Raw genomic sequence first — 144,179 nt, forward strand, 5'->3', positions numbered from 1 at the left:
ATCTCTACATATCATCCACTCACAACATACAGTTGATTAGCAGGAAATTGTATCATTTTCATATATTTTTACATAAGCCTCTCATATATAGCAGAACCTGCATGGCAGCATATGGACTTTCTACAACTCAAAGGGATACTATAGAGAAATGGTATCGTTTTCGAAACGTATGCCTCCCCAATATGGCATCAAAAAGAACCAGGCCATTTCAAATAAATTATTAAGGAACTGGGGGGAAGAGAATATAAATTACTTGAAAGTTGCGGAATAAATTGGCGCTATACAAAACAAGATTTATTTATAACTATGGTGATATTAGACCGCTACTCATGGATTTCTACACATGGAAATGAATAGAAAGAGTTCCCAGTGACACTGAACCCTACTGCTAAAATCTAATTTTAAAAAGTGTAAACACAGCTTACCATATATACTTGAGTATGAGCAGAGTTTTTTCAGAACTTTTTTTATGCTGAAAAAGCCCCACTTGGCTTATACTCGAGTGAAGTAAAAAAAAAAAAACAAAAACAAAAAAAAACTGCAATACTCACCTCCCAGTCGGCATCTGTGTCCCCGGAACAATGGTCTCCTCGGCGGTGCGGCAAGCTGCCCGATAATTCTCCCATTTGTCACCTCCCTGCTCGGCTTTGAATTCCCCCGCTGTCAGTGCTGTGTAAGTAAGCGCTGTGGTTGGATCGAGCGCCAGCCAATCACAGCCAGCGCTCGATCATTCACAGCCAGTGAGTGACATCACTGAATGGCTGCGATTGGTTTATCAAGCGCTGGCTGTGATTGGCTGGCGCTCGATCCAATGACAGCACTTCAAGCAGCTTGCTGCACCGCCGGGAAGACCATCGCGCCAAAGACAGTATACATCTAGTATATACTCGAGTATAGCTAGGCTTATACTCGAGTCAATAAGTTTTACAAATTTTTTTGTGGTAAAACGTATTGACTCGGCTTACACTCTGGTCTGCTAATACTCGAGTATATACAGTAATTCCCAATATTTTACTCCTCTCGAAGGCGTTTGAATGATCACATGGATAGTTTTACACGGTTAAAAAATCAGGGATCATGTACAAAATTCTATAATTCGATACTTACACCAACCCTGGTGAAACATAAATAAATTCGACATTAAATCCAAATGCATTTTATTTTGGTAAAGAAGACTCTTTGCTTCTAGCAGACACTACAGATTTAGACATATGCTGTGGCTAGTTATTGATGGAGCTAGTAAACAGAACCAATGTGCCACAGCTTCAGTTAATTTGCATACAAGAAATTACAGTATTTTATTTCCGTCTGTTTATAAGCAGAGTTCAGACGTCAATTCGCAAGGGGGGGGAATAAACATCATTTGTAAGCAATGGGAAAAAAGGAGAGTCAGAAGAGGCTGCCACTGTGGCAAAGCAAACAGAAGTCACATGAAAACTCTAGGAAGAAATGCAGTTTCTCCTGAGCCGACTCTATCCTTCATTCTGCTACCTGAACAAAATAACCAGAAAGGAAAAATGATGAGATAATTAACCTTTAATGCACAATGTGAACAAAAACACCTGCAAGTCAACTCAAGAAATTCATTAAACTGTTTACGCTTTCATTGCCATTTATGATGCTTTCAACACACGCTGCTTTTTTCATACTGCTTCCAGAACAAAGAATTAAATTGACTTTCACAAAATGTTCACGTATCAAATTTGTAGAACCATCCGTGACACTTGAGGGCCCTGTACAATATTTCTCCTAATTGGCACATAAGAGGGGGGGGGGGGGGGGGGAAGGCTGCAGAGTGTTTATGCGGTGCACTTAAATGATGCCGAAGTTACTGTAACAAGTGCTGTTAGTAGAAAGCACTAAGTGGCAGATATCCATAATGAGAGCCCTTGCATGGCAATGCAAATTTACTGAACTGGTCCTAAGATACAAAATTGCACCACTTTATTTAAGGCTTTTAAGTTTACATTTGGCCACCATAAAGCAGTTGTAGCATTAGGTTGGTCAATTGAATTACTGTGGTTCCCTGCTGGATATTTACACAATTTTTACACCCAAATGTTAATGCATACAAAGCAACAAGGCATTGATAAATAAACCAGCCAAAAAAAAAAGTTAATTACTGCAACGCAGGCCTTGTGGCTGATAACACAGGATTAAAAAAATTACGTCCCACATTCACATCCACTGAACTCTTCCACCATTTAACAACGCAACCAAAACAATACACATGGGATACAACCACTGACAGAAAAAAGGTACTAAATCTGTATTATTTGGTATTGCAAATACACATATGCATGAGCAAGCAAGGGGAAAGACAAGGGCTCACAGTGAGAATCTACAGCTGCAGAAGCCTGGAAATGATTTACAAAATATTGATAAATCATTAAAAAAAAACCCTCTTAAAATATACACTTCTTGTTGTAGACCCCCACTGTATACACTTCTATAAACGTTTGTCCCTATGTAAACAGAGTGGGGAAATGGAAACACTTGAGTAACAGAAAGGAACTTATGGAACGTCCCTTTAAAGAGATATCAAAGGCAGAATGTTCAACCAAGACAGACTATGAGAAATAAATTTATTATGACTCCTTTGCCTCCAGAAGGGTGCAATACAAGTCTCCACAGGATTCCCTAAAAACGAAGGAAGAAGAAAGGCAAAAATCATAGTTGTGAGAAGCACTTTGTACAACACAATAGATGTTGCTCTTGTATTTCTTTAAAGGAAGGAGAAAAAAAAAAAATAGTTACAAGAAGCTACAAATACGAAAGATGCAAGGTCATCGGGAGTAGTCTATAGAGGAGCTCTTTGGACTTTCTCGTTTTTAGTAAGCTAAAATAGTGGTGCTTTTCATTGTACACTCCAATAGAAAGGAAGGGCTTGTGAAAGAATACAGTACACGTTTTTTGGACACGTGAAAACATTGCTGTGCGAACAATGTCTCTGTTAACAGTAATACTGGATGTGGGCTCTGTTGTTCCCAGTTGCATACGTGAAGAACTTCTCAAAAAGCAGGCATCTTTCTTGTGACTTTAGGAGGGATTCTGATGGTGCACAATCTGAACTTGCAACTTCCATCCATATTGTAAAGGGTACCACCACAGGAAAGTCCATTGGAGTTGACAGGATAATTTGAGTTGGAATGCTGGCACTGTTAGACAACAGTTCTTCAGACCTGCAATAGGGTACAGAATTAGTGTTAATAAGAGAGTAAAGCTTTTTGAGATGTGTGGTTGATTGATCATGCAGATTCTTTGCCATTAGTCTAAGATGTTTTAAAATACGACAAAATGTGCAATATACTGAAATCAACAAGACAGATTCGCCTCCAAAATAAAACTAGTGTAGACAAATATTTTGAGGGGGTGGCTGACAGCTTGTTCTAATCTGCACTGCAAATATTTAGAACAAAATAGGTTGGTTATTAAAGGGGCTATCCAAGATGACAAAAAGGGCTCACCGTGGAGAAAACTCACCTCTTCGCTCTTGTCCCCAGTCGGCTGCTTTGGTCTGCCTGCAGACATAATGTTTACAGGTTGCACTCAGCCTGTGCACTCCTGTAAATAGGCTGCTGCAGCCAATGACAGGGCTCAGCAATTATTATGGAGCTGTCATTGGCTGCATCAGCAAGGAAACCCAGAGCCGCTGATGAGGAGTATTAAATCTTTGTTACGTTTTACCCCCATGGAAGAGCCCTCTTAAGATAAAACTATCATCTTGGATATCCCCTTTAAAGACAAAACATTAACTTTTTCATTGCCCTAGCTTTGAAACAGACATTTTCATCCACTCGCTGTATAGAAAAAGAAATTATATTTCAGGGAGAGATCTGACCATTTCTAAAAAGGAGTTTAAATTGGCACTGTAGTTTCAAGAAACTCTGCATAATTCATCACAGAAGCTAATGAAGGAGGCATTTCTTCTCTAGGATATATTAAAGCTTCTTCTAAGTAGGAGTCACTTCCTTCCCTTACTCACAATGGCTATTTAGTCAGAGTTCACTGCTAAAATTTAGCTTGAGAGACTTCTCACTGAGAGACCAGGTTACATGGTGCCCATACAAGTCTATGGTAGGAGAAGGAGCTGTAAAGTAAGAGAGATTCACGGTCTGGGCTGCTAAAGGCTGTAGTATTTTCTATCATACCCAGTGCAGAATTCACATCTACATTGCCCAGTGCAGCTACATAACATCTTCAAGCTGCTTTGGTGTACAAAACTGAGAAAAGCAGGACCTCCTACTTGCTGAGGGTTGTGTATGGGAGACGCGGCAGCTAGTTTCCACCCACTAGCTCAGTGAACACTGACAATTACACAAGGTGCATACAGTGGTCACTCTCTCCATTTGAACAGCTGGGTAAATGCTCTTACTTTATCTAGAGTTTGATATTCTGTTTGCATATAAAAGAAAAATATCATCAAATTTAAACAAAGTGTGATACCTGGCTCAGAGCTACAGCACATCTGTGTATTAAAGCAGCCGACATGTTGACTTTTTGCGTGCCTTTCCCGGTACAGGAGTTTTTCTGTTAATTTGTCGCACAAGATCATAAAAAATCTGTGAACAGAAAGATTTCACTAGTAAGTAAAAAGGATAAACTAATATAAAAAAGGAAAAACAAAAAGGATCACCTTCACTATGGTCCTAATGTTAGCAATGGTATAAACCATCTAACGCTGTAAAGCATGGACCAAGCAAGTTTGTTAAAGCATCCTACAAATAAATTCGAGCTGCACCTTATAAATTCTAGAGATTGTATTAAATGTAAGACTTGGGCAGATCTGGGACGCTAACCCCTTTCCAACCACCCCACATTAACATGTTGCCGTGCTGGTCCTTGTGCCTGCAGCAGCCCATTAGTTTGTGTTGTGTTTGATGGCACTGTGCTCTCCTGCACACAGTGCCATCAATGGGATCAGGCTGCTATACCAATAACCTGATCCTGTAGTGTTACAACTAACTAAAAATCAGCTCTGAAACCAGCACTCCTATTGAGTGCAGTGTTCCTGATGCAGAAGTGCTGAATCTGCATTTAGGGGGTCACTAGTGAACCCCGCCGGCTTGAAGGTGTACAGAAAAGATGCAATGTGCTTGGCTGTGTATACAGATCACAAATAAAAGTCATCTGATGGGCTTCTACCATTAGATCACTGTTTATCAGTGATCTTTATGTAGGGACTGTAGGAATGTGTTCCTTACTAAACTGTACTTCTACAGTGAAGAGAAAAAAAAAAAGGAGCTTAGTACTTCCAATAAAAAGTACAGACCGTTTTTGACCCACACACCAATTTTAAATATCCTGCATAAATTGGACTAGTTTTGCATGGATGTCAGATGCATAGACATTAATAAAAGTTCCCGTCATACAGACGGTAGGTTACGCCAAATATACTATAAATCCCTCAAGTCACCAATTTTAAGGCCCATTTAGACAACGATTATTGCTCAAAAGATGGTTTTTGAGCGATAATCGTTGTGTGCATTACATGGCAAGATGATCGCTCAAACGTTGAGTGATCACCTTGCGCTCCAAGCAGGGGATGCAGAAGACAAGCGGAGTTGCTTGTTTTCTGCATCCAGCTGTTCTCTGCTCGGAGCACCCGGCTGTAAATGATAGAGCGCCGCCTGTGATTGGCTAGCGCTTGATCCAATCACAGGGCTTACTTGCTGGAGGCAGGGGAATTCAAAGCCTAGTTTACCAGAGAGATGACAGGAGGGAGGATTACAGAGCAGCCTGTCCAACCGCCGGGGAGACCAACGTAGAGGACACAGACGCTGGCTGCAAGGTGAGTATTGCATTTTTTTTTACCTAGTGTAGCTAGGGTTTATATTTCAATCCCCCACCCCACCCTAAAAATCAGGGTAGGGCTCATTATCGGGGTAGGTCTTATTTGCAGAGAAACTGCATAACATTGTTATGGGCAAAATAATTTTAGTATTAATTTTGGGGATAAATATTAAACTATCTTAAAAACATAGCATGGGAAAATAAGGAATTTTCTTCATTTATCTATATTTTCCTAATTCTGCCCATTTTACCTGAAAAAGATATACAAACTAATTTTAAATCAAGGTTACACAAAAACAAAAACACGCGTAGGATAAACAAAAAAAAAAAAAAAAAAAGCAGCATTCCCAACAGGTGAGCTTTTGTTCTGAACATGAAGGATGGAAACACACTTGATCATAGTTACTGTTTCGAGGACCTTAGGCCCTTTTAGACACAACGAGTATCGCTCAAAAATCACTCAAAGCAGTCTTTTGAACGATTCTCATTCTGCCTAAATGCACTGCCATCGTGCACGAGTCGGTGATTGCTGAATTGTAGCTTGCTAGAATTGAGCAATCAGGCTGTTATCAGCCAGCTGCGCTGATAAGATTCTTTGTGCCCGTGTCCTGCCGTGAATTCACAGTGGGGACACAGGCAGTCAGAGCGGAGAAGAATACAGCTGTCTGTTTATGCAAAACAGCTGTATTCTTCTATTAGCGGCTACGGCTGTGTCCCGCTCCACTTGCATATTCTATAGTAGCTACTTAGCTACTATAAAGTACGCAAAGATGATCGCTCAAAAGTGTCACAAACTATCATTTGAGCGATCATCCATCAGTGTAAGTGGGGCTTCAGTTGTCTCATTTTTAACTTTATTCAAGCAATACAGCTTAAAGACTGTACAAGTGGTGGTCAAACTAGATGTTAATCTGATCACTTATTTGACCAACTGAGCTAAAGGATCTAGCCCAATATGGGTCTAAGCATTAATATGGATAAACATCAACCTTCAGTAAAAGATGCTTTCACTGTAGGGAGTTTTGTCTTGTATAGGAATGGATTACAAGATCTCCATGCTGTATTTAATGGCTAACCATATATGTACATTGCTGATCCATTATAAACTATGCTCATTAGAAATAGTTGACCTCATACTTCAGAATTGTAACATAACTTACACAACTAATGAATAATGTTTACCTCGTTGACATTAATCTTCGACTTGGCAGAAGACTCCAGGAATGCACAATTGTTCCACTGTCTTGCTAGATTCTGCCCCTGTTCCTTGCCAACAACCCGTTCATCTTCCAAGTCACATTTGTTCCCAACCAAAATCATTGGCACCTAGATATTAGAACTCTGGTTAGAAATTCCATCTGATAGATTTACAAGCTCAGGACAATAGCGGATCTACTATCAGCGTTAATACAGTTTCAACGAAAAGCCCAGCTTATGTTTACTGGCTAGCTGTACGCCGATGTACAAAGTTCACATTACATACTGCATACAGATTGTGGTTCTTGCTGAACGGGCGAGTGCATAAAGAGCATATGGAGAAAGCTATGGGCTTGTTTTTAGAACAGACTTTGGGCTCACTTGCACAGGTGATTGTCGTCTGTGTATTAGATGCATATATTAAATCTGCATATCCCACAGTGGTGCATAATAAGCGCCAATATAGGACATGCTGTGTTTTTTTTATTTTACACAAGCATGAAAAAAATAAAAAGGCAGATGTGAGTAGCCCAATAGAAATAAATGGGCTTTTAGCACTGCGTAATACATGCATAACACATGGGCGACATACGCCAATGTGACCGAACCCTTATCTACATCATGAAGCACCATGACTTATTTGCACTACCACTTTATGGAAATATAAAAAGCATCACAATGCCAGAAGGATTTTTCCCACTGATGGATTACATTCCTATGGTCTTAGCAGGGGATCAGCACCTCCGTGCGGAGTAGGCCTACAAAGAGGATAGGACCGCTTTTACACCCTTACATAAAAAGTTATATAAGGAGTAGAAGGTTTTACCAGAAAACAATTGTGTTTTCTGTAGCTGCGAGCTCGCATACACCCCACATATAACAATACGCGATATTCAGTAATGAGGCGTTTCTTTTATAATCCTGTGAGATAACACGTATATCTGACAATACCAGGAAATGAAACTGCATTAAAGAACAGCACTGCGAACACTCACTGAAAGGATGTGGTGGCACTAGTTGAACTGTCCATTTAGAGGTAATGGTCTTTTATAACTTAGTTTTGTTTTGTTAGCAAGGCAACCACAAAACGAACATTTCCCCGCATTTAGTCAGCCATGCAAACTAACTGCAAATGCAGAAGGCTCTCACAGTTAGTAAAGTTAGTGCCAACGAGAGTACTTAGAAAAACTACCGTCAGGAGGGATCCAGCTCTACTATCAGAAATTCTGTTCAAGACAATGCCAAACTCTGTAGACTCTGGAATATGGGACTGGTCCTTGACAGCAAAAAGACTATCGAAAGACTGTACAGTGATACCTCGGGTTAAGAGTGCTTTAGCTTACAAGCTTTTTGACTTGAGAGCAGGCTCTCTCCCAAATTTTTGCTCTGATTTAAGAGCAAAAACTTGGGTTAAGAGCCTTGCTCTCAATGGGGCCGCCGCTGCTGCCAGTGGCCCCATTGAAATCAATGGCCTGCTGGCAACGCCTGCAGTAATTTTCAGGGAAGGGCTTTAAATATAAGCCCTTCCCTGAAAAACCATCCCTAGCTGTAGTAAAAAAAATATATACTCACCTGTCCACCGCTGCCGGGGCTCAGTTGTGTCTAGCCACCGTTTGTTCTCCCTGCATTTTTAATCCCCGTCTGCTGAAAGCTTCATAGCAGTGCAGGGAGAACAAGCGGCGGCTAGACGCGCCTGAGCCTCGGCAGACAGCTGAGTATATATATATATATATATATATATATATATATTTTTTTTTTTTTACTACAGTTAGGGACGATTTTCAGGGAAGGACTTATATTTAAAGCCCTTCCCCAAAAACCACTGCGGGGGTGCCGGCGTCCTATTGCTTTCAATGGGGCAACGCCATCCCCATTGAAATCAGTAGGATAGCTTCGTGATCCGGAACGGAGTAATGGTTTTTCCATTCATTTCAAATGGGGAAAATTGATTTGACATACGAGTGTTTTGGGTTAAGAGCTCTGTCACGGAACAAATTAAACTCTTAACCCAAGGCACCACTGTATATGCAATACGGCTTGTAGAGTATGAGGTGTGACAGACGTGCCGCCTCCTACTTCCTATGACTAGGATTATTTTTGCCGTGTTCTTGTAGTGTGGCTCTCAGATAATCAAGTGTAAGAATGTTATTAAACATGTTGAACACATAATTCTCGTGTGCTAAATGCATATGTGCAGTGAAGTGGAAAATATTTTAATGCTTCACTGTACTAAATAAAGCAACTGCTGAAAAATAAGCTTCGTGACTATGGAGAAAAAGTATGAAAAGGTAGTTTCTTCCACACAACACTTATCTGCATCTGACTGCTGACTATGAAGTACAATACACCGGCCAGTAATGAAATCATCAGTCACGGCAGTTCTGTGACAAATGGGTCACACCCAAAAGTCCTTGTTAAATGTCACAATGTCGGTTTTAATTTGTCTTTATTTGCAAGCTTTCAGTTTGAGGAGTGAAAAACAGCCAAAATGATACTGCGGGGAAAGTTCTATAGCTAGTCGCATGAAAAAACATACATAATCTGCAAGTATACAATAAATGAAGGTCATACTCAAGTGTACTGACTTCTAGTGGTACTTGTACAGCCATGCTTTATCTAGATGAAATGTAATAAGCTGACAAACAATGCAACCAAAGGCAACTAATATGGAAAAATTGATACTCTTCATTTCCTTGGAGATCTTCGATTCTTCCAGAGTAGCCCTTACTAATTCTACAAGCATTGTCCATTACATAGTTACCAACGTATGTACATAAAAGACATAATCTACTTTGTCAGTCACTATAATTTTTCAGATGATAAGAAGCGCTTTTTAGCAAGGAGAAAAAAAAAAAACCTTGCTAAAAAAAAAAAAAAGTTGCTGTTTATGAACACTCCAGAGTCAGGGTGTGGCAGTAATGCCAGACCTCCCTGACTGGTTACCCAATGATCTGGCAGAGCACACTCCTCAGTCACCAGTTTAGCAGGGACTGAGGAGAGATATTGCGCCAGATGTACGCAAGGAGGATACTTGGGGCCAATCAATCACCCTATAGAGTGTGGACAAGTGTTCCTGCTGCACACATGGCCAGAACTAAGGCTGGGGAACTTCGTAGTTTGTAGGTTAGTGAGCGCATTCAACAACCATTGTGCTACAAAAGCACAGTGGTCAGCAAGCACAAATAAACCAGGCCATTGTAAGGCAATGAAAATAGATAAATATATACTAACCCCCTTTTGTACCCTAAAACACAATGAAAAAGAGGCAACATTGAAGACCACTTGTGGTTTAGTCATTAACACCTCCACTTCCTTAGTCCACCAGGCAAATTTTAAATCAGTATATACGTATTTTTCCATTGTCTAACCCTGGAGTGTGTCTTATAGTCTAAAAAAAACGGTACATTTTACTAAAGTGAATTGAATCCAGAGAAAATAGGATCTGCTGGTGCTGGCAAGTTTTATTTTCAATAAAAGACTGAATTGAGCTTGAACTACATTTGCTTGGAGGCCATCTTTTCAAAGTTAACGCAGAAGCCTTACCCACCCCCCACCCCACGTCTCAAAAAAAAACAACAAAACACAACCAAATGCACTATATGAACTTCATGGAGTCTATATCCACATGCACAATATGCAGAAAATAGATAGCTTTGAGGCCAATACACCCCCAAGTGTCAGTAGCACAGAACTTACATCATCAGTGTCTTTGACTCGGAGGATCTGTTCTCTAAGGTCCTGTAAATCATTAAATGTAGACTGTGCAGTTATGGAGTAGACTAGTGCAAAGCCTTGTCCATTCTTCATATAAAGATCCCGCATTGCTGTGAATTGTTCCTATAGAAAAGCAAAATAATGAAAAGAATGCAGGTTATACTAGAGCAGGAGTTGATAAACTTTTTCAGCCATGGAGCCCTTTTTGAAGCAGAAGTTTCTCGTGGAGCCCCAAGGTGTGGTCAGGGGAGTGGTTATGGTGGCCCCAGTAGCAATAGCGGCCCCCCCAGCAATAGCGGCCCCCTCAGTAAGAACGTTTCCTCCCTTGTCCTCTCCTACGGAACTCAGGAGGAGAGGACCCAGGGGAGGAGGATCCCGGCTGCACACTGACGTCAGAGTGTGCACCAGGATCAGCGTTGCAGTGCAATTATAGCGGGGAGCTGCGGTACCCCCCCCCCCCCACCCGTAATCACTACAATGGTAAGCAGCCGCCAGAGAACATCGGTCCGAGCCCCTGACTGTCACTCATGGAGCCCCAAGGGCTCTGGAGCACAGTTTGGGAACTGCTGCACTAGAGTATGCAGTCCAATATTACATAATGCTGGGTTGAATTTTATGAATGTATCTCTTGCATTTTAACAATACTCATCACTTTATACTATTCACTTTGCATTTTGTTAATAGAAGTATTAATATTTTTTCAATTTTTGAGAGCATTTTTATTTTGTTGCATTTTTTCCACATCTGTTTAAAACTTTTGCACAGTACTATGTATAAATATATAGTTTATCTAGTTTGCCATACGAATATCCTTCATCACTGTTAATATCACAAATATGTCAATAATCAATAAAGTATGGCAAGTAAACTTTTGATTGTGGCCAATGGCAGGTATGGTTTAAAGAGGACTGTGAAGTTTTGTTACAATGACCGCCCACATGACTGGACATGAGATACATGCAACACTTACCGTTCCTGCCGTGTCTAAAATTTCGAGCATACATTGTTGACCGTCAACTTCAACTTGCTGTAAAAACAGAAAGAGCAGGTAAAAACGTCTAATCAATAACAAACATAATATACTAAGTCTCTATCTGCAAGTACTGCATGCGGAGATGTACAATACAGATTCATATATATGTGCAATATAAGAATGCTTAAAAGGAGTCAACTCAAAGTAGACTTCTCACAGATCCAGAGGATACGTGATTGAAGTGTGTGGTGGGAGTTTAATCACAGTGACACCCACCGATTCAGAGAATGGGGGTTCTGTGTCCCTTCTAGTCGCCTTTCTGCACCCCTCGCAGTGAGAAAAAGTTGGAATGGAGTGGCGGTCGCGCATGTGTGGTGCTGCTCCATTCATCTTCAATGGGACTGCATGAGATAGCTGAGTGCTTGTACTTCGCCATTTCCATTAATTCCATTGAAGTGAATGAAGAGGCGCCGCGTATGAGCAACCGCCGCTTTAATGAATCTCCTCCTCACAGCGGAGTGAGAGAGGGAGGAAAACTGGACACTAATTCTAGGGATATGAGGGGGTCCCATTATCAGACTTCACAAATCCATAGGATAGATGGGAACGCGGCATAAATCCGTACGTGGACATTAGCCCTTTGGCCTAGTCCACTCTTGGATTAGATTTGCCACTGCAAGTCTGTGATATATCTGTAGCAAAATCCACATTTCACATGCAGTTTTTGTCACAGATTGCACACCATGCATTGCAAAAGTCAAGTCTGCATTCAAAACTTCCAGTTTTTCTGCAATGTAATGGGACTTTCAAATCTGCACCAGCTCAACATGTCCCAGTGGATTCTTTCCCACTACATGCAGATGAGGTTTTGAAGTTTAAGCCTTCATCGCAATTGTGTCTTTGATCATAATGCGATTACTGCTTAAAAGTGGCCAACAAAAAACAGTTGGCAGGAAATTCAATATAGATAGTAACATGGAACTTATGAAATGTGAGCCAAGTTGAAATCAACAAAAGGGTAGTTTTGTTATAAATTCACTTTAAGAACGCCATTCCCTCACATCTCTGCATTATGCATGCAGGAACAAGACCATTCTTCCATTACAATGATAGTAGTGTGGCTATGCAGTCAGATGAATGCATGAAACTATGGCTCTGGCTACTTTTAGCCCCTGGGTATCTTATTTTACAACACTGCAGAAAGTGAGACTTTACCAAATTGGATGTTGTAATCGGCTCAACGGTGAGGTAGGAATTACTGTTTGATATTTCTATGCGGTTTTGTAGATAAAAGCCAACAGTAAAGTGTTATGGAAGATGCGACACCACTGGCAGCTACATACCTCCCAAGAACCAACAGTTAAAATACAAATTGCCCAATCTTTAGCCCCCTGGCATCTGGGAGAGTCAGGAGGCCATCACACCTTTTAGAATCAGCCCATCTCACTGAAGTTGTCTGATTTGGCCAATCTATGTCTAAGGCGTGTGTGGCCATCACCGGACTGAGCATCTGTCCACATCCCAAAAAGAATACAATTATAAGCTTTATAACTCAACATATACAGCCATTGGAATCACTTTTGTCTTTAAGACAGTGTTTGTTCTTACATAAGCCAACTTCTGTCTAGCTGATGTCCAGCAACAGCACATGACACTTCTACTGAGGAAGAATAAAATGTCACTTGCAGTCAGAATGATGTGCAAGCACGGTCCCTCCAAAGCTGCGGGCTATGGAAGACCACTGCAGTACTTTGCTGAATCTGCTGACAGTATCGTTTGCAGTAGACTTTGATTGTGTATCTGTGCAGCAGAGCTTAAATGCAGAAAAGGAACACACGCTCTTAACATGTACATAGTAAAATATTAGCAAAAAACAAAATGTGGAATTTCCCTTCTACCTGTAAATACAGCAGTGTTAGGCTGAATGCCCACGAACGGATTATCGCTGTGGAAATCGCGGTCAGACAGCCGCCGCGATTTCCGCAGAAATGTCCGTCCATAGACATGCTGGGTAAAACAATTCTCCCCTGCCAACGAGTGGAAAATCAGCTGCGAATTTCCATTCGCGGTGGAAGAATCCAAATATGTTTTACTTTGTGCAGAAAAACGCATGGATGGCTTCCATTGCAGTCAATGTAAACTGTCCGTCCCACGATACTCTGCGCTGTGGGCACAGCGGAAATCCGTATCATATCCCAGCACCGGCGCATCATGCGCTGCACTGCACATGTGCGCCGGCTTGCGGGCCAACACTTTGGTGGCAGATCCGGAGAGGCGAGTATAGGGTCTCTGGGGGGTGCTGGGTCTGATTTCGCAGGCGGAATCAGACCCGGCTGTGGGCATGAGCCCTTAGGGTGAATACCCATGGACGGATTTACACCGCGTTTCCTACGGCGGACATCTACGGGTGAATTCTGCAGTGGCAATGTTCTATTGAAGCCAATGACTCTCTGCCTGCCAACGCACACATGCAGATTTCTATCACAGATTTCCGCGAGTGGGAAGAAAAAAATGTGGCATGTTCTATTTTACCGTGGATTTCTGCAGCCGGAGGGCACCATTGCTATCAGGAAATGGAGCCCGTGGAAATGTGTGATCACTCGCTGGCACTTTATTTTGAATCACGGTACTCACAGAGCGGAAATCCACAGGCGTATTCCGCATGAGCCCTTAGAGTGGGACTATGAATGAAGTTGATGGAGTCCTATGACATGGCAAGTCACACCAGCATGAGACTTCATACCATTGTGCAGCTACAACAAAGCACTTGTGGCGATGGCTTCCGAATGTACTTGGGATCATATTACTGATTCAAAATACACCATACTGAAATAGGATATAGGAGTATTATACTCCAACTATTGTGTTTTTATGGACTGAGCATTCAATGGATTAAGCCTGAAAGGTAAATAAGTTCTCTATACAGAAAGCATCAAAAATAAAAATAAATAAAGGAATAGACATGATGCTATAATATAAGCAGGGAGGAATTACAACAGCATTATGAATGAAATGCAATTTCCTTAATTGCACAACATTCATCAAGACTGTACATATGCATTATCTTCCTCCCTTACTACCGATTGCCAATGCAGCCCTTTCGATATAAGAACTGGAGGTCTAACAATTTGAACCCCACCAACGAGACCATGATGACATATCCTACAAGCATGTTAAAATCACTCGATGGTGGGGAAATATGCAACATTTAGGTAAATCTGAAAGTTCCCATGAAGGCAGTATGTAATGGCAGGATGTATGCCTCCCATGAATTAAGAGCTCCCAATGAGACACCATGGAAACTGGCCCTGGCCAAGAAGAATTGTGACCTTCACAACACTTGGCACACTTTATGCAAATGACAGACAACTTGTTGCCTTCATGCAATCAGTCCTTTGTTATACTGTCTCCCTCCACACATCTGCCACTGTACTAGGATGCCTAAATGTGTCAGTCATCTGCATGAAAAGTATTAAAGGTTTTGGGAAAACGGCCAATGTTTTCAGCAGCAAGCCCTTGCCACCACAACAGATCCTCCTCTCCAAGGCACAGTTTCCATTTGGAAAAGTGAAATAAAGACGTTAAAGGAATCTGTCCAGTTTATGAAGTAGGTGCAGTACAAGATGTCATCATAACTAACCTTTCTGTAAGAGTCTTCTATTGTGGGGTCATATTTTTCAACAAAAATTCCTTGGACGAACTGGACAGTCTGTGAGAAGAACAAACAAGATTAATGACATTTATGAAATGTCAAAGGTTTAGAAGTAAACTGTATCAAGAAGAGAGGGAAAAAAAGGGGGTCAGAGATAGTATTATACACTGGAAGCAAATGAACATGCCAGTTTACTAACTTTCATACAAGACCTATTAAAGTAGTGATCACAACTAGAAACATTTGACCTTTCTACAAAGGAATACAGAAAAACACCATAAAATCAACCACTCTCCGGGCTTTTAAGGGGATTGTACAAGATTAGAAAAACATAGCTCCTTTCTTACAGGAAAAGCACTACACCTTTCCACAGGTTCTTCAATACTGCCACTCAACTCCGTTGAGATGAATGGCAATTAGCCGCTATACTACACATGACCAGCAGGGAGGTGGGGCACCATTTCTGAAGGAAAGCAGTCATGTACAATCAAAATCATTTAACATTATGCAGCGTTCCACAAAGCATGATTACTAACACACCATAACCACCCAGGGTTTGTTGCACACCTGAAAACAAAGGCATAAAAATACTGTATGTCGACCCCTCATTCTGTCATATACTATTCTTTGCAGCAGATTGCTGTGCTACGTGCATCTTTGGTGAGTAATAGCTTATCTGCTGCTCTTCCCCTTATAAAGTCTTAGGGTGCTTTTGGATGGAACACTTATAGTTAAAAAAAAAAAAAAAAAAACTAAACATAGCCAACGATTGAATGACTAACGAGAATAGCCCGCCTTTTGTTTGTTAATTTTTTGCAGGCATAAAAACCTTTGCTGGCTTGTTCCCTTATCATTCAGTTTAACCCTTTCCAATCCACTGTCTGACCTCTGAAGACATTATGATTTATGGCTGTACAGCTCCGATGTTGGAAGACGTCCGTCGGGGTTCTCTTGCTGTATATTGCCAGCCTCTCTGCTGTCGGAGCCTATCCAACGTGTCACCTCATGCAGTACTGGCTTTAGCCAGCAGATAGCGCCATGTATAACAGCAGAAAAAGAGTAAGCCGCCTAGGAAAACCAGAATACAAATTGGAGTGGAAGGGGTTAAACAGCAATGTTTTATTCCCTCTCATTTGCTTATACAGGGACTGAACAACTCTCGTTTTAATGAGCCATCTATACATTTGCCTGTCTAAACGAGTTAGCGGTGACGTTATTCGCTCACTCAAAACGAGAAACAGCTCATCTAAAAGGACCCCAAGTCTTGTGCCCTCCAATGGTCTAACTTTCCCGTCCATTGAGCGCACACCAGGAAGCCTTGGAGACTAGTACAAATAGAAAGTACTCAGGAACTCTCTACTCTCCCATTAATGGTGTCACATACTGTTCTACGCTTATCTAAATGTCTGTGGAAAAAGCAGCACAACATCTGCCTGTTCCCATTAGCAGTGCAGACGTAATAGGCAATATGTTATCGATCCATCTAGTCAGAATCAGTCAGTGAGAAACACAGCGGTTATGGAACATAGCACACTATTTAATAAGCTGCACGGATGTGCTTCACTTTATATGGATACACTAGTCACTATACAGACTATTAGATATATTTATGGCCGGCCAGAAACCTATATGCATATGTGTTATCAGTTTTATAGAACCCCTGAATCTAGCTACCGATTTGTGTGTTGGGTCTGGTACAGCAGTTAGGCTCCATGGCAGTGAACGGGGCCCAAGCTGTAATACCACATACAACCTGTAGACAGGTTTGGAAGAAAACTTTTTTTTATATTTCTGTTCAACTTATTTTTAAAAAATTGAATGCGAAGACGTTTCAAGGCGTAAAACCTTTCCCTATGGAGAGCAATCAGATTACAGGTCTAGTTTTCAGCAAGCACAGGATACAAGACAAGCAAGACCAAAAGTACACGGAAAATAAAGTGAAAAAAATGATAGCTCAGCTATCAATCACTTCAATGGAACAGAGCTGAAACATCACACACAACCCTATGGCCAAGGCTGGTGCTGTGTTTGGAAGAAAGCAGCCATGTTTTTCCTCACACTGGACAAACCCTTCAAGAGCTGTTGCCATTAGACAAGTCCTGTAGTTCATTTTGAAGTAGGACAAGCATGACTTCTCTTTGTGAATCCTGATAGCAGGATCTCAAATATTACATTAGAACTACAGATCCATGCAAGAGCAACCTTAAATGGATTATCCAAAATACCAACTTCTCCCCTATCCACAAGATAGGCGAGAAGAATATACTAGTTTGTGGTCCAACCAATTGGATCCTCACCAATCAGAAGAATATGGTCTTGTGTCCTCAAGTTGAAGTGGTGGCCACGATTCTCATCGAGAGGACTCAAAGGCCAGCTGTTATTAAAAACCAATAAAAAAATAGCACACCATATGGTAAACTTTTCTTCCCAGATACAACCGCATGGAAAAGCGTAGTCTACTGTGCTATTCCATGCAGCTCAAAAATACAGCAACCTTGATAGATACCACTCGAATGGAGGCCAAATAGTCCTCCGCTGGTCTATAGAAAAGTTTACCGTTTTCACCGGTCTCTACAGTAGATGTATACGGCAAACACAATGGGAAAAGAAATTCAGTTTTTGAGCATAGGTTTATAGGTTTGGAAAAAAGAACAGAGCACCACAACAGCCACCAAGATCACATTTCCCATTCCTTAGCAGTAGTAACAGCCTCCCCCTCTGTCAGCAATCACCTCACTATGCAAGCCTCAAAACTAATAAATCAGTGCCAGAACAAACAGACATAAGGCATCCGACACAGGAAAGAACAGGAACTGAGCTGCCTACAACAAACAAATGACACCATTCTTTCTCAATGTCATCACCGGCTCGCCAGTATTATAATATTATCGGTTTCTCAAAATGTTTCAGTACTTTTTTCTGTTTTTTTTCTAAGTCTGTCCTAGTTTAGCTGCTCAATTTGAGCTGTTTCACTAAGCGGATAAAAGCAAAATCAGTACAGCAATGAAAGCTGTAAATCAAAGTAAGTAAAATTTCAAGCTGAAGTCAACCCTTTCTAAACCCCATGTTTTCAGTATATTTTTAATGATTAACTGTTTAATACAAAGCCATGATAAACATGTCTAAAGTTTTGATCAATGGGGTCTCAAGTGCTAAGACCCCCCACCGAGCACTTGAACGATCAAATACAAGTGCTCAGCTGAATGCTGGGCTCTTCCAGCAGAATTTTGTGTCTCCTAGTCATTCTGCCCTTTAGCCCTAGCACTCAGTGGGGGCTCCCAAACATCCACTGATGAAAACTTATGACGCGTTTACCAACATAATGTTTCATCATGTAGATTAATTTATAATCCATATGCAGCAAGCTGCTCCTTGTGGTGCTGCAGGCAGCAGATTATTATTTAACGGGGTTTGCCCAGGACTAGGTCTGCTGGCTTTTCCAGAAACCGTGCCGTGTCTGTGCATGGGCTGGGTCCAGTTTTGCAGTTCAGCTGCCTTTACTTGAATGGGGATGATACACTGCAATACCAGATACCGCAGTACCAGACACCTTCCATGCACAGAGGTTTCCGTTTTTAGGGGAGAAAAAAAAAAAAAAAAAGGCATACCTTTTTCTAGCCCTGGACAAACAGCTTTAACTCTATGGCTAAGAAAATTCCTCCTTAAAACCAGTGACACGCGAGAAGCATTTATGGGTCCATATTACGGAGGAGTGTCCTAGCCTGACTGCAAGTATCCTGACCTGAGCGCCAAGCATCAAGTCTGGGTCAGGATATCCTCTACTAGGCCCAGACACTTATGCATATTATGTAAAGTTCCCTGCTGCAAGCACCGAGTCATGACCGACTCCTAGGGTGACGTCATAGTGTGACCTTTTTTTCGGCAGACTGTTTTTGTGGGGTGGTTTGCCATGCGTTTCTCCAGTCATCTTTTTACCCCCCAGCAAGCTGGATACTCATTTTATTGACCTCGGGAGGATGAAAGGCTGAGTCAACCTTGAGCCAGCTACCTGAACCAAGCGGGGATTGAACTTGCAACCTTCATGCATATTACAGAAACATAAATTTGGCTGTAATGTGCTTGTGCACATCAGCTCTTCTGACATGTTTGTCTTAATCACATTTCTGGAGTTCCTCCACATGCTGCCATTCCTGTTATTCCTCTCAGAAGTGTATAATTAAATTGCCACATAGTAAAGCTGGTAATAGATGGAAGATTTTCATTTGCAGATCATCAGCTAAATTTAGTGAAAATTGCTGAGAATGTGAGGTCTCTGGTGGTCATACATCTATTAACAGCAGATGCTACTAAAATAAAACCAGATCTGGCACCGATCTGCAGATCTATTCCATGCCTATGGCCAGCTTTACTAATCTCCTTATCAAAGAGATCCTGTCCAATCAATGCTAACAGAGCCATATGGTAGGGGCACACCATATTGACAAAAAGAATGGTAATGCCTAGTTGCCCATTAATTCATACATTTTGGCCGCCTGCAGACAAGCGGGTCGGATTCGGCGGCGAGAATTCTCGCTGCGGGACCCGACCCGAGCGCCTGCAGAGAGCAGCGCGTACTCACCCGCGCCTGGCGGCCCCGGCTCTTTCATGTGCCGGCGCATGCGCAGACCGGAGCCGGCGGCCGGGTAAGTGACGTATCTGTGCGAGGCTCTGCGAGCCCCGCACAAAAATAGGACATGCCGCGGTTTGTTTGTCGCGCGAGATTTTGCGCGGCCAAACCGCGGCCGTCTGCATAGGAGTGCGTATTGCAATGCACTCCTATGCAGGCTTTGAGCGGCGGAAATCCCGCGGGATTTCTGCCCGTGTGCAGGCGGCCTTTCAGGAGGAATACCATGCATACAGGAAGATGGAACAGTGCCTCTACAGCGCCACCTATTGGAAGGCAGCATTCCTGCAAGTCAATGTCAGATCTTTTAACAGGCCTTGTGACTGGGAATATAAGCCACAGCCTTCTGCAGAAGGAAAAGATAGCCATGTACAGACTGTTTCAGGGTTGTTGCTCCTCATCAGTGTGCAGTAGGCTGCTGGCCTGGCTGGGTGAGAGACATTCTTCTATCTTCCTACAGGTGCATACATGGCCTTATAAAAGTCTCTCCACACTTACCAGTACTCCGTGCTCTCTATAAGGCATGGTGCACACTTGCTAGGTGTGTGATTTGCTCCCAATAGGCTTGAGCACAGCTCTCATCGGACAGCACATACACGCCTGTCCGATTTACACAGACAAGAGCATATAAACATTAATTAGCATGTCCTATTTCTTGCATGTGATACAGGCAAGAATAGTGCATGCAATGATTCTCCCCCCCCCACGGACCATCATTCTGCATGGAGAAAAAAAATTGTTAATCTGCATAGCCACACAAGTTATAAACGAGCCATGTGCTGCCCATGAATTAACACAGGCCCAAACATGCTAATGTGTCAAGGGCTAAGGAGACACTTCTGACCCAGCAGAGGAATACCAAGAGAAAATGGCACAATCCAGAGTTGTAAGGAAACTTATTTTAAGAGGCAGTGCAAGTATTTATGAACGCATACGCTAGCAGAACTGACAGGCCCTCTTTAAAGGATGACAGGGAAAGTATGGAAACCGTTCAAGCTACTCATTAGCGGCTATAAATTCCAAAATGATGAGGTCTCTCAGGTACCCTCCTATTTTTAACGCAGGACCTCTCACACACCTAAAACACATGGGGATTCAGTCAGGTTCTTCACTGCAGCCTTGCAGATCTCACAGCAGACTGCTGCTATTAAGCATTTTTCTGTGAACGGTTACTTGAGAAGAGCCACTGATGAAATCATGTCAATGTTATACTTAGTTTGCTTTGATGTCCCATTTTATAGTTTTACAGTAGATAGGCATACGGTTAAGAGTGGTCAAGTTGTAGTATGGTGCTCCAATTACATCGGGTTTCCAGGACTAGAATATTGAAGGTCTATCCTTATAAGAGGCCATCAATATCGGTCCGACTCCTGGCACCCTCACTAATAAGCTGACTGAAGGGGTTGCGGCTCTGTGGTCCTCTTCATTATTTATCCTTTTCAGTGGATACACTTGGTATCAGATTGCAATAAAACAAAATACACCACTGTGAAACATCCAGGGTGCTTGGAGAACGTTACCAACTCAGATCCATTTGTAGAAATAACTTCACACTCTTCAAAAACTAATGCAAGACTTTATTCACAAGGCATTTAGACAATCCACAGGAGACCCATTTTTAGTCATAAGACCTTCATCAGTCTATTAAGCTTGGATAGTATGTCAGAGTCCAAAGTCTTTCTGGATGACACTTGATAGAAGTTATCCACGGGCTAGACCCTTTCATTTGTATGGAAGTTCTTAAAGGGGTATTCCAGGAGAAGACACATTTTAAAATCTAATCTACATCACCACATTAGGTCATTTTGTAAGAGGCTTCCTGTACCGGGGCTAGCTACTTTCTTCACTTTATCTAGGTAACGTGACCCTCCAACTGAAAAATCTCTTCACTTCCTCTGACATTTTGTACACATTAGCTACTTCCTCCCGTCCATAGCCTCTAACATCCTGTGAGCAGTGCATGATGGGAGGACAGGGCTGGAAGCACTCCGCTGTATTGCTCATGTGCAGTTCATAGTGCCGGATAGTCCTGTCTGTGGGAGGGAGGTTGGTGCTGGTAAGTTGTAGGACACGGAGCTACACTGCCTGCTGGTAAACAAGCTTCTATGCATGCTGGAAGTTGTAGGTAACAGTGTTGTGTTTACTGCGGAGGTGATGCTGATCGCTACACATGAAGGCAGAGATGTCAGCATAGTTCAGCATTGAGCGTCACAGGGACTGGGAGGACAACAAGTATTGGCAGCAAGAGGTGCACAGAGGCGAACCTCTGCATGGATGGGATGTCACATTAGAAGAATAGCACTTAGTGACCCATTCTACTCTGCAAGTGAAATTGGATGTTATATCCCATGCCTAGGGCGGCAAACAGTTTCTACACATCCATCAGAAGGTGCTTGCACAACATTAGGCTACAAACCAGTTGTCAAGCGAAAGTTGCTTCGTTGACCTCATGCCACCACTCTCAAAGGCCATCATGGTGCAGAGCAAGATGGCAATGGAGACAGGAATGAAGGTCTATCCTCTTTAGTCACAAGTTCTGCTTTGGTTTCGGATGCAATGATGGCCAGATTGTTCTGGAAACCGCATGAGCTTAGTGGTCAGTGAGAACAGCAGGAATTTAGCATTTTAAAATATACATTGCAATATCAAAAATAAAAAAACACCAAAAATTCTTTAAGAACGGCACTCATTAATGCCGGTTTCAGATAAATATGCGCCCATAATACGCTTATTATGAAACCAGCCTTAATGGGATTGCACTGCAGTAAGCCATCGTACTAGGCAGAGACACCACTAAAAAAAAACAAAACAAAAAAAAAAAACACAGTTGTACCTGGTAACTGTGAATTGCACCACAGAACTGCCCCACCTTTAGTCAGCGGATTGGCAAGGGTGCTAGAACCTACTTATCTGAAATGGATGGTCTGTCATAGGTCATAACTATTGTTGAAAGCTTTTCTTTCTTTTAATCGGCGGATCATAAGATTTAAAATCAGCAAAAACCCTACTTACCAGTGCAGACTTCCCAACACCACCTGACCCAAGGACAACCAGCTTATATTCACGCATGGTGCAGGCTTTGACTTAGCAACTCCACACCTTGAAAAGGGGAAAAAAGAAAAAAGTATTAAAATGAGGCATACAGCACTTCAAACCGAAATAAAGAAACACCGGCCTGAACGCTCTATACTGTTGGGAATTTGAAATTCCTATCAGATTGCTCCTGTATGTAAAGGAAGGGATTCTGAATTTCTGATATTAGGACCTTGCTAACAAACCTGTCCCCTTAATACAATCTCCAGCAATCCCATAGAAATGAATGGACAGTAGTACAAGTGTGGCCAACGCTCCATTCACTGGAGGACACTCCGGGCCCCTGTTCTTGTGCTCAATGTAGGAGAGCCCCACGATCAAATACTTATTAACCCATCATGTCACCACATCCATTAATCCACATATGGTAAGGAGAGATTGGAAATCTGCATGATCATGAGACAACACATTCTCAACTTAATGGCAGCTACAATTTCCTAAAGCCAACTAGAGCAACTTCTGCAGAAGATTGGAGATATTCTGTTATTACATCAGGAGAACAAATGTGTGTTCAGCAATAAGACACCGAGGTGATGGAAATGAGCATTTCACAGGATGTAGGACGACTCAGTTGGAGAATGCTACATCATCTATGGGGCATATCACCTTCATTTTGGAATACTGTAGGACTTTGTCTTATCAGACAAATCAGGTACTTCCAAATTCAGAAGTTCAACCTAGTATGATGCTAGCAAATGGGCTTTTACAATATAAACATGCCTTATGTCTGAGTGGTAGGCCCTAGAGGTTTGAACCCTGGGACCCCCAACCAAGTCAGTTCTTCAGCAGAGAACTGGCTACATATGCAGTCATTGCCTAATAAAGGAATAGGAGATACAGAAACAGCCGAGAGTGATACACTAAAACGTGAAACGTTTTATCAAATTCATATATTGGTCTTTATTTGATCTTGTGATTGACAGTATAGCATTTTTCTTCAGTCTTCCAAGCCATGCATTTAGTCAAAGGTCACATCTGGTATAGCAGCGTAACATAGCAACATATGATGTATTTTAGCTAGAATTTGTTCCCGCTTGCAGTACAGCTTGATTTTATAAAAATCATTCATAAACATCTGCTCAAACCCATAAAATACCACTGTGGCCAGAAGGTAGAAGATAGAACAGTCCAGTCTATTAACATGTTAAAGATGTAGCCTAGTTTAGTGGTATTGTGTAACTTGGGAGGGGGAGCGGCTGTGGAGAGGGCAGCAATCTTTATTTTTAGGGCATTTACTGTTCTACAAAAGACAGGGGAGCAGGAAAAGGGAATCCCTGCGGCCGAACGATTCCACTTCTGGACCGGACCAGGCAGCGCTGCATGGACCCCATTGAGTATAATATGGTCCACCCACTTTCCACCCAACTACCCGGCTTTAGGGTGGAAGAAAAAGTGCTGCATGCAGGGCTATTACTTCCACCGTTTTCAGCCGGATCTGTGATGGACCGTTCATCCGGGAGGTTCCAACTCAGATGTAAAACCAGCCTTATTCTGTAGTTCGCTACCATTAAAGATACATGTATTTCTAATATTACACTGGACCACCACTATATTTTTGGAGGGGTCTTTCTGGTGTCCCTGCATTCATAGTGCCATAACATTTCTAGATGTCCAGGGACAGGGCTGTATGAAGGCTTGTTTTTTGCAGGATGACTGGGAGACTTCGCTGGTCTTATTTTGGGGTAAGTACCACTTTTTGATCATATTACTTTTTGGGAGGCCTAATGAACATAACTACAGCATTGTGACCATTTTTCTTTAAAGGGGTTGTCCCGCGCCGAAACGGTTTTTTGTTTTTTTTAACCCCCCCCCCCCGTTCGGCGCGAGACAACCCCGATGCAGGGGTTAAAAAAACAAACCAGAGAGTGCTTACCTGAATCCCGGCGTCTTCATACTCACCTGCTGAAGATGGCCGCCGGGGTCTGCTCCCTCCGTGGACCGCAGCTCTTCTGTGCGGTCCATTGCCGATTCCAGCCTCCTGATTGGCTGGAATCGGCACCTGACGGGGCGGAGCTACACGGAGTCGGCATTCTGCACGAGCGGCTGCATTGAAGAGAGCAGAAGACCCGGACTGCGCAAGCGCGGCTAATTTGGCCATCGGAGGCCGAAAATTAGTCGGCACCATGGAGACGAGGACGCCAGCAACGGAGCAGGTAAGTATAAAACTTTTGATAACTTCTGTATGGCTCATAATTAATGCACAATGTACATTACAAAGTGCATTATTATGGCCATACAGAAGTGTATAGACCCACTTGCTGCCTCGGGACAACCCCTTTAACTTTATTTTCTTTACAGTGTTCACCATGCAAGATAAATTAACTGTAATAACATTATACAGGTCATTATGGATGCAATGTTGCCAATTTTGTGTTTATGTTTTAGTTACACAATAAGGGACTGTGTAAAAACTATTTTGATTGCACATAATACACTACAATAATTCAGTATAACAGTGTACTATAACTGTTCCTATACATCGCCAGTTATTGCAGAGGCAACTGTCCGTCCTCCATAAGCTCCTCCCACGATCATCAATCTGATTGAGAGAGCATCCAGTCACCTTCTGTTAATCTCTCAGAAGCTCAATCTACATTGACTGTGGTACTCAAGATGTTAACGGACTGCTACTGGAGTGATCACTAATCATACTCATTAATATTATACCTGTAAGCGATGGTATGGTTACAGCTCCTGGGCTCACACCATCAATGCGCTGTACTACAGGGGCTCTCGGAAACTACCTAACCAAACCGACCTAACAGCACAGTGCAGGATGGGAAGAGGGTTAACGTTATAAAGCATTATATCTGCACCACTTCCATTTTCAGTTTTTTTTATAGGAACAGAAAATGAAAACAGCAGTGCTAAATTTGTCGTATGATGGACACCAATAGTGCTGGGTCCATTGGGTTTCTGTCTTGGTGTTCATCAAAAGGAGAGAAAAGAATGAGCAGAATTCGAATAAATATAAATACGATGCAAGCACAAATTTTCTATCAACTTAAGGCCCATTTACATGCAACAACCGAAAATGAGCGATAATCGTTACAGGTAAACGTGGGCATCGTGCACTTTTCATTTGAACTTTGAACTTAAAGTATCTCAATATACAGCATGCCGTTATCTCCACAGGAGTCGGCAGACAACATTGTAATCTACAGTCAGCCATGAGCAGAACAATTCAGCTGCGTGCACAGCTGGGCATATGATTAAATCACAGGCTGAGCTCTGCAAACAGCTCCTAAAGGCCCTTTCACATGCAGATGAAAATGAAAATGAACATTCGTACTTTAACACTTTATGCAAATAGATTAAAAGATTATCTTTGCCTGTAAATGGGCCTTTAGCCTCTGACCAATAAGCAGACCCATAAAGGGCTCACTCCCAAAACAAAATGATACAAACACTTATTACATATAGATATTTGTACAAAAGGGATTAAAAAAACGTTTAAAAACCAGGAATGAACCTCTTGAACCCCTAAAACAATGGAATTCAATTGAGCAGACACACCAGAGACTATACTGTAAATACAATGGAAACATTACAGGTGACAATACAATTCAAAGCCAGTGACACAAAAGACACTTTGCCCACTAGATTGTTAACCCTTTGCAATCCAATTTTGGATTCAGGGTTTCCTAGGGGGCTCTTTCTGCCATTATACAATGGTGCCATCTGCTTGCTAGAGCCAGTACTGTGGTATGTGACATGCTGGAGAGCCCCCCTCGACAACAGAGCGGCCAGTAATAGTAAGAATACCCTGCCGGACGTGTTCTGGCATTGGAGCTGTACAGCCTTCAATCAGAATGTCTTTAGACGCCAGACAGTGGATTGGAAAGAGTTAATACAAAATGCTAATAATGCAAAGATGAAAATATAAGTCATAGCAAAATAGAGAAACATAGCACAATGCGGCAAACTGATCATACAAAGTAGAAAAGAGGCCAAAGAACCAAGAGAAGGTTGTACTAATCAGTAGCAATACTACCCATCCTTGGTATGACGCACATGAACCCAGATCCCTCGTGTATTGCTACCGCATGGGTCATTTCATTAGGGGACACTACCCATGCAGTAGCGATATCCGTGGGGTCTGGGTATTTATACCATTGTCCCTGCTGATTTAAGTTTACTGTTGGATAGCTGATCATGTGTCTAAGCTCATGACCACCGCGGACAGATATTAGCATTCCACCCATTTGGAAACTTCTGCTGGACCTCCCCTTTAATACATTACTGCAGAGCTTTGAAATCTGATAAGACTTTTGTTCTAGTGACAAGTGGATGTTACAACTAACTTCTGTATGCAGCCAACACCCAATGTTTCAGGAAATGGCCCTGCAGATTATGAAATATATTGCCATATTTAAATATGTTCATTTTTCCGATTTCAGACCTTTAAATGATTGTTTGAAAATATGTTTAATAAAGAATGAGTCCGCTAAGAGCATTTACATCTGAAAATCTGAAAATCCCAGTAGGAGGTCAACGTACCGACTAGTTCAACCTCCATTTCTTAGTAATATCACATTTTAAACACATTTCCAGGTGAATTACATACTGGGATCACTTCACCTCTACAGGTAGCAGTTACAATAAAGGGAATTTATGATCAGAAAGAGGATTCTTTAAATCAAGTTTTAACAACAGATTAAAAAATATAGTCAGGATAGTCTGATACTTCCTGTTCTGTAGAGACCACTTTCAGTAGTCATCTCAGACAGGATTACAATGGGAAGTAGCGCCTACATAATACTATAGATAACATGATTACACTAGGTGATCAGAGCAGCTCACCACCTTCTTCCTACACAGGTCTCACAGCATGTTCACAATCTCGTTTTCCACTCGGTGAATCATATAAAGAATTTAGTTCCAGCATAAGGTCTTCAACGAGCACCAGTGTCTTCATAGGCCTGACGTCATGTTCTTTGGTACCCCTTTTTTGGTCATATGGCCTGGTAACAGCTCAATCCCAATCAAGTGGATAGGACTAAGCTGCTATACCAGGCACAGCCACTATACAATGTATAGCACTGTGCAATGATGTGGCTGGTACAGCTGAACTGAGTACTGTGGCCACTTCTAACAGCTGGTCAGTGGGGGTCTGGGTCTGAGAAAAGTCATCAATATCTTAAGTCTTGGAAAACCCCTTTAACTATAAAAGTTATCAATGGTCAATTAGGATTGAGTTGCTCTGACTAGGACAACTAAAAAAAATATATTTTAACCCAGCATTGACGTGTACCAGATTACCAAATGGTCATAAGAGTACTTAAAGGGGTTGTCTCGCGCCGAAACATTTTTTTTTTTTTTTCCATAGGCCCCCCGTTCGGCGCAGGACAACCACAAGGGATGTGTTAAAAGAAAAAAAAAAGAAATACATATTACTTACTCTATATCCCCGCTCTGCGACGTCTTCCTTCTTCCTTCACCAAGATGGCCGCCGGGATCTTCACCCACGATGCACCGCGGGCTCTGTGCGGTCCATTGCCGATTCCAGCCTCCTGATTGGCTGGAATCGGCACACGTGACGGGGCGGAGCTACGATGACCAGCTCTCCGGCACGAGCGGCCCCATTCACCAGGAAGAAGACCGCACAGCGCAAGCGCGTCTAAAAACGCCAGAAGAAAGCGAAATTAGACGGATCCATGGCGACGGGGACGCTAGCAACGGAGCAGGTAAGTGAATAACTTCTGTATGGCTCATATTTAATGCACAATGTACATTACAAAGTGCATTAATATGGCCATACAGAAGTGTATGACCCCACTTGCTGCCGTGAGACAACCCCTTTAACATTTTTTACATAAAAAGGTAGACAAGCTTAAGAAAAAAAAAAGCTTAAAAGGAACTTTAAAATGAGCCGTCACTTTGTTTTTAGTACTAAGGGCCCTTTATAGGTTCTCTCTGCTTAGTGTTCTGCTTAAAATCTGACAGGCTTTGGCTCCTTCACATCTGCATTAGGACTTTCCAGAAATGGAACAGAGACCGAGCAGATAGCCAGAATTAAAAGTTTCCGTTTTTTCCCCTATCAATTTCAATGGTGGAAAGAAGAATGCTTTCAGTTATTTTATTTTTATTTTTTTTTAACTGAGCAAATGGCGCAGCCTGCAGCATCTATTCTGGCGAATTTCAGTGTCCCTATATTAGAAGACAGGCATTCTTACATTCTTCTGAATAGCCATAATATAAAACTACATTTCCCCAGCAGAGACTATTGCAGGGGGAGGAAAAGAAAAAAAAATTAGGTGGCCTTGGCTACACCCAGCAAAAACTAGCCGTTTGCCAGTGATGCCACTCTATAATATAATACTGAGATGTGTTGCCCATCTCTCTGTAGTCTTTGCAAAACAAAGTAGTTCATACTTGCCTTACTCTGTTGTGCATCCACCAGGGCTCCGACAGCCCTTTCTCATACACCTGCTAAAAGGTGATGTCACTGGTGGGACAACCAAGGTGTGGGGGGTTTTATCTGCATTGTATGAATAAAGTTTTGTAAAATTTCATTGCCTCGTATTGTAATGTACATATGTAGCAGGATCTATATGATAATCCACCGCATGTGAACACAGCCTTAAACCAGCAATATACAGCAAGCATTCTCTCAGGGCTCCACCATAAACATGTACTTTTTCCATGTTACTATGCACATTAAATATTACGCTAAAACTTTCCATAGGCCAGTTTTCATACTGGCCTCTAGAGCTGACACTTTATTCTACAGCTCACTTGTTAGTCTAGCTGTATATACTGAGAAAGGCAAAACAAAATAAATGGCTTGGAAACCGTATAAAATGACCCTTAGGCTGGGTTCACACAGGGCGGATTCCCGTCGGAAATCTCGCGGTTTGGCCGCAGCAAAAACCTCGAGATTTCCGCCGGGAGAACCGCTGCTTGCTTTTCCGTTGCGGCCAGCGCTCCCATAGAGGAGAGCACGGCCGCGACGAAAATAAACAAAAAAGAAAAGGTAAATAGACATGCTGCATCTCCTGAAACCGCGGCGGCCGCAGCCGCGGTTTCAGCCGGACTTACCGCAGCGGATTTGCCGTCCCGTGTGGACGAGGTTTCTGAGAAATCTCGCCCACATGGATGGCTAATCCCGAGATTAGCGGCCGCGGGCTGATTTGCCGCGGCCACATGCCGCGCAGCAAAGCCGCGGCAAATCCGCCCTGTGTGAACCCAGCCTTAGGCTGCCTGCACACAAATGGGTCGGATTCCACATCGGGGAGCTTGCAGCAAAATCAGACCTTGTGCCCAGCTGGCGTCCGCATGTACCTGTACTGCGGAGGGTCCAGAGGGCTGGCTGCCAGACAGACGCAGTACAGAATTTTTTCTAAACTTTTTGTTCCCGTACGGCACTGGGTGATGACGCGGAATCCGCAGGTCAGGCGGATTCCATTGACTTCAATGGAAACCATCCATGCGGTATCCGCACTAAAATAGAACATGCTGCAAATTGTTCCTCAGCTCGCGGAAATCAGTTTGATTCCATGAGTGTGCAGGAAGAAGCGCTTCTCCATAGAATGTAACAAATTGTATTTGCTGTGGATCTGCAATGCAGACGCCGACTGCAGATTTCACAATGCAAATTGGTTCATGTGCAGGGTGCCAGACTCATTTGCTAAGGGCAGCTGCACACGACAGGGTCAGAGTCCAGATGTGGGATCCTGCACCGGAATCGGACCCTGTGCGCGGCGGGTGACCCCGCATACCTGTAGTTTTCTTCTGTACTGTCGATGGTCCGGCCGGCGAGCCATGAGACATGCACAGTACCGATTTTCCCACACTGTCGCCTAGCAATGACGTGGAATGCGCGACCTTTCCGCAATGTTAATTGCGGAAGGGCCGAGGGTCAACCGGCTTCCATTGACTTCACTGCAATCTGCTCAAAAACATAGCATGCTGCGATTTTTTCTCCACAAGAGGAAAAACGCAATTGATTTAAACTCCTGTGCATGAAAAAGCGCTTTTCCATTGCATGCTATGAGCGGCATTTGCTGCGGAACTCAGAGGCAGATGCTTGCCCCGGATTCGACAATGCAAATATGTCCATGTGCAGCCAGCTTAAATGTCCCACCATTCTAGTTCCGCAAAAATGACATGTCATACATCATTCATGTGACTGCGGGAGCCAATCACTGGCCAGCAACAGCAGTAGGACATTTAACAGGTATGGAATGGTTATTTTATACCCTTTCCTACTTCTAAGCCCATTTTAAAAAATTCCTGCAAAATCCCATTAATAAGAGAAGTATCTGACTGCTGAAAGCCAAGAAAGTAGAAAACCCACAAAAAGGCTTTGTATGCATCTCCGCTGTCACTTCCTGGAGACTGTAATAATCTTTGACATTTCTGTCAATTGACTCCTATTATTTTCAGCTGCCACAAAGCAGACACATCCTGCTATACTGTACACATATACAATACAGGAAGAAACTGTGTCAGACTACAGAAGCATACGGCTCTGCACACTTTGCAGTGGCCTGGAATGGTATTCCAGCACAGCTCCCATTCACTTCAGCAGGAGTTGTACCTGCAATACCATGCTGGGCCACTGCAGAGTGTACAGTGCCGTATGCTTCTAGCTCTATACATCGACACAGCAGCCTGGTGAACAGCTGATCAGTGTTGCGCCTTGGTGATGAAACCCAATGAGCACTACTGAGGACCTATCTAGTAAATAGGCCAGTCTTCAGAGATGGACAACCTTTCTAAAGAAATCTGACAGTTTTTTTTTTGTTTTAATTAAGGACAGCGAAAAACAGAATCATGTAGCGTCTATCTTTCAAACAATTTTTTGCCATGACCATGGGTGCAAGCATACCTGAGAATTTTAACTTTGAAAAAGCCCCAGACATCAGGCAGAGCGGTATGATTGGCAGGTCAGACCGTCTCTGCTAGCTGCAGGTAAAACCTGACCCTCTAGCCTCCTCTAACATTGATGACAAAAGCGCGAGCCACACAGCGTTGTGAAATCTCGTCTGCAAAAACTGACACGTGTGCAGATAATCTCCGTGATTCTGCCCACAGAGGAGAGTTCATCCACGCATGCACTGGCATCCGACCTCACGGCGCAGGTACGAGATTTCACAACGGTGTGTGGATGATGCTGTCAGAGGAGTCTAGAGGGGCGAGATTTTCTGCTTTACATGTAGCTAGCAGCGACGGTCCAGCCCGCCCACCGGACCACTCTGCCAGACTTACATGTTGAGAAGCACATTTTTCAAAGTTCAAATCCTCCAGTATGATTACCTCCATAGTCATAGCAAGAATACGGTTAGAAAGATAAATGCTACATTAATCTACCGCCAACCCATGGACAGGGGTGGCACCGTTTTTTGGAAGAAAGTAGCCATGTTTTCCAGCACAGCTCCTTTAACCCCTTTAGGGCTTTTACCCACTTGCAGTTTTTTGGTTTTTTCTTTTTAACTCTGTGATATCGCTGCGATTTTATCACTGGGACTTTCTAATTTTAAAAATCGCATCACACAAAAATCGCACGTTTGTGCGATGCGATTTTTGTGCAATGCGATTTTAACATTAGAAAGTCCAATTGACATTTGCATTAAAAAATGCAGCGATATCGCAGTGTTAAAAAAAACGCTACTGGGTAAAAGCCTTTAGTGGAACGCCCGGAAAATCTCCAAATAAAAATAAAAAAATTGTAATAAATCAGTGTTGAAGTGTGCTGAAGACCACCTACACCTGCCACTGAAGGGGTTAACCCTTGTGTTTGCAGGATTTCTACAAGTCCGGGAAAAGCTACAAACAGCAGGGAAACCTATATTTGTTACGTATTTAGTGTAGCATTCATTTCTAGGTTTCCTGCTCCTTTAAATCCAATTTAAAAAACACTAAACTAAATGAAGCACTCCCTTTAAGCAGAGGATTCAGTGACACTACAAAAATGCATTGACAGCCAAAAAGGAGCTGACACAAGAAATGCTAAGCCCCACTGCACATATCTTGTGCCTTCCCAGCCAGGTAGAATCTGCAAGAATGACAGTCAAAGCTCAGAGTTAGTTTGCTTCCTTTCCACTTCCCGACCCTCCAGCCTAAAGCATATTACCTCATTAACCTTCTATATATAGAAGCTCAGGGACTGCGAATAACTGAACCCCTGGACTGTTCACAATGCCTCTGGATGCAGATGTGGCTCAGGATTTACAGCTCTTTAATCTGCCTATTAGAAAACCTAATCAGAGCAGAATTAAAGGAGAAGCAAAGCCTCAGTGCTGCGTACTACACCGAACCATCGACACGCTACGGAGCCAATCAGCAAGCCAAACTAGGAAGTATAACCCCTATGTGACCATCGTCCTGTACAATCACTTCCTAAGGACCTACTACCATCTAAGCCCCACCTCTAGACCCCAAACAATGCAGGTTGTGTGCCTCATTTTATCCCAGGCTACAAGGAGATAAGGGAACCTGGCAACAGTAGTGAACACGGCTGCAGAAGAAGTGAAAACTGCAGTGAAAGGTGCAACACTAGTGTATCATGCGTTCCTTGGATAGATCAGACCATTGAGATCGCCTCCATTCACACTATTTCATCACAGTTTAAAAAGTATGGAAAATTTTTTTTTTTTAAATGGCAAATTAATTTATTTTTCAATGCAACATCTTTTAGGCCACTCAATATTTTTTTTTTAACAGCATTTAGCAGGTGTTTCAAACACCCGCTAGGTCAGGAGAGGTGTCATCTCTACTTAAGGCCATCTTCACATGGCCAAGAAAACCGCCTGAGATTTGTGCATTGAGATGCACAAATATGAACCCCATTCTTTTGAATGGAGTCATACAAACATTAGGGATATTTATTCCTGCATCGCGGGAAACAAATCGCGGTACGTTTTATCTTTGGGCGTATCCTCGCATCTCATTACCCGTTTTCAGTGGGTTGGCAGCAGCATCGCATGCTAGGTGCACAAGGGTGCGATGTCTCCCCATTGAAAACATTGGGCTCTTTGAGGGCACACCCAAAGTTAGGATGTACCGCGATCACTACATCCCCGAAGTGATGTGAGGCGGTTTTTATATACCACCACCTCGCATCTGCGGGGATAGTGCAATATTGGGCCATGCTTCACAGCCCAATATCGCACTCCCCCATGTGAAGTAAGCCTAAGGGGCGCATCTAGGTGAGTGACGTGTTCCGGAAGTAGTTTTTGGGTTTTTTTAATAGTTTTATTCATTTATGGTTTAAAAAAAAAAAAAAAAAAAACCCGCATCCAGGTTTTTGTTGAAGGTCAGTAGCAAAATATGTAATGGCCCATAGAAGAAAAATTGCACTTTTTTTTACTTGCAAAAAAAAAAAAAAGAAAAGAAAATACAACACAAAATGTATGCGTTTTTCACAAGCTTTTGGTTGAGTTTTTGGCCACACTTTTTTTTGCCATTCTTCACTCTAAAAAAGCCCATGGGAAAGCGCCAGAAAAAAAAAAAATGCGACACACCCAGAGCATACTGCAACTTTGCAAACAAAATGTCATGAATCCAAAAAAAAAAAAAAAAAAAAAAGTCAAAAAACTTAGGAAAAATAAAAGGGTCAAAAAATATGTACCATTTGCAACATGTCATAATTTCCAAATGACCTACAACTAACATCTGAACGCAGAGGTTTTTAAACACAAAAACGCAGCAATTCTAGCCATGAAGCACGCTGCAATTTTGAAAAAAAAATTTAAAAAAATTACCATGAATTTAAAGACGCAGCAAAAGTAATAAAATGCTTGCAGGGCTTTTTATATTTTACTACGGGCCTGTAGAAAACATCTGGTCGCAGTAATTTTTGGAAGAAAGCAGCCCTGTGTCACTTCTGAGTTTCCCTGATGCAACGCTCTCGTGATATATGGGCTAAAATAACGTATGCAGGACTACATGCAAAGTGACTAACAGGAGCCAGGATGTCATTGCAGAGCAAGAAACTCTGCCCTCTGCATAAATGAAGCAGGGTAACCAGCGAGGAGCGTGCTGCATAATCCCACCATTATATAGTCAGGCGGCCGCAGCTCCCATGTTAGGAATAGACGGACCCTGCCATATATGGTCATGTACAGCCAAATCCTGAATTCCTCCTCTGTAGAGGCCTCTATCTGCTCTCCCCAAGCGCGTGCACGCTTCTTCTAGATCATGCTCACGCCCCAGAAATGCTAAGCATTTCCCTACTTGACGGAGAAGATATGCATCACTGGCCATTTACAGAAGTTTCATATGAAAAAAATTCTAAATTCCAAACTAAAAAGCATGTGAAAAATAGTAAATATTCTATAGTCTGTCACAGAGAGACTGCAGCCGATAGGAGCGGCACCGAGTATCACCCCGCCGATTGTGGTTGGGGATTGGTCATCTGTCCTCTCCACACAGGTTGCCAATCCCCAACCACAAACGGTGGAGTGATGCACTCCATGCTGCCACATTCTCTTCCTTCAGGAAACATTGACTACACTATCACCAAGGCTGTAATGCTTCATGTGGGTGTCCCAACACACAGGACTTGTGAATTTTCATTCTGCACACATTGAATGGATTTCTAAAATAGTGCCCATAGTCCGCTATGAGCCTTTGCTGCGATTCCATAATTCTCAAGGACTGACCATACGGCAGTGCCTATAGGTCCATAATAGATAGGGAATCTGTTCTACAATAGCAGACACATAGCAAAGCCCTACAGTCCAATTTACGCAAGTTTTGCATGCCATTTTTAATCTGCAAAAAAAGAAAAAAAGGTTCAACTGAGTTCGATGACTCAAGAAAAGCGCTAAAGAGAAGCCTGGGAACTCCCCACACTAAACCTACAAGTGCACTGTGAAATCAAACAAATGGGGTTTCACAAAACCTGATCCACATAGGGGGAAATTCACCAAGCCAGCATTTCCAGTGCTAGGCTTAGTAAGATTTTCACTGGCGCACAGAGTACTTGAAGAGGAGCTGGCCTCTTCAAGCATTGAGCACATCCCCGACACCTCTGTGCACTTTTTTTTTTTTTTTAAATGTACTCCAGATCCGACCTAGCGTACATTTCTGGTATAATTTACACCAGTTTCTGTCAATCCGGGATAGCCACAACTACCCTCAGAATAAATCATCAATAGTAGATTAGCAGGGCTCTGCTGCCTGGGATGTTGGCTGATCAACTGTTTGCCAGGCTGGTATGCTTGTGCACTGAGACGATTTTTGCTGGAAGCAGAAACCTCTGTTCCAACTTGTGTGGCCAAGCTCCGTATTGCAAGGAAACTTCCCGTTCATATCAATGGAAACTTGGCCTGTCATACCAAGCCTGGCCACTGCAGTAAGAACTGAGCCATCCGCTTCCTGCAACATTCAGTTCGGTAGACAAGTGCACTAACCCTACAAACAGCTGACTGGTGGCGGTTCCCCAGCCAATCTACTACTGATTATTCATCCTGAGGATAGGCCATCAATAGTTTACAACCAGACAACCCCTTTAAGTACATCTTGTAGTTGGAAAAAATACAGTAAAAGGCTGCAATGATTTTATTAAGTTTCCTCTTTCACATATAGAACATCGCTAGTCAAGTCTAAGGCTGCCCATACACAGATAGCCGTCTGCCAAATGCTCATTTGATCAACAGCTATGTCCTACATTCCCATACACAGGCATAGTAGGCCAAGTGTGCATATGTTCTGTATATAATGAGGGAGGACAATTCAAAAAATGACCGAGTAGTTAAAATCCAGCTGTCCAATGCTTATCTCCTTTAACATCTGATATTGGGGCTGAGCAGGGACGCCCCCATACAAATTAGATGGTCTGAGCGGGTTCAGCCAATTTCAACCTAATGTGTATAGCTACCTTAAGAAAAGAGATGAGCCCTTCCAGTATATGTCCTGTTTTGAACCAAGATGTGCATTACCTTGATAGGCCCAGAAGAGACAAGCATGTGCAGTAGTCCATAGAGAAGTGTACGGTCTGGTAATCCATACTGTTACATGTCCACAGACCAGAGATCTTCTCCCTACACGGCACAGATTGGTTACCAGTTCTCAGGAAATGCCAACTGAGCCGTGGTGGTTGGAGTTTCTTGTCATTTGGTCATTCTCACATCACTCCCTTAAAAGAGGACACATTTGGGAACTGAAGACATCCTGTGCTAAGGCTGTGTTCAAACACAGCAGTAAGTTATATTTTGAGCCTTTACTATCAGGGTTCCACCTAAATAGCCCAAAATGGTATTTAAACCAAACCACTAAATTTAATGACATGAACAGAGACCAAAGATACAAAAAGGTTGTTCTCCATTTCACCGGGTTTATGTTCATTGTTATCTTTATTGGAGGGCACAATAGTATAGCGCATCTTTTTTGGAAGACCGTACCATAGTTGACTACACTATTGGGTGCTCCGTAAAAGAAAAAAAAAAAAAAACAGATCCATTTGATTTCAAGGGTGCAAATGTTTGTCCTCATCAAAATCAGTGACTCCATTAGAGTACCATTTTCAGGTACTCACATGGAACCCCGGGACGAACAGGCTCAAGGGACAGCTTTCAACGATGTGTGAACAGAGCCTAATATTAGAGTGCATTATTTAAGGGGATTGAATTGCAGTTGGAAACCTGTATACCATTAACTTAATGCTGATGCATTCTGTAGGTTTGAATTAGGCAATTCCCACAGCGTTGTTACTGAGGACACGCACTAGTGATGCGTAGATAAAAAGCATCCCATTCTACGCCAGTGCACTTGATTGTATACTGGAAGTGTTGTATAGCTGATCCCTAACAGCGAGGAGCCATTATGACCTTACTGTACATATTACAATCCCATAATACACAGTACTAAAGAACATTCCAATACTTTATGTAATATCACAGGTAAACAAAGCACAACACAATCTGTCACCTACTTGTAGCCCTATAAGCTTAAGGTCCATTTAGACGGGACGAATGTCAAGCAAACAATGCCCTACACTCGTCCCTGTGTGTCCTCGCTCCCATGCTATTCCATGGGAGCTAATAGCGCTGACTTGATCAGAGCAGCCAGCAGGGGGGCTGCAGGAGATTTCTCTCCTCTTGTTCCCCAGCCCCACCCTATTGACATAACACAACAGCCGTTCAGTAGTGAGCGGCTGCTATTTACACTGAATGATCATCGTTCAGCTCATCATCCATCATTTATGCAGCATAATCGATGGTTGATGAGCTGATCACTGATCACTCAGTGTAAACAGCAGCTGTTCAGTAATGAACAGCCGCTATGTTATGTCAATGGAGAGGGGCGGGGGAGTGAGAAGAGAAATCTCCTCTAGCTTCCCCGCTGTGAGTTGGCGATACTAGCTCCCCCATGCAGCGTTATGAGAGAGAATGTACGGGGACGAGTGTCGGGCATCATTTGCCCGACATTTGTCCAGTCTAAATGGGCCTTATAAATTATAAGCTCTCCTACCCCAGTGTGAGAGTTGGAAGCCACAGCTGAGTGCATTAAGCGGCGCCACCAAGTGGTCCACCCATTGTAAAATTAGAACAGTCGGACTACTTAGCACGACGCTCAATGCATTCAGCATTAAAAACACCGTTGAACCGGTGACATATTTGTGTGTCTCAGCCTGGCCACGGGTATTCCGACCCAAACATCATTGATTCCTAGAACGCTCTAAGTTTCGTCAGGGCAGGCAACACGGCCATAAACACGCCTGTGTGTCACTGGCCTTAGGCTTATTAAAATATACTCACACTCAATGAAGTCAATGGGGTCCTGATGTGACTCCCAAGTTGTTCTGACCCACAGGTTGCAAGAGGTCCACCTTATTGACCTCAAGAACATAGTGTGTGGTTGCAGAGCCCTCTTTGGTCACACGACTTATGTTGTAGTTACAGTCACTGTGTAGCCCTAGCCTAAACTGACAACTGGATGTCACCATTAACTACAAGTGTCAGCATTAAGAGGATAAATGTCAATATGTATAGGGAAATTCCCCAATTATAGACGCAACACCCAGTTATGCAAGCATTTACTAAACCACATCGGAGATGCTGAGCAGGCGATGAGTCACACAGCGACACGCCGCATTGACAGCCGTGTGCAAGTTGCGCCAGAGATTCTACGGTGCAACTCACAAGGGCCAGTAACAGACACCCCATCCACATTGCTCCTCTCCTCCTGGCCCGGATGTCACATCCAGTCCTGACCCGGAGAGGAGCAGTATGGCTCTCCCATTGATTTCAATGGGAGTGAACCTAGCACCAGTACCTCCTCTGCTATTGACAACATGCAACCCGCTGCACTGACAGCTGGCCGGATGGTCAGCTGACGGACAGGAGTCCTGAGTGGCAGACCCCATCCATCAGCTACTGATAGCCAATCTGGAGGACAGGTCGTCCATGGAAAAGAGGGAAGAAAACCCCTTTAAGCATCAATTGAGAAAGCCGTAGAAAAGAGGGGCAGAACTGCTAAGAGATTCTCAAACACCCAAAAACTTCCCTGTTCTTGGTCACGAGTCAGTTTATAGCCTGGTGGTAAACTACAGTAGACAGAAATTCAATGAGAACTTGGTGGATCTGAAATTCCCCTGGCATCCTCAGTCTATTTTTAGGTTATTTCTGTAGCAAGCAGGAACAATTCTCTTGGTAAGTACTATATTAGGGAACTGTTCATTAAAGAGGCTATTCCAAGTGAATGGAACAGAGCCACAATGCAAAGTACCGCCGCCATGTAAAATAGCATTCTTAGTACGATCCAGCATACATTTCGATGTGAACATGGAAAAGGCTGCAGCCTCTTCTAACTGCTGATGGGTAGGGTACTGAGAGCCAGACCACCACCGATCGGATAGTGGCGGTCTATCCTAAGGATTGGTCATCACTGTACAGGCCCAGATAACCCCTCCAAAATGAAACTTGGTGAAAACTAAAAATTCAGTGCTACAACTCCCAAAAGCTTTTAAAGTACATGTATGCTGGCCTTCTGGAGATGCGCATTTGTCCCTACTAGGCCACAGACTTCGTGACCACTAGACTACGAAGAAGTACTTCGCAAATACTCAGAAAGGTGGGGAAACATTTAAGCTTATAGTAAATAGCCAATCCTAGCAAAAAATGATCGTTACCAACAATCTAGTGTTTACAGTGACAGAACAAGTGTCCCCAAGATAATATCCAATGAGAGAATCAGCAGACTAGCGCTCCAAACTACAGGATTCCTTCAGGGAGGTGGCTAGAAGATAAGTGCGAGTGAAAAGGAAAAGGGACTTACCTGGTGTGGAACACTGTCAGAGGACAGGCATCCACAAATTCAGTCTAGAGAAGCTTGATAATATATCCAGAAGGGCAAGATCCCTAGTCCATAGGGAGAACGTCTGGGGAGGAGCCCGTAGGTGGGGGAAACTTGGTCAAGAACAGTGGATAAAATGGAAAAAACCCTGTGCTACTATGCACTTCGGATAGTATGGATGATACAAGTCTGGTGAAGAATATGAGTTACCTCGTTGAGGAGCCCCATATGCATACGGGACTCCAACAAAGTTATATTTTTCGCCAGATTCGTATCATCCACACTATCCAAAGCGCCTAGTAGCGTGGGGTTCTTTTTCCATTTTGTCCACCAAGATAATATATCTTATGGGAAGCATGATGACTGATTCACAGGCAAATGCTGTAGGTTCCCATATACATGAATGAGGGAACAGTGAGCAACTGTTAGCTCATTGCTCCTTTTTAAAGGGAGTGTGCCCATAATTTTGGGTGGTGGAAAGCATACAGAGCAAGTTGTGTACCACCAGAGCAATTCAAACCGAGAGGCTCCTGCATATTCTGTTATGGTCCAAAGAAATCATACCCCATTCCGTGTATTTATACAGAAAACTAAGTGTATATTACCTCCTATCCTGTCAATTTAAAAATATATTCAGTTCCATTTTAATTTCATTTATTTCTCGGTAAACTGGCTGAGAACCAATATGGTCACAAATAGAGCTCCAAAAAAGGTATCAACTGGCATTCCCAAGCTTCCTAATGGCAAATGTACCTTCTTGTGAGCCGCTACACCCCCAACTCCCATAGCAATGCATTAGTAAGCAAGTAGACTGTGGGGTTGAGGACGCTCAGTGCCAGGCCCGTAGAATATGTAATGGCAGCCGCAATGGTTGTCAGCCAACCTGAACAGTAATTTAAACAGAAGAGGACAACACAAAAACCTATATTTACTCATGATTTGCATTTTAGGACTAATACTGAATTCCTAAAACTACCAATATCACCTACTTCCATAATAAAAGTTTTAGGTCAGTGGGTTCATCCCCCAAGTTGTTTTAAGGCCCAGTTAGAGGAGAGTCAGGCAACCAATGCCCAACACTCGTCCCCACACATACTAGCTCCCGTGCTGCTGCAAGCTAGCAAGTATCGGTGGCTCACAGCGGGGCAGCTAGAGATTTCACTCCCCTGCCCCTCTCCATTGACATAACACAGCGGCCGTTCAGTATTGAATGGCTGCCATTTACATTGAATGCTCATCGTCCATGCTGCATGGACAATAAGCAGATCGCTGATCTTTAGTGTAAATAGCAGCCGTTCAGTATTGCGTGGCCGCTTTGTTATGTCAATGGAGAGGGGCGGGGAGCGAGAGGAGAGAAAACTCCTGCAGCCGCCCCACTGAGAGCCAGCGATACTAGCTCCTGTGCAGCAGCACGAGAACGAGCATGTGCGGGGACGAATGTCGGGCATCGTTTGCCCAACGCTCGTCCCTTCTAAATGGAGCTTTATTTTGCGAGGACTGGTGCTGTGAAGATATTGGTATTGGTAAGCAGGAAGCCATGGCAAAGGCATGCAGGGAAGTAGCTACCTGCGAAGGATAAGGTAGCTCAACCACAGAAAGGACACCATGTGGACGTCAACCATTTACTATATGTACATGCAGTCCAGCAAACTACCTGAAGGGAGACAGCATTATGCACAAAGCAAACTAAATGCCCTTTTATGCGGGCCGACAAGACGTTTGGACGACTGTGCGAGCACTGAGGTCACCGCTAAGGCAAACTGAAAGTTGATTGTGATAGCACAGCTCAGAAAGTTATCTTAACTCATTAAAAAGTTATTGTTCTCTTATCTTAATACAACAAAACCCCTTGTAAACTAATTCACAGTGTAAATAAACCACCAAGGTAGCGAGACACACTTACAACACACTTACACACTTGCATGGCAGAAAGACCCATCTGTACTTCAATGACACCAGGCGACAGACAAACAATCTTTCTGGGAACATTCTTCCAAGGAAAGTTTGTTCTTGGAATACAGACCTTTCGTTTGTTTAACCCTTTCACGCCCCATAACATTTATGTGCATCCTAGGTGTGAGGGATCACACTCTCTCCCTCTCCCCGCTGCAACCCCCCACTCACCCACGGCGCCCCCCCCGAATCTTTTTGCCCGAGTACGGAAGTACTCGAAAATCGTGGCGCTCGGGCGAAAAAGGGGCGTGGCCGAGTAGGTTCGCTCATCTCTAGTTATAACTTAGGAGACTAAGGAAATAAGAATATGTGAAAAAGTTTATTGTAAAAAACAAGATATTGAAAAAACAAAAACTATTTATAATTTAAAGCAAAAAACAAGGCCTCAGATAGCTATGTTGATCAAAAAAAAACAAAAACCTAAACCAAAAACTTATGTTTTAAAAGTGGGGAGGAGAAACCAAAAAATAGGGGGGAAAAAATGGCCCAATCATTAAAGTGGGTTGTCACATTTCTAGCTGTTTTGATGCAGCTCTATACATTGTGCAGTGGCCTGGGTTGGTAATGCAGGCAGAGTTCCATTCAAGAATCACTTCCAACTGTGATATAAACAGCTCAAGAACAATCATTTGTATTTGACTGTATTAAGATAGTAACATTAGTGTTATTATTTACGGTAATACTTTTATTTTGAAGCTGAAGTTGGCGTATGAACACTTCTACCGACTCCACCCAAAACTGATTTCAACACCACAGCTCTGACCCGAAACCTCTCATTCTGGACACTACTTTATCATGACATGCAAGATTTAAAAAAAAACCTCTTTACTAAGAAAAATGTACAGAATAGGCCGTTAATACCTACTGCAAAAATCCTTAGAATCGCCCATTCTGCACATTAAAAAAAGTGCGGTATTCTAAGCATTGGTGAGATTTCAGTGTGAACTCTGCACCAAGATACTCATTAAATTTGCTAACATTTGACAATATATCTCTAAAATGATATAGCTGCCTAAACTGCTATACTTCTATCGGCAGCTCCCAACATTTTACCTAAGGTTCATTTCACCGCTCTAGCTAAGAATTTAACTCCTTTTCTGTGAAATAATCAAATACGCTGAAGGCACCTTTCATATGTAAGATTAGCGAGGGCAATAATACACATCTTTATTATGTAGCAACACAGTTGTCATACGTGGTGTGGTAGATTAACCCTTTCCAATCCACTGTCTGACGTCTAAAGACATTATGATTTAAGGCTGTACAGCTCCGATGTTGGAAGACGTTCGGCGGGGTTCTCTTACTGTATATTGCCAGCCTCTCTGCTGTCGGAGCCTATTCAATGTGTCACCTCATGCAGTACCGGCTTTAGCCAGCAGATAGCGCCGTTGTATAACAGCAGAAAAAGAGTAAGCCCCCTAGGAAAACCAGGATGCAAATTGGATTGGAAAGGGTTAAGGCTGGCTGTCCATGGGCAAGTTTTCATTGCGAGATCCATGGCGATAAATCGCCCTCAGAGCTCACATGACACGCTTTCCATAGGAGAACTATGAAAAACACAGCCCAACGCCGACGAGCGGAGAATCATAGCAATTCTCCACTCGCGTGATTCAAATTGCGGCTTTCTGCAGTAAGATCATTTAGATAGGCTCATCGCGGAGATCTTGTAGTGCTCCCCATACTCTCGCGCTCGCGATATTCCGTCCAGGCTGCAATAAGCAGACTAATAACCCCGCAGTAGTGCTGGATGCACTATTGTTGGGCACCTGAAAGTCCCACGCAAATTTAGTATAGGGACGTATAGTACAGAGTCAGTGGTCCACTCTAATATGGCGGCTACTGTGGCAATTTATATCTCATGCTGACATATGGAAACAGAGGTGGGGAAACATGTTCCCTGTATGAACCTCTTAGGACTAAAGCCCACGGATGGATTTCTGCCGCTTTCCCTGTGGCGGAATAACGCAGCAATTAGGTTCTATGTGACTTATGGCTAACAAAAATATATACAACTTCTACCTGAAGAATCGTGTAGCCATTAACCCCTCCTCCCCGTTTGTATTTTCCTCCCCACGTTCAAAAAAATCCTAGCTCTTCGTGTGCCTTCACACTCGCGAAAAAAATCGTGCAAGATCTGTGCGTTATGAGACGCACAAATAAGAAACCTATTCTTTCGAATGGGTTCATTCACATTAGCGATGTTTTCTTGCGTGGCACCACATTGCGATGCAGGAAAGAAATTGTAACAGGTCTTAACTTTGTGAGATTGCCTATTGTTTTCAATAGCAGCGGCCCCAGTGAGAGCAATGGAGAAATCCGCGATACTCTGCCAAGGCTGTGACAGCAGCGGCCGGGATTCCCTTCATCCCTGCAGCGATGGAAGGCTGTTTTCATGTGAAAACACCTCGCATATACGCATTTCACATGGATGGCGAAGGCGAGATTGGGCCATGATTCACTGCCCAATATTTACCTCACCAGTGTGAAGGAGCCCTCGTTTATCCATTGACATTGCTGTGTGAGGGCTTGTTTTCTTACCATTTAATGTACTAAATAATGTACTGAAAAAAAAAAATTTTAAATTCTAAGTGACATAAAATGGAAAAAAAATCCACCATCTTTTGACAGCATTTGCACTGTGGCAAAAATGACTAATTTAATCTATGGATGAGTATAGCTATGAGAATACCAAATTTAGAGAGTTTTTTTTCCCCCTCTTTACTGCTATAAAAAAGTCGGCATGGCTTGATAGGCAATCACTTATGGCAGCCTTGTGGGCTTTTGTGTGGGCGGATGGGGTGTGGCCTTCAGTACCCCAGAATACCAATCTGGGCATTTACAGGATCAATAGCCACGCTCAGTGTTCACACTGATCACGGCTGTTGCAGGTAGGTATCAGCTGTAGACTGTGCTGTATGGAGCGGGATCGGCTCCCGTTAACTATACGTTGTGGGGCATTAAGGGGCTAAGAATCAATTGAAAACCATGCTGACTGCTAACCAGCGTTTTGGACTGCATGTCACATCTTGGTTGTCTGTCCTTTAGGTCCTTTTACAAGACTAGACAGCTTCCCCATAAGCACTTATCAATGAGATTAGCACTAACTTAAAGGGGTTGTCACACGGCAGCAAGTGGGGTATACCATTCTGTATGGCCATATTAATGCACTTTGTAATATACATCGTGCATTAAATAGGAGCCATACAGAAGTTATTCACTTACCTGCTCCGTTGCTGGCGTCCCCGTCTCCATCTAATTTCGCTGGCTTCTTGCTTTTTTAGACGTGCTTGCGCTGTGCGGTCTTCTGCCTGGTGAATGGGGCCGCTCATGCCGGAGAGCTGGTCACCGCGTCGTCATCGTAGCTCCGCCCCATCACATGTGCTGATTCCAGCCAATCAGAAGGCTGGAATCGGCAATGGAACGCAAGGAAGGAGAAGAAAATCCACGGTGCACCATGAGAGAAGACCCGCGGTGGACCGTGGGAGAAGACCCGCGGCGCCATCTTTAAAAGAAGAATAGAAGAAGCTGCAGAACGCTGATGCAGGTAAGCGCAATGTGCTTTTTAAAAACTAACCAATGCTTTCTTTTTAACAGGGCAGAATGCGGGGGTAAGTGAAAAACAAAATTTCCGCTTTCGCCGTGAGACAACCCCTTTAACTGGACTTCACATGCAGATTTAGAGCATATGGGCACTAATCATACATATAAATGTTCGTCCACCATACAGTTTCATCATCGCTTAGCGGTACTGGTGAGCAGAGCACCATCTTGGAAGATACCAATCAAAGAAAAATTATAGGGATTGCTCTGGAAATAAGTTATCTGCAGGATAGATAATGAGTGTCTGATGGCTCAGGGTTCCACTGATGGGTTTGCCACCAATCACAAGATCTGCGGTCCCATGCCCACTGTTTGAAGGAAGCAGTGGTCTAGCTTGTGCACTACTACCCCATTCAAAGTCTATGAGACTATCAGATAACAGAATGCTGTCCTCAGTTATCTCCAGTCCCATAGACTTTGAATGGAGCAGCAGTGTGCATGCTCGAACACTGCTTCCTTCAAGCGGGGTACATGGTGTGGACGGACCCCAGTAACCAGACACATTACTTAACATGTGGCTTGGTGAGAAGTATTGAATTTGGCACTACTCTAAATTTAAAAAAAAACACAGTACCACCCATGCCAAATATAAAGGATCTGAATTTCAATGAGTAAAAACCCCAAGAGGTTAAAAACCTAACTTTAGAATAAGTTGCTATGATCAACAGACGAACGATAGATGTATTATAAGTTGACTATTCCAGAGGGTAAATGCTTGCCTGTGACTAAGCTTTCAATGACAATTATTATCTCTGTGTGTTAAACGGGTTTTCTAGTTGTAACCTATTGATGGCCTATCCTCAGAATCTAATAGATTGTTTGCTGGGCAACGTACTTGTGCACAGAGTTAATTTCAGCAGGAAGCAGACAGCTCTGTTCCCACTGCAGTGGCCAGCCTTGGTATTACAGGCCAAGTTCCCATTCATTTCAGTAGAAACTTGGCCTATAATATCAAGGCTGGCCACTGCAGTGGGAACAGAGCCATCTGTTTTCTATAAAAAAAAATAAAAAAATCTGCATTTATTAGTTGAGGACTTTCACAAATCGCATCTACATAAAACCAACCTAACTCAACTAGTAGATCAATGAACACCAATACAGACACCAGACAGCCATGTGTTGCTCATTGTTTTACCATGTAAGTTTTGCTCGTTAACAAAAAAGGCAAGAATCCGATTAGTTTTTCCTATTTCAAAAAACGAATAAAATCCTGCATGGCCCTCCGTCAGAGGAGAAACCTCAACGAGACCTGGCAAGTGAGACCCATCATCTGTTCTAATACAATGTGGCATTAATCAGCTTCCCTCCCTTCCTTTCTGCAAGCTAGCCCTATGGAGCCATCCGCTGCCACTGTCACAATTTCTTCGCAACAAAAGCCAGCAAGTTACAGATCTGCTGCAGTCATTACACACTGATCACAGCTGGAAAAACAAAATGATACATTTATTACTAAATACTAAAGCAGCCCCCCCCCCCCAAAAAAAACCCCCAGCAGGAACCTAAATTCTTTCCCAGGCGCTGATCTTCCTTCCTTTACAGGCCACAAAGGGGAGGAGATCCTGCGCTCAGTAACCTCTTTCCGTTCACAGTTTAGGTGGGGCTCAGTTCTCTTTAATTTGGTATGTCCCTACAAGAGACATGATACTGCATTAACCCCTCTCTCCCTGCAGGTCACCTGGCACAAGTGCATGAATTAGTCCCTGCCACCTGACCTCAGCTGCCCTGCTGTGATGCCTGCCCACCTGGGCACTCCAGTGAAGTGGTGCCAAGCATTGGCTGCATAGGCCGGGTGGTCCATCACCGCCGCCTGCATCACTGACTTCCTGCAGCAGAAGACATTTTACAATACAGCAACTTTGTGACAGCAGCTGCCCGCCAGTGCCAACCTAAAAAGTCATCAGCCAGGTTCCATGCCAAGCCATTCTATAGCTGGTGATCTAAAGAAAAAAAGGGGGTGATGCCACCTATGCTGTGTGGCCAGGGAGGACAGCTGGCACCATGTAGGCACACATAAAGGAGTGCCATGACAAACATTACAAGTATGCAGAAAATGGCAAGCATCGGCAGCAGTCCCAGGGGCTGCCACATCTGCTGTCACGTCTATTGTCTGACCACGGCTATGCGCTGCCCACACCCTGGGCACAAAGAGTTGCCCTTTAACTCCCCGCTGCAGGCATCCCAGCAGCGGACCGCAGCTGCCCACTAGGACAGTCCCTGGGCCCAGCCCTCACTCCACTACCCCGTCCTGCTGCTGCAGCACACAGCTGCCCCGTCCATGCCGGACACACGTGAGACCGACGCCCGGCACACTCACCCCGCTGTCCTCCCTCTCCTGGATGGGCCCGGGCGCTGCCTGGGATCCCCGCCGCCGCCTCCTCCCGCTTGTCCTCCTCCGCTCGGGACACACAGCGCCACCAACCCAGCCTGGGTGAGGCTCCCAGCTCTCCCCCTCCCGTGACGTCACCGCGCCAGTCTCCCTCAGCCCGTGCGCGCCCCCACTGGTGAGAGGTGACTCGCTGCGCGCTACTGTATAATGAGGAGGGAGCGCGGCGCGGGCACGAGTCCCCTCACTGTTAACCCCTTCACTACGAGGGGTGGGGCACGTTGCAGCCTTTACTGGTGTACAATAACACGCGAATGAGCGGACAGAATTGTGTGAAATGTCATTCCAGGACGCAGAGAGGGAACATGACAGCGAGCCGTTCCAGAGACCGGCTGGTAGAACAGACACATTCAGAGGAATGTATAAAGTCGCACTTATGGGGCAGACTTAGAAGGAAAAAAAAGACTTTGTTGCCCATAGCAACCAATCAGAGAGCAGCTTTAATTTCTTCAAGAGGGACTCTAATGAAATGCAAACTGCCCTCTGGTTGCTATGGGCAACAAAGACAGGTTCTCTTATACGGGGTATTATAAATGGTCGGTCTGGTTTGGAACACTCATAACTCCCGTTTAATGACATTCAGATACATAAATTTGATATCCATGGAAACAGAAACTCAAAAAGTTTGTTGCACAACATCAAAAAAGTTTTCCATATTGCCTCCTGCACACGGGCGGAAATTCCGCGGCGGGATTTCCCGCAGAATTTCCACCCTTGCCCGCTGCATAGGATTGCATTACAAAACACAATCCTATGCAGACGGCCGCGATTTGTCTGCGTGAAAATAAATGTGGAAAACAAATCGTGGCATGTTGTATTCCTGTGCAGGTCTCGCAGAGGCCCACACAGAAATGTAACTCCCGACGCGCCAGCTCCGCTCTGCGCATGCATCGGCTGGGCGGCAGCTTGCACATAACAGAGCCGGAGCCCCAGGAGCGAGTAAGAGCCGCACTGGTCCCTGCAGGGACGCTAGTCGGATCCCGCTGCAAGAATTCTCGCCATGGGATCCGACCCGGCCGTCTGCAGGCGGCCTATCAGAGATGTCACTATGAGCCCCCTCTGTCACTCAACACACATGGAGCCTGTAGACAAGTTTCTGCCATACATGTTGTAGCGTATCATGACTGACTGATGCAATGGCTTCTGGGATGTGTACTGGCAGATCATGTATGGTGAGGGGTAAGGGGGGAATGTAGGCTCTATCTTTAATACTCCCACAGGCGTAAAGCTCGGGGAACATGGAGGCCATGAAAGAATGGGCGTGGGGGTGCTGGAGGGAGGTGTCCCACCCTGTTGGATGGTGAAACCTAGGATTTCCTGTTCCAGCTGCGGCAGAAGCCATTTCTGTAGCGTCCAAGTACGAAATCTCTGTGTGTTTCTTCATGGAAAAAGAAGGGTCCGTAGACTCTCCTACAGGTTATAGCGCAAAACGCTTCACGTAGACCGGTGGGTTTCCCCTCCCCAGATTCTGACATTATGTTTGGTAACTGTTCCTGAAAGGTGGAAGGCGGCTTCATCACTAAATACTAAAGACTCCATGAAGCCATCGGTTCCCATTAAACTAATTTCACACAGACGAGTGCGATATCGGGCCGTGAAAAACACGGCCCGATATCGCGCTCGCCAATGTGTGATGTCCCCGGGGTTGCGAGGTGTTTTTGTTTTGAAAGCCGCGGCGGAGGATCGCTGAGTGTTTCCCATTGTTTTCCACAGTGAAACATTACATCAGACTTGTGTGCACCTCGCACGCTGTGTGATGCTGTGTCGGTCGCATTGAAAACAATGAGTGATACGAGGTGTTCCAATGGAACACCCAAAGATAGGATATGCCGCCATTTCTTTCCGCACCGCTATGTGAGAAAAAAAAATCTAGATGGGTTTTGTGTTTGTCTGAGATTTGTTTACGTTTTTCTCTGCCGTGTGAAAACGGTCTTAGAGTTTGCATTAAGAACTCAGAAAGAACGTCGCCTCACTTTATCGCCCAGTTTCAGGGCCTGCAACAACTGCAATCCGTAGGGATAACATCACAAACATTTGCGCAGAATCTTCCACACAGTCGGCTGCGGGACATCCAATTCTCTGCTTGTTCTGCCAATGGATTTCTGAGGACTTTGTGTGAAACTTGCACAGACGTGCTTCGCTGTTTCCTCGCTTACTGGTGGTCGGCGGATGATTTTCACTTACGGATGCAACCTTTTTCCTTAAAATATGGGTCACCACTTACGAATTGTGTGCCCGCTGGGCAGAGTTTCACAAAACTTTCTTAGAAGATGACATTGCACACTAATAACAGACTAGTAGATGTAACCTGCGCGGCGGATTCGGAGAGGTGAGTATGGGTTATTTGGGGGGCGCCGTGTCAGACTCCCCTGCGATATTCCGCTGGCGGAGTGCAACACGGCCGTGGGAATGAGGCCTTAGACAGTTTTGCTAAAACAAACTTTTGGAGTTTCTGTTTCCATTAATAACACATTTCTATATCTGAGTGTCATTCAGGGCTTATTCAGACGAACGTATATCGGCTGGGTTTTCACGCCTAGCCGATATACGGTGTCCTTGTCTGCAGGGGGGGTAGGATGGAAGAGCCAGGAGCAGGAACTGAGCTCCCGCCCCCTCTCCGCCCCTTACACTATTTGCAATAGGAGGGGGTGAGGTGGGGGCGGGGCTAAGTAAACCTGATTAGTTGCACCCTCATCCCGCCCTCCCATTGCAAATAGTGGCGAGGGGCGGGGAAGGGGTGGGAGCTGAGTTCCTGCTCCTGGCTCTTCCATCCCCCCACCCCCCTTCCCTGCAGACAAGGACACCGTATATCGGCTCGGCGTGAAAACGCAGCCGATATATGGTCGTCTGAATAAGCCCTCAATGTGAGTTATGAGTGTTCCAAATCGGGAAGATCATTTGTATTAACCTTGTGCATTGTTTTTGCTCCTAAGGATATGTTCACATGGGTAAAATCCTGATTAGATATTTTCGTGCTGATTTCACCTAAAAAGCTTCAGCAGAAATTAGTGGCTGATCTGCAGCAGATGTGCAGTTGTATCCCCATTGAACCTCATGCGGGAGGTGCAAGATGGGTTAGTATGGCAGCACAGGGCCTAATGAAGGCTTCCAAGGATGCCATACATGGATGCCCACTAAGTCCTGCCTGTGGCAGAGGTTAAAGGGGTTTTCCAGGACTTTACTGTTGATGGCCAATCCTTGGGATCGGTCATTAATACTTGATCAGCATGGGTCTACCACTTGGGATTCCTGCCGATCAGCTGTTCGCCAGGTTAATGCAGACAGAACCGGACAGTTCTGTCCACGTTGCATCAATCAAGGTTGGTATTGTAGTTAATGTAGTTCTGTGGGTTAAATCATGTGGTCATAATCAGCCAGCAAACCAGTTGTCAGCCACGTGCAGCCACTACTGCGCAGTTTATAGCTACAAGCGGCTATTATCTTTTCCTTTGGCCCTTTTTGGCTTCAGAATTCAGAATCAACTCGGAAAAAAACCGATGTCTTCTACATGTGTCCTTGGCATCATTGCTTTTGTTCCCCTTCCTTCTTACAAACCACAGAGCAGACCACTCTTTGCTACAGCAGGAACCTTAGCTTGACTACTAGATAAGCTCAAACAATCACCCCATTACATAAGTCCTCAGCCCTTCAAAAACAGCTGAAATAGAGGGGACTAGCTGTGTTCACATATGCATTGTGGCTTCCCTTCATAACAAAAGCCACAACACTCTGCCTTTCAGTCATTTTGCCAGTTAGAACATAGTTGCATGCTGCACTATACTTGCTATTAAATCTTGCCAACACAGGCTCAGAACAAAGTGTGAACATAGTCTTAACAAGGTTGTTCTAAGACTCTTTCAGGAGTTTGCAGAAAGTCTTTCAGACGAACACAGCACCTTGTGAAATATTTCACCCCCTTGGTGGTTTTCCTGTTTTGGTGCATAATTTAGATTTTATGTACAGTGAAATGGAAAAAACATGTTTAAAAAAAAAATTAAAACTGAAAAGTTGTGAGTGTGTATGGATTAACCCCTTTCCTATGAAACCTATAAGGCTGCCTGTCCACAGGCGTTGTGGTATCCCGCGGCGGATCTCCGCCATGGGAGCCGCCGCCCAGGAGCAGGAGCCTGCAGATGGATCTCCATGGTCAGCCTATCTGACAGATAAGCTGACCGTGTAGAATCAGGGCAATTCGCTATGATTGTCCACTTGTGGACAGGGGGGCTGCGCTTTCCATAGCAACGCTATGTAAAGTGTGCATTGCGTTCCCCGCCCTGTTTCACATGAGCATTATTTAGCGGCTAAGTTAGCTGCGCAAAAAAATTGCGACTATCAGAACCAATGGTTTTCTATGGATTCACTCAGACGAACGATTATTTGGCATGCAAAAAATATAGCACATAAGGGTGGATTCACACGACCGTATGTCGGCTGGGTTTTCACGCCGAGCCGATATACGTTGTCTCTCTCTTCAGGGGGGGAGCCTGGAAGAGCCAGGAGCAGTGCTCTGAGCTCCCGTCCCCTCTCTGCCTCCTCTCCGCCCCTCTGCACTATTTGCAATGAGGAGAGGCGGGGCAGGGGCGGGGCTAATTCTCAAAACTTAGCCCTACCCCCGTCCCGCCTCCTTTCACTGCAAATAGTGCAGAGGGGCGGAGAGGAGGCAGAGAGGGGGAGGGAGCTCAGTTTCTGCTCCTGGCTCTTCTATCCTCCCCCTCCCTGCAGATGAGGACGACGTATATCGGCTCGGCATGAAAACCGAGCCGATATACGTTCGTGTGAATCCAGCCTAAGCATGTGATTTCAACCACCAAAACTCCACATTGTCGAATCTTTGGACCGAAAAACGCTGGAGGCTCCATAGACTCCCATGGGAATCTATGGGAGCCGTCAGAAAAAAGGGAGGGGGAGAGAGTTTAGCAGTGGCCAGCGCTGCTAAACACTGACAGGTGCCTCTAGTTAGGCCTTTAAAAGTGATTACTAGTATTTCTGCTGACCGAGGGATTAAGGGGCTGCGACGTAATTTCCCTGCATTACGCCACTGCCAGCCTTGTGAATGGATGGAAAAATCATGAATAATAGCTGTGACCTGGTCACGGCTATTCTTCGTTCATATGATTTTTGGCAGAGATAGTCGCGAAATAATCCTCGTCTAAAAGAGGCCTAAAAAAGGTGTGGTCTATCCAGTTCATTTCAGAGGTCCCATAATAAATTGAATAAGGTCCCCCTGTATGCAATCAGAGTGTCACATGATCTATCACAGGAAGTCAGTATAAATACATCTCTTCGGAAAGGCCTCACAAGGACTCCTGTGGGCTGCATTCACATGAACGTATATCGGCTCGGTTTTCATGCCGAGCCAATATATGTCGTCCTCATCTGCAGGGGGGGGGGATGGAAGAGCCAGGAGCAGGAACTGAGCTCCCGCCCCCTCTCTGCCTCCTCTCCACCCCTCTGCACTATTTGCAATGGGGAGAGGCGGGACGGGGGCAGGGCTAATTCTCGAAACTTAGCCCCACCCACGTCTCACCTCCTTTCATTGCAAATAGTGCAGAGGGGCGGAGAGGAGGAAAAAGGGGGCGGGAGCTCAGTTCCTGCTCCTGGCTCTTCCATCCTCCCCCTCCCCCCTGCAGATGAGGACACCGTATATCGGCTCGGCGTGAAAACCGAGCCAATATACGTTCGTGGGAATGCAGCCTTACACAGACGTATTTGCACATGCAATACGCAGAGAATAAAGCCCATTGATTTCAATAAGTTTGGTCACATTTTCGTATTTTGAGCACACATTTCGGTTGCCAAAAATATAGAACATGCTCTATCTATATGCATATTTGCACACCAAAGATCCCCATAGAAGTCAATGGGGGGTACGCAAATGCGCACAATATGTAAGGAGATGCATGAAATGCTGCATAATTTCACTGGAAAAAGAACAAACCTGGAACTAATTAACCATTTCAATCGGTGCATTTGCTTGCTGCACGCAAACATGTCCTGTGTGCAAAAAAAAGTACAATAAAATATGCCAATATACAAAAAAAAAGTCTCGTTCAGTACACAAAAATGCAGCACTGAGGCGTGCGCAATTGCGCTTATGCTCGGGTAAAGGGGTCTTACATAGGTGTATGCGTATTTGCACGTGGATGAGCACAGTGTTTTTGTGGAACAAAGAATGCTTTTTTTGCGCGCACATTGACGTATTTTACTGTACTTTTTCCGCATGCAAGACATGTACATTTGTGCGCTGCATAAAATTACGCACTAATTGAAATGGCTAATTAGTCTAATGTATTCCAGATGTGTTCTTTTTCCTGTACAATTATGCAGTGTTTCAGGTATTTCCTTGCATATTTTACGAGCATTTGCGCATCTCCATCGCGTTCTATCGGGACTTTTGGTGCACAAATGTGCGAGACAATAGGATGTACTCCGCTTTTTTTTTTTTACGACCGAAATGCCCAGGAAAAATACATGCATATGAACGAACCCATTGAAATCAATGGGTTCCATTCTCCCCATATTGCGCACGGAACAATTGAAGGGGGGTGAGTGCTTTTGCAAGGCCTTCTAATGCAGTTGATTTTTAATTTGGCAAACAAAAAATATAATTAAGGCTGGATTCACACGAACGTATATTGGCTCGGTTTTCACACCGAGCCGATATACGTCGTCCTCATCTGCAGGGGGGGAGGCTGGAAGAGCCAGGAGCAGTGTTGTGAGCTCCCGCCCCCTCTCTGCCTCCTCTCCGCCACTCTGCACTATATGCAATGGGGAGAGGCGGGATGGGGGGGGCCTAATTCTCGGAACTTAGCCCCGCCCCCGTCATCCTTTAACTGCAAATAGTGCAGAGGGGCAGAGAGGGGGCGGAGAGGAGGCAGAGAGGGGGCGGGAGCTCAGTTCCTGCTCCTGGCTCTTCCATCCTCCCCCCCTGCAGATGAGGACGACGTATATCGGGTCGGCGTGAAAACCAAGCCGATCTACGTTCATGTGAATCCAGCCTTAGCTCCAGATTTGTAGCCTTTTAGCCTGAAGCTCTGCAAAATCCTTCAGACTGTCTAGTCAACAATTTAATTAGCAAAAGCTGAATTATCTTTGATCTATTCCTTAGGCCATAGTCACACAAATTTATGTTGTAGCTATGAAAAACAGGCATAAAACACATCATCTGTGTGCTTTCTAATGTTCACAGACGCCTGCATATCCCATGTTTTTGTTGTGAAAATAGAAAATAATAGGACAGCGCACGGTTTTTCATACTGTTGGTCCATTTGAAAAATCCACCATGTGAATAGCCTCAGAGGCAATAATGAAACTGTGGAATAGACAGACAAGACACGGCCCAAAAACAGGGTCGTTTGAATGAGCCCTTAGCAATTCAATCTGTGATATACAGATGACACATGAAGATTTCAATTCTCATGTGTGGCTAGAAATATCACCAACATTTAAATGATGCGCTGGTTAGGCCTCGTTCACACGGGTGACACGGCATAGCCACGAGAAAATCGCAGCGATATCACATCGCTGATGTTGCTGCGGTTTCTCGTGGTGATACCACAACTTTGCAGCACTATATGAGAAGATTTTCAGGGTCTTGAAATATAAGCCCTTTCCCGAAAATAAGCTGTAGCTGAAGAAGAAGAAAATAAAAAAAAAATACACATACATCACCTTAGAAGCGCTGTCAGCCCGGCCACATCTTCTCCCCGGGTCTCAGCACTGATCTTCTTCTTCTCTTCTGGCCAGAGATTGAAAAATCCCAGCCTCCTGGAAGCAGTGGCTGTGATTGGCTGACGCTTAGCCAATCAGAGCCAGCACTCGATAAAGGGCTGTGATTGGTTCATTGAGTGCTGGCTGTGATTGGCTAAGCATCAGCCAATCATAGCTAGCGCTTCTAGGAGGCGGGGATTTTTTAATCCCCGGCCAGAAGAGAAGAAGAAGATCAGTGCCACGACCTGGGGAGAAGACGCAGCTGGGCTGACAGCGCTTCTAAGGTGATGTATGTGTATTTTTTTTTTATTTTTTCCTGTAGCTAAGGCTTAGATTAGGCTTTGATAGTAGGATTTCCTACTGTCAAAGTTGCATCGCACCGCACAAGAATCACGTTTTTGTGTGATGCGATGCAACAGAGATGAAGGCTCCATAGCAAAACATGGGCTACAAAACCTCATGAGTTGCGTGCATATCGCCGGATTCGCAAGGTTTCTGTGTCGGGTTGTTGCATGCTACAAAACATGGCAGGTGTGAAGTAACCCAAAAGCATGGGCTTCACATACATGCAATTTGTAGCAACACAACAAAATCGCACGACTTTGTCGCCCGTGTGAACAAAGCCTTAGGTAGCTCATATCAATTCATGCCACCAGCTACTCTACTCCAGTGCCAGAGAAGGGAGCAAGATGGCTTCCAATCCCCTAATCCAGAACAAATATCTTTTTGCAAGTACATGTTCATTTTTCAATGCCCACTTGGAGGGGGTAGACTGTAGTTATGGAAAGGAACTCTATGTCTCAATGCTAGGGTTCTTCATGATGGGGTTCTTCTTTCAGTTGTTGTGATCATGAAGCTTATCCTATAAAACAACACGACTTACATATCAGATTAAAACTCAGGGCAGGCTAGTCAAGAATCCCTAAAATATAGTGCTGATGGAGAAAATGTAAGGTAGCTCAGATAACTAAGGAAACATTAGCTAAGGTTAGGGTAAAGGTAGGCACTGACAGTCAAGTCAAACACAACCAGGCCTCTTGACCCAAATGACTTTGGATGTTACATATTCAATGCTAACCACCACTTGCCTCCAAAAAAGTTTAAGATGGTGGCAGCTTTTTGGCACAGATCCGCATGCAGAATTTGCTCTATCAATGAACAAAATCCACATGCGGAATTCCGACGTGGAGCATACCCTAAAGTTCCCAAACTGTGCTCTGCAGATGTAGTAAAAGGACAACCTGCGTTTGCCAGAACAGGAACCTTTACTACAGAACAGCTCTGCTTCCTGGCCCATAGAAGAAGAGTCCAACATACGGACTAGGGTTGTCTTCATGACACAAGTCCTTTAACTATTAACCCTTAGAAAACAGTGCTTGGCTCTGTACAGAGCTTATAGCTGGCAAACTTAAAAGAAATAAAAACAAATGTGATTAATTAGTTTAGAAACATCACAAAGAATAGTGCTCAGCTGACTACAAAAATGGTCATTAACCAGGCGATCGTTAACTGAACAAGATGATGAAAAAAGATTTAGACTGTAAAATGCCACAAATCATAGACGTCACTAAATAATCAAAACGTAGAAAAGCCTGAGATGTTTGTCAAGCCCAATTAACTAATGATGCTCACATGAAACGAATCACAATCAACTCTACAGAGGCTAATCACATGACATACAATCTGTTTTATGTACATTGTTCCACGATTTGTTAGAGAATTTCCAAACTGCTAAAGCAGAATGTAGACATTAAAATTTTCTTATTTACCATCACTGAGTAAAACGTTAAAATATTTTGTTTCTACTAGTATAAAAAATAGTGGTATAGTCATTACTGACCGAACATAATATCACATATATGTCTTATGAATCAGCTTTGTGTTCGGAGTCTTACGGCATTAGCAGCCCATAATTTCCCCTGATTAAATATCAATGTTCGAGCACCTTTTCTTAGTTCTCTGCGTTGTACTGTTCTGTTTCACCCCAAAATGTATGAATAAACTGACAACAGGGTGTTACTATTTAACTTGTCGCCAGTGCATGCTCACGTACTCTGACATTATATCAATACGTCCAATCAGTCTTAAAGGGGTTGTCTCGCACCGAAACGGTTTTTATTTTTTTTCCATAGGCCCCCGTTCGGCGCAGGACAACCCCAAAGGATGTGTTAAAAAAAAATGTTTTATCACTTACCCGAATCCCCGCTCTGCGACGTCTTCCTTCTTCCTTCTTCTTCCTTCACCAAGATGGCCGCCGGGATCTTCACCCACGATGCACCGCGGGTCTTCTCCCATGGTGCACCGTGGGCTCTGTGCGGTCCATTGCCGATTCCAGTCTCCTGATTGGCTGGAATTGGCACACGTGACGGGGCGGAGCTACGAGGACCAGCTCTCCGGCACGAGCGGCCCCATTCACCAGGAAGAAGACCGCACAGCGCAAGCGTGTCTAAAAAAGCAAGAAGACATCAGAATGAGACGGATCCATGGCGACGGGGACGCCAGCAACGGAGCAGGTAAGTGAATAACTTCTGTATGGCTCATATTTAATGCACGATGTATATTACAAAGTGCATTAATATGGCCATACAGAAGTGTATAACCCCAATGCTGCCACGAGACAACCCCTTTAAGGCTCATTAACACTAGGGACCTAATCACGCAAAAATTATGCGCACAAAAAACCCTGTGGCTATCTGCACAAAAAATTGTGTGAACAGACGATTTTTCCACGCAGAAATCCCGAGATGTATCAGCGTTGAGACAACGCTGATGAGCAACAGAAGGTATGCACTGCTTTTCGGGAGTTTGGGAACGAGAGAGAGTGATTGTCACAGCAGCCCCGAAGTCCCTTATTCGGCTGAACAGCAAGTTTTAAATATCCCGCTGTAAGCTCCTGTTAGTCATCGGTGTGGATAAAGGGAACCCCTGGGGAATCCCCTCATCTCCCCGGGGCTTAATCTCAATGGGGCAGGAGGGATTCCCCTACTGCCTCCTTTGCATGGTACTCCAGACTGACTACAGCCCGCTGCAGGGGAATTCCGAAGGAATGGGGCAGAAGGGATTCCCCAGCAGCGAAGCTTGAGGGATTCACTGCTGTGTGGCAATTCCCAAGCAGCTGGGCTGGAGGAATTCCCCAACGACAGCAATCCGTTTATATTAACTCACAGCACACTTCTGGATATTTAAACCCGTCAGCCAGAGACTACCAAGTGTGCGGAATGCACGCCACAATGAAGGGGTCAGAGCCGTCAGAGCCCCAAATGGTATATCCAATTCACCGCAAATAGAGAGGCAGCATCCCAGGCGTCTTTAGCAAAAAGTGACAATTTATTCCTCCATATAACTGCTACGTTTCGACCCTCTTGGGGTCTTTATCAAGCATAAAAGTATACAGTTTATCACACCCACATATAACACAAATGCACAGGAACCACCACCAATCACAATTACAGCTACACATGTGTATGTAATGTTCATTACCTCAAGGCTCAACCTTCTAGTCCGGTAAATTTCCATCCGGAACACAGGACTCGTTCCTCCGGCTGTCCCCATATCTCATCTGAGCTCAGCTCATGTCCGGCGTTCATCCCGCTCTACTGCGCATGCGCGGGATGTCAGAAGCGCTGCGAGAATCTTTCTTCTGCCCTCTGTGTGCTGGGACTGCTCTGGGCTGCTGATTCTGCGCGAGACTAGCCCCAGCTCTCGCGATATCTCGCTCCCCAGGGCAATTACCTCTTCTGCAACAATCCACCTCACTCCTATCACTTCACACAAGACCTCCATCAGCGCAATCGTCCATGAGGGAGGGGGGAGAAGTTAATACTCCCTATTAATAATTAATTATCCATAGTAAAGGAGTTATAGGTTAATTTATTATATATATATATATATATGTCTAGAAGTCAAGGATATATTTGTCCCGAATAGTCCAGCTCCTAAGCAGGAGAGCACCTTGTTACAACCAAATGTTCAAAGTACTCTGTTAACCAATATTTTCATCAGAAAAGACAGCAATCATATGCTCTCTGCTCATTTAGATTTATTGCTTACAGGGATCTTCACACTTTATATCACATCATTATATCTTATTAAGCAAGGTATATCACCATATAGCTTATTATATTATTTAAAGGGGCACCAAGATCAGAGATACGTAAAATCAAGAGCCGTCGGGAAAATGATAGAATCCCTTTAATTTCCACCTTCGGCCCTAAAAGTGAGAATGTCAGAAAAATAATTCAAAAACATTGGCCAATGGTTGAGAGAGGATGTGACATCAAAGAATTCTCATCACCTCCAATTATGGCCTATCGTAGAGGCCATAATTTGAGGGACCATTTAGTGAAACCTTTTATACCACAAAAAGAAAATCAGACTCAACAACTGTTAGCGCCAACGAAAAAAGGCAACTTTCCATGCTTGTCATGTGCATGCTGTGGAAACTTGGTAAAAGGTGATGAATTTTCACATCCTCAGACAGGAAAGAAATTTAAAATCAAGGGGAGATTTTCCTGTCGGTCAACATACGTAGTGTACCTGATTACCTGCCCATGCGGGTTGGGTTACGTGGGGCATACCACCAGAGAGGTCCGGGAAAGGATTAATGAACATAAAAGTACGATTCGGACAAATAATAAGGAACTTCCCGTGCCAAAACATTTCTTCGAATACAAACACTCGGTAAGCCAATTGAGGTTTAGGGTGATTGACTCAGTCCCACCTCTTGATAGAGGTGGTGATAGAATACGTCTGCTGCAGAAATGTGAACTTCGTTGGATTTTTTTATTGGACACAATGACACCAAAAGGCTTGAACCTGGATTATGATTATATGCCACATATTTAATCTCTGTTATGTCACTGATTAGGAATATGGGACAGTGGATACCTATATAACATCTACCACTCTACCATTTGGTTTTCCTGAATTTTCTCTGTATTATTTTTAATTGATATTTTTTATTTATTACAGACTACTAGAGATGAGCGAGCACCAAAATGCTCGGGTGCTCGTTACTCGAGACAAATTTTTCGCGATGCTCGAGGGTTCGTTTCGAGTAACGAACCCCACTGAAGTCAATGGGCGACTAAGGTTTTCATTTGTGAAAATCGGGGCAATTCAAGAAAGTGATGGGAACGACACAGAAACGGATAGGGCAGGCGGGGGGCTACATGTTGGGCTGCATATGAAGTTCCCAGGTCCCACTATTAAGCCACAATAGCAGCAAGAGTGGGCCCCCCCCCCCAACAACTTTTACATCTGAAAAGCCCTCATTAGCAATGCATACCTTAGCTAAGCACCACACTACCTTCAACAAAGCACAATCACTGCCTGCATGACACTCCGCTGCCACTTCTCCTGGGTTACATGCTGCCAAATCCCCCCCCCCCACGACCCACTGTCCACAGCTCACACCAAACTGTCCCTGCCCAGCCTTCAGCTGCCCTCATGCCACGCCACCCTCATGTCTATTTATAAGTGCGTCTGCCACAGGAAAAGCAGGCACACACTGCAGAAGGTTGGCACGACTAGGCAGCGACCCTCTTTAAAAGGGGCGGGGCGATAGCCCACAATGCTGTACAGAAGCAATGAGAAATCCAATCCTGTGCCACCTCCATCTGGAGCTGGACACGTGGGCATAGCAATGGGGAACCTATGTGCCACACACTATTCATTCTGTCAAGGTGTCTGCATGCCCCAGTCAGACCGCGTTTTTTATATATAGTCACAGGCAGGTACAACTCCGCAATGGGAATTCCATGTGCACCCACAGCATGGGTGGCTCCCTGGAACCCACCGGCGGTACATAAATATATCCCATTGCAGTGCCCATCACAGCTGAGGTAGTAATGTCATGTTTAATGCAGGTGGGCTTCGGCCCACACTGCATGCCCCAGTCAGACTGGGGTTCTTTAGAAGTGGAAACAGATGCATTTACAACTCCCTGTGGACCCACAGCATGGGTGGCTCCCTGGAACCCACCGGCGGTACATAAATATATCCCATTGCAGTGCCCAACACAGCTGATGTAACGTCAGCTGTAATGCAGGTGGGCTAAAAATTAATTGGATTACACTGTAGGCGAGGGCCCACAAAAATTGCTGTATCAACAGTACTAATGTACATCAGAAAAATTGCCCATGCCCAACCAAGAGGGCAGGTGAAACCCATTAATCGCTTTGGTTAATGTGGCTTAATTGGTAACTAGGCCAGGAGGCAGCCCAGTTAAAATAAAAATTGGTTGAGGTGAAAGTTTCAACGCTTTAATGAGCATTGAAACGTATAAAAATTGTTTAGAAAAATTATATGACTGAGCCTTGTGGGCCTAAGAAAAATTGCCCGTTCGGCGTGATTATGTGAGGTTTCAGGAGGAGGAGCAGGAGGAGGAGGAGGAATATTATACACAGATTGATGAAGCGAAAAGGTCCCCGTTTTTGATGGGGATACAGAACGATGCTTCCATCCGCGGGTGCAGCCTACGTATTGCTTAGGTATCGCTGCTGTCCGCTGGTGGAGAAGAGAAGTCTGGGGAAATCCAGGCTTTGTTCATCTTGATGAGTGTAAGCCTGTCGGCACTGTCGGTTGACAGGCGGGTACGCTTATCTGTGATGATTCCCCCAGCCGCACTAAACACCCTCTCTGACAAGACGCTAGCCGCAGGACTAGCAAGCACCTCCAGGGCATACAGCGCGAGTTCAGGCCATGTGTCCAGCTTCGACACCCAGTAGTTGTAGGGGGCAGAGGCGTCACGGAGGACGGTCGTGCGATCGGCTACGTACTCCCTCACCATCCTTTTACAGTGCTCCCGCCGACTCAGCCGTGACTGGGGAGCAGTGACAGTCTTGCTGGGGAGCCATAAAGCAGTCAAGGGCCTTAAAGAGTGTTGCCCTGCCTGTGCTGTACATGCTGCCTGATCTCCGCGCCTCCCCTGCTACCTGGCCCTCGGAACTGCGCCTTCGGCCACTACCGCTGTCGTATGGGAATTTTACCATCAGTTTGTCCGCCAGGGTCCTGTGGTATAGCATCACTCTCGAACCCCTTTCCTCTTCGGGTATGAGAGTGGAAAGGTTCTCCTTATACCGTGGGTCAAGCAGTGTGTACACCCAGTAATCCGTAGTGGCCAGAATGCGTGTAACGCGAGGGTCACGAGAAAGGCATCCTAACATGAAGTCAGCCATGTGTGCCAGGGTACCTGTACGCAACACATGACTGTCCTCACTAGGAAGATCACTTTCAGGATCCTCCTCCTCCTCCTCCTCCTCAGGCCATACACGCTGAAAGGATGACAGGCCAGCAGCATGTGTACCCTCACCAGTGGGCCAAGCTGTCTCTTCCCCCTCCTCCTCATCTTCCTCCTCCTCCTCCTCCTCACCGCGCTGAGATATAGACAGGAGGGTGCTCTGACTATCCAGCGACATACTGTCTTCCCCCGGCTCTGTTTCCGAGCGCAAAGCGTCTGCCTTTATGCTTTGCAGGGAACTTCTCAACAGGCATAGCAGAGGAATGGTGACGGTAAGGATTGCAGCATCCCCGCTCACCACCTGGGTAGACTCCTCAAACTTTCCAAGGACCTGGCAGATGTCTGCGAACCAGGCCCACTCTTCTGAAAATAATTGAGGAGGCTGACTCCCACTGCGCTGCCCATGTTGGAGTTGGTATTCCACTATAGCTCTACGCTGCTCATACAGCCTGGCCAACATGTGGAGCGTAGAGTTCCACCGTGTGGGCACGTCGCACAGCAATCGGTGCACTGGCAGATTAAACCGATGTTGCAGGGTGCGCAGGGTGGCAGCGTCCGTGTGGGACTTGCGGAAATGTGCGCAGAGCCGGCGCACCTTTCCGAGCAGGTCTGACAAGCGTGGTTAGCTTTTCAGAAAGCGCTGAACCACCAAATTAAAGACGTGGGCCAGGCATGGCACGTGCGTGAGGCTGCCGAGCTGCAGAGCCGCCACCAGGTTACGGCCGTTGTCACACACGACCATGCCCGGTTGGAGGCTCAGCGGCGCAAGCCAGCGGTCGTTCTGCTCTGTCAGACCCTGCAACAGTTCGTGGGCCGTGTGCCTCTTATCTCCTAAGCTGAGTAGTTTCAGCACGGCCTGCTGACGCTTGCCCACCGCTGTGCTGCCACGATGCGCGACACCGACTGCTGGCGTCGTGCTGCTGCTGACACATCTTGATTGCGAGACAGAGGTTGCGTTGGAGGAGGAGGAGGGTGGTTTACTGGAGGAAGCATACACCGCCGCAGATACCACCACCGAGCTGGGGCCCGCAATTCTGGGGGTGGGTAGGACGTGAGCGGTCCCAGGCTCTGACTCTGTCCCAGCCTCCACTAAATTCACCCAATGTGCCGTCAGGGAGATGTAGTGGCCCTGCCCGCCTGTGCTTGTCCACGTGTCCGTTGTTAAGTGGACCTTGCCAGTAACCGCGTTGGTGAGGGCGCGTACAATGTTGCGGGAGACGTGGTCGTGCAGGGCTGGGACGGCACATCGGGCAAAATAGTGGCGACTGGGAACTGAGTAGCGCGGGGCCGCCGCCGCCATCATACTTTTGAAGGACTCCGTTTCCACAACCCTATACGGCAGCATCTCCAGGCTGATAAATTTGGCTACGTGCACGTTTAACGCTTGAGCGTGCGGGTGCGTGGCGTCGTACTTGCGCTTGCGCTCAAACACTTGCGCTAGCAACGGCTGGACGGTGCGCTGAGAGACATTGGTGGATGGGGCCGAGGACAGCAGAGATGAGGGTGTGGGTGCAGGCCAGGAGACGGTAGTGCCTGTGTCCTCAGAGCGGGGTTGGATCTCAGTGGCAGGTTGGGGCACAGGGGGAGAGGCAGCGGTGCAAACCGGAGGCGGTGAACAGCCTTCGTCCCACCTTGTGGGGTGCTTGGCCATCATATGTCTGTGCATGCTGGTGGTGGTGAGGCTGGTGGTGGTGGCTCCCCGGCTGATCTTGGCGCGACAAAGGTTGTACACCACTGTTCGTCGGTCGTCTGCACTCTCAGTGAAAAACTGCCAGACCTTTGAGCACCTCGGCCTCTGCAGGGTGGCATGGCGCGAGGGGGCGCTTTGGGAAACAGTTGGTGGATTATTCGGTCTGGCCCTGCCTCTACCCCTGGCCACCGCACTGCCTCTTGCAACCTGCCCTGCTGCTGCCCTTGCCTCCCCCTCTGAAGACCTGTCCTCAGTAGGCGTAGCAAACCAGGTGGGGTCAGTCACCTCATTGTCCTGCTGCTCTTCCTCAGAATCCTCAGTGCGCTCCTCCCTCGGACTTAATGCCCTTACTACTACCTCACTGATAGACAACTGTGTCTCATCGTCATCGGCCTCCTCACCCACTGAAAGGTCTTGAGACAGTTGCCGGAAGTCCCCAGCCTCATCCCCCGGACCCCGGGAACTTTCCAATGGTTGGGCATCAGTCAGGATAAACTCCTCTGGTGGGAGAGGAACCACTGCTGCCCAATCTGAGCAGGGGCCCGGGAACAGTTCCTGGGAGTCTGCCCGCTCCTCAGAATGTCTCATTTTCATGGAGTGAGGAGGCTGGGAGGAAGGAGGAGCAGCAGCCAGAGGATTCTGAGTTGCAGCAGTGGACGGCGCAGAACTGTGGGTGGACGATAGGTTGCTGGAAGCACTTTCTGCCATCCACGACAGGACCTGCTCACACTGCTCATTTTCTAATAAAGGTCTACCGCGTGGACCCATTAAATGTGCTATGAATGTGGGGACGCCAGAAACGTGCCTCTCTCCTAATCCCGCAGCAGTCGGCTGCGATACACCTGGATCAGGAGCTCGGCCTGTGCCCACACCCGGACTAGGGCCTCCGCGTCCTCGGCCGCGCCCACGTCCTCTAGGCCTACCCCTACCCCTCTGCATGCTGTATTACCAGTAATGCAGAAACAGAACGCCGTAATTAAATGTGCCGCTTATTGGCCTGTGGTTGGAGGCTGACTTCGCTTACGGAACGCCAGGAAATAATTTGGCGCACGCCTGCTGTAACACTTAGCTGCCAGCGTATTTATTTGTAGAACTACTACACCCAGCACACACGGACCCAGAACACTGAGCACAGTGACAGGCAGGCCAAATAGATTTTTTGCCCAATATTTTTTTGAAAAGGCCAACTGCGTATATTCAGTCAATAATATATGTCTTCTGGCCCTGAAGTGTGTGACAGAACTAAAGAGTGTCGCACTGTTATTAACTGCAACAAAGCGGTGATTTCTGAGCCAGGAAATAATTTGGCGCACGCCTGCTGTAACACTTAGCTGCCTGCGTATTTATTTGTAGAACTACTACACCCAGCATACACGGACCCAGAACACTGAGCAGCACAGTGACAGGCAGGCCAAATAGATTTTTTGCCCAATATTTTTTTGAAAAGGACCACTGCGTATATTCAGTCAATAATATATGTCTTCTGGCCCTGCCTACACAATTCTGTCCCTGGAGTGTGTGACAGAACTGCAGAGTGCTGCACTGTTATTAACTGCAACAGAGCGGTGATTTCAGAGCCAGGAAATAATTTGGCGCACGCCTGCTGTAACACTTAGCTGCCTGCGTATTTATTTGTAGAACTACTACACCCAGCACACATGGACCCAGAACACTGAGCAGCACAGTGACAGGCAGGCCAAATAGATTTTTTGCCCAATATTTTTTTGAAAAGGACCACTGCGTATATTCAGTCAATAATATATGTCTTCTGGCCCTGCCTACACAATTCTGTCCCTGGAGTATTACTGCAGGGTGCAATGCTCTGCACGGCCGATATACCAAAAAAAAAAAAAAGTGCAACACTGCAAAAAGCAACCTCCACACTACTGCACACGGTTAGATGTGGCCCTAAGAAGGACCGTTGGGGTTCTTGAAGCCTACACTAACTCCTAACACTCTCCCTATAGCAGCTCCGGCACCAACAGCACTGTCCCTCAGCTATGTCACAACGCATCTGAGGCGAGCCGCGGGAGGGGCCGATTTTTATACTCGGGTGACACCTGATCTCGCCAGCCACTCACTGCAGGGGGGTGCTATAGGGCTTGAACGTCGCAGGGGGAAGTTGTAATGCCTTCCCTGTCTTTCAATTGGCCAGAAAAGCGCGCTAACGTCTCAGAGATGAAAGTGAAAGTAACCCGAACATCGCGTGGTACTCGTCACGAGTAACGAGCATCTCGAACACGCTAATACTCGAACGAGTATCAAGCTCGGACGAGTACGTTCGCTCATCTCTAGTAATGAACATTACATACACATGTGTAGCTGTAATTGTGATTGGTGGTGGTTCCTGTGCATTTGTGTTATATGTGGGTGTGATAAACTGTATACTTTTATGCTTGATAAAGACCCCAAGAGGGTCGAAACGTAGCAGTTATATGGAGGAATAAATTGTCGCTTTTTGCTAAAGACGCCTGGGATGCTGCCTCTCTATTTGCGGTGAACTGGAGGAATTCCCCTGCAGCGAGGCTGGATGGATTCCCCAAATGCCTCCAGCCCCGCTGCTGGGGAATCACTCCAGCCCAGCTGTTGGGGAGTCCCTCCAGCCTCGCTGCTGGGGAATCCCTTCACTGCTCATTTAAAGGGATATTGCATCCTCTTATAGGCGCTGACTAGAGTGGATAAGGCAATAAAGGGTTAAATATACAACAGCACTCGCGCTTGGCAAACCAAAGATAGGTCAAGACCTATATATTGTCATACAGCGGGGAATTTCAGTTGCTGAATTTCAGGCCGATGATGTCCTATCTTTTTAGGTGCAATTTTTTTGCTTGGCTAAAATACCCTTATCTGAATACTTCCATAGAAAACCATTGGTTCTAGTAGTCACGTTTTTTTGCACGTGTAAGTTAGCTGTGCAAATTCCCTTGTGTGAATCAGCACTTAACCCTTTCCAATCCACTGTCTGCCGTCTTCTTACATTCTGATTGAAGTTTGTACAGCTACAATGTCAGAATACATCCGACAAGGTATTCTTACCGTTTCTTTGCCAGCCACTGTCAGAGTCTCTCTGGCGCACACACACTAGCTTTAGCCAGCAGATGGCATCGTTGTATAACAGCAAAAATAGAAAGCCTTTTAGGAAACCCCAAATCCAAAGTTGGATTGGAAAGGGTTAAGGTCCCAATGCACTTTTGACATCAGTCATCTGAAATCGTCAATTTCAGTGGGAATGGCCGACAGTTGAATGTGTATGAAAGCCTCCCAACTCTTCCCCAACAGATGATTGAGTGTTCATCTGACAGCTATTGAATGTAAATGGTTACCTCTAGGCTTTGTGGAAACACACCCTATTGACAAGGGGAATGTTAATGCCCAGTTTATTCATGCATTTCCTTTAACCCCTTAAAGGCTATGTACAGCTTCACCAACTTTTTTGTTTTTGTGTATTTTTACATAAAAATCATTTTTCCAATTAGATGTTAAAGATTTTCAACTGATAATTCCTACACTTGCAGAGTACTCCATTAAACTGCAAGCTAGTTGACTAAGATATTTAGGGATCTGCACAAGGTATCCCTGAAGGCCATTGTTAGACCCCTGACTGCTATAGCAAATTATTGGCACCCAATGATCGCCTTGCAGGGAGCCAATGGATGACAGAAGGAGACCCTTTCCTCTGTTTAACCACTTAGATGCCACAGTCAGCATTGACCACATCATCTAAGGGGTTAAAATCCGAGACCAGAATTATCTCCAATCCTTGCTGCTAGCTAATAATAGCTGCCACTTATAAATGATGCCGTGGCCACTGCTACATCACACTGTAATAGCATGGTGGCTTGCAGGAACTATATAATTCACATGTTGCACTATTATGGCATGGCGTAGGAAGAGGTTAAAGTACTGGTTTTACTTTACATGTTGATTGCTATTACTTTATACAAATAGGTCTCTGTTTGGGGCCTCTTTTGGCTAAATAGAAAAGACACATCCATTGAAGACCTCTGGAGAATCACAAGACATTTCAAAAATAGATTTGCATGCCACTGAAATTGTAATTCTATATTGCGCTGTAAACAACAAACAATACATTTTAAGTGTATGTTAAAAGGGGTTCTTCAGCAGTAGACTATTGATGACCTATTATCAGGATAGGTCATCAATAGTTAATCAGCTGAAGTTCACCACTCGGGATACCCGCCAATCAGCTGATTGAAGAGGCTGTGGCGCTCAGGTGAGCACTGTGGCCTCTTCTCAGGCATCTGTCATCACGTTTATAGGTCAAATGGCCTGAAAGCAGCTTGGTATTAGGCACAGTACCAGTACCAAGCTGCACACGGTACTGAGCTGCAGTACCAAGCACAACCACTATACGATGTACAGCACTGTACCTGGTATGGACTGAAGTGACAGGCACACTGCTGTCACTTCTATCAGCTAATGAACAGAGATCTCAAGTGGCAGGCCCCCACCAATCAAACATTGATGACCTACCCTGAGGATAGTCATCAATAGTTTAGTGCTGGAAAAAACCTCATACTTGTCTATCACCCCTAGCTAGTGAAGGGATTAGATAGATAGTTTTCCCATAGCCTAGGATTGGTTGAGGTAGAAGGTATAAAAGGTAGAGAGTGGGCAGGGTTAGTTAGTCTAGTCCAGGCCTGGAGAGAGCCTAGACCAGGGAAGCCTGAGATAGAGACTGGGGAGGAACCAGGAGAATATCTTTACTCAGATGTCAGTGCGGTGGGAAGAAGAACATCTAAAGTGTGAGTACCAAGCCAAGTTATTCAGAAGACTTGAATAAGAAACATCAGCAAGGAGTCAGTACCCAAAAGAAAGTAACAAGTTGACCCGTTCCAGTCCAGTCAGATAACTAAATCTATAGTGAATAATGCATGTGATAGGGAATAGGGGAGAGCAAATCTTAAATCCTCAAACCTAAAAAAGCTTTTCTTTTATATGTCTCAATCATCATCAACTGTGCAAGTAAATGTAATTCATGTCCATCATCTGCCTTAAGTAAAAGTAATGCAAGTAATGTAACTGCTGCAAAGTGCAAAAACTCTCTCCCTGCCAATAAAAGTGTTAAATTGTTTGCACCAATGAAGTCTGCTGTCTTGAGTAACTTCCCGCCATCTGCACTGAGGTACCACACTATACACTCCAGAGGGCAGGACTACTACCCCCATTTTTGTTTACTTCTCCAAATTTTTACATTTTATTGTTTTGCTCGGAACAGGTCCCTACAAATACACGAGCTGGCGTCACAGCAAACAACATCTTACCCTACCCAACTCCACGGGCAGCCCGCAGTGAAAACTGCCAAGATATTTGCAACTGCAGTAGTTTCAGTGTAAACGTTTATTCAGATTGCAGTATATTAAAAAAAATGAGAAGAAATATATTTTCTAGCTTTCTAAGTATTTTAGTCAGGTATACCTAGTAAGCTTCGATCACACTGGCACTTTGGAGATCTGTTCTCACTCTCAGCACCACTCATTAACAAGTGGAATGGGCCAAAGACAAGAAAATTTCCACAGTTATTGATCTAAAAATCGCTTTCCATGTCTACAGACATGTTTCATGAAGTACAGCTCCTCCTCTTTCTGTAAAGTAGATCTTTAAATTTTTCACATGGTGGATCATCTGCCTGGAGAAATGCAGCAGAAATCCGCAGCGACTTTGCCACAAATAAACACGTGGATTTAATCCTGTTATTGGGCTAAAGATAAACCACACACAGTATCACTGTAATCATCACAGCCCATATAATTTCCTCTATACTGTCACTCAACAAAACCCACATTACCATTGCTAACATTATATAGGGGCCAAATAATACCGCCACACCATGATAAAATGTTACCAACACATAGTGATTCATACCAACATACTGTCACTTAATAAAGACCATTACAATGATCAATAATACTAATATTATTGTTTGGAGCTTGGTGGAGAGTGAAGGTGTTGTGAGAGCTACTAAGTGGGATTTGCTAGATGGACAAAATCTGGAAAAGCAGGGATATCTGTATAGCAACTAGATGCAGAATAGTGCAAACCATCATTTTCCCCATAGCCATGTATGGATGTGACAGCTGGACTGCGAAAAAAGCTGATAGAAGGAGGATTGATGCGTTTGAGCTGTGGTGCTAGTGAAAGCTGCTGCGTATACTCTGGACGGCTAGAGCAACAACAGAGAAGTCCTGAATCGTATAAGACCCGATATATCACTGGAGGGTAAGATGACCGGGCTCAGACTCACGGATTTTGGCCATGTAATGCGAGCAGAGTCGCTAGAAAAATCTATAATGCTTGGACAGATCCATGGCAAAAGAAGACCAGGCCGCCAAAGGACACGATGGCTGATACTGTCAAAGCTGATATTGGTATGGATATCACACAACTGAAAGCAGCGCAAAACCGAAAAACATGGAGGGAGCTCGCCTTTAGGATCACCGAGGGTAGCTGGGTAGTCAAATTGGGGATCACAATACATAGCTGCCCATAATGATAGAATTCAAAATATACAAGGGGTGTACATTAAAGATTTCCCATGACCCACTTCTATTTATCGCAGGATGCTGAAACTGCACTTGTGTAATGATATAAGTCTCTATAGGTTGCGTGCCAATTTGCAGCTCTGAACTGATAACGGTCTCTTTAGAGGTGCTGAAGCGGTGCGAGGTCTGATAATGGACAGAGCAGTCATCAAGTTCCTTTATTTGAAAAGCCGCACACCAAGGGAGACGTTCAATAAGATGAAAGAGGTTTATGGGGAGGATTCTCCATCATATGGTGTAGTCAAGAACTGACATTGTTAATTCAAATGTGGTCGTACTTCGTTGGAAACGTCTCCAATTCCAGGGTGACTCCACTCCGCTATCGATGAACACACCATTCCAGCAAGCGCCCTAGCCCAAAATCTCAAGATTAGTGTGGGGTCCATGGAAAAAATCATCCAAGACCATCTTAAAGGGGTTGTCTCACGAAAGCAAGTGGGGTTAAGCACTTCTGTATGGCCATATTAATGCACTTTGTAATATACATCGTGCATTAAATATGAGCCATACAGAAGTTATTCACTTACCTGCTCCGTTGCTGGCGTCCCCGTCTCCATGGCTCCGTCTAATTCTGATGTCTTCTGGCGTTTTTAGACGCGCTTGCGCTGTGCGGTCTTCTGCCTCTGGTCGGTCCGGACACGAGCGGCGTTCTGGCTCCGCCCCCTTCTACGCGTCATCGCGTAGCTCCGCCCCATCACGTGTGCCAATTCCAGCCAATCAGGAGGCTGGAATCGGCAATGGAACGCACAGAGCCCATGGTGCACCATGGGAGAAGACCCGCGGTGCACCATGGGAGAAAACTGCAGTGCATCCCTGGGAAAGGACTGGCGGCCATCTTGGGAGAAGAATTTTATAGGTTCATCTTTCATCACATCGGTGAGTAGCAAGCGGTTTAAAAACTGCTTTAAAATGCTATTTTATGCCAGGGGGGTGACAGGGGGAATGGGCTAATGTAAAATTTTGATGTTTGCCGCGAGACAACCCCTTTAATATGCATAAGGTATCTGCTTGCTGGGTTCCCCAGCTGCTCACACCTTTCCAGAAGCAGGAATGAGTCGAATGCTTCCAGACTCTTATGACAATGCACCATGGAAACCAGAAGGACTTTTTCAACACATTGATCACACAGGATGAACGCTGGGTCCATCACTATGATGAAGAGACTAAAGTCCAGTCAATGCAATGGAAGCATCTGGACTCACTGCCTTCAAAGAAAGCATGCCCAACCCTTGGCAGGCAAGGTCATGCTCACAGTCTTTTGGGATCAGCACAGAGTAGTCTTGATGGATTTCCTAGCAAGGGGTACCACGATTAATGGGGAATATGCTTCACTGCTGCGGAAATTGAGGGAGGCCATCAAAACGAAGAGATGTGCCACTTTCTGCAAGACAATGCCCCAGTTCACAGCTCACATGTTGCCCAGATGGAAGCACGCTGCTGCGGGTATGAAATTCTACCGCATCCCCCTTATTCATCTGACCTCGTACCATTGGACTTCTCTTTCCAACAATGAAGTCAATTTTGAATGGCAAGCATTTTCCAGATGATGAGACTCTGATTTCCAAAGTCAAAACATGGCTTTTGGAGCAACCTGTTGAATCCTACAAGAGAGGTATTTACAGTTGCACACACTTCCCTAGGAGTCACCTATGAGACACACACTTCCCATAGGTGCCACCTAGGGAAGTTTTATTTCCCTAGGTGGCACCGAAGTAGACTAATAACTGTGCAAAGTTTCATTGCTCTCAGTCCACAGAAGGTGGGTCAGGGGAAATTTTTATTCAACGCCCCTCGTAGGTATGAAATTAGCCTGAAATGTAACAATTTACACAGCTATAGTATTGGAGGAAAATGGTGGTAAAGTAGCACTCTATATACAAAAAAATTGCAGGACTGCTTCTTAAAACTTTCAACATGAGTCGCATACATTAATAGAACTTATGTCTACATAACTGCTGGGTTGGGATAGAAGTATAATCACAGGTACTGCTATGAGAAGGTGGTTGTGGGTTTGTACAATATCCGCTACTACCTGGTTAATTTTCAACTGACAGAAAAGAAAATGGATATTTGCAATTATTTTCTGGTTTAATGCCATACTAAAAGGATAAGTTTAATATTGCATTCCAATGATCTTAGATAGTATAAAGATAAAAGGGGTAATATTTCTACAGTGGCTTGGGCGTTAATAGAATATCCCTGGCAGGCTTGGACTGGCCCACTACCAGTGGGTCCCTGAACCAAGCACTGTGCCTCCCTTTGTGCCCCTTCCCCTCAATCTGCTCACACACCTGACAACTGCCACCTAGTCAGGATGGTCCACACAGCGATACCTGTGTACTCCCTGGATGGGCCCTGTCTCCTGATCATCACTCAGCACAGCCGCCTGCAGCTGCTTCCTGCCTGCTGCTGTGTGAGTAAGGCTGACAGTGGAATCACATATAATGTAGGCATGTACTGTATACATAGTTATTTCTGTGTGTATTTCCAGATTTGTTTGCACCTGTATATATAAAAGCGTGCTATTGTGTGTATGTAGTGTATATGCAAAAGCATACTCCCATATGTGCCGATGGTTAAAAGTGTACTGTTGTATGTGTATATATGTATGTGAAAGGGGGATGTTGTGTTCATGTCTGTGAGGGCTTCTTTAAAGACTGCATTTGCGTGCGTCGTTTCCTTCTCATGAACGTATTTTGCGCAAAAATAGGACCTGCTCTATCTTTCTGCGCAGCAAAGGTCCCTATAATAGTCTATGGAAGATGCGCAAATCCGTGTGCAAATACGCCATACGCTGTGCAACTTTGTGAAAAACACATCTGGACCTCATTAGACTAAGGCTGGATTCAGACAAACGTATATCGGCTGGGTTTTCAAGCCGGGCCGATATACATTGTCTCTCTCTGCAGGGGGAAAGCCTGGAAGAGCCAGGAGCAGTGCTCTGAGCTCCCGCCCCCTCTCTGCCTCCTCTCCGGCCCTCTGCACTATTTGCAATGAGGAGAGGCGGGACGGGGGTGGAGCTAATTCTCAGAACTTAGCCCTGCCCCCATCCCACCTCCTTTCATTGCAAATAGTGCAGAGGGGCGGAGAGGGGGTGGAGAGGAGGCGGAGAGGTGGAGAGGGGGCTGGAGTTCAGTTCCTGCTCCTGGCTCTTCCATCCTCCCCCCCTGCAGATGAGGACACCGTATATCGGCTCGGCGTGAAAACCCAGCCGATATACGGTCGTCTGAATCCATCCTAAATAATCTTTTAAATCAGGGGGGTGTTTTTTTTGCACGCGCATGTAAAGAGGCCCTGCAAAAAGTACAGTACTATGCGCCGAAGCGGTGCAGAAATCTACCTCATTCACGGCAGAAATGCATTGCGCTCAAGCATTCACAATTGCGCATACGGTCATCTAAATACAGCCTAAAAGAGCGCCTCTGTGCATGTATTTAAAGCGTATCATTGCGTTATGTGAGTAAAAACATACTGCTGTGGATATAAAAGTGTACGATTGTGTCAGTGTAAATGTGTTTCAAATATATATTTGCATAGTGGTGTACAAAGAGCCTAAGGGTGAATGCACAGGGGCGGATTTGAATTGCGTAATCGATAGCAGGCGACCGCCTCTGGATTCCGCAGCAAATACCACCCATAGCATGTAATGCAAAAATGATTCTTCATGCACACGAGCGGAAATTAATTGCAGTTTCCGCTTGTGGATGAAAAAACGTAGCATGCTCCATTTTTCTGCGTATTCCGCATGGACGGCTTGTATTGAAGTAAATGGAAGCCGTCTAACCCGCTTCTCGTCCGCAATGTCATGGATTTTGCGGGGAAAACGGGAGTTTAAAAAACAGAAACTGTACTGAGCATTTCCAATGGCGAGCCGTACGGGGCATCCACAGTACAGAGAGAAGAAAAAGAAAGCAGGTACAGGTGGACACCGCTGCTGCCAGGGCCGGATTCCGCTGCTGGATTCCACATGCGTAATCCAACCCGGCCCGTGTGCATGTGGCCTTACTGTGGAACTAGTGTAGGGTTCTCAGTATTAATCAACACAACACACAATATTTGATAAATATGACTATGGCACAACTATTAAGCTATATCACAATATACTTTGCTCACCATTGTTTTTGCATCAGGAGAGCAACCTCCAGTTACACGCCTTTTTTCAGATTGTAGTAAGCTTGGTTCTGCTATTAGGTATCCTATCTATGCAGTAAACTTGGTTCTGGTATTGTATCTATGCAGTAAGCTTGGTGCTGGTATCAAATCTATGCAGTAAGCTTGGTGCTGCTACTGTATCCTAGTAGTAAGCTTGTTTCTATTACCCTAATGTATAATTCTACTGACATAGTGTGTATGCGGCATAAGAGAAACTGGTAATATTTGCATGTATATGTAGGATGGTCCTTCAGCATCCCTGGTGGTCTAGGGAAGTTAAAGGTTAACTCATACATATACATGTGTCCTCTTTTCATTTGGCCCCTAACTCAACACATGCCAACTCTAAAAATAAAAACATATATGTCCAAAAGATGCCTACGATGGAAGCCATCTATCGTCTATGTGTAACTATAGGTTTATGTGTTAAAGAAAATGTATACATTTAATGTTTACGTTTTTTGACTGATGCCTCTGACGGTTGCCTCTGATGGTTGCTGTCTGTCAGCCATCTGTCAACCATAGGCTCTGGTGCTAAAAAATGTATATCTTTAAAATAAATGTTTTTTTGCTGGATGGCATGAGAATGTGTCGTTTTTGTAGCATGAGAAATTGGAGTCATTAAAGGGGTTGTGTCAAGTTTAAAACCTATCTACCTCATTGTTGTCTGGTCTTCCCTGAAAAATATTATAGAACGGAGACCATTTAGACCTGAAGATAGTGATGTATGCAAGTTGTCAACTGGATACATTTGGATCAAATGGTCTTGATGCCATAGGAAGAACAGGAGTGCCAAAAACAGTCCTTCCAACTCCCCCTTCCGCAATTAGAACAATAGTTCAGTTCTCGGTTCAATAGGGGCCCTTTTTGTCATATGTGCTTCCTGTTTGTGCTGGTGCCGCTGCAGCAGCTGTTTCTGTTATTGCAGATGGAGCTAACACTAGTGTTCGATGACAGAGGGGAATGCTACATTGGCCGTAAGCAGTAAGGAGTCATAAGTATGGCATAAGTTACATCCTGTGGATAGCGCGAGGCCTCCCGCTGTAACAGCGGGAGTGCATCGGGACAGCTAACTTCTTACATGCCGCAGCATGTAAAGGGCTCACAAAGGGAGCAAAGAGCTTTCATTGCGTAAATTTTGGTATCATTGTAATCATACTGACCTGAAGAAAAGATGTATTGTGTCATTTACACTGCATGATTAACGCTGTAAAAAAAAAACAAAAAAACAAATGGCAGAATTGATGTGTTTTCTCCCCCTGCTATCATTAAAAAATGAATAAAAGTTTTACAATATAGTCTATGTACCCAGAGACGGCGCCAATAAAAACTATAGTTCACCATGCAAAAAAACAAGACTTCATACGCCCATCTCGATGGAAAAATAAAAAGTTATGGCTTTTGAAAAGTGGAGATAAAAATCCCCCAAAAATCGTTGCGTTCTTATGCCTAAAATAGGCCATATCCTTAAGGCGTTAAAGTCCTACAGGTCCCAGTGCAAATTGTGGACCTGGGTTTCCTTCTTTTGTGTCAAAACACAGTAATAGTGCCCCTTTTGTGCCCCCATACAGTAATAGTGCCTCCTTTGTGCTAATTAAAATGAGAAAAACTGAAACTCAACTCTCCTTATTCCCACGATGAGCAGTTAGATCCTCCTTCTGCTACCTGTAACCCAACACAGGCGGTGTGATGCAATGAAGTCATTACACTGCCTGAACCACCCGGGACCCTGACAGCTTTGTGTCCCATTCCTGACTAAACTAAATGTAGGGGCATTGAGTCAATGACCCTGCACAGCCTTAAGCCTCCCTCACATAGGCGTTGTGGTAAGCGCCACGATTTAAATCGCGGTGCTTTGCCGTGTTTCACTTTCGTTTTTGGCCGCAGATGTCTGAGCAGTCCTGTTGAAAACAATGGGAGCGTTGTACCGCGATTAGCGCAGTGCTGGAAGCGATGCACTAATCGCGGTAAAAAAAACGTCTGTGTGAAGGAGGCCGTAGATTTCATCTGGATCTATGCCTTGAGGATGTACATCTAGTTGAAATTGGTGGTTACCTTTTAATCTCAGCAGGCCCCATTTCCTGCAGTTGCACCCTTTGTGACTGTGATCATTATACCACTTCTTGATATATCTGTTTTTGCTTCAATTGGTTCTCTGGGTTATGCTTTCTGTCAGAACCCATCCAGTCTACATATATACTCCACGAAAACATTGTGGTATGGCCAAAATCCTAAAGTCAGTTTCACACACAGCGTTTAATAGCGTATTCCACAGTGGGGTCTTTTTGCATTTAGGACCAAAATGACCCTTTGTTTGTGGTGTTTTAGTAGTGCTTTTTTAATGCAGCATGGTGATGGTATGGTACCTTTTCACCCATTTTTTCTACATAAGTATCTTAAGTAGACATGAGCGAGCACCCAAATGCTCGGATCCGCGTTATTTGAGTCGAGCTTTTCGTAAAATTCGAGATCTCTACTCGAGTAACGAACCCCATTGACTTGGTTCCTCTCTCTATTTCTCTCTCTCTCTCTCTCTCTCTCTCTCTCTCTCTCTCCCCTGCCTGCCAGGCAAAAAATTTGCCATAGACGTACGCTGCATCGCGGAGGGGGGGGGGGGCAAAACAGGCACGTCACAGCGGGGAGGAGCCAAAAACTGGGGCGGGGTCGAACACGGCTTGATGCTCGTTTGAGTAACGAGCACCATCGAGTACGCTAATACTCGAATGAGCATCAGGCTCGGCAGAGTATGTTTGCTCAACTCTAATCTTAATAGAACTTCAAAAATGTATATTCAAAAGGACACTATTGAAAAAATTGCCCCAAAACACATGTAATATATATGTATATATATATATATATATATATATATATATATATATATATATATATATATATATAAATAAAAAATCAGCAAATCTACAAACTGTATACTCTGTAGTAGACAAGTTGGGTGGAGAATCTATCTATATGCATATGCAGTCAAATTTTTCTGTGAAGCAGATTCTGGTATTTTCAGGCGAATGCATAATTAAAGTACAGCTGTAATTAAAAATGCTACCTTACACCTACACAGCCGTCTATAAATAACTCTTCCTCAGCAAACATACTTAAGGGCGTTAGTATTTACCTATAATATATACTTTTCTGGCAACATCTCAGTAGCGCCGTAAGTCAGTCAAAATGATTGGTCATGGTTGATTCTTACTATTTACACAATGCTGTTGAAATTTGTAAAACTTTTGGGCACAAATAACATTGCCAAGGCTTACAGTGCCTTAATTTAAAGGATACATTCATTACAGGATAATTCTGTTAGCACAATTCGATAATGCTGCAACCCCCTGCAACAAATTAAGCTGTTAACTTAAAAATTGTAGTTCAGTCTTTGATATTGCAGAAATCATACTTGTGCCGATGACATGACTCTTCCCTGCTGCTCCCCTCTTATCAACTTGGTCCTCAACACTGATTCCTGCAGCTACTGAGATCAATGTTTCTTGCAAGTCTGTTTTGTAAATTAATAAAACTTTGCCTCCTTGCATAGTGATGGTCAGGCATGATACTTGACCATTGTGTACCCAATCACTTGACTTTTTGTGTAGAGTGGCCAATATGGAAAACCCACAGAACATTAACAAAGCTGTCAGCATCAGGGTTTGTATAGGTAATACTAAGTTACTATTTATTTGGATACTGTTCACATTATTCATATGGACTCTGCATGTACTAGTTATATAGATATTGTATATTCTATTAATCTGGACACTGAAAGACTCTATTTATCTGAATGCAGGCTAAACCTATTCATCCGGACACAGCATGCATGACTTATCTAGACACCACTATATGCAATATTCTTAGAAAGCTGTATGTGCTAATTATCAGAACACTATATGAACTATTTATCCAATAAAGCTCCCTAATAATGACGTAGTGTAATTTGCCATGTGTTGTTAATGTGAGGTCGTATTTGCCTAATTTTAAGACCTTCTAAGGATCAGCTGGTTATTTATTATGTCTTGATACGTGAAGACCATAGAATTCAAATAGGGTGCACAGATACCCCTAGGGAAAGCCACTTATTCTTCCCTTTATGGATCCATTCCATGCTTTGGCTAGAAAAAGTAATCCATGTAAATAAGAAATCCAAGCAAAAAGAAAAACATTTACAATGCAATCATGTGGGATTTTTACTTCTATAATACAAATATATGATATGATGCTTCAAGTGGTGTAAAAATATTATCAAATGAAACATTACTCCAAATCAGTCAGTATTATAGCACAATATCAAAAATAGTTTTGCTACTAATGGAGCTTAGCAAATTAATCAAAGACAGATAAGTGAAAATTCTGTAAATATGGGCCATTATTCCAAGCATTATGCTTAGAGAAGTAATGAGATTTAATATTTCTTGCTTATATTTTACAACATCTCAGAATTAAAATGTCACTCTTTGTTAGCTTATCTAAAGTAATGCCATTATAATAAGTAGGATAAAAACTTACAGTTTTTATGGAAATAGCATAAACCGAAATAAGAAAAAATAGGAAAACATTGAGAGCAAATGACTAAAACTGTAAATTGTTCTGCTAGGCTTAACCCTAAATCTGTTGGAGTAAGAAATGACAAATTCATGTAGGCTCATGCCTTTTATTGAGTTTGGTGCATCTTTCCTGTCCATGGGTCATCATAAACTAAAATCTGTACCTGCTATGAGTAGTGTGACAATTTGGAGGATGTCAGCTCGCTGGATTCGCCATCTCTTTAGGTAAGATGGATGGTACATGAAGGAATTCACTCCTACGCAGAAGATTCTCTTTCCAGTCTGGCCTCAGCTAGCTTCATGCAGCATACTTTACACACACAGTGCATCTCCCCCCCCCCCCCCAAAAAAAAAGCCTAGGCCTGTCTGGCCTCTAACTAAAGCAACCCAGCACAAGGCAGGGGGCTGTGGGAGGCTTGTGTTAGTGCACTGTGTGTGGGTGATTTGAAAACCACATGGGGGCTATAGGATGGTTTTGGGGTGCACTTTATTCCTCGCCTTTCTAGACCCGACCGTTCTTGCTGGTCTCTGGTCACTTCCTGGAACTGAGCATGTGACCAGCTATGTGGAAGACAGCAGAGACTGGTGGAATGGTGACAAGAGTAGCCAAAATGTGGAGCCAAGAGGTGAGTATAGTATTGTTTTTTTTATTTTACTGCATTGGGGCTTCAACGGGGGATACCAAAATACTGAGGAAGCCACATGGAGACCCCCTAATTACTGTGGGGGATATCATTTCTGGGGGCACGGTGTGTAAGTAATTTCTATGGGCACAGTGTGTGGCATAAGTAATTTCTATATAATAAAGTTCATTTTTAGGGCATGACGTGTAGTCTAATTTAATAAAGGGGGCACAGCTTCTAGTACAGTTAATTTCTGGTGGTACACAGTGTAGTATAATTTATTTTTGGGGGCATAGTGCATAGTATAACTTATTATGAGGGGGGGGCAGGGTAGATTACTATTTAAATCTGAGGTCACAGTGTGGTATAATTTATTTTATGCCAGTCGCTGCACTGGCTGCCCATCCGCTGCAGAACTAAATTTAAACTCCTCACCCTCACCCAGAAAGCTATTCATGGTGCCGCGCCACCATACATTGCTTCCCTCCTGTCCCTACACCACCCAGCCCACACACTCCCATCTGCTAACACACTCAGACTAAACACCCCTCTAATATGAACCTCACATGCTCGCCTACAGGACTTCACCAGAGCAGCACCCATCCTCTGGAACACTCTACCCGAAGGCATCCGGACAATTCCTGATGCATGGAACTTCAGATGCGCCTTAAAAACGCACCTCTTCAGGGAGGCATACCAAATCTCCTGACGTAGTCCCCCTGCTCCTCCCTATGGCTCCCCACACCTTCCACCCTACTTACCTTTAATAACTGATTTCTACAAGTAATTCCTGTACTGCCTGTGTTCCTCCAATGCTTTATCTCTTCCTCCCCTTGTACCTCCTGTATCACCCCAACCCCATTTGTTTAAAACTGATTGTATATCACATGTAATTGTTGTATTGTATGTGTTCTCCCATGCTTGAAAGTGCTGTGGAATAAGTTGGGGCTATACAAATAGATTATTATTTCTGGGGCACAGCGAGAGGCACTATTTTCAGGTGACACAGTGTGTGGTGTTAAAATTTTCAGAGGAGCCAAAGACGTCCGGGGCAGAAACTCCGCAGAGGCAAGAATTTGCTGGAGAAGCCATGAAAGTTTGGAGCAGATGGTGAAGAGTAGGAAGGAGTCCAGAGGATGTCACCTGTGAGTCACTCAATGTCATTGTGTATTCTGTCTCTGACTTCTTCACATCAGTAGTGCATTCACATGTAAGGTCCGCTGCATTCTGGTTTGATGTACTAAACCTCTCAGCATGTCTTAATCCATTGTTAAGGTCACACTGGGAGCTGAAGTTTGAAATGGTAAAATCCTTTTATGACATGATGGGCTGCCAATAATGCCTTGGGGTACTAAGTATACCAAAGCTTGATTGGCAACCCAAGTATACAACACAACTTGACCACATTGTCTTTTGTTCTCTCACTCTCCATCTTTTATTTTCTCCCCCCTCTCTCTTTCTCGTTTGCTCCTCCTCTGTCTTATTCTCTAATTTAATTTCCTGCTGTAAGTTAGCTCCTCCCTATAGGTTAGCCTCACCCTCTACATTAGCCACACCCTCAAATGGCCCCTCCCATTGCCCTGTGAATTGCTTTTCCAGGTTGACATCTCTGTAGTTATACTCTCAGGGAATTCAACTGGAGCTTGTCGAAGGACTCCATGATTCAGATTATTGAGGCTACCACCACTTTCCATTTAGCGTTCGAGTTACCAGCAACTGTCAGCCAGCAGTGACATGATTTCAGGAATAAGTTAATCAGATGGATCCCATTCCCCCACTTGTTGAATCGTGACTGCACAAACAGCTGCCGTGCCTCTTTCTGGTCTGTGCCACAATGTGCCTGCTCCAAAGTCCACCCTAATATTTCTGTATTTACATATAGAGATAACAGGGCTTTAGACCAAGCACAGTGTGAAAGTCCTGATAAAGGCTTTGTTGTATTAGTCTCAGCAGCCATATGCTGAGAGGATTTGATTAAGACAGTTCTTAGGCTACTGTGCATGTTCAAACAGGGCCATGGTTGCTATCCCGGGCCCAGATAGAGGCCCAGCACTGCAGCAGCAAACAGTTCTTTACTCAAAACACATGATGTTGTTGGATAGCAGGCTTCTCATTGGGGGATTCTACAGTATCAACGATACAAGAATGTATACTTAGCAAGCAGTTTGGCAGTGATGGTTCTTGTTTATATACTCTTCAATTACCAGTTCCAATATACGAATATTTCCTGCACACGGTGGTATCTCAATTTGGGTATCACTCTCTCCTGCAGTCTTAAATGAGTATTCACCTGCCGCTCACCTGCTTCTGGGCTTGCGGTTAGACGCTGCTGTTTTTTAAAGGGCCAGTGCATGCTCCCTAATCCTGTCCCCCTCCAGTCACCAGCCATTACCTGCTGCCATTGCCTAAGCAATTAGTCTCATAGACACAAGTGCTTTGGTATTTCTGACAGCTGCAATGAAAGGAATAGAGCTCTTGGAAGGCCATTCTGAAATCAACTTAGGGGGAGAAGCGAACGTTGCAATAACAGGCAGAAGGGGAAATACGACCCTTATTCTCCTGTGCATAGGGGATAACATGTAATCTTGGTACAACCCATTTTAATAATCAAAAAGTAGGTACACATATGACATAAGAGTAATACAAAGGGTAGCTGAGAATGCTCAGAAATGCAAAATACCTATAAAATAAAAATGAGCACTATATATTAGTAAACATTTTGCAAGCTTATTGGTATACTAAACCTGTAATGAGTACCAATACGTGATTTTACAGTGGTCACTAAAAAACCTTATGCTAGGCCACTTCCTTTTTACCGCCTACTGTAAGTTCTACACAAGTGTCCGTGCAAGAGCGGGTACTCAGCTGTTCAATGATATTTGGGCCTCTGTTCTAATGGCTGGGATCAGGAAAACCTTCAATCCTTGCCGTCTAGCCATTTAGATGTCATGGTCAATGGCAACCACAGCATCTAAGTGGTTTCAGCGGGCTCCCTCTGTTAATCATCCCCACTTCTCCCCACAATGTGATCATTGTGATCACTCCTGGTTTTCCATGTACAGAAGCCTATTAGGCCATACCAGAATTCAATAAACTGTTATTAAAAAAATTTCAAGCAAAAAAAATAATAAATCCACATTTTCCTCTTTTTGGAGGAAAATGTGGATTTATTTTTGGAATGACAAAAAATGCTTTTTGGAATGAAACAGCAAAAGAAACATAAATATAATAAAATCAATCAATTAGTATCATGTACCCCAAAATAATACCAATGATACAACTCATCCCACTAAAAACAAGCCCTGTCCAGTGTAAAAATAAAAGTGTATTTGCATCGCCAAAACAATTGTTTTTTACAAGATTGTTTTTTTGTACAAAATTAGTAAAGCTTAAAAATATATATAAATTTGCCATTGCTGTAATTGTACCGACCCCCAGAATAAAGTCAATATGTCAGTTATACCACATAGTGAACTGCATTAAAAAAATGGTGCATTTTACCCATCTTTATCCGTAGACATGTAGGAAGGATCGCTGCTACATATTAATAAAGCAAGGTGACCAATAGAAGGTCATTTGTACATAAGGCATAGCAAGTATGGAAGTAAGTAAGCAATAATTCTGCATGTGTTGATTGAAACCTTTCCACAGACTGATTGACAGCTGCAGTAGACAGTGCTTACATGAGGCTGATACTATGGAGACGCAGCTCCGAAGGTAACTTGAAGCTCCTGCACCCCAATGCAAAACCTGTACCAGGGCCCCCAACTATAATGCTTTATTCATAGTACTAGGCTCCCTATATGGAGAAGAGAGGCCTTATGGGCCCCCTAAGGCTCCTGGGCCCGGGTGCAACTGCATCCCCTGCATCCCCTATAGTTACGCCCCTGCTTGCAGCATTCCATGGAGCTGACCAGTCAAAATCAGCGTAGGGCTCACAAACTGTACATGCGTACCGGCACAGAGGTTACTCCCTAACAGAAGAAGTAGAAATAAAAAGAACTAAGAGAATCATGCGTTGGTGAAATTCACTTGGTTTGGGATCCAGGGATGGTAATATAAGTAAGCCTGAGAGTTTGGGTTTCAGTACTTTTTTCTATGGGTTGGCCTGTTTTTCAGTAAGTGCTCTACGTTTCTCTGTTAGATTTTAATTAGGTGTATCTTTCTGATCACTGTATATACTTTCTTCGAAGTGAGTTATGGTGTTATTCTACAGGCAAATTGGATTAAAGGAAGATGAAAAGGAGGATCTTTCTTACATTACAGTTTATGCATTCAGAGTATGTGTTGTATTTACTAGTACAGGCAGTTTACATTAATATTCCATGTTCTAATTACAGTTTGCACTTGCACTTTCAATCACTATCTTGGACTTTTTAATTGTTTTTTTTTTCTTTGTCACTAATTGAAATGTCATTTTACTAATGTAATTTTTAGGAAATGTCTTATTCAGAATTCACCCAATGAATTGTTTCTACTTTCATTATTTAAACCCTAGTTCACTAATGTATTTGTTATGTTTCAAACACTGTTTTAAAAATTTTGCACTGCAGCACTTTTAGCAACATTAAGCACATTACTATATTACCCCTTTCCTGAACCCTTTCCAATCCACTGTCTGACGTCTTAAGACATGCTGATTAAAGCCTGTACAGCTCCGCTGTCGGAAGACATCCGGCAGGGTATTCTTACTGTATACTACTGGCCACTCTATGGTCGGGGGCCTCTTCGGCATGTCACATACTGCAGTACTGGCTCTTGCCAGCAGATGGCGACATTGTAAAATGGCAGAAATAGAAAGCCCCCTAGGAAACTCTGAATCCAAAATTGGATTGCAAAGGGTTAATAGTCCAACCATTGTCTGTTTTGAATACATGCATTTTTGTAAAATCGTCATAAATTTTTGATCGTGTTCGTCAGTTATCCAAACTTTGCTTTCTTAAACTATTATTCCCGCTGTATTGTAGAATGCAAGTTTCAGAATTCAAACAATATGATTTACATAAAAGTTACACAAGTTTTTCAACACCAACCTATGTTGCATAATAGTCCATATACTTCCCTGAAACGATCATATTAGCAGAACTATTGTTTTGAATAACCGCCTTTTCACTTCTTGTTTAACCCCTTACTGACGAAACTTGTTTGAGCGTTAATGACCAACTAATTTTTTTGGTTTGTTTCCAACGTCACATTCCAGGAGCCATCAATTTTTAATTCTTCCTTCGACATAGCCATGAGGGCTTATTTTTTGCAGGACAAGTTGTATTTTTTAATGGCATCATTTTTGGGTACATATAATATGTTGTATAACTTTTTTATTACATTTTTGGATTGGAGTTAAAAAAGAAATTCTTGCATTTGTTATTTGGATTTTATTTTTACAGCGTTCGGTGTGTAAAATAAATAATATGATAACATTATTATATTTTTATATCGATAGCAAGTTTATACAGATTTTTTATTTTACTATTTTTGTACACGAAAAACAATTATTTTTTTTTAAACATTTGCTTTTGGTGTTGCTGTATTCCAAGAGCTGTAGCATTTTTATATTTCCGCTGATGGAGCTCTGCAAGGCCTTGCTTTTGCAGGATGAAGTCTCGTCTTCATTTATATAATGTTTGGGAACATAAAACATTTTGATTTCTTTTTATTCATTTTTTTTAGTGGCAAGAGTAACAAAATCTGCATTTCTGGAAAAAAAATTTTCAACGGCGTTCACCGTGCAGTATAAATAATATGTTAAATTAATTCTGCAGGCCAGTATGATTTACACCAATACCAAATAATTTTTTTGGCACATTTAAAAAATATATATATAATTTTAATTGCTACATTCAAAGACTACTAGCATTTTTCTTTTTTTTTTTTAATGGTGCTATGAAAGGGGTTTTTTTTTTTTTTTTTTTTTTGCAGGATGAGTTGTACTTTTTAATAGTACCATTTTTTGATCCATGTGGCATTTTGACCACTTTCTTTTCCATTTTTTGTAAGGCAAGATAGGCCAAATTAGCGATTTTTGCCATGTTTTTTTTTTTTTTTTAATGACGTGCACTGTGCGGGTTAAATAATACAATAACCTTTTTCTCTGGATTATTATGAATGCAGCGATACCACATGTGGGGTTTTGAAGTTTTTATTTTTTTCATTATTTTTTTTACACTTTTTAACAGTTCTAATCCTAAGTGGCTATAGTGAATTCATATATATAACCTCCTGACAGGTTCCCTTTATACAGTATATTGCTTTATTGGTAAAGCATTTGTTTAGAGGGATGTTTTACTTAAAAGTTGTTTCATATCATTATATTTGTAATATACGAATTGCTTACTACTAGAAAATTCATTCATCTTTCCAAAATATGAGAGAGCACATTTTCATTGGTAATCGTCCAAAAAATATCACTTGTGTCTGTGGCAACTGAATGCAGTTCATTTCAGAAGTACTGTACTGTATTTGCTTATTAAAAAATTGGAATGGCATCAACAACAGATCTGTAGCTTGGCATGAAGATAACTAATTTTTTCACTATACACTAGGTGAGCCTATAATTGTTTTGACAGTAAAAGGCTTTGAGCCAAAAGTAATAGAATGGATTGTAAATCAAGAATGTCGGAAATAAGAAAAACTAATGTAGGGGAAAGTTTGTCCAAAAGCAAGGAATTAGCTTTTTTTGTTGTCAAAGTATCGGAAAGCTCTTATATGTAGGGATTTAATTGGTTAAGTAATTTATATACAACTCAACGTAATTCTCATTATGAATTGGCACAATTAGCAGCCTATTGCAGTCTCTTGACTAGAAGGGGGCCTGTTAGATTTCCGTCATGCTGCCTAACATTTTCCCAGACAAAATAGTGCAGCATGCGGTCTGGGATTTTGTGCCAGATCTGCGCTAGAGGCTCCAACACAGGTGTAAAGCAAAGCCTTATAGGAGTTGTCTGCTTTTTCTTGCTTGTTCATGCAGATAATGCTTCAGAATGACAAACAGTTGGGGCAACTATATTTCTTTTCTACTTTTATCCTTCATTTCTAGATTTTATGTTCCTTTATTAAAAATAGGACATCAACTATATAGTCAGTCATGTGCTTACAAAGAATAAGGGCCCTTATACATGGGATGATTGCGGGTCACTTAAGCGCCGACAGTCATCCCAGCGATATCGCTCCTGTTTTTTCACACAGGAGTGATGATCGCTTAGTGAATGCAGGTGGAGCATGCCAGAGATCGCTCCTGCCACCCACCACCATTCACAATAAACAGGCAGTCCTTCATAGATGAACGACTACCTGTTTACAAAGGCCAATCATCGTTTGATTTTTATGCCTACAGAAACTGAACAACGATCATTCCGCTTCCCGCGATCCAATGAGAATCTAATCGATTATTGCTCCATGTAAAATGGCCCTAAGCAGTTTGTTATCACGTATACATCCATTCTATAGTTTTCCACATATGTGCACATAGTAGGGACTTAATAATTGTAAGTTTCTGTAACAATGTACTTGAGAAGTCTATAAGACCACAGAGCACATAAGAATGAATTGTTCCATGCTTGTCCATTATAAAGCATAATTTACCTGTAAATCCAAAAATTATTACAAAAACACAAGACAAGTGCCCATAAAATGTAGTTGAGCTTTAGTGGATGTCATGCTGATTATGAGCGCTATGAGAAGATTCTGATGAGCTCATTGAGTGGTATGGCCGATAACTCCACAGCCATACTGTACCTATGGACCCCCCAGATGAGCCCACTGATGTTCCTTTTATAGGGATCATGTTGCTTCATTAATAGTGCTGAGTTTAGACATTTTTTGATATATTAAGCCAGCTTCATTTAATAGTGATAAAAATAAAATTCAGTCTGCTAGCCATCTCCTATCCACCACTCCTGCCAACGTCCCTGTGATTGATAGATCTCTCCACATGATAGAGAAAAAGTGTCAATCATCAGAAGCCTGGGGGAAGGAATATAAAAAACATCTATCCTAAGCTCAGTGCCCTGCTACTAACTCATGTTACCATCAGATAGGACAAAGTGTTACTGCTCTCTGTAAAAGGAACAAAATAATCTACATTTTCTACAAGATGATTTTGTTTCTCTGAATGCGATCACATTTTGTTCCACTGGCTATTACTAACATGGAACCAAACATATTTCTTTTCATCAGATAAGACGGTATGAACATAGTGGCAGGTTCCTGTTAAGAAGCAGCCTCTCTGAAACTTGACAGGTGGAACAGATTGCTTATGCGAGCCTCAGGAGAAAACTTTGGTTCTGATACTGGAGCACAGATTCCTTCAGCAAGGTGGAGGAGATGACAGTTTGTCTTATATGTTCTTTAGGCTGCAAAATTGCAAACTTCTCTCAGATCCAGATATATGGTCATGAGAAAGGCAAAAGATCCTACAGACCGTTACGGCCAAATTTGCCTCATGTGGAGAGGAGGGATTCCTTTTTCCTTCTCTAAGTGGACAGAAAAATTGCTTGCATCAATTCATGTCAGTATTTTACTTTCTTGCAGCAGTGGAGTCTGTCAATGCTGCTATAAGGTACTAGTGGTTCAACATCAGTCGGGTACTTCTATTTTGGGATTGTACTATTTGTCCAGAGTATAAAATAAACCCGCGCTGTTTAAGATAATTCTAGACCTGATCAGCACTCGTTAAGATTTTCATCGGACATTCCTACTTACACTACAGTATCAGGCCAGGCACACACAAAAGGGTCGGATTCTGCTTGCGGATATACATAGTGGAAGACCTGGAAATGATCGTGGAAACTAACTGTGAATTGTCGCATATGCGTCCAGTTTTCTGTGCAGATGTACACGTATGAAAACAACATGTCGTCTGCCCGGAAGAAAGTTTGCAAGCAGGGAATGACATCGGAACATCGCACAGTACACCGCTCGCTGTCTCTCTCTTCCATCCCAACCAGAATTCTGGCTTTTCTATCTGGTCTCCAGGCTAGTTGCGAGCGATTCCGCAGCTTACACACAATGTTAATTGTGTATATACTGCGGTTTGCACACATCCGTAGACATAAATGAAAACCATATGCTTGTAATCCGCATTAAAAAAGAGCATGCTGCGATTCCCACTTGTATGTGTGAGTTAACTGGCGAAAGTCCATGCCTTTTAATTCCGGTGTATTACCATGAGTCATCCGCTCAGGCAGTGTTCGCGAAATCTGCAATTCAAATCCGGTCGTGTGACACTGGGCTCAGTTATTATATTTACAAAAGTCAGACCCTAATTTCACTTTATTAAAAACTGTCAGAAGGGTAAATTAATGAAGTATGTTCCTTAGGATTAACCATCATATATTATGGTAAATTCAGGCCTTTATCAGACTCTTCCAACTGCATCATAAATACAAATAAGTGTTCATTGGACAAGAGAAAGTAGGTCTCTAAATCATCAAATTTATGTACATATGACTGCAAAACATTTATCCAGAGAATTAACTTCCAGCACCGAACTGTTGAAAACCTATTCTCCGTTTTGCAGCATAGTTGATGGGGTGCACCGCCCAAAACCTTAGCCAATCAATTGTTGTCTGTTGGGTGCACAGTTTAGATACAATCCTCTGTCTCTGCATTCAGCTGATGCGGGCGTCGGCCTGCTTTTTCTGTTCCAAGTTTATACTATTCACTTCCTGGACTCCTATGGTTAATTGCTTCTGGGTCTCCTGTTCAGCTGATGCACCTTTTCCAATCACCACCCTATATAGCAGACCTGGGCCTTCCAGACAGTGCTTCAGTGTTGTTGTGAGATTTGCTCCATAGCTTAATGCTTAGCCAATACTCCTGCAATCATTTGCTATTTTCCCTTGCTCTGTGTTTTATTGTTCCTCCATTCGTATATCCTGCTGTCTGTCATCTTTTGTGTCTGCTTCTCTGTTTATTCTTGTCAGCTTGTTCCTCCTTTGTTTTTGTATGCCCCAGTATTGATCTGTCTTAGTGTTATAGGTGTTCTGTCCTATCCAGGTCAGTCAGCGCCTAGAGGAAGACCGCAGGGTCGTTCTTATCAGGATGCCAGCCCTGCTTTTAGGTAGGCTCTTCTCTCTCCCTGTTACCAGCTCAGGGCAAGATACTTTCCCCAGCTCTCATCTTCATACGGGGTTGTACATCAGGTATCTTACCTCCAACGCCGGGGTCAACTGTCAGCCGTGCTGGATTGGGTCATCACCGGCCCGGTAGATTAACACAGTGGTTCCACATCCACAGTCATTACATTGTCCCAGCCACTGACAGCAAATACAGAGCAGAAAGCAGGTAGCTCCATACAAATTGTAGCGGCTGATAATGCAGGCACAGCTCCCAATGTATTTACAGACCATGTGAAAAAAAACATTTCCTTTACTTTAGTAGTTGAAAAGTGACAAGTCCTGTTTACCTTGAGCTAAGTCAATTCATAAAATAATGAATATTGTTCTATGTAATCATGTGAGCACTAAGCATAACAACAACTTATATGGGAGTGTGTATGACCCAAATAAATACAAGACTGGATAAAAGTTGCATAACCAGTTAAACTAGTTGTATCGGCAAAAAGTAATATTCATAGTTAATTACAATGAACCATATTGTAACTGAGGCTTATTCAGGTAAACATGGGTTCACTATGTGAAGACTGAAGGCAAATCAGACATTATGGCTATTTTGTTCTGATATAAAATTAGTCATCTAAATTTTCATGATGAATAGGAGCTCTGTTCAAAACATGCAAGCCCAATACCAGAAGCGCAATTTCCATAAAATTTAAATAAAGTGAGGTTTTTATTCTGGATTCACGGAAGTGCCGGAGTTTTGTCTCTCGCTTTTTACGGTGTACCTGCATCCAACAGGAAATGTACCCATGCGGAGAGCTGGCATTTGGAGTTGCATCTAGTAAGAGGCGTTACAGTGTTTAACATTTTCTGCTGCAGTACTTGAAGAAACTTTCAGTTTTCCATATTTGTCTCACCTGCTTTTGTTAGAGTAATAATGCTTTTTTTTCTTTTTAATTAGCTTAATGTAATTATGCTCTTCTATCTGAATTGTGGATTACTAAAAACAGAATGATGCCAACAGGGCTATTTAAGACCTAATTTACCTAGTTCGCAATGCTGTATGGCACTGGGCATGAAGAGGAAGGGTATGCAATCACAGTCGACATTAACAATAACAATAATTGGTTAAAATATATTCCTTATATAAAGACAATAGACACATTATTGGATGAATAAAATACCCCAATATTTAGGAGTTATACAGTAATAAAAACTTAAATAAATAGTTCATAAAATTTAACAATAACCTCAACAACAGGTGTTAGACCTAAAGAATGAAGCCTAAAAAGGCCAATAAAAAGTGACACCATCAACAACCATGTCTGTCCATGTTAAATCGGCAGCAACCCTACTAAACAAATACTGTGATGGCTGTCTCAAGGGAGTGATGGAGGGAGCACTGCTCAGGTTTTACCACAGAAGTACATTGGGCTCAGGCTTTAACTTGGGCCCTATAGCATATGCTACGGCTGCTACGGTGGTTGGCTCTTTGAATGCAGGAAAGCAAAAAATATATATATATATATATATATTTTTTTTAATGACCTGCAGAATTAAATTATTGAAACATGTGATATATGTCAATGGTAAACACACTAAATAAAGAATTTTAAAAACAATGTCAGAATTTTCTTTTCAATTTTGCCTCTGAAAAATGGAAGAAAAATTAATCAAAGTGTCATATTCACAAAAATGTTATCAGTCCAAATTACAAAAACGAATGCTTCCGCCAATACCACAACTTTATTAATGAATAGATCAAAGCAAAAGTGACATAGATTATAGGCTGTGTTACAGATAGCGAGTGCGGATCCACTGGACCAGGCAACTGGTTTGGCTTTTGGGCTCCTCCCGGTGTGACTGGCAGCTGACTCCTGGTGGTTAGATGGGAAATCTAGCCCTTTGTTATTAAGGAAGATGGGGGAATCCCTGCCTATAAGCGGGGGAAGAAGTCCTGATTGTTATGATCGTGTTGGCGAACTAGGCACGGGGCCCACACGATCGTGACCAAGAGAGGACTAGGTATGCACACGGGTTTCAAGCAACTGACCCTGTGCTACAAGGGGGATGACAGTGCCCTACCTAAGCAGGGACATTGCCCCAATAAGGGCAGCCCAGCGGTCTTCGGATCTGGGCCCTAGCTGATCCTAGGAGCCACACACCAGAACAGGACGCATTCACATGCCACATGACAGGGACAGGACAACAGGATACACAGAGCCAGAATACACAGCATACAAAATGCAACCACTAGTGACAAATGATAAGCTGAATATAAATGCAAAGAACCTACAGAATAAACAGATACAGGTACAGGATAAAAGAGACCTGAGCCAGGTGACCTAAAAATGCTGCGTGTCAGAGACAAACACACATCAATTCTCAGGCAAGGAGTAAGTGCCTCAGACCAGCTTAAATAGGAAAGTAATACCTTTTAACCCCACAGCTGGGCTGAGAGCCAGAGAACTAGTTAACTTTTTCAGTACTGGAAGAAAACAGACAAATAGAGTCTATACACACAGGGGGAGCAGAGCGATGCTCACATGTGCCCGTAACTGCAAGAGGGCGGCAAACACAAGTAGTAGACCTAACAGACTGAAGTCTCTTGTACACTGATCTATTTTTCAAGATAGTCACAATTACATGCAACACATTTACGTCATTGTTGAACTCAATTATGAAATCCCGTTTGGAAAAATTGAGAAGTAGGATATCCCAAGTCAGTAATCATCACTTGTGCAAGAACCAAGTGACACGTGCAATGCATCAGCAACATCTTGGACTGTACTGCGTTTGTTGCCTCCAATCGACTCATCAGCACATTGTTAGTTGTCATTGGTGACTGATGTTGACGAACAGCTACTCTTTATCTGCAATTTCGGTCTCTCCTGCTTGATACTTCCTCACCCAACACCGTACATTGGTAATGTCTATTACAACATCCCCATAAACATACTTAAGCTGTGTACTTTGCTGTTTTTTCCACCCACATGGCTTGTGCATTTGCGCGCACACCAAAAACAAATATGATCCTCCCAGCCATTGCAATGGCTAATTACTCTAATAAATCCAAGATGTGTTCTTTTTCCTGCGCAATTAAGTAGTATATCATGCATCTCCTACCGTATTGTACTCGCCTTTGTGTGTTCTAATTGACTTCTATGGGACTTTTGGTGCGCAAAAGCACGGGAAAATAGAGCATGCTGTGTTTGGGGTCTTTGCGCAACCGAAATGTGCCGTAAAAATATGCGCATGTGAACGAGCCGATTGAAATCAATGTGTATTGCGCAAAACTTGTCCGGCCTAAGGACAGCTATATAACTTTGCTCATAGCCATTCACAGTTACTCGCATAGATAAAAAGTTACAGTCACGGAGGCATTACTTTTTGATTCGCCCATGTATAAAGAACTCCAAGAGGTAATCTATGTAGACATTTTTGGGTGTATGCACCAAGCCCATAACAGTCAAAAAATACTGTGCACTAAACTGAATGGTTGGCATTTTAACAGCCTGACTAGTAGCGTGTGCTATAGAAAGTGACATAAATGGCATTGGTGATACAACAGCAGCATTGTGCTATGAATCGGGATTTCACAAAGATGAATAGCTAACATATAAATGAGCCCTGCTGCTCAGCTAGCTTATAAAATAGATAACAATATAATTAAATGGTTCTGATACTGTGGAAGACAATAGCATCTTGGGTGATGTTGCATGAAAGGAGGAAACTATTAAGACTTTTGTGTCTCTGCAGGAGGAGATGGACTGTGGAGCATTTGAGGTAACCTCCAAAGCTGCAGGTAGCCCTTGCCTATTACACTGAAATACTATATAAGTAAGTAAAAAAAAACAATATGCAGAAGAAAATCCTCTCTCTCTCTGAGTCTAGGTTAAAGCTGGTTTCACCCATACTGTTTTAAGGAAAAACATCATGTTTTTTCATAAACGCTTTCTAGCATTCTCAACGCATTTTTTTTGCCGAAAGAACAATGGCCAGATGTTAGCTGTAGGTCAATAGGAAGTTATAAAATGCACTACAAATATTGTGGGCTTTTGAGGTTTTTTTGTGGTGTTTTTCCATAACATTTCATTGTTTTTTTGCCTATTGCACTTATTTTCAGAACACAGCTTGTTCAAAGTGTAGTGTTTTTTCAGGCATGTTTCCATAGACTTTTCTATAGGTAAAAAAACATATCTGTATAAAAATGCCAACAGCACAGCTTGTAAAAAATGCAGAACATGGCATTTTCATAGACAGTACATAGTAATATAGTTTGTAAGGCTGAAAAAGATATCCATCTTATTCAGCCTATTATCTTGCAATGTTGATCCAGACAATGGCAAAAACACCACATGAAGTAGAAGCTAACTTTCCTCATAGCAGGAAAAAAATTCCTTACCGACCTCAGATCTGCAATGAGCAATAACTTCCTGGATCAGCAACCCTTTTGAAAAGATCATTGACTATTTAGAAGGGTTAAAAGCCCCATTTAAGGCCCATTTAGACACAATGATTATCGTTCAAAATTCGCTCAAAAGCTGTCTTTTGAGTGATAAGCGTTGTGTCTAACTGCACTAACATTGTGCAGTTTTCATTAACGACTCGCTGTTGGTTCTCTTTCAGCATGCTGAAAGACAAGGATGAGCCTTATCAGGAGTTCACAGCAGGATACAGCTGATACTATTGTTTCAGCTGTATCCTGCTCCCTGAACACAGGCAGAGTATGAAGAACACAGTAGTCCAGCTGTGTTCTTCATATTCCACATGGAGCGGACAGCTGTATACCAGCTGAGCGCTCCATGAACACCCGGGGTATGAAGAACACAGCAGTCCAGCTATGCCCTGCATTCCCTGCTCGGAGCACTCAGCTGTATAACAGCCAGATGCTCCGAGCAGAGAACAGCTGGATGCAGAAGACAAGCGGTCCTGCTCAGAGAGCTCAGCTATATAGCAGACGGGCGCTCCAAGCAGAGAACAGCTGGATGCAGAAGACAAGCGACCCCACTTGTCTTCCGTATACCTTGCTCAGAGCACAAAGTGATCACTCAACGTTTGAGCGATCACCTTGTGCTGTAAAGGCACACAATGGTTATCACTCAAAAGTCGCTTAAAAGCCGTATTTTGAGCAATAATCTTTATGTCTAAATGTGCCCATCTTTCAGTTTTCTGCTTGAAAACCATCCTTCAGCAGAACAGCTGATAAGCAGGACCACAGGCTGTGTTCTGCCCCAGATAGCTGATTACAGCTGATAACAGTGTTACAGCTGTTCTCAGCCATCAGCCCCACTGACAGAACAGCTGATAAGCAGGACCACAAGCTGTATCTGCTGTCCATTGTGCTGAATTTTCCAAGGGGAGCCTGGGGCTGAACAATGCAGCTAATTACAGAGCTCAGACCTCCTGTTGAGTTCTGTAACAGCTCCCAGAAGCTCATTTGCATGCAAATGAAGCTGATAAGTACTAATAGCAATTAGTGCCTATTAGTGCTTTTTTGAAAAATTATTGCTGATCTTTCAATCTTTTGAGAGATATCTGTGTCTAAATGGACCTTAAAGGCTGGTTTACAGGGGCAGATGATCACTCAAAGGACAGTTTGAGTGACAGCTTTGAGTGATCATTTTGCATAAAAATTAATTGGTATTTAAGTAGCTACTCAGCTACTTAAATACCAATTAGGTATGCAAATGAAGCCTTCACTCAGATCCTTTGTTTTCCATGGGAAACAATGCTATCAGCACTCAACACTGGAGAACTACTGATAAAAGTGAGTGAAGATTTTTATGTTGGACTGAATTTAACGATCAGCCAGCAGTGCCCGAAAAGCCGACGATGGGCGCACATTTACACGCAACGATTATCGCTAAAATGATCGCTGATTAGCGATTTCTTTAGCGATCATCAGCTGGTGTAAATGGGCCTTTACATGTAATATTATTACACTGAAGAAAGACGTCCACGACACTCTTACACTCTTCTTAGCGAGTTCGCCATCAGGCAGAGAGTTCCATAGTCACACTCCTCTTACAGTAATGAACCCCCTTCTATGTTTGGTATAGAAGCCTTTATTATAGACGTAGAGGATTCTCCTTTGTTACACTTAGAGTCTTGGATATAAGTGGATCGCAGTAGATATCTCTGTATTGACCCTTGATTTATTTTTATGTATTTAGTGTATTAGGTCACCCCCTCAGATGTAGTTTTCCTAGACTAAAAAACCCTAATTTAATTAGATGTGAAAAAATGCTTGAAACTGCTGACAGTCTCAATTTCCAATCACCCTATGGCTTTCATATTCCGCTCTGCAACATTAAGTTTATTTTGTTAATTAATTGCATTTCTTATCTGTTTGTCATTTGTACTCTTATATAATTTGTTATGTTCGCTTTGCTTTTTGACCCTTTGGACATATAGCTCTGCATTATGTACTGGAGAACATTTTGTAAAATAAATAAATAAATAAATTTTGTGTTGGAACAAATCCAATAAAATAATTCTTCAAGAAAATGTAGAACAGCAGCATCTTACACAATCTTTGAACAAGTGTGGCGGTGTTTTGGGAAGAAATCAGTCATTATTTTTCTAAGTCTCTAAAACCTGTTTAACCCCTTAGTGACGGCCCAATTGTCTTTTTATATCCTAGGTACGTGGGCTTTAATCCCCAGGGACGTAAAAACATGCATTCCCTGAGGATTAAAGCCAAGTGGGTTGTGGGCATGACAGCTACATGCTGTCGGTTACTGGAGGTAGCCGAAAAGATGGAGCTGTCATGGGGGGCTGCAGAGAGCTTCCCCTGGCAATGCAAACGCAAAAAAGTCAATAAAAAGTCTAAAAAAGTTAACGATTTAGCTGCCCTGATGATTCAGATCCATTGGGCAAGGTGAGCATACTCACCCTCGTCCTCCGTGATGTTCCGCGGCAAACTGGTCCTCCAGGACACAACAGCGGTCTTCTGTGCATGCGCACCAGACATATGATACCACACGCACACGCAGAAGGCCTGGATCGCCTGGGAGATTTGAAATGTGGAGATATCACCGGAGACCGCGATGACCAGTTCCTGGGCCTGTGATCGCTGATATCCAATGGATATCGGCGATCACGGAAATGTAAAAAAAAAAGTTTTAAAAAGTTAAAGTTTCAGCTGCGCTCATGGATTAGATCCATGAGAGCAGCTAAAAATAATCACCCCCGTCCTCCGTGATGTCGCACGGTGATCTGGACCTACCGTGGGCTTCTGTGCATGTGCTGATGTGGCGCGCATGAGCAGAAGCCCCAGAGAGCCCGGCAAATTTAAAATCTGCCTGCACCTGGCTGTCAAAGATAGCCGAGTGCAGAGAGATGTGACTGGGAACTGCTGTATGTGGTTCCTGGTCACACGATCACCGCTATCCATCGGATAACAGTGATCATGGAAAGTTAAAAAAAAAGTAAAAATAAAAAGTTTAAAATGTTAAAGTTTCATCTGCCCTTATGGATTGTATCCATGAGGGGAGATGAAATTGCTTAACTCCAGGAGCCTGGAGATGTCACGGGGGCCATGGTGTGCGGTCTCTCATGGCCTCTCACGTGATCACCATTATCCAATGGATAATGACGATCATGTAAAAGTAAAAAGAAGTTGAAGTTTCATCTCCATCACCAATGCAATCGGTGAGAGGAGATGAAACTTTTTATCGGAGGCCTCCGTATTTGAACCTCCAACGCGATCCTCCTCCACAGACCTTACCCGAATTCTGCGCATGCGCCCATCGGGCAAAATGCTGGACACATGCGCAGGAGCCAAGGAGTCCGGGAAATTTAAAATCTCCTTATTCTTGGCTATTAAAGGTCACCGGGAGCCTGGAGCAGGGACCAGTGGCCTCATTGTGCGGTTCCCCGGTCACATGATAAAAAGGTAGCTATCTACCTTAGACCGGTCCCACACAACTGGATAGGAATTACGTATTCTGCATGCGTTTGATTTGCGGTAATACGCAGATCAATCAAATGCATTGTATAACACAATTCTGCTCACATTAGCGGGTTGGAATTATGTAATCCACTTGCAGAAAACAGAATGCAGCATGTTCTATTTTACCGTGGATATCCACGACATAGAACCCATTGTGCTCCATGGTAGCAGATATACCCGCAGCTGTGGCAGACGTACAGGATGCTATCCCATTGCTTTCAATTGGGTCGGGGCTGCTTCGGCCCCATTAAAAGTAGTGGATTGCAGACAACCCCCGCAGCGATGATTTTCGGGGAAGGGCTTGAAATATAAGCCCTTCCCTGAAAATCATCCCTAGCCAGCATTGAGAGCAATGGGATAACATCCTGGACTTCTGCCACAGCTGTTACAGCTGTGGCAGAGGATTCCTTCATCCCTGTAGTCCCTGCGGGATGAAGGAAACCCCTGCCACAGCTGTCATAGCTGTAGCAGAAGTCCGCGATACACTCCCTATGTTTTCAATGGGGCTGGTGCTGCTGCTGCCAGCCCTGTTGAAAGCATTTAGCAATATCGCACACGTGCATACACTCGCAGGTTTCTCCCTATCCCTATACAGGTGCGGCCTCCAGACGTCTGATCTCTTATGTGTGTGTCAGATAGGTGATGCCTGACAATTCCCTTTATGTCAGCACGGTGGCTGACTTTCTTTTCCCTTGGTGTGAGGGCATTTAGACTAGCTATAGTTTTCTATCTGTATGCATGTGAGTGCTGGGTGGGATTTCTGTTCTATGTGGTATGCATAACCCTGTGTGTTGGTGTGAACAGCGACGTGTTTTGTAGTCTGTGCAGGTGGCCAGACATTTGCTGTATGTGCTGTCTTGTTCTATATGGTATGCATAACCCTGTGTGTTGGTGTGAACAGTGACGTGTTCTGTATGTCTGTGCAGGTGACCAGACATGTGGTGTTAACTGTCGAGTTCTGTGTTCAGTGTGTAAACAGTGTCGTGTCCTGTGTTTTGTACATATCTCCAGGTTCCTAATCAGGGATAGTCAGGTCCCAGATAAAGTCAGTGGGGCTGTCCTTAGCAGGACAATTGCCCCGCTTTTAGGCAGGAGTTCCCAATTTCCCTGATTAGTAAGGGACAGGTGTCCTTCCATCTTTACCTGGAGAGGTGTAATTTGTCTATGCAACATCATGAGAGTGGTTTTATTAGGACACCTTCTTGCATCTGTGCTGACTAGAGATGAGCGAGCACCAAAATGCTTGGGTGCTCGTTGCTCGAGTCGAACTTTTCGCGATGCTCGAGAGCTCGTTTCGAGTAACGAACCCCATTGAAGTCAATGGGCGACTCAAGCATTTTTGTATATGACCGATGCTCCGCATAGGTCTTCACTTGTGAAACTCTGGAAAACATCAGAAAATCATGGAAACACCACAGAAACGGATAGGGAAGGGCAGGGGCAGCATGCATGGCTGCATCTCAGGCTCCCAGGTCCCACTATTAAGCCACAATAGGGGCTAGAGTCTGCCCCCCCCCTAACAATTTTTACTTCGGACAAACCCTCATTAGCAAGGCACAACTTAGCTAAGCACCATACTACCTGCAACCAAGGACAATCACTGCCTGCAGGTGACACCGCTGCCTCTTCTCCTGGGTTACATGCTGCCCAACCCCACCCCCCCCGCACGACCCTGTGTCCACAGCGCACACAAAAGTTTCCCTGCGCAGCCTTCAGCTGCCCTCATGCCACATGCTCGCTTCATACTACACCACCCTCATGTCTATTTCTAAGTGCATCTGCGATGAGGAGGAACCGGAGGCACACATTGCAAAGGGTTGGCAGGGCCAGGCAATGACCCTTTTTGAAAGGGGGTGCGATAGCCCACAATGCTGTTGAGAATTGATGATAAATTGACATACGATCATCATTCCAATCCCATGGCACCTCCGTCGCAAAATTGTCAGGAGCCGCAAACGTGGGCATAAAGGGGACTCAGGTGCCAGCCCAGCACTTCTACACATCTCCACAATGCAGCAATACTCTGTGTGGGAAGCACGTGAGCGGGCCCAGGGTCAGGCTCGGTCCCAGCCCCCATCTTGTGTGACCCAAGGTGCTTCGAGTCACATAGCAATGGGGAATCCATGTGTCCACACACTACTCATTCTGTTTGGGTGCCGGATACCTCATCATCAACGCAAGGGGAAAGACATCTGCACTCTGCACCCTACCCAAGTCAGTCAGTGACTTTGTGCCAGGCAGGTAAAACACCGCTATGGGAAGTCTGTGTGCACCCACAGCATAGGTGGGTCCTAGGCAACCCAAGACATGAACCATGAAGAAATCAGAGTGCCCAAACATGGCAGACTTTCACTGCGCCGAGGACATAGGCCTCTGCACAAACCCTCAGCAATCGCGGGCATAGAGCGGACTCCGATGCTAGTGCAGCTGTGAATGTCTCATTTGTGCAGTATCGCTTCTCTTGTTTGGCCCAAACCAGTGCCCCAGATAACTGTGGTAACGCGAGAGAAAATACATGTTGGCCTCGGCCCACAATTCATGCCCTAGTCAGTCAGTGTTTTTGGCCCAGATAGGTAAAACACCGCAATGGGAAGTCTGTGTGCACCCACAGCATAGGTGGGTCCTAGGCAACCCAAGACATGAACCATGAAGAAATCAGAGCGCCCCAACAGGGCAGACTTTCACTGCACCGAGGACATAGGCCTCTGCACAAACCCTCAGCAATCGCGGGCATAGAGCGGACTCCGATGCTAGTGCAGCTGTGAACGTCTTATTTGTGCAGTATCGCTCCACTTGTTTGGCCCAAACCACTGCCCTGGATAACTGTGGTAACGCGAGAGAAAATAGATATTGGCCTTGGCCCACAATTCATGCCCTAGTCAGTCAGTGTTTTTGGGCCAGATAGGTAAAACACCGTGATGGGAAGTCTGTGTGCACCCATAGTATAAACAGACCCCTGTAACATTCCAGTAGCAAAGGTATAAGCAGACCCCTGTAACATTTCTGTAGCAGCAGTAGAGGCAGACCCCAGTACCATTTCTATAGTAGAAATATAAGCAGACCCCTGTAACATTTCTGTAGCAGAAGTATAGGCAGACCCCTGTAACATTTCTGTAGTAGAAGTATAGGCAGACCCCTGTAACATTTCTGTAGCAGAAGTATGGGCAGACCCCTGTAACATTTCTGTAGCAGCAGTATAGGCAGACCCCTGTAACATATCTGTAGCAGCAGTATAGGCAGACCCCTGTAACATTGCTGTAGTAGCAGTATAGGCAGACCCCAGTACCATTTCTGTAGTAGAAGTATAGGCAGACCCCAGTACCATTTCTGTAGTAGAAGTATAGGCAGACCCCTGTAACATTTATGTAGTAGAAGTATAGGCAGACCCCTGTAACATTTCTGTAGTAGAAGTATAGGCAGATCCCAGTACCATTTCTGTAGCAGCAGTATAGGCAGACCCCTGTAACATTGCTGTAGCAGAACTATAGGCAGACCGCAGTACCATTTCTATAGTAGACGTATAGGCAGACCCCTGTAACATTTCTGTAGCAGAAGTACAGGTAGACCCCTGTAACATTTCTGTAGCAGCAGTATAGGTAGACCCCTGTAACATTTCTGTAGCAGAAGTATAGGCAGACCCCAGTACCATTTCTGTAGTAGAAGTATAGGCAGACCCCTGTAACATTTCTGTAGCAGCAGTATAGGCAGACTACAGTACCATTTCTGTAGTAGAAATATAGGCAGACCCCTGTAACATTTCTGTAGCAGAAGTATAGGCAGACCCCTGTAACATTTCTGTAGCAGCAGTATAGGCAGACCCCTGTAACATATCTGTAGCAGCAGTATAGGCAGACCCCTGTAACATTGCTGCAGTAGCAGTGTAGGCAGACCCCAGTACCATTTCTGTAGTAGAAGTATAGGCAGACCCCTGTAACATTTATGTAGCAGCAGTATAGGCAGACCCCTGTAACATTTATGTAGCAGAAGTATAGGCAGACCCTAGTACCATTTTTGTAGTAGAAGTATAGGCAGACCCCTGTAACATTTCTGTAATAGAAGTATAGGCAGACCCCTGTAACATTTCTGTAGCAGAAGTATAGGCAGACCCCAGTACCATTTCTGTAGCAGCAGTATAGGCAGACCCCTGTAACATTTCTGTAGTAGAAGTATAGGCAGACCCCTGTAACATTTCTGTAGTAGAAGTATAGGCAGACCCCTGTAACATTTCTGTAGCAGAAGTACAGGTAGACCCCTGTAACATTTCTGTAGCAGCAGTATAGGTAGACTCCTGTAACATTTCTGTAGCAGAAGTATAGGCAGACCCCTGTAACATTTCTGTAGCAGCAGTATAGGCAGACTGCAGTACCATTTCTGTAGTAGAAGTATAGGCAGACCCCTGTAACATTTCTGTAGCAGCAGTATAGGCAGACCCCTGTAACATTTCTGTAGCAGCAGTATAGGCAGACCCCTGTAACATTTCTGTAGCAGAAGTATAGGCAGACCCCTGTACCATTTCTGTAGTAGAAGTATAGGTAGACCCCTGTAACATTTCTGTAGCAGAACTATAGGCAGACCCCAGTACCATTTCTGTAGTAGAAGTATAGGCAGACCCCTGTAACATTTCTGTAACAGCAGTATAGGCAGACCGCAGTACCATTTCTGTAGTAGAAGTATAGGCAGACCCCTGTAACATTTCTGTAGCAGCAGTATAGGCAGACCCCAGTACCATTTCTGTAGTAGAAGTATAGGCAGACCCCTGTAAAATTTCTGTAGCAGCAGTATAGGCAGACCCCTGTAACATTTCTGTAGCAGCAGTATAGGCAGACCCCTGTAACATTTCTGTAGCAGCAGTATAGGCAGACCCCTGTAACATTTCTGTGGCAGAAATATAGGTAGACCCCTGTAACATTTCTGTAGCAGCAGTATAGGTAGACCCCTGTAACATTTCTGTAGCAGAAGTATAGGCAGACCCCAGTACCATTTCTGTAGTAGACGTATAGGCAGACCCCTGTAACATTTCTGTAACAGCAGTATAGGCAGACCGCAGTACCATTTCTGTAGTAGAAGTATAGGCAGACCCCTGTAACATTTCTGTAGCAGCAGTATAGGCAGACCCCAGTACCATTTCTGTAGTAGAAGTATAGGCAGACCCCTGTAAAATTTCTGTAGCAGCAGTATAGGCAGACCCCTGTAACATATCTGTAGCAGCAGTATAGGCAGACCCCTGTAACATTGCTGTAGTAGCAGTATGGGCAGACTGCAGTACCATTTCTGTAGTAGAAGTATAGGCAGACCCCTGTAACATTTCTGTAGCAGCAGTATAGGCAGACCCCTGTAACATTTCTGTAGCAGCAGTATAGGCAGACCCCTGTAACATTTCTGTAGCAGAAATATAGGTAGACCCCTGTAACATTTCTGTAGCAGCAGTATAGGAAGACCCCTGTAACATTTCTGTAGCAGAAGTATAGGCAGACCCCAGTACCATTTCAGTAGTAGAAGTATAGGCAGACCCCTGTAACATTTCTGTAGCAGCAGTATAGGCAGACTGCAGTACCATTTCTGTAGTAGAAGTATAGGCAGACCCCTGTAACATTTCTGTAGCAGCAGTATAGGCAGACCCCTGTAACATTTCTGTAGCAGCAGTATAGGCAGACCCCTGTAACATTTCTGTGGCAGAAATATAGGCAGACCCCTGTAACATTTCTGTAGCAGCAGTATAGGCAGACCCCTGTAACATTTCTGTAGCAGCAGTATAGGCAGACCCCTGTAACATTTCTGTGGCAGAAATATAGGTAGACCCCTGTAACATTTCTGTAGCAGCAGTATAGGTAGACCCCTGTAACATTTCTGTAGCAGAAGTATAGGCAGACCCCAGTACCATTTCTGTAGTAGACGTATAGGCAGACCCCTGTAACATTTCTGTAACAGCAGTATAGGCAGACCGCAGTACCATTTCTGTAGTAGAAGTATAGGCAGACCCCTGTAACATTTCTGTAGCAGCAGTATAGGCAGACCCCTGTAACATTTCTGTAGCAGAAATATAGGTAGACCCCTGTAACATTTCTGTAGCAGCAGTATAGGAAGACCCCTGTAACATTTCTGTAGCAGAAGTATAGGCAGACCCCAGTACCATTTCTGTAGTAGAAGTATAGGCAGACCCCTGTAACATTTCTGTAGCAGCAGTATAGGCAGACTGCAGTACCATTTCTGTAGTAGAAGTATAGGCAGACCCCTGTAACATTTCTGTAGCAGCAGTATAGGCAGACTGCAGTACCATTTCTGTAGTAGAAGTATAGGCAGACCCCTGTAACATTTCTGTAGCAGAAATATAGGTAGACCCCTGTAACATTTCTGTAGCAGCAGTATAGGAAGACCCCTGTAACATTTCTGTAGCAGAAGTATAGGCAGACCCCAGTACCATTTCAGTAGTAGAAGTATAGGCAGACCCCTGTAACATTTCTGTAGCAGCAGTATAGGCAGACTGCAGTACCATTTCTGTAGTAGAAGTATAGGCAGACCCCTGTAACATTTCTGTAGCAGCAGTATAGGCAGACCCCTGTAACATTTCTGTGGCAGAAATATAGGCAGACCCCTGTAACATTTCTGTAGCAGCAGTATAGGCAGACCCCTGTAACATTTCTGTAGCAGCAGTATAGGCAGACCCCTGTAACATTTCTGTGGCAGAAATATAGGTAGACCCCTGTAACATTTCTGTAGCAGCAGTATAGGTAGACCCCTGTAACATTTCTGTAGCAGAAGTATAGGCAGACCCCAGTACCATTTCTGTAGTAGACGTATAGGCAGACCCCTGTAACATTTCTGTAACAGCAGTATAGGCAGACCGCAGTACCATTTCTGTAGTAGAAGTATAGGCAGACCCCTGTAACATTTCTGTAGCAGCAGTATAGGCAGACCCCTGTAACATTTCTGTAGCAGAAATATAGGTAGACCCCTGTAACATTTCTGTAGCAGCAGTATAGGAAGACCCCTGTAACATTTCTGTAGCAGAAGTATAGGCAGACCCCAGTACCATTTCTGTAGTAGAAGTATAGGCAGACCCCTGTAACATTTCTGTAGCAGCAGTATAGGCAGACTGCAGTACCATTTCTGTAGTAGAAGTATAGGCAGACCCCTGTAACATTTCTGTAGCAGCAGTATAGGCAGACCCCTGTAACATTTCTGTAGCAGCAGTATAGGCAGACCCCTGTAACATTTCTGTGGCAGAAATATAGGTAGACCCCTGTAACATTTCTATAGCAGCAGTATAGGTAGACCCCTGTAACATTTCTGTAGCAGAAGTATAGGCAGACCCCAGTACCATTTCTGTAGTAGACGTATAGGCAGACCCCTGTAACATTTCTGTAACAGCAGTAAAGGCAGACCGCAGTACCATTTCTGTAGTAGAAGTATAGGCAGACCCCTGTAACATTTCTGTAGCAGCAGTATAGGCAGACCCCAGTACCATTTCTGTAGTAGAAGTATAGGCAGACCCCTGTAAAATTTCTGTAGCAGCAGTATAGGCAGACCCCTGTAACATTTCTGTGGCAGAAATATAGGTAGACCCCTGTAACATTTCTGTAGCAGCAGTATAGGTAGACCCCTGTAACATTTCTGTAGCAGAAGTATAGGCAGACCCCAGTACCATTTCTGTAGTAGACGTATAGGCAGACCCCTGTAACATTTCTGTAACAACAGTATAGGCAGACAGCAGTACCATTTCTGTAGTTGAAGTATAGGCAGACCCCTGTAACATTTCTGTAGCAGCAGTATAGGCAGACCCCAGTACCATTTCTGTAGTAGAAGTATAGGCAGACCCCTGTAAAATTTCTGTAGCAGCAGTATAGGCAGACCCCTGTAACATATCTGTAGCAGCAGTATAGGCAGACCCCTGTAACATTGCTGTAGTAGCAGTATGGGCAGACTGCAGTACCATTTCTGTAGTAGAAGTATAGGCAGACCCCTGTAACATTTCTGTAGCAGCAGTATAGGCAGACCCCTGTAACATTTCTGTAGCAGCAGTATAGGCAGACCCCTGTAACATTTCTGTAGCAGAAATATAGGTAGAGTCCTGTAAAATTTCTGTAGCAGCAGTATAGGAAGACCCCTGTAACATTTCTGTAGCAGAAGTATAGGCAGAAGCCAGTACCATTTCTGTAGTCGAAGTATAGGCAGACCCCTGTAACATTTCTGTAGCAGCAGTATAGGCAGACCCCTGTAACATTTCTGTGGCAGAAATATAGGTAGACCCCTGTAACATTTCTGTAGCAGCAGTATAGGTAGACCCCTGTAACATTTCTGTAGCAGAAGTATAGGCAGACCCCAGTACCATTTCTGTAGTAGACGTATAGGCAGACCCCTGTAACATTTCTGTAACAGCAGTATAGGCAGACCGCAGTACCATTTCTGTAGTAGAAGTATAGGCAGACCCCTGTAACATTTCTGTAGCAGCAGTGTAGGCAGACCCCAGTACCATTTCTGTAGTAGAAGTATAGGCAGACCCCTGTAAAATTTCTGTAGCAGCAGTATAGGCAGACCCCTGTAACATATCTGTAGCAGCAGTATAGGCAGACCCCTGTAACATTGCTGTAGTAGCAGTATGGGCAGACTGCAGTACCATTTCTGTAGTAGAAGTATAGGCAGACCCCTGTAACATTTCTGTAGCAGCAGTATAGGCAGACCCCTGTAACATTTCTGTAGCAGCAGTATAGGCAGACCCCTGTAACATTTCTGTAGCAGAAATATAGGTAGACCCCTGTAAAATTTCTGTAGCAGCAGTATAGGAAGACCCCTGTAACATTTCTGTAGCAGAAGTATATGCAGACCCCAGTACCATTTCTGTAGTAGAAGTATAGGCAGACCCCTGTAACATTTCTGTAGCAGCAGTATAGGCAGACCCCTGTAACATTTCTGTAGTAGAAGTATAGGCAGACCCCTGTAACATTTCTGTAGCAGCAGTAGAGGCAGACCCCAGTACCATTTCTGTAGTAGAAGTATAGGCAGACCACTGTAACATTTCTGTAGCAGCAGTATAGGCAGACCCCAGTACCATTTCTGTAGTAGAAGTATAGGCAGACCCCTGTAAAATTTCTGTAGCAGCAGTATAGGCAGACCCCTGTAACATTTCTGTAGCAGCAGTATAGGCAGACCCCTGTAACATTTCTGTAGCAGCAGTATAGGCAGACCCCTGTAACATTTCTGTGGCAGAAATATAGGTAGACCCCTGTAACATTTCTGTAGCAGCAGTATAGGTAGACCCCTGTAACATTTCTGTAGCAGAAGTATAGGCAGACCCCAGTACCATTTCTGTAGTAGACGTATAGGCAGACCCCTGTAACATTTCTGTAACAGCAGTATAGGCAGACCGCAGTACCATTTCTGTAGTAGAAGTATAGGCAGACCCCTGTAACATTTCTGTAGCAGCAGTATAGGCAGACCCCAGTACCATTTCTGTAGTAGAGGTATAGGCAGACCCCTGTAAAGTTTCTGTAGCAGCAGTATAGGCAGACCCCTGTAACATATCTGTAGCAGCAGTACAGGCAGACCCCTGTAACATTTCTGTAGCAGCAGTATAGGCAGACTGCAGTACCATTTCTGTAGTAGAAGTATAGGCAGACCCCTGTAACATTTCTGTAGCAGCAGTATAGGCAGACCCCTGTAACATTTCTGTAGCAGCAGTATAGGCAGACCCCTGTAACATTTCTGTGGCAGAAATATAGGTAGACCCCTGTAACATTTCTGTTGCAGCAGTATAGGTAGACCCCTGTAACATTTCTGTAGCAGAAGTATAGGCAGACCCCAGTACCATTTCTGTAGTAGACGTATAGGCAGACCCCTGTAACATTTCTGTAACAGCAGTATAGGCAGACCGCAGTACCATTTCTGTAGTAGAAGTATAGGCAGACCCCTGTAACATTTCTGTAGCAGCAGTATAGGCAGACCCCAGTACCATTTCTGTAGTAGAAGTATAGGCAGACCCCTGTAAAATTTCTGTAGCAGCAGTATAGGCAGACCCCTGTAACATTTCTGTAGCAGCAGTATAGGCAGACCCCTGTAACATTTCTGTGGCAGAAATATAGGTAGACCCCTGTAACATTTCTGTAGCAGCAGTATAGGTAGACCGCTGTAACATTTCTGTAGTAGAAGTATAGGCAGACCCCAGTACCATTTCTGTAGTAGACGTATAGGCACACCCCTGTAACATTTCTGTAACAGCAGTATAGGCAGACCGCAGTACCATTTCTGTAGTAGAAGTATAGGCAGACCCCTGTAACATTTCTGTAGCAGCAGTATAGGCAGACCCCAGTACCATTTCTGTAGTAGAAGTATAGGCAGACCCCTGTAACATTTCTGTAGCAGCAGTATAGGCAGACTGCAGTATCATTTCTGTAGTAGAAGTATAGGCAGACCCCTGTAACATTTCTGTAGCAGCAGTATAGGCAGACCCCTGTAACATTTCTGTAGCAGCAGTATAGGCAGACCCCTGTAACATTTCTGTGGCAGAAATATAGGTAGACCTCTGTAACATTTCTGTAGGAGCAGTATAGGTAGACCCCTGTAACATTTCTGTAGCAGAAGTATAGGCAGACCCCAGTACCATTTCTGTAGTAGACGTATAGGCAGACCCCTGTAACATTTCTGTAACAGCAGTATAGGCAGACAGCAGTACCATTTCTGTAGTAGAAGTATAGGCAGACCCCTGTAAAATTTCTGTAGCAGCAATATAGGCAGACCCCTGTAACATATCTGTAGCAGCAGTATAGGCAGACCCCTGTAACATTGCTGTAGTAGCAGTATGGGCAGACTGCAGTACCATTTCTGTAGTAGAAGTATAGGCAGACCCCTGTAACATTTCTGTAGCAGCAGTATAGGCAGACCCCTGTAACATTTCTGTAGCAGCAGTATAGGCAGACCCCTGTAACATTTCTGTAGCAGAAATATAGGTAGAGTCCTGTAAAATTTCTGTAGCAGCAGTATAGGAAGACCCCTGTAACATTTCTGTAGCAGAAGTATAGGCAGAAGCCAGTACCATTTCTGTAGTCGAAGTATAGGCAGACCCCTGTAACATTTCTGTAGCAGCAGTATAGGCAGACCCCTGTAACATTTCTGTGGCAGAAATATAGGTAGACCCCTGTAACATTTCTGTAGCAGCAATATAGGTAGACCCCTGTAACATTTCTGTAGCAGAAGTATAGGCAGACCCCAGTACCATTTCTGTAGTAGACGTATAGGCAGACCCCTGTAACATTTCTGTAACAGCAGTATAGGCAGACCGCAGTACCATTTCTGTAGTAGAAGTATAGGCAGACCCCTGTAACACTTCTGTAGCAGCAGTGTAGGCAGACCCCAGTACCATTTCTGTAGTAGAAGTATTGGCAGACCCCTGTAAAATTTCTGTAGCAGCAGTATAGGCAGACCCCTGTAACATATCTGTAGCAGCAGTATAGGCAGACCCCTGTAACATTGCTGTAGTAGCAGTATGGGCAGACTGCAGTACCATTTCTGTAGTAGAAGTATAGGCAGACCCCTGTAACATTTCTGTAGCAGCAGTATAGGCAGACCCCTGTAATATTTCTGTAGCAGCAGTATAGGCAGACCCCTGTAACATTTCTGTAGCAGAAATATAGGTAGACCCCTGTAAAATTTCTGTAGCAGCAGTATAGGAAGACCCCTGTAACATTTCTGTAGCAGAAGTATAGGCAGACCCCAGTACCATTTCTGTAGTAGAAGTATAGGCAGACCCCTGTAACATTTCTGTAGCAGCAGTATAGGCAGACCCCTGTAACATTTCTGTAGTAGAAGTATAGGCAGACCCCTGTAACATTTCTGTAGCAGCAGTAGAGGCAGACCCCAGTACCATTTCTGTAGTAGAAGTATAGGCAGACCACTGTAACATTTCTGTAGCAGCAGTATAGGCAGACCCCAGTACCATTTCTGTAGTAGAAGTATAGGCAGACACCTGTAACATTTATGTAGCAGCAGCATAGGCAGACCCCTGTAACATTTATGTAGCAGAAGTATAGGCAGACCCTTGTACCATTTTTGTAGTAGAAGTATAGGCAGACCCCTGTAACATTTCTGTAGCAGAAGTATAGGCAGACCCCTGTAACATTTCTGTAGCAGAAGTATAGGCAGACCCCAGTACCATTTCTATAGTAGACGTATAGGCAGACCCCTGTAACATTTCTGTGGCAGAAATATAGGTAGACCCCTGTAACATTTCTGTAGCAGCAGTATAGGTAGACCCCTGTAACATTTCTGTAGCAGAAGTATAGGCAGACCCCTGTACCATTTCTGTAGTAGAAGTATAGGCAGACCCCTGTAACATTTCTGTAGCAGCAGTATAGGCAGACCGCAGTACCATTTCTGTAGTAGAAGTATAGGCAGACCCCTGTAACATTTCTGTAGCAGCAGTATAGGCAGACCCCAGTACCATTTCTGTAGTAGAAGTATAGGCAGACCCCTGTAAAATTTATGTAGCAGCAGTATAGGCAGACCCCTGTAACATATCTGTAGCAGCAGTATAGGCAGACCCCTGTAACATTGCTGTAGTAGCAGTATGGGCAGACTGCAGTTCCATTTCTGTAGTAGAAGTATAGGCAGACCCCTGTAACATTTCTGTAGCAGCAGTACAGGCAGACCCCTGTAACATTTCTGTAGCAGCAGTATAGGCAGACCCCTGTAACATTTCTGTAGCAGCAGTATAGGCAGACCCCTGTAACATTTCTGTGGCAGAAATATAGGTAGACCCCTGTAACATTTCTGCAGCAGAAGTATAGGCAGACCCCAGTACCATTTCTGTAGTAGAAGTATAGGCAGACCCCTGTAACATTTCTGTAGCAGCAGTATAGGCAGACCGTAGTACCATTTCTGTAGTAGACGTATAGACAGACCCCTGTAACATTTCTGTAGCAGCAGTATAGGCAGACCCCAGTACCATTTCTGTAGTAGAAGTATAGGCAGACCCCTGTAACATTTCTGTAGCAGCAGTATAGGCAGACCCCTGTAACATTTCTGTAGTAGAAGTATAGGCAGACCCCTGTAACATTTCGGTAGCAGCAGTAGAGGCAGACCCCAGTACCATTTCTGTAGTAGAAGTATAGGCAGACCACTGTAACATTTATGTAGCAGCAGTATAGGCAGACCCCTGTAACATTTATATAGCAGAAGTATAGGTAGACCCTAGTACCATTTTTGTAGTAGAAGTATAGGCAAACCCCTGTAACATTTCTGTAGCAGAAGTATAGGCAGACCCCAGTACCATTTCTATAGTAGACGTATAGGCAGACCCCTGTAACATTTCTGTAGCAGAAGTATAGGTAGACCCCTGTAGCATTTCTGTAGCAGCAGTATAGGTAGACCCCTGTAACATTTCTGTAGCAGAAGTATAGGCAGACCCCTGTAACATTTCTGTAGCAGCAGTATAGGCAGACTGCAGTACCATTTCTGTAGTAGCAGTATAGGCAGACCCCTGTAACATTTCTGTAGCAGCAGTATAGGCAGACCCCTGTAACATTTCTGTAGCAGCAGTATAGTCAGACCCCTGTAACATTTCTGTAGCAGCAGTATAGGCAGACCGCAGTGCCATTTCTGTAGTAGAAGTATAAGCAGACCCCTGTAACATTTCTGTAGCAGCAGTATAGGCAGACCCCTGTAACATTTCTGTAGCAGCAGTATAGGCAGACCCCTGTAACATTTCTGTAGTAGAAGTATAGGCAGACCCCTGTACCATTTCTGTAGCAAGAGTATAGGCGTACCCCTGAAACATTGGTGTACCATTAGTGTAGGTGAAGTCCGGAAACATTTGTTAGATAACAGTGTAGGCGAGGGCCAGAAAAATTAGTCTACCAAGAGTACAAGTGTACCTCTGAAAAATTTATTAACCGAGAGGGCAGGTGAAACCCAGAAATATTTTTTAAAGATACAGCTCGCTGTAGCTTAATTTGCAAAACAGCCTGGAGGCAGCTCAGTGAAAAAAATTGGTTTCTGGTAAAGTATCAATACTTTTGAAATTTTGAAAAATTGTAAAAAAAATTTTGTAAGCAGAGCCTTTTGGGCTGAAGAAAAATTGGCAGTGCAGCGTGATGACATGTAGTTTTAGGAGGAGGAGTAGGAGTAGGAGGACTAATATCCGAGAGTGATTGACAAAGGTAATTCCCACTATTTTGCCGGTGATAGAGAATGCTTATTTATCTGGTTGCAGCGAAAAGAATCTTTAGGTACCGCTGCTTTCCGCCGGTGGAGAAGAGAAGTCTGGGAAAATCCAGGCTTTGTTCATCTATATGAGTGTAAGCATGTCGGCACTGGCAGTTGACAGGCGGGTATGCTTATCCGTGATGATTCCCCCAGCTGCACTAAACACCCTCTCTGACAAGACGCTAGCGGCAGGGCAAGCCAGCATCTCCAGGGCATACGGCGCAAGTTCGTGCCACGTGTCCAGCTTTGACACCCAATAGTTGTATGGAGCAGAGGCATCACGGAGGACGATGGTACGATTGGCTATGTACTCCCTCACCATCTTTTTACAGTGCTCCCTCCGACTTAGCCTTGATTGGGGAGTGGTGACACAGTCTTGCTGGGGAACCATAAAGCTGGCAAAGGCCTTGGAGAGTGTTCCCCTGCCTGTGCTGTACATGCTGCCTGATCTCCGCACCTCCTCTGCTACTTGGCCCTCGGAACTGCACTTTCTGCCGCTAGCGCTGTCAGATGGGAGGTTTAGCATCACTTTTTCCACCAGAACCCTGTGGTATTGCATCACTCTCGTACCCCTTTCATCTTCGGGAATGAGAGTGGAAAGGTTTTCCTTGTACCCGGGGTCGAGAAGGGTGTACACCCAGTAATCTGTGTTGGCCAGAATGCATCTAACACGAGGGTCACGAGAAAGGCAGCCTAACATGAAGTCAGCCATGTGTGCCAGGGTGCCAGTACATAAGACATGGCCGTCCTCACTAGGAAGAGGACTTTCAGGATCTTCCTCCTCCTCCTCCAGATGAGAGGCAAGCAGCATGGGTACCCTCTGCAGTGTGCCCAGCTGTCTCCTCCCCCTCCTCCTGCTCCTCCCCTTCCTCCTCCAAAACGCGTTGAGATATAGACATGAGGGTGGTCTGGCTATCAAGCGACATACTGTCATCCCCCGTCTCCTGTTCCAACCGCAAAGCATCGGCCTTTATGCTTTGCAGCGAACTTCTCAGCAGGCATAGCAGCGGGATGGTAACACTAATGATTGCAGCATCGCCGCTCATCATCTGAGTAGACTTCTCAAAGTTTCCAAGGACAAGGCAGATGTCTGCCATCCAGGCCCACTTCTCAGTAAAGAATTAGGGAGGCTGACTACCAGTATGCCGCCCATGCTGGAGTTGGTATTCCACTATTGCTCTACGCTGCTCATAGAGCCTGGCCAACATGTGCAGCGTAGAATTCCACCGTATGGGCACGTCGCACAGCAGTCGGTGCTCTGGCAGATTAAACCGCTGTTGCAGGGTCCTCAAGGTGGCAGCGTCCGTGGTGGACTTGCGGAAATGTGCACAGATGCGGCGCACCTTGCAGAGCAGGTCAGACAAGTGTGGGTAGTTTTTTAGAAACCGCTGAACCACCAAATTAAAGACGTGGACCAGGCATGGCACGTGTGTGAGGCTGCGGAGCTGCAGGGCCGCCACTAGGTTACGGCCGTTGTCACACACGACCATGCCCGGTTGGAGGCTCAGCGGCGAAAGCCAGAGGTCGGTCTGCTCTGTCAGGCCCTGCAACAGTTCGGGGGCCGTGTGTCTCTTGTCACCTAAGCTGATTAGTTTCAGCAAGGCCTGCTGACGCTTGCCCACCACTGTGCTGCCGCGCCGTGCCGCGCCACACCGACTGCTGGCAATGTTCTGCTCACACTTCTTAATTGAGAGGTAGAGGTTGTGTAGGGGGAGGAGGGTTTAGAGGAGGTGGCATAGACCGCCGCAGATACCAGCACTGAGGTAGGACCCGCTATTCTTGGTGTGGGTAGGACATGAGCGGTCCCAGGCTCTGACTCGGTCCCAGCCTCCACCAAATTCACCCAATGTGCCGTCAGGGAGATATAGTGGCCCTGCCCACCAGTACTTGTCCACGTGTCCGTGGTTAAGTGGACCTTCCCAGTAACCGCTTTGGTGAGGGCACGATTTATGTTGCGGGAGATGTGCTGGTGTAGGGCTGGGACGGCACACCAGGAAAAATAGTGGCGACTGGGGACCGAGTAGCGTGGGACCGCCGCCGCCATCATGTTTTTGAAAACCTCAGTTTCCACAAGCCTGTATGGCAGCATCTCCAGGCTGATTAATTTGGCAATGTGCACGTTTAAAGCTTGTGCGTGCGGGTGCGTGGTGGCGTATTTGCGCTTTCGCTCCAACACTTGTTCTAGTGACAGCTGAACGCTGCGCTGAGAGACATTGCTGGATGGGGTCGAGGACAGTGGAAGTGAGGGTGCGGGTGCCGGCCGTGAGGCGCTCGTGCCTGTGTCCTGAGAGGGGGGGTTGGATCTGAGTGGCAGGTTGGGGCACAGGGGAAGAGGCAGTGGTGTGACCCGGAGAACGGCCTTCGTCCCAGCTTGCGGGGTGCTTGGCCATCATATGCCTGTGCATGCTGGTGGTGGTGAGGCTGGTAGTGGTGGCTCCCCGGCTGATCTTGGTGCGACACAGGTTGCACACCACTGTCCGTCGGATGAAAAACATCCACACCTTTGAACACCTAGCCCTCTGCATGGTGGCATGGCGCGAGGGTGTGCTTGGGGAAACAGTTGGGGGATTCTTGACTCTGGTCCTGCCTCTACGCCTGGCCACCCCACTGCCTCTTCCAACCTGTCCTGCTGCTGCACTTGCCTCCCCCTCTAAAGACCTGTCCTCAGTAGGCTTAGCAAACCAGGTGGGGTCAGTCACCTCATCGTCCATCTGCTCTTCTTCCGAATCCTCTGTGCGCTCCTCCCTCGGACTTACTGCCCTTACTACTACCTCACTGATAAACAACTGTGTCTCATCATCATCACCCTCCTCACCCACTGAAAGCTCTTGAGACAGTTGCCTTAAGTCCCCAGCCTCATCACCCGGACCCCGGGAACTTTCCAAAGGATGGGCATCGGTCACAACAAACTCCTCAGGTGAGAGAGGAACCATTTTTTCCCACTTAAGGGCGCCCACCCACTGGCGTTTGCGATTTCCGTGCCTGAAAAACGCAGCGTTTTCGGCGCGTTTTCCGCGCGTTTTTCGCGGCGTTTTTTGCGGCGTTTTCGTGGCTTTTTCGCGCCATTTCCATTGACATTCATGGGTGCATTATGAGAAAAATAAGGACACATATGCAACTGACAGTTCCTATGTTAAAAAACGCAACGGACCGAAAAAAAAAAACGCCAGTGGACAGGAACACATTCAAAACTAATTGCTCTTGAGAAAAAACGCAAAACGCAAAGGAAAAAAAAACGCCAGTGGGTGGGCGCCCTAAGGCAGGGACCCGAGAACAGTTCCTGGGAGTCTGCCTGCTCATCAAAATATGTCATTTTCATGGAGTAAGGAGGCTTGGAGGAAGGAGGAGCAGCAGCCAGAGGATTCGGAGTTGCAGTCCCTAAGCCGGGAGTAGTGGGCTGCGTAGACGACTGGGTGGCCGATACATTGCTGGATGCATTTTCTGCCATTCCCGACAGGACCTGCTCACACTGCTCTGTTTGTAATAAAGGTCTACCACATGGACCCATAAATGGTGGTATGAAGCTGGGGACCCCAGAAACTTGCCTCTCTCCTAATCCCGCAGCAGCCAGCTGTGATTCACCTGGACCAGGAACTAGGCCTGTGCCCACACCCTCACTTGGACGTCCGCGTCCACGTCCTCGACCCTTACCCCTACTCCTTTATCATGGTGGATTACGAATAGAGCAGGGGCCAAATAAATTACCCCAATGTACAGCACTGACAACTGGGCCTTAATTCACCGCACACAGAGACTTGTAGATAGCGGAGGGTCTATGCTGTGACTAGGAAAAAAGTAACCCGCTGTCTTGCGCTGATACCTTGGGGTAATTTACTGCTCGCAGAGACTTGTAGATTATAGAGGCTGTGTGGAGTGGGAGAAGACTGGAAAGCCAGTGGATAGTGCTGGTAACTGTGGCGATCTCAACCCCACCAACGGAAATGGTATTGTGAGACGGTCTGCACAGCGGCTGAGCTGAAATACTTTGCAGTGGCCCCGGTAATATTACAGTACTGTTTAGCGGTAAGACCGCTGTCTAATTCACTGCAGACAGAGAACGGTATAAATAAGTATGGAATTATTTGCGTCCACTTTCACTCTGAGAGCGGTATTTTAACGCAAACTTCAGCCAGAAAAAAAAATTACAGAAGGCTGCAAACAGGCATAATGCTTGTAGTGCTTCCAGTATAATGGAAGGACTACAACTCCCTGCAGCCAGCCAGTAAAATGCACACGGTCAGATGTAGCCCAGCGAAGGAGCTTTTGGTTTTTTTGGACAGAGGCTGTATAGTGTATATTACTGTCACCTGTAGAAGTGGCTCTGGCCCTACGCTGTTGGTCTAATTCTCTGCAGACACAGACCGGTATAAATAAGTATGGAATTATTTGCGTACACTTTCACGCTGAGAGCGGTATTTTAACGCACACTCCAGCCAGAAAAAAATATTACGGAAGGCTGCAAACAGGCCTAGCTGCATAATACTATAATGGAAGCACTACAACTCCCAGCAGCCACCCAGTAAAATGCACGCGGTCAGATGTAGCCCAACAAAGGAGCTTTTGTTTTTTTTGGACAGAGGACAGAGGCTGTATAGTGTATATCACTTTCACCTGTATAAGTGGCTCTAGCCCTACGCTGTGCGTCTAATTCTCTGCAGACACAGACCGGTATAAATAAGTATAGAATTATTTGCGTACACTTTCACGCTGAGAGTGGTATTTTAACGCAAACTCCAGCCAGAAAAAAAAAATTACAGAAGGCTGCAAACAGGCCTAGCTGAGCAGTAGTATAATGGAAGCACTACAACTCCCAGCAGCCACCCAGTAAAATGCACACGGTCAGATGTAGCCCTAAGAAGGACCGTTGGGGTTCTTGAGGACAGGATCCTACACTAACACTTTCCCTATCTCAGCAGCACTTTCCCTAATCTCTGCCAGCGTGTGTCTGAGGCGAGCCGCGGGCGGGACCGCTTTAAGTACTCAGCGGTCACTTGATCTTGCCAGCCACTCACTGCAGGGGAGTGGGATAGGGCTGGCACGTCACAGGAGGAAGTGGTAATGCCTTCCCTGCATGTCTATTGGCTAGAAAATGGCGCTAAACATGCGGGGAAGGAAATGGAATAGACTCGAGTACCGCGTGGTGCTCGTCTCGAGTAACGAGCATCTCGAGCACCCTAATGCTCGAACGAGAATCAAGCTCGGATGAGTGTGCTCGCTCATCTCTAGTGCTGACGCGTGGCGCTTTAGTGCACTGCATGGACGTAACACTACTCTGGTCACTCCCTGTAATGTGCTTGAACAACTTCTTAGGTGTAGTTGCTTTAAGAAACTTTTCTAGTCAAAATTGTGTTTTCTTCTTGGTACTGTGGGCACTGTTCATCAACCTTTTACCTTGGAGCCATCGGTCTCCAAGCATAGTTTGGAGCACAAACAACCTCAAAGGATCTGCTATGTTAAAATTTGAAAGCTCGTCATGTCACTTACGTAAAACATTAGCCTAGTTTTCAAGTCAAATTTATGCTGTAGGCATAAAACATTCTACAGATGTATATGATGTACACAGAGCTATATTGAAATGGTAACTTGTATAACAGCAATTTATTGAAGGGTCCTTATGACAAATGCTGTAATCATAGCCTGTTCTCATCAAATGAATACTAGTGTGAAGAAATCGTTCTGAAGGTGTATGTAGTACTGATATATATGAATTCCGTTCAAAATATTAAAGGGGTTTCCTAATTGAGAAATTACTGGTGACTTATCCTTAGGATTGATCATCCACAGTTTATTGAGGGGGTCTGCCTCTTGGGTCACCATCCCCTAGAGTGTCCTGAGGTCCCCCATTGATCTGCTATTAGTCACCCATCCCAAGGATAAGTATCCACTAGCTTTTCTCATGGAAAACTCCTTTAAGGGCTCAGTCAGATGAGCATGGTTACCATGCTGCTATAGGAATCAATTGGTTTCTATGGAAGTGCTCACATGGACCCCCTTTTTAGAAGCGCAGAATCTGCGCTTTTAAAAAAGAACGAACAGCGAGTGCCGACTCGCCTGTCAGCTCCGTGGTGCTTTACATAGGCTCCTATAGGAGCCGTGGAAGCACGCAGTCCACACCACGAATGTGCGACCGGGCTGCTTCACGGAGCTAGAAGCAGCCCGGTCATGCGATCTTTTTCAGGATGACAGCAGCATAGTTTACACATTGCTTAGCAGCGTGTAAACCGTGCTCATCTGACTGTGCCCTAAAAATGGGCTTTAAAAATTGCAACCACACTACCACATGAGCAATTTCTACCATCACCTACTGTCTCCTTCCTGCTTCCCATGTAGGTTTCAAGCCCATGTAGGCAGGGATTTATCTTCCTTTGTACTACTTTGCAATGCATTTAGTTCATCGTTTTTTCTTATGTAAGGTATTTAAACCCCTGTTCTCATATGTACATCACATTGCTTTATAATAGATAATGACAATGTTTTATAATTATTACATAATAACTTTAGTTACTGATTTTGTGTTCTGTTTGCTTAAAATGTGGAACTGATATATGTATGAAATGAAAGCTCGCAATGTCTAACTAGCAGTTAATGTCCCGACAGTGATAAAGATACATACACCAAGTTATCCTAACCTTAAAGAGAACCTGTCATGTATTTTAGACTGTCTTCACTGAGGGCAACATAAAGTAGTGACAGCTGTGGTGTTTAAGAACTTACAGCTTATTTATGCAGCTCCCAGCACAAGATGAGTCTACTTTTTTCATGAGAACCTAGTAGCCCAACCCATCCACCTTGATTGGAAGTTTTCTCAGTAAGTAGTTTGATTGCTAGAGAATAGAGATGATTGAGCATGCTCGGTTAAGGCAGTTACTTGAGCGAGCATCGCTCTTCTCATGTAACTGCATACTGGTCCGAGCAGATTCGGGGGGTGGCAGGGGGCAGTGGGGCGAGAGTGAGAGAGATCAGGCAGGGTGGGTCAGCAGGACTAGTGCACCTCATGAATATACTGAATTTAACTTTTGCTTGGAGCTGCAGAAACATAAAGAAACAAGCTGTAAGTTCTTAAAATTCACTTCACAATTACCCTATGAGTAACGGCCATTTACACGCAATGATTGTCATTTGAACAAATGACTCAACAACTTTTTTGCTTTCGAATGATGAGTGTTTACATGTAAAGATAATTGTTTGAAAGTTTTGCCATTTCGTTATTTGCTGGGTCATTTGGTACTGTTTACATGTGAAGATAAGTGGAGGATTGTTTGCTCAGGTGGGCGTGTGTATAGGGAAAAAACGTTGGTATTGTTTAAATATATGGATTGTTTTTTGTTTCAAAATTTGTTTATTGATTTTCAATCTGCATAACTTTTCAACATATGGTTAACTAAGTCGAGTGCAGAACATACTTTTTGCATAGCAATAATAAAAGACAAAACAACAGCAACTTAAAGTCAAGTCTGAGAAAAGGGAAAAAGGGGGGAGGGGAAAGAAGGAGATGGGAATGTTGGGCTTTCACCTGTGTCTGATCGAGGAATTGTTGGGTGGGACGGGGGAGGGCAGGGGTGCAGGCGGCAGCCCCGCTCGACTCCCGTGAGGGATTCCCATCCCCTTCTATGTGGATCCATCAGTAAGCCACCTAAAGAGAGATGGCGAGTTCCTAAAGTCCACCCAGGGCGCCCATATGTCACGTGTAACGTCTGATGCCCTGTTGGGCTCGGACTCGGAGCTCCGTAGATCCTCCATGTATTTAATGTGATCTACTGCCTCCACCCATGCCGTCCTCGGGATCGTCCCCCTCTGTCTCCAATGCTGCGAGATGATGTGGCGCATAGCCATGATGAAGTGTCTAAGGAGTCCTTTCTTGACCCTGGAAATAGGGCCTGGCACCATGGAGAGGAGGGCGATCTCAGGAGTCAAGGCGACAGGAGTCAAGCTCACTTTTCCATGTACCCTGGCGACGTCCTCCCAAAGAGGGGCAATTAACGGGCATGACCACCAGACATGTAACATGGTTCCCACCTCTGCGCAGCATCTCCAGCATTCGTCAGTGATTTCAGGGAAGATTTTATGGAGTGTGTCTGGGGTTCTGTACCATTGTGTGATAATTTTGTAGTTGAGTTCTTGTGCCCTGGTAGAAATGGACATCTTGTGGGCTAATAGGTAGGACCTGTTCCAGAGCTCCCCGGAGAACCGCCCGTCGAGTAACTCCTCCCACCTCACCTCCCATGGCAAGCGAGTCTCCCCCGTCCGCTTGTCGAGCAGCAATTCATACAGCAGAGATGTCGTGTGGGGCGGGGCAGAGGAAGCAACGCACAACTTCTCGAATGGGGTGAGAGCTGCACTAAGCGACCTCGCATCCCTGAACGAGCCTAGGTAGTTTCTCACCTGGAGATATTGCAACCAAGCTCCTGGTTTCAGTCTGTGTCCCATGGATTGTTTTTTGAAATAATCTCTAGGTATAACTAAATGGAGGTCATAAGGGGCATTATGGTTGTATGGGAGGCATAATGGGCATTATGACTAAGTTGGGGTATAAAAGGGGGAATTATTACTGTGTGGGGGAAATAAAGAAGCCATTTTACTGTGTGAGGGACAATAAATTCCAGGAACTTTACCAATACCCTTAAAGCTTGGTGTATAACAATTTCTAAGAGCCGTAAAAGTTTTCTTCTTGCTCTACATATTCTTTTCCTAGCGCTGTAAGTCAGCAGTGCTAACTAGAGATGAGAGAGCATACTCGTCCGAGCTTGATGCTCGTTCGAGTATTAGGGTGCTCGAGATGCTCGTTACTCGAGACGAGCACCACGCGGTACTCGTCTCGATTAAACGAGCACTGACCATTGAATTCAATGGAGCCGGCAATACAGCCGGCTCCATTGAAAGCAATGGGCTGCCGGCGATCTCAGGATGGATTTTCGGGAAGGGCTTAAAAATATAAGCCCTTCCCTGAAAATCATCCAAAACTGTGTAGAAATTTAAAAAATATATATACTCACCTTGTCCCGGCAGACGGAGTTCAGCCAGCAGTTCTCCTGAACTGCTCTGAGTAGTATTCAGCAGCCGGGGATTTAAAATCCCCGCCTGCTGAATGAGCTGCCTCTGATTGGTCACAGCCTCACCAATCAGAGGCAGCTCTCACTTACACCCATTCATGAATTCAGCTGAATGACAGCTGAGAGCTGCCCCTGATTGGTCCCTGTGCTGAGCTAATCAGAGGCAGCACTCACTCACCCATTCATGAATTCATGAATGGGTGAGTGAGAGCTGCCTCTGATTGGTGAGGCTGTGACCAATCAGAGGCAGCTCATTCAGCAGGTGGGGATTTTAAATCCCCGGCTGCTGAATACTACTCAGAGCAGTTCAGGAGAACTGTCGGCCGGCCGCGGCTGAACTCCGTCTGCCGGGACAAGGTGAGTATATATTTTTTTAAAATTTTTACACAGTTTTGGATGATTTTCCGGGAAGGGCTTATATTTTTAAGCCCTTCCCGAAAATTCATCCCGCGCTCGCCGGCAGCCCATTGCTTTCAATGGAGCCGGCTGTATTGCCGGCTCCATTGAATTCAATGGGCTAACATCGTTCTTCTCTGCCACAGCTGGTACAGCTGTGGCAGAGGAGAATGATCTTTATGCTGACAGTGCGGGGGGGTGGGTGTCTCACTCTTGCCACTATTGTGGCTTAATAGTGAGACCTCGGAGCCCGAAATGCAGCCCTGCATGTTGGTCCTTGCCTGCCCTATCCATTTCTGTGTTTTTTACATGACTTTGGTGATTTGCTAAGATTTTCACAAATGAAAACCTTAGCGGAGCACCAGCCATATACAAAAATGCTCGAGTCGCCCATTGACTTCAATGGGGTTCGTTACTCGAAACAAACTCTCGAGCATCACTGAAAGTTCGACTCGAGTAACGAGCACTCGAGCATTTTGGTGCTCACTCATCTCTAGTGCTAACTACTGAGTCTCCAAGCTTTTTCCTTCTTCTTCCTCCTCCTTTTTTCTCTGGAGAAGAAATAGAAGATCTTCATGAATGTGGCTCAGTGGCTAGCACTGTTGCTTGGCAATGCTGGAGACTTCTAGGTTCAAATCTGACAAAGGACAGTATCTGCTTTGTCAAATTGGAATCTAGTACCCTAATTTTGCAAGGCAACTATACTAACCACTGATCCACTGTGCTCCTTCTGCAATCTTCTTCTTTCATCTAGAGGAGGAGAAGAAGAAGAAGAAGAAGAAGAAGCTGTTGTCCTTGGTCAGATTTGAACCTAGGACCCCAGGGCTGCAAGGCAACATTGATAACCCTTCTTTCTGTTCCTCCAGAGGAAGAAAGGTAGAGGAAGGAAGAGAAAATTTTCTACTGCTCGTTCTCATTCTTCTTCTTTTCCTTCTCCTTTTCCTCCTTTAGAGGAATAAGGAGGCAAAAGAAGCATGGTGGCTCAGTGGTTAGTATTGTTGCTTTGCAGCGCTGGGGTCCTAGGTTCACACTAGACCAAACACATGTTGTCCTTGGTCAGATTTGAATCTAGGAGGCTAGGATCCCAGCGCTGAAGGGCAAAAGTGCTAAGCACTAGGAGTGGGAGGTATTTTAGTGGGTTTGGCTGAGATTCGGGTTTGCACTAAACCGAACTTTTAGCAAGGTTTAACCCAAAACAGGGTTCAACTATTTCAGCTCACTTAGCACTAGTCATCAATATGTTAGTGTCGGAAATCACTTTGATGACACATAATCCTTGACTGTTTTGGTCGATAGTTATGACAATTGATGATCATGAATAATGGTGAAAACTGTTGTAGAACCTGCTGATCTTTTTGTGTATGGTTATGGTGGAATCAGTCTGAAATACAGTTGGCTATAATGTCTGTATGGGCTTTCTGATATTTTCTAGGGCACATTTTTAAAGAACTGCAAAAATGTATGGGAAATGGGCAAAAAAAAAATCTTAAATTTTACAGCAGTCAGTACTTCAGCTTTGAAAAGTGATATTTTTATTCTCTAGTGATTTGCATTACTCCCACTGAGTATCCAGCGCTATCATGATCACAGAGCCGAGCAGTTAAACTGTCTCTTATTTAACCGTCTGCATGACAATGCTTTCTTCCCCATCTGTTGGCCTTATAAATAATTAATTTGCTTTGCATTAAAGGTCATCAAAGATTGTAAAGATTTCTATTAATTTGCTTGGGTTGTGCTTTAACCAGCCTCCCCTATTCGCTGTAGGATTTAATTAAGCTAACCATAAAACAATAAGTTTTAAGACAAGCTGTCTTTCTGCAGAATTTTTAAGATAAAAGATAGTTGTTTTATGTTATACCTCTTTTGCCTTGGCGGAGATTAGTAGAACAAGTCATTGATTATTCCTTTGTTGTGCAGTGTGTTGTTGTATATATTAAGGGCCCTTTTACACGGCCGATAAATTGTTCAGTGTAAAAACGTGCCCCGACTAAAAGACGAACGAGAATTTGTTTGCTTCTCGTTCAGTGATTTGTTTCAGCATGCAGAAAAATAAATGATGAATCGGCCCGTGAAAGCAGGCAGTCATTCACTTATGAACAACTGCCTGCTTCCTGTGAATGGAGGCAGGTGGGCCAGAACAATCCCCAACGCGTCTATTCGCTGAGCGATAATCGTTCTTGTGTTAAGAAAAAAAAATTACAGGAACGATTATCACTTGGACGTCCTGTCAGGCATCTGTTGCCTAACTGGTCACCCCATGTAAAAGGGTCCTTAGTTACAGCGCTGTGAATTTAGAGAAATATTGAAGTTGAACCGCAAATATTTTTTTAACAATTATTTTGTCCATTATTTGCTTTCCTTTGTCTTTTTATCATTTCAAATATCCCTACCTAGACCAAAAATGTAAATGAATATCTAGTATGATGGCTGTATGTTTGTCCTCTTTATCAATATAAAAATTCTGGGAGGGGTTCAGGCAGGACCTCTTTAAGTATCTCCACTACTTAAAAGACCACTCAAGTGGAAACACATTTTTCCATCCCTACACCCCTCTCCTGATTGTCTCCCACACTGTAGACTCCTGTGTACCATATTTTTCTGACACAGTTTTCATCTAGAAAAAATCTTGCTGAAAATCATCTGCACTTTATCGTCCAGAGGCAGGGGGGGTCTGATAGATCCAGAGACCCCTGACCACTGCCTTAATGATCCAGCACTGCGCTAATCGATCATTTGGGGAACTTTGCAGCCATGTATACTGCTGCTGCACAGTACTCCCTGCCTAATCGGTCCCATCCAGCAGACAATACTGGAGATCACTCACACTTGTATCTTCCTGGGGTGCAGGTCTCTTCTGTACACACAAGGGCAGGCAACAACAAAGATCAAATGTCTTGCAGTAGCAGCAGGACGTTTGATGATGTCATAACCATGTGATCAGGAGCTTTGTGACCAGGCAGTGGGACAGGCAAGGACTTCTAAAGCTGGCCACATATCCAGCTTAGGCACTCAGAAATCAAAGGGGCCAATGCCATGTTTGAGTACATCCATGTGGGTGCTGACATCCCATTGTACCATCATGGATTAGTGCTGCCTGTGACTGTGAGTCCTACCCTCTGCTTTTGCTGCAAGCTGAAACAGTCTGAAAAAAACTATGCCACACCTCTATTAGACTTCCCTTGCCACCAGTGGAAGTGCTGTTGTGGCGGCATCCTATTGCCCGCCATGAGCTGCAGAGCTCATGCATCCCTGCGGCCATGGAGAAATGGTCTGAACAATCTGCTTAACAGTCTGTCCTGATAGTGCTACATTTTGATGTCACTCTACCCTGTCCGAATGAGATTTGTCATTTTGGCCTTGTAGTGGGGATCACAGAGGGTTGCCACCCAGTAATGATCTGATGTTTGGATGTGGGCTATGTGACGGTCCTTCTACAAGCACTGCAACACAAAAGTACCCATATGCTTCAAAGTGCCTAAGCGTGATAGCCCACATTCCTCAAAGTCAGGCCTAAGAGTATCCTCCAGCTTATTTCGCCATCCATATAGAATAACTGAGGTTAGTGATAGATGGAGTGAATGTTGCGTAACTCCCTCTCTTGTCTCTGGATCTATTTTATCTCCCCTACTTTTCTTCCTTCTCCTGTGCTTGCTCCTCTATACTTCTCCGATAGGTGGGGAAACATGTTGAAGAAGATGTCCCCCCCTCTCTTGCCCAACGCTACCCTCCCTGTGGTGTTTAGTAATGGCGGACTGGTCTGACAGTTGAGAGATTGGTATCCCTTCCTCCTGTGACAACAACACCTTATTGTACCTAAGACTCTGTAGTATCAGTTCCAGGAAGGCAGAAAACAGGGATGGTCATACTGATGAGTGCGTCATCACAACTGACCATTTTGGTCGCTTCCTCAAAGTAGGATAAAATGGCACAAATGTTTTTCATCTGTAGCCACTCCCCAGGTGATAAGTGACCGATCATCATACAGCATCTGGTAACGGCATACATCATGTAGTACTCTGTAATCGCTCTCTGCTGCTGGCTTAGCCTCTGCAACATACTGTATGCAACGTAGAATTCCAATATTTAGGCTCATCACAGATGAGACAGTTGGGTGGTAGCCCAAACTGTTAATGCACCGTTGCCAGATGAGAAGTGGCTGGGTCTGAATTGCTGAAGTGTGAGCAGTTTCCTGGCCTTTTTCAGCACTGGATGTAAACCTGGATAATTGTTTAGGAAGCACAACACTATCAGGTTCATCACATGGACCAGGCAAGGTACGTGTATGAGATTGTCAAGGCATAAGGGTGCCAGCATGTTGGCCCCACTGTCACAAATTACTTTGCTTGCCTTCAGATTGTGCGGGGTCAGCCATGTGTCAGCCTGGGCCTGCAGAGCCATCAACAAACAGCTATTTGGATGTGTAGCTGCAGTCCCCTAGACATATTAGTTTTAGGACAGCATTCTGGCATTTACCACATGCACCGCTGTATAGAGACCAGATTTTGTTGTATACAGATATCTATACCGATGTAGGGGGTGTTGAAAGGTGGTATGAAGAGATTAAGGAAAAAAAGGAGGATGAGGAGGAGACAAACAAGGATGAATGTCTCACAACTCTTGGGCGTACTGTAAAACGTGGACTATCACTTTCGGCTTCATGCCCCACCTCCAGGACATTGACCCAGTGTGCTGTTAAAGATATGTAATGCCTCTAGCCATGCTTGCTGGACCAAGTGTCCATGCTCACATGCACTCTTGTGATGCAGAACAGGGACAGATTTTTGGGTAAAGAAATGGCAGCTGGGGAGTTGGTACTGTGGGTTAGCATGGAGCATCACGTTGCAGAAGGTGGCTGCATATTCATTGCAAGCAGAAGTACAATGCTTTCGTTCATTCTCTGTGCTTGTGGATGGTTGGGGTGATATTTTTATTTACGTTCCCATAGCTGAGGGACGGAGGACTAGATGTTGATCTGGGACACACTGGAATATGTGGTAGATGTCAATGTTGGTGAAGGTGGTGGTGATGGTGGAGGCTCAACTCCTGGCTCTAAAACCTGCAGCCCAATCATCAATTGCAGAGGAGAGGCCTGAAGTAGTTATGCTACTGCCCCTACATAAAACTACCTCTCTGTGCTCAGAGGCTACTGTATGAACAGGGAGGAGGATGAAGGAAGAGACAGCTACAGAAGGGGAACAGGCAGCAGGATGAGGCTGACTCTTTGCCCTCTTGCCAAGGTGGGTCTGGAAGACAGCGGGTGGTGGGAGTTCATGTGACTGGTCATACACATGATGTTGAAGTTGTTTACACTCTAGGTGAGTTTTAAATGCTGACCACAGATTTTACAGATGACTGCTCTTTCGTCGTTACCTGCTGTTTCAAACTATGCCCAGGCTGCACAAGTCTTGTGAGCAGACCTAGCTGTGGGCCTAATGTTGGTGCTGCTGAGGCTAGTAGTAGCTGATGGTGACGGTACAGCTCTTATGTTTGTCTGCGGCACCCTATTCCCTGTCTTAGCATAGTAGTGCCCCGCAACGCCCGCCTCTTCTTCTCACCCCTGCGAGCTGCTGTCATGATTCTTCCTGTCTGTCCACGTTGGGTAAAGGACCTCATCATTTTCCGCCTCCTCTTTATCAACCTTTTCCTCCTGAGTGGACTTTATGGCTGCCTGTCCACGGACGCTGTGATATCCTGTGGCGGATCTACGCAGCAGGAGCCACCGCCGAGGAGCAGGAGCCAGCTGATGGATCTTCGCGGTGAGCCTATCTGACAGATAGGCTCACCGTGGAGAATCGCGGCAATTCGCTACGATTCTCCACTCGTGGACAGGGGGGCTATGCTTTCTATAGCTACGCTATGGAAAGCGTTCACTGCGTTCCCAGTGACTGGATTATCGCTGCAGGGAACGCAGTGAAAATTCGCCAGTGGACAAGCAGCCTTAGTCACAGTGAGCACTAGCAGCTGGCACCTTCGTTTCCGCATCCCACTGAGTACATATTGCCTGTGGGGGGCCGACCACATACGCTGACTCACCCTCTTCTTCCTATTCAAAAGAAAAAAAATAGTTGGGCATCAGTGCATTCAATGTCTTGGTCTTCTCACTCTGGTTGTTTGAAATGCCCAGTTGATATCCATGACAATGAATGATCAAACAGCTCCTCATACTGATCCATGCGGACTGCTTAGGAGTGTGCAGGGGATTTTGCACTAGGTGAAGTAAAGGGAGGGATTCTCATGGCTGATTAGTGCAGACTGACTGCTGTTTGCCTGCGATTGGGAGGAAAAGGAGGTGGTGATACTTGAGGCATGTTGTTGTGTCATCCACTCTACAACCTGTTCTGTGTACTGCAGATTTAATGCATGGGCAGAGCCACTTCTAAAGAATGGCAGCGGGCTTGCCTCGCTGTTAGGTTGTGCTGCTGGGATCTGTAATACTATGGGTTTACAGGAGCACACCTTCTCAGCTGTGGGATAATTGAGCTGGCTGGGTGTAGAATTTCTCAAGCCAGTCAATCCCCTCTGGTCTGCTGCACATAAATACCAGCTCCTCTGACTAGAGGATGCTGGTCATTTTACTCAGTTTTACTCATTCTGTTCTATTCCCACTCTGAGCTGGTTGCTATGCATGTTAGTCTTTAGTGTCTCTCTCACCTTCCCTGAGGACAGTCTGGACACCTGTAGTGCCTGTGGGCATCTTATTGCAGACCCCCTCTACCTTCCCCTTTTACAGCCGTAGCCTCTAGATGTCTGATGTCACATGTGGTCAGATGGGTGATTCCTGACACCGTTCCCTTTATGTCAGCGTGGTGGCTGACTCTGTTTCCCCTAGGTGTGAGGACACTTGGACAATCTATGGTTTACTATCTGTTTGCATGTGAGTTTGTGTGAATGGCGTGTTCAGTGTGTGTGAACAGTGTCGTGTCCTGTGTTTTGTGCATCTCTCCAGGTACCTAATCAGGGATAGCCAGGTCACAGATGAAAATAGTGGGGCTGTCCTTATAGGGGCACCTAACCGGATTTTAGGCAGGGGTGCCCCACTTCCCCTGATTAGTAAGGGACAGGTTTCCTTCCATCTTTTAAAAATGGTGTAATTGGTCCTTGCAAATACTATGTGAGTGTGTTTCCGGTTTTATTAGGACACCATCTTGTGTCCGTGCTGAGACATTGTCCTTTAGTGCGCCCAGCAGACGTAACACTCGCCTCTTGCAGAATGTGCAGCTGTTGCTTCAGTGGGAGCTGATTGGCTGCAAGCTGACCATTACAGTAGGCATTATGGGTAATTCAATTTTCCCGCGATTTTGGACAAAAATCGGTTTGAACTTGCCCAATTCAATTTAGCTAAAATCAGGGCAATTTTATCACCTGGCCAATCAAGGCGAGCAACACTATTCTCAACTTGCCTTGGTCACAGCATCAGTGAGTAGCTATGCACAGTACATAGGTTACTTTATCATATACCATGCCCTACTATCTCGTACTGTCCCACTGATTTTTACAAGTTCTGCTTAGCAGCAATAGATGAATGTATAATATGTAGATCTGCGTTCCATGTCTTTTTTCTATAATTGTGACAGTGCCCCAGTGACCCTGGCCTTGGAGGAACAAACAATAAATGTAAGCTGCAATCAGAGCATGCTGTATGCTACATTCTAAAATATTTCAGACAATAGGATATTCTAAATATTTGACCTAAAACCTGTAGCTAGTACTAGCTAATGTGTAGATTAAAAACGTACAAAATCTTCAAAGTAACGATGCCAAGCATGCAGTAGTCAGAGGGAAGCACCTGAAGTAAGTGGTGACATCTTTACCTCCCTTTATAATATAGCTGTCTGTCTTGATTAATCTTTATGGATTATGTTAGAATTAAACTTGCTTCTAACCTCCAAACTCTGTAGCAATGCAGAAAATGGTAATTTAAAATATGCATGATCATATGTAAATCCATTTAAAAAGTATACTCAGAAACTTCTAATTACCTCACTCCCTAAAACTTGTTTTGGTATAAATCCAGTACTACTCAGTAATTATTAAAATACATGAAAGTTGCAGCCACAGCAGTACTTAGTGTTTCTCCTGCACATTAATTTCCGAGATTCATAGGACAAGTGATGAGAGGTGTGAATGGCCAAGCTAGTACATTATTTCTAAATGTCCTAGATATGAAACTATAATATGGATTTTATTAACTTTAATTCTGGCCTTGGTGTCACTGGCTAAAATGCTGCAAGTCATCAATGCCTGATTAGTGACCAGTTAACATTTTCCATAGGTGCGAGCTGAAGAGGACCATTAGCACTTCTGACATGTTCGTTTTGGTAAATAATTGTATTCCCTATGCTATAACAATTCTGGAGCATATTTTCTTTGAACTCTGCATTGTGATGTTCCTCTGTTATTCCTCCTGGAAATGTATGAATAAGAGGGGTGTCGCTAGGCCATTAGATCTGGGGTTTATGCCCCGGATTAAAAACCCATTTCCCCAATCCTCCAATCTGAGGCTTCATGATAGTGCAGCTGCAGAGTGCATACCAATGGCTGTGGACCTCACTGTAATTGAAGGTAACATAGATGAGTGCAGTGACATTATTAAGTGAACTCCACAGCCACTGGTACACACTGTGCAGGATGTGAATCCAACTGCACTGTAGATAGTTGATTAATGCTTTCTCTTCGACTCCTTATATCTACTATGTTCTTCCCCTGACCCACATTCTCCAAAGATAGAAGATGCACATGTTATAACTAGAGATGAGCGAGTATACTCGCTAAAGGCAATTGCTCGAGCGAGCATTGCCTTTAGCGAGTATCTCCCCAGCTCGAGACTGCAGGTTCGGGTGCCGGCGCGGGGGAGCGGTGAGTAGCGGCTGTCAGCAGGAGGGAGCGGGCGGGGGGGGGGGGGAGAGGGAGAGAGGGTGAATTGCCGGCTCCATTGAATTCAATGGGCGAACATCATTCTTCTCTGCCACAGCTGTTAGAGCTGTGGCAGAGGAGAATGATCTTTATAGTATATGTTCTCAATGGGGTCGGTGCTGCTGCCGCCGGTCCCATTGAGCGCATATATAGAACACAAGGAATCGCAGAACGCAGATAGGCACGATCTGCGATTCCTCGTGTCCTATAATTTATCGGACATCCGCATAAAAAGCGGCCATGTGACCGATCCCATTGCGAAGCAATGGTTCTATATATGCGCAGATCACATGCGCATCCGCAAATCGCGGCAAAAAACGGTCGTCTGACCGAGGCCTAAGAGTGACAAAGGGGGCATTGTGGTAGAATAAGATTGCCTGTCCACGGCCGCAACAGAATATCACTAACGATATTCTGCAGTGGAGGAGGAGGGAGGAGCACTAAAAAGTCTCCTCAATGAGCCTATATTAATGATAGGCTCACCGTGGAGAATTGTGGCATGCCACGATTTTAATAACGTGAGTGGAAAGCGTGCCATGCGAGCTCCGCGTGCAATTTATCTCCGCGGCTCTTGCAATGACACCTCGCCTGTGGACAGCCAGCCTTAGAGTACGTTCAGCACCATTTTTGAGCTATAGATCTTTGGTATGAAGTTTGACGCAATTTTTGGTGCATATCTGCAGTTGATTTAACCCTTTCAATTGAAGGGATGAAGGCTGCTGCAGATCTGCGCCAAAATTGTGCTGATTTTGACGCAGATTTAAGTGTGGATTTTCCACTGCAGAAAATCTGCACCAATTCCACAAATGTGAATGCTCTCTAAAGGAGACTTATTATACAGGGCCTCAAAGTGAGCAATTATTGTGAAGGCATAAAGGGGATATTGCTGTAGGAGCAAAAGGGAGGCAATACTCTGGGGGGCATAAAGAGGCTTATTACTTTAGGGGCACAAAGAAAGCATTATTTTCTTAGCATAAAGGGGGCTTATTACCTGAGAGGCAAAAAAGAAGCATTATTCATTCTAGGGGCGTAATTGAAGCTTATTACACTAGATGCATAAAAGAGGCATTATTGTCTGGGCAGAAAGGGGACTTATTACTTTAGGGACAAAAAAGGGGGCACTATTGTTTCGTATGTTGGGGCACTGAGAGGAGCATTCCTGTAGCAGCACAATGGACAGTTTATGTGCAGAGACAAGTCGTGGCTGGAAGAAATCATCATGGTGATCTGGTGCTAGATAAAGGAAAAGTAGTTGACTACAATCTGAGAAGACGTCTCTTGTGATCACTGAGTGTAAGGCTACATGCACAAAGGTAGGAAAATAGCATTTTTAAATTGTGCTTTCAACCTGGGTTTTGTTGCGGCTTCTAAATACAACAATTGTTCTGTTGCGGTTATTATGTGGTTTTTATATATCCGTACTAGCAAGAAAACATAGTGAATACAGTATGCAGTTAGCAATTTTTGCAGTTTTTCCTAGGATAATAGCTTTCTGCAGAGAAAAACTTATATTCAGTATTAGTCAATATTATTCAGTCCTTATGTAGTGGGAACTGTAGGGGTCATAATAATCCGACAATATTATTTGAATCTTGTGTAGTGGTACTATTAGTAATATTGCTCTTTGTGTAGTAGATTTTATTCAGAAACACTATGGTGTTCATAGTGTGATGGTATTATTTGGGCCTTGTAATAGTGGACTTTTATAGTGTGTTGTCTTTAATAACAGTGTCGTGATAATGTGTGATTACTGTTTGGTGGTAATGTTTGCTCCTGGTTTAGCGGCGGCAATGTTATACGATAATGTTATAAAATAACTATATATGTATGTGATTTGTTTGGGGGGTTATTCGCCTGGGGTCTTGTGCCCCCAATATCTTAAGACCCTAGCAATGCTCTTGTAAGTAAGTATTACCAATCCCTTCGTCAATAAGATGTGCCTCTATGCAGTCTGCCTCTGTCAAAATTGATTGGACATGGTCACACTGTGTAGGGTCATGCCCCATGATAAAGTGAATGGTAAAGCCAAGAGGAATATTAGATGAATGACACAATGCAGAGTTCTATGAAGAGATGCTGCATGAAATTGCAAAGAATTTTTTGAGGACTGTTTGGCCTAACTTTTTGGCCTGACAACAAGGTCAACCAAATGACGGTATTACCCAATAGAGGGTAAAAGTAATGATCTTGACAATCTTTTGGGTACATTGCGCCAAAATCCATCTGTTTTCCAGAAGTCCTGTCAGTGTTTATTCATTAAACTCAGGAAGTGCTTAGGCCAGCACCCAATCCCATCATGTCCATGTTCAGCACCTTTTACAAGGGGGTAACAATTACCCTAATATTCCCAATCATGATGTAGTGAAAGCATGTGTAGTGAGCGAACAGTTTACTAATCCACTCATTTGGGGCTGATTTCACCTAGGCTGGCTTAAAAATTATTTTACAAGCAAAAACACACAACTGTATGCTTGCCGATATGGCACATGAACTGAGTTGGGGTTTTTTTGCCTCAGAGTATTCAACTCCACGCTATAGTGCACAAGTTTGAATAAAACAGCAGGAAGGTAGGTCCTGCTCTAACTTTCTTGCACATAGAAGTGGCAGTGAAGAATCAATCTAATCATATAAATTTCACTGAGGATCCTTCTAAAATATAACTTTTATTAAGGTATAAACTAAAAAGTCAGGCGAAAGAAAGCACCTGCCTATATGAACCCCAGAAAAAACAAAAAAAAATTATAAATAAGTTCTTGATAGATCAAATAATAACCCAGACAGATTTTCTGTGTCACAACGGAGGGAGTAGGAAAATAGGCTGTCCCTACTGATGTTAACTGATAGCTGGAGAGAGATACACGGAAACGAGAGGGGATGTACCTTTTTTTCACCAGTAATCCAGGCATACTCGAGACTCGACTATATATTAATATCTACATCCCTCTTACCCCACCTAATGACCACTAGACATTACCCCTGTGTCTGGTCAGGTCATTATCCTGTGCTTTTTGAGATTGATTGTAATATAGGCCCCTAGAAATATATTTAGATGGCGACTGAATGAGGCTCTTATCCGGGATCCCATAATTTCGGCTCAAATTTCCCATCAGATCTCTGATTTCTTTGGCCTTAAACCAGCCGCGAGATGCGACCTCAATGGATATGGTTGTCCCATAAAGCTTATATCTGAGGACAACTTTTACGATTGTCTTCCCAAAGGGAAAAGGAAAAGTCACAGGCTTTCCTAGCTCTGGAAAGAAGGCTGTTTTTGTTGGAAAATTATAACCAACGCCTTCCCTCACTAGCAACGACCAAGATAATCAGAGATGTTAAGTTTCAGCTCAACGCCCTACTGTCAGAAAAGGTGGAACGGGCACTCCAATGGACTAAATACAAATACTATAAATACGCAAATAAGCCTGACAGGTTACTATCCGCAAAATTGCAGGATACACAAAGAATGAACTCTGTACTTAAGCTCTATACACCCCATAATACCACCACCACCAACCCAGATAAGATTTACACTACTTTTGCTAATTATTAGGCTTCTTTGTATAAGGAACACAAAGGAGCTCGCATAAACTAGTTCCTTCTTGACCTTATCCATAAGGATCAAGTGGGGTTTATTCCACATAAACAAGCCCCGGATAATATGAGAAAGGTTCTTAATATCATTGACCAAGCGCAGAAGAATAACCCCCCCCCTGACTCTTTTAGCCCTTTGACTCCTTGTCATGGGAATATTTATGCCAGGTACTGCAGCATATGGGGTTTGGGGGGGGGGGGGCGTTTATACAAGCCCTTAGGTCCCTCTATTCCACTCCTTCCACTCTTTTAAAACTCCCTACCGGTAAGGAAACTCCCATTTCAATTAGAAGGGGTACACGCCAAGGGTGTCCCCTCTTGCCAGCACTTTTCGCACTAGCAATTGAACCTCTGGCCATAGCGATCCGCCAGAATCCTAATATAGAAGGGGTTAGTCTGGGAGAAGAGGAATATAAATTAAGTTTATTTGCAGACAATCTTATGCTTACAATGACTCAGCCATTAACGTCTTTGCCAAATCTAATGGGATTGTTGGATAAGTGGGCATTTCTCACAGGACTAAAGGTAAACTCTGATAAAAGCGAAATAGCCTATGTTAATACACCTCCCCCCTAATATTTGGTGGACTTGTCCCGAGGTAGCCCGACTCTGGGCTAGGGTCCACAGGCTACTCCATAGACTTTTTATTGGCTTATTCCAAAAGTCTTCATCAGTCTTTCTGCTAGGGGATCGTCAACCAACAGTGAAATATCAGGTGCATAAATTGATTCAGATCATCTATATGGCGTGTAGGATGCATATTGCAGCCAGGTGGAAACAGCCACGTCTTTCTTTTCAAGACATGTTGAGTAGAATTTCACAGATTGCATTGTATGAAAGGCTACATGCTATTGGCTCAGATACGCTGGAGAGATATGGACAGGTATGGGGACCATGGATAGAGATAGTTGATATTCCAGGATTCCGGCATACCCTCCTGTCGACCTAGAACGACCTGATTGACCAGATCCAGACTGAAACCTTGTCATAGACCTGATGAACGAATTAAGCTTTTTAATAAAAATACAACCTTGAATTATATGAGAGGAGAGCGCCAAGAATTAAACTTTTAGCAGCAATCAATTCTAGTGAAGTACAAAAATACACTCACCGGGTGCTCAGGTGAGATCAAACGTGAAGCATGAATCTCACCGGCACCAAGATCCTGGATGGCGTGTAGAAATTATAAAGCTGAATCCCTCATCCGTGGAGAGCCGCACAGCAATTATACGAGTAAACCCACAAGATTCTGAGGGCTCGTCACATAATATTGGCATAAGAAAAGAAAAACAGTTGCTTGCGGGGAAACAGGCACAAAGTACAAATTGATTATAGTATAATCAATTTATTAACACACGATATACTGAGCTACGTTTTTCTGCGACCATGTGTCGCCTTTTTCAAGCTCAAATAGTACATAAAAAACAGACAATTTATACAAAGTTTTAAAATGGATAACTCACTTGTCCGTGTGCATTATCGGTGCACGCCGTTCTCTGAGAACTATTGGGTGGAGACTTCGCTACCTGAGGAGGTAAGGTTGACGTCATCACGTCTCCCCTTGACTCGCTACATGCGTGTCAAAATTTTTTTCTTTTTCAATGAACTTTATCATCACTTGTCAGAAGTACGACAATGGTTACTATTCACGATCTATCTACTATAGGGATTTGACCAATGTAGTAGTTTATATCTTTACATCATTAAATAATTTACATATCAAGTAAATGCAACAATTAATTAGAGTACACATTATATCTATAAAAAATATAATAATAAATATGATTCTAATATATCAGTATCTAATAAAATCTCATAAAAATTACATGTATTCCGACAATTCAGCCAAAATTTATAGTGCAATAATATTCTAAAAATAATCTATAAATGTTTTATTATTGTCTTATATCTTTTCCAGCATTTCATTTAAGCCGGCAGGGGCAAGGGTGTTCAGCCTATAGATCCAGAACATCTCCTTTTTTCTCAGAGATGCGATTGATCTGGAATCTATACTTTCTAGGGGTGTCACTGCCATCTTTGACGCGTCTCCGTTATGGACGTCAAAGAAGTGTCTCGATAGACTGTGATTCCTGAAGTTTTTTAGAATATTTTGACGATGGTTCCCGATCCTATTTTTTAACTTATTTATTGTTCTGCCCACGTATCGTAGTTTGCAAGGGCATTCTACAAGGTAAACTACTTTTGTAGTGTTACAAGTTAGTTTTTGAGAAATTTTAAAACTGACATTATTGCTATTTTGTACTTCTATCCGATTATGCACTAATACTGGGCAACATTTACATTTTCTTTGACCGCATCTAAATGCTCCGATTTTTGTTAAGGTATCGGATTTATTTTTATTTATATTTTTATCGGGGTTAGAAGGGGCAATTAAGTTCTGTAGGGTTTTATTACGCTTAAAAATTAAAGTTGGTTTAGTAGTATCTAAAACTTTGGACAAAAAGAGATCATTACGTAAAATTGGCCAGTGTTTTGTGATTATTTTTCGATTTTTTTTATTATCATTATTATATTTGCACATAAAAAATTAATTGACCCTAAAAACTGTATAGAAGAAGTACATAGAAAACCAATCGCCCCAAAAAATAGCGAAGATAAAAATATAGTAAAAGAAAATTTTAAAAAATAAAATAAAATAAATCCAACTTTCATTGCAAAATATAATTTGAAGCCTATGGAAGCCGTCCGGATCCGCGGGAGACCAAAATCGGAATTTACTCACCTGCTCCGGATCTTCCCTTCGCCGCGGCTTCATCTTCTCTCCGTCGCGGCCGGATCTTTTTTCTTCGGGCCGGCGCATGCGCGGGGCACGCAACCGACGTGCCCTGCGCATCCGCCGGGCCGAAGAAAGAAGATCCGGCCGCGACGGAGAGAAGATGAAGCCGCGGCGAAGGGAAGATCCGGAGCGGGCGAGAGGTGAATATATTCTATTTTCAGCGTTCATGTCCGCGGGGCAGGAGGGACCCGCTGCAGATTCTCCATGGAGAATCCCTAGCGGGCCTGATTTTCCCCGTGGACATGAGCCCTAAGGGTCCCTTCACAGGGGCGAGAAAATCGCGCGATTGTCGCCTGATGCAAGAGTCAGTAAAAAAGCAGATTATGAAACCAATGATTCTCAATGGTTTCCCTCCCATCAGTGATGTTTTCACTCATGCGATGTTGAGAGAACGAAAAATGCGGCATGCTCTATCTTTCTGCGATGTGTTTTTTTTTTTTAGCCTACCATGTTTCCCTATGGAGCCTCCTTTTTATCGCATCACGATTTTAACATCAGAAAGTCCTATTGACTTTTGCGATAAAAATACGCACAATTTCACTGCGGGCGGCAGCAAAGTGCTATTATTCTAAAAAAAACATTGCTGATGCCCTAAAATCGAGGGAACAAAGGCGTGATTTTGCCGCGATTTTTCTCGCAGCAAAATTGTGATTAACTGTGAGAAACTAGCCTAGGTTGGTAACGTTTCCCTTTTTCGTAAACAGGCTTTAGCTGTTGTTTGTAATGGAAACAGCATGAGAAGACGAAAGAGAAGGGATAGCACAAATTATTACAATTATGAAAAACATACGATTATTGCATGAATGCAAGCCTTGTGATTGTTAAAACACCTGCTTATATCAGCGGTTGGCACTTGTTTTAAGGCCCATTTAGACGCAACGAATTTGTTAAAAATGTTGAAAGTGAGTGATAATCGTTACGTGTAAACGCGCGCCCATCGTGCACTTTGCGTTAGTAATTCGTTCATCGTTGTCTTTCAGTTCCCTTAAAATCCATCGATTGGCAGTTTGCTTATCGTCTGGTTTAAATTAAATTCGTTCAGTCGTTAGCAATTTGAGGGGAGTGGTTCATCATTTGGTGGGGCATACAATATAGCGCTGGGCGCTTTTACGCCGGGTAGGAATACGTCGGCCGGTGCATAGACTCCTATGGGAGCCAATGACAGTGACCGGAGAGGAGAAGTGGGAGGGAGTTTAGCAGCGTGATTGCTAAACTCCCTCCACCTTCTTTTCTCCTCTTTCCTCCCCTTCGTCTGTTTGCAATGGGATGAGGCAGGGCTGGGGCGGAGCTAAACTCCGCCCCTGCCATTGCTGGCTGCAGAAAAGGGGCGGGGAGGGGGCGAGAGCTTGGCATAGTCCCAGTCCTGCCCCCTTCCGTTGCAAACAGCCGGAGGTAAGGAGAGAGGAAGAGAGCCCCCGTTCACATGTTTTTACGTTGCTGGCGAGCGAATGTATAAACGCTGATGCCTGTGTGAATGAACCCTAAGGGCTCCCACACACATGCGATTGCGTTTTTTGTTAACGCGATTGTCAATGGGACTTTCTAATGTTAAAAACGCAATGCACCAAAAATGCAGTTGCGTGCGTTGCATTTTTTTACAATAGAAAGTCCCATTGACAATCGTGTTAAGAAAAAACGCAATCGCAAGTGTGTGGGAGCCCTAAAGGTGTATCTTTGGAAAGACTTTTTGTCAATATGATTACTGATCAATTTTGTGCTCGCTAAGGCTAACTTCACACAGGCGATCGCCATATGGGGCCGTGAATCCCGCCCCCATATCACGCTCCCCAACATGTGAAATATCAAGGGATGTGAGGCTTTTTCATGGGAAAACAGCCTCGCATCACTGCGGGGATGCAGGGATCCCCCAACACAGCTGTCATAGCCGTGCCGGAGGATCACAGAGTTTCTCCCATTGAAAACAATGGGGCTGCACTGTGAGATCACACAGCAGATAGAATACACCGCATAAAAGATAGGGAGAGGTGTTAATCTGTTGTAGTTCACCTGCTGTTCCCAATCAATCTGGGTCACGTTTGTGTGGGCTCGGTGCTCACTTGCTCACACGAACGTATCAAACAGATGTTACACCTCTAACTCCACTTTTCGAAAATGTCTAGAAAAGGGGGTGTGGCTTGCTAAATGGCCAGAATTCAGAGACATTTATGACACGTGACTTTTTAAAAAATCTGCAAAATTTGTTGCAATCTCATTCTGGGTTGCATATAAAGTTATTCCACATCTCTAACCATATTCCAAGCTGCAACAAAGTGATCAACATCCTGCATAAAGATGAGTGAGCACCCAAATGCTCGGGTTCACATTATTCGAGTCGAGCTTTTCGTAAAATTTGAGAGCTCTACTCGAGTAACGAACCCCATTGACTACAATGGGAGACTCGAGCATTTTTGTATGTGGGACACCGGGTGCCGAGCTTTTTTTTCTTTCTTGGTTCGTCTCTCTCTCTCATCGAGTACGCTAATACTCGAACGAGCATCAAGCTCGGCAGAGTACGTTCGCTCAACTCTAATCCTGCACCATTTGATGAATTTGTTGCATTTTAAACTGAAGGGAACAAAAGTATGCCAGAAAAGTGGCATTAAAAATTATAAATTCCTCTCATTGTTCAAGAAGTCCTAGCCTTTGCTTTGATGGTCCTTACTTTTTCATATGACTATAGATATATGGATTACATCAGCTGGTCATGTACAAAATTCATGCTTTTTTATTTTTACTAAGATTAACTGCATGAAAAAGGAGCTGAGATCATGCAGTAAAAAAAATTTGAAAAAACTGCATGAACCCATGGGCATTTTTAAAAAGAGGATTATTATGGGCCGCAAGTAGGACGGCTTCCATTGACTTCAATGGAAGCCGTCCGTGCAGGAACTGCAGGAAAATGAGACATGCTGCGATTTTTCATCCGTGAGCGGAAATCGGAATTGGTCTCTGCTCATGTGCATGAAGAATTATTGTTCCATAGCACGCCAGTGCATTCAACCTTTCCCTTGGGGCAGATTCACACGCAGATTCACACAATCCCATATTAGGATGGAGGTTTCTGTACACCTCTGCCACTATCTGCTATTTTTCCTATACTTCCTTTATGAGAAGCACAGCTACACTTCTAATTAAAAATCATTATTTTGAAGAGATATTGGATGATCTAAGTTTGGTTAAGTGGAATTATTTGGGCTCTGGGTGTTCCAACCATAATACAGACTCCAAAATGAAGTTATTGTATAGCCGTCTGATATGGGCTTTAGGCTGCAAACTGTTGTACAGATGAAATTATGATTTATCTGTGAAAAAATTATGTTCTCCGTGATTCTTCACAAAGCTGCGGACAACAAGTACAACCCACCAACTATTTTCTAAGTTTGCTATAACAGTTCAGTATTTATGACAGGCTTCTTGTCCACCACTAGCAATTTGTAGATGGACCTGCCTGTATGCAATACAATGCTATTCAGATATTAGCAGCTATGTACAGTATTACATTAACAGATCACTTAACTAGAAGGGTAAGAAATGTCATTCTGCTCTGCAGCATCTGATTTATTGATAAGCATCATGTTGTTCCTATATCCACAACAACAGCAGGACTTTATTAAAGCAGAGGATTGTGAAGAACTGGTCTGTGTCAGTTTAAGTGTGAGGTACATATGTGAACATCTCAGAAAATGTATCAAGGCCTTTTTTGTAGTTAAAGGGGTTGTCCCGCGAAACAAAGTGGGTCTATACACTTCTGTATGGCCATATTAATGCACTTTGTAATGTACATTGTGCATTAATTATGAGCCATACAGAAGTTATCATAAATTTTTCACTTACCTGTTCCGTTGCTAGCGTCCTTGTTTCCATGGAGCCGCCTAATTTTCAGCGTCTAATGGCCAAATTAGACGCGCTTGCGCAGTCCGGGTCTTCTTCTTTTCTCAATGGGGCTCCGTGTAGCTCCGCCCCGTCACGTGCCGATTCCAGCCAATCAGGAGGCTGGAATCGGCAATGGACCGCACAGAAGCCCTGCGGTCCACCGAGGGAGAAGATCCCGGCGGCCATCTTCAGCAGGTAAGTAAGAAGTCACCGGAGCGCGGGGATTCAGGTAAGCGCTGTCCGGTGTTCTTGTTTAACCCCTGCATCGGGGTTGTCTCGCGCCGAACGGGGGGGCTGTTGAAAAAAAAAAAAAAACGTTTCGGCGCGGGACAACCCCTTTAAGTTGTTACGGTCAGCTTTACATGACCATAGGCGAAAATATGCTTGCCGCAGCGCAGCGCATTTGCGCGTAAACAAGGTTTTACACATGCAAAAACATCTGCATATACGGTCGTCTAAAGAAGCCCTTAGGGCAAAAACACACTGCCGTATGTGCAACAATGCTCGCCATGATAATCACAGCCGTATAACGGAGCGTAGTTGTGTATGAACAGTTTTTTTTTTTCTCTTTTCTGGTTGTTGCGCAAAAAAGGCGGGAAAATTAATACTATGTCCGGGTAAGATAGGGCAAGTTCTATCTTTTCTTGCCCCTACTATTAATGCGCGAGAATACCGCTAATGGAAAAGAAACCATTGAATTTGGTGATGTAGTTTTATTCCGTTATGCAGACGTGATTATCATGGTCGCATAACAGGACCAAAACACGCCCATGTGAAGAAGCCCTTAGGGTGCAACAGTCAGCTTGACAGTGTAGTGGCCCAGAGTTTAGGGGCCCCTCCATAAGTATGAATGTGTTTGTCTCGTGTATTTGTGTTCTCAGTGTCTTCTATGTGAGTGAAATTGATTATTGCATCTATGCAGTACTGAATGGGTTACTGTCTGGGTTATGTCTAGACAATGTATCTTGTCACGTGACCATGTAATATATATGTGATTGCAAGGTGTATGCAAGGGAGTCTAGTCTAGGAGAGTGGAGACTTTCTGTGATTAGGAGAAATTGTGCCTTGTCTAACAAGGAACCCCAGGATGGAAAAGGCTGAGTGATTGCCTTGTGTGTGCCCTGGGCCCAATTCACCCAGGCCTTCCTGCTGTTGACCTGGAGGACTTAGAGAGTGAGAGGAACCGCCATGCAGCGCTCAGTTCTTTCTTCCTAAAAGTGAGTGTTGACAGATAGAGAGCTGGAGAGAGTGAAGGAGAGTGGCCGGGAACACAACCCCGCAGATAACTTGGACTGTGGACTTGTCTGTCATCCTGTGATTCCTCCCTGTCACACCACCAATGTTGCCTGCAGCAGTGTCCTGATAGCTGATGTTCAGAGTTTGGACTGTTAACTGTTATTTCAAGTAAACAAGCTTAGCCTATCGTTCCTAGTTCTGCTCTGCAAATGTTATTCCTGTGTGTGGACTTTTTATTACCAATGTCTGGATTCACCGCAGAGGATGGAACGGTGGCATCACGAGTGACAAAAGAACCTTAAGGTAAACCACTACTTGGGTTACCCTGTGAAACTCCCCCAGCAGTAACTTGGACGGGTCACGTGCTACCCCCAATCTACCCCGCTATCTACTCGGCTATGGGCCCGCTCCTTGGACGCTGCAACAGGTCTTGCTGTATACAGTACATTATGCTCTTCTCATATATTAGTAAGTATTAAGGGCAGGCTCAGATGTTTATAAATGCTGCTATCAGTTTTATGTCAAACATGAAAAGCATCGACTTTACATTATAAATCAGTTACATGAGTTTAATCGTTGTTTTCAAATTCTAATTGTTTAGTTTTATACCTCACTAACACTATACACTATGAAGCTCATGAGATTTGGTTGTGCAATCATGAGGGCGCTCTCACACAGGCGTTAGTAAAAGTGCTGCATTTTTAAACGCAGCGTTTTACAGTGTTTTTAACGCATTCCACCACTGCAATGGGGTGAGGTGCATACAAAAAAAAAAAGCACATGTGTGAGAGTGGTTTAAGGCTATATCCACATGGTCAATCGCAAATTTGGTGCAAGAAGATCGCGATCACCTTTGTGAATCCAGTAAACCCTAGAGTTTATTGTCATAGGACCGATTTAATGTGTTTCTTCTAAACATCTGTGTTAAGCGGTGCAGTTTTTGTTGTGGATATAACAGCACAAATGCTCTGCTTTGCCATACATTTCACTTTTTATATAGCAAATGATAAGGAAGCTTTCACACCTGCGTTAGGGTCACCTTGCACAAGCGCAAGGGCAAAACACACTCGATGTGAGTCTATCCTTAAGGGCAGACTCAGACTAGCCTGGTTTTGTCCCCTTATGCGGCTGTGATAATCACAGCTGTATAACAAGGCATAACAAAACCACTGATCTCAATGGGATTTCGGTGGTTTCGTTTTCACCACCTCTTTTCCCGACCGGAAAAAAATAGGATCTGCCCTATCTTTCCCACACATAGGTAAACTAGATGCAGGGAAGATCGGGCAGCACCTGAGTTCCCAGGGTAATTTTCAAACTCCTGCGCTCTGCCATGGAGTTTGAACTGACAGCGAAGGGTAAGGGAT

General features: G+C 44.2%; 1 protein-coding gene across 1 annotated transcript; it reads right to left on the reverse strand.

Moving 5' to 3' along the window:
* Window positions 1-1,518: 1,518 nt before the first annotated feature.
* On the reverse strand, window positions 1,519-48,311 carry RAP1B (RAP1B, member of RAS oncogene family). The gene is made up of 8 exons (XM_066591617.1): window positions 48,158-48,311; window positions 22,966-23,052; window positions 15,318-15,386; window positions 11,675-11,731; window positions 10,687-10,827; window positions 6,976-7,119; window positions 4,447-4,562; window positions 1,519-3,182 (listed from the first exon to the last, which is right to left on the reverse strand). The coding sequence occupies exons 2-7, from the start codon at window positions 23,020-23,022 to the stop codon at window positions 4,476-4,478; spliced, it is 555 nt and encodes a 184-aa protein (XP_066447714.1). The 5' UTR covers window positions 23,023-23,052; window positions 48,158-48,311; the 3' UTR covers window positions 1,519-3,182; window positions 4,447-4,475.
* Between the last annotated feature and the right edge of the window lie 95,868 nt (window positions 48,312-144,179).

Source organism: Eleutherodactylus coqui, chromosome 2, assembly GCF_035609145.1.
Source record: "Eleutherodactylus coqui strain aEleCoq1 chromosome 2, aEleCoq1.hap1, whole genome shotgun sequence".
Classification (NCBI taxonomy): domain Eukaryota; kingdom Metazoa; phylum Chordata; class Amphibia; order Anura; family Eleutherodactylidae; genus Eleutherodactylus; species Eleutherodactylus coqui.

Bases quoted from the DNA above. Each gene is read 5' to 3' on its own strand.
- RAP1B (XM_066591617.1), bottom strand. From the start codon at position 23,022: ATGCGTGAATATAAGCTGGTTGTCCTTGGGTCAGGTGGTGTTGGGAAG. The intron at 15,387-22,965 runs GTAAGTAGGGTT...TTCTTCTCACAG, and splicing joins GTGTTGGGAAGTCTGCACTG to ACTGTCCAGTTCGTCCAAGG. The intron at 10,828-11,674 runs GTAAGTGTTGCA...GCTTTTCTATAG, and splicing joins TTTTAGACACGGCAGGAACG to GAACAATTCACAGCAATGCG.